General features: G+C 42.1%; 8 protein-coding genes across 13 annotated transcripts; 2 read left to right on the top strand and 6 right to left on the bottom strand.

Annotated features, from left to right (window-relative positions):
* Window positions 1-23,001: 23,001 nt before the first annotated feature.
* fhip2a (FHF complex subunit HOOK interacting protein 2) lies at window positions 23,002-37,101 on the bottom strand. 2 transcript variants are annotated; one of them, XM_080849496.1, is made up of 17 exons: window positions 36,819-37,101; window positions 35,648-35,726; window positions 35,095-35,264; window positions 34,796-34,900; window positions 34,462-34,584; window positions 34,124-34,327; window positions 33,587-33,783; window positions 33,380-33,494; window positions 33,210-33,286; window positions 32,848-33,040; window positions 32,529-32,692; window positions 28,017-28,160; window positions 27,810-27,900; window positions 27,536-27,679; window positions 27,148-27,288; window positions 26,226-26,329; window positions 23,002-26,044 (listed from the first exon to the last, which is right to left on the bottom strand). In XM_080849496.1, exons 1-17 carry the CDS (start codon window positions 36,861-36,863, stop codon window positions 25,930-25,932), a joined length of 2,211 nt encoding a protein of 736 aa, XP_080705622.1. In that variant the 5' UTR covers window positions 36,864-37,101; the 3' UTR covers window positions 23,002-25,929. The 2 variants fall into 2 exon arrangements, with proteins under 2 accessions (XP_080705622.1, XP_080705623.1); XM_080849497.1 differs by lacking the exon at window positions 36,819-37,101 and adding an exon at window positions 36,089-36,206.
* Window positions 37,102-37,909: 808 nt separating this feature from the next.
* Window positions 37,910-44,548, bottom strand: ttl (tubulin tyrosine ligase). The gene is made up of 7 exons (XM_080849455.1): window positions 43,737-44,548; window positions 43,104-43,182; window positions 42,435-42,667; window positions 42,190-42,325; window positions 41,798-42,067; window positions 41,543-41,686; window positions 37,910-40,886 (listed from the first exon to the last, which is right to left on the bottom strand). Exons 1-7 carry the CDS (start codon window positions 43,903-43,905, stop codon window positions 40,700-40,702), a joined length of 1,218 nt encoding a protein of 405 aa, XP_080705581.1. The 5' UTR covers window positions 43,906-44,548; the 3' UTR covers window positions 37,910-40,699.
* Window positions 44,549-46,220: 1,672 nt separating this feature from the next.
* fignl1 (fidgetin-like 1) lies at window positions 46,221-48,239 on the top strand (the record flags this gene model as incomplete). Its single annotated transcript, XM_080848808.1, has 1 exon — window positions 46,221-48,239. One exon carries the CDS (start codon window positions 46,221-46,223, stop codon window positions 48,237-48,239), a length of 2,019 nt encoding a protein of 672 aa, XP_080704934.1.
* Window positions 48,240-56,402: 8,163 nt separating this feature from the next.
* Window positions 56,403-74,919, bottom strand: ikzf1 (IKAROS family zinc finger 1 (Ikaros); the record flags this gene model as incomplete). 3 transcript variants are annotated; one of them, XM_080848724.1, is made up of 8 exons in its annotated part: window positions 56,403-57,125; window positions 57,635-57,769; window positions 58,777-58,902; window positions 59,176-59,343; window positions 61,221-61,508; window positions 66,649-66,768; window positions 68,645-68,698; window positions 74,595-74,919. In XM_080848724.1, the coding sequence occupies 8 exons, from the start codon at window positions 74,887-74,889 to the stop codon at window positions 56,404-56,406; spliced, it is 1,908 nt and encodes a 635-aa protein (XP_080704850.1). In that variant the 3' UTR covers window position 56,403. The 3 variants fall into 3 exon arrangements, with proteins under 3 accessions (XP_080704850.1, XP_080704848.1, XP_080704849.1); XM_080848722.1 differs by having other exon boundaries at window positions 66,649-66,783; window positions 74,595-74,889; XM_080848723.1 differs by having other exon boundaries at window positions 61,173-61,508; window positions 74,595-74,739.
* Window positions 74,920-79,634: 4,715 nt separating this feature from the next.
* Window positions 79,635-89,181, bottom strand: spmip7 (sperm microtubule inner protein 7; the record flags this gene model as incomplete). The annotated part of the gene is made up of 9 exons (XM_080848697.1): window positions 79,635-79,758; window positions 82,758-82,859; window positions 83,081-83,188; window positions 87,605-87,646; window positions 87,796-87,863; window positions 87,960-88,098; window positions 88,225-88,301; window positions 88,482-88,579; window positions 88,701-89,181. The coding sequence occupies 9 exons, from the start codon at window positions 89,179-89,181 to the stop codon at window positions 79,635-79,637; spliced, it is 1,239 nt and encodes a 412-aa protein (XP_080704823.1).
* A 13,222-nt stretch (window positions 89,182-102,403) lies between these two features.
* On the bottom strand, window positions 102,404-116,870 carry vwc2 (von Willebrand factor C domain containing 2). The gene is made up of 4 exons (XM_080849199.1): window positions 116,701-116,870; window positions 114,457-115,200; window positions 112,228-112,357; window positions 102,404-103,295 (listed from the first exon to the last, which is right to left on the bottom strand). The coding sequence occupies exons 2-4, from the start codon at window positions 115,111-115,113 to the stop codon at window positions 103,144-103,146; spliced, it is 939 nt and encodes a 312-aa protein (XP_080705325.1). The 5' UTR covers window positions 115,114-115,200; window positions 116,701-116,870; the 3' UTR covers window positions 102,404-103,143.
* A 2,203-nt stretch (window positions 116,871-119,073) lies between these two features.
* LOC308372957 (poly(rC)-binding protein 3) lies at window positions 119,074-128,936 on the bottom strand. Of its 3 annotated transcripts, none has more exons than XM_080848329.1 (15): window positions 128,895-128,936; window positions 127,802-127,844; window positions 126,882-127,014; window positions 126,118-126,141; window positions 125,969-126,001; window positions 125,677-125,793; window positions 125,166-125,297; window positions 124,366-124,494; window positions 123,957-124,046; window positions 123,127-123,162; window positions 122,843-122,884; window positions 122,240-122,315; window positions 121,370-121,422; window positions 121,092-121,261; window positions 119,074-119,362 (listed from the first exon to the last, which is right to left on the bottom strand). In XM_080848329.1, exons 3-15 carry the CDS (start codon window positions 126,963-126,965, stop codon window positions 119,326-119,328), a joined length of 1,023 nt encoding a protein of 340 aa, XP_080704455.1. In that variant the 5' UTR covers window positions 126,966-127,014; window positions 127,802-127,844; window positions 128,895-128,936; the 3' UTR covers window positions 119,074-119,325. The 3 variants fall into 3 exon arrangements, with proteins under 3 accessions (XP_080704455.1, XP_080704456.1, XP_080704457.1); XM_080848331.1 differs by lacking the exon at window positions 119,074-119,362 and adding an exon at window positions 119,719-120,531; XM_080848330.1 differs by lacking the exon at window positions 128,895-128,936 and having other exon boundaries at window positions 126,882-127,021; window positions 127,802-127,840.
* A 1,706-nt stretch (window positions 128,937-130,642) lies between these two features.
* Window positions 130,643-136,648, top strand: mocos (molybdenum cofactor sulfurase; the record flags this gene model as incomplete). Its single annotated transcript, XM_080848295.1, has 15 exons — window positions 130,643-130,754; window positions 131,294-131,383; window positions 131,626-131,692; window positions 132,044-132,691; window positions 132,921-132,997; window positions 133,335-133,534; window positions 134,011-134,127; window positions 134,236-134,640; window positions 134,915-135,077; window positions 135,340-135,427; window positions 135,538-135,662; window positions 135,853-135,952; window positions 136,074-136,215; window positions 136,325-136,429; window positions 136,518-136,648. 15 exons carry the CDS (start codon window positions 130,643-130,645, stop codon window positions 136,629-136,631), a joined length of 2,553 nt encoding a protein of 850 aa, XP_080704421.1. The 3' UTR covers window positions 136,632-136,648.
* Window positions 136,649-138,101: the final 1,453 nt, after the last annotated feature.

The following is a 138,101-nucleotide window of genomic DNA, read 5'->3' as shown; positions in this document are numbered from 1 at the left end:
AATACCTGTATTATTAATTGCACATCGTTCTCTATAGACTAAGGCTGACAATCACCGAAATAACATTCTAATGAAATCTTGAGATTAACACTTGTGCAACGTTAGCCTTTGCAATTTCACTGAAAAATACCAGCAAACTCGTTTTGGGTCTGAATAGTCTATGTCATAAGCTAAAAATGGGACAAAATAAATTGTAAACAGAAAAGAAACATGCTGCAAATTATTCTTCTGAAAATGAGCCATAGGCTACAGCATATATGGTAAAAGCGTAAATCTATAATTTCAGTGCTCTTTAACAGCAGTCCCCGGCTCTCCACAGGTCCACAGCCCACAGCCTTTTCATTACTGTAATCAAGAGGCCATTCACTGCAGGGAAACAAAATGGTACAGTCTTTCAACATATAATTACAGCTTATTTACCGCACTAGTGTCTCTTTCTTTTGAGTTATTTCTATTGTCTACTTTGACGGCAGCATTTTGGCTTGCTTTAGATGAGAGGGGGAGAGAGAGAGAGTTGACAGAGACAGGTGATATTACCAGTATGAGGTAGACCTGGACATATCTACACAGCACAGAACACACACCCTATTGGTCATAGATGATCAGGTATGAGTGTGGCAAACTCGCAAGGCAGCAGAACTCCCATAAATCAGACAGGCCTCTGAATATTTTAGACCTCTAGCCCATAAAAGAGCCAGCCTGCTCACCACCTGCTTTCAATGTATGATGATGGGATGAGGGGCCTGAGCAGGACGAGAGGGGCCCTGAGGGGTTCATTTTAAGAACACACACACACACACACACACACACACACACACACACACACACACACACACACACACACACACACACACACACACACACACAGAGACACAGACAGACACAGACAGACAGACAGACAGACAGACAGACAGACAGACAGACAGACAGACAGACAGACAGACAGACAGACAGACAGACAAACTCAAAATGCAGTATTTTCTTGTTCATAATTCTGTTTGTGTTTGGAGCCTATTTGGTGGTTGAGTTGTGCAGATGTGAACAGTCTGTTGACGTTTGGGTGTATACTTCAGTGCATTAAGACATTTGCACATATCTTCACACATCTCTGCACATGGTGTACATTGCCTCTGCATACAGCAATATATATAAGATTATGGGTAAATGTGATATGCGGTGTGTACCACTGAAACTGTACACACACACACACACACACACACACACGTCTTATCTTTTCCAGCTCGCTAATGAGGACAAAACAACTGTGAATTCACAACAAATGCATCTACAGGAAGCGGAATTCACATCAAAGCTTAGCAACACCACAGCTTGTGGCTTCTAAACGAAGTGGAAAAAGCACAGTTTACAGGAGGACTGTCAGTCAATGGTGTCTTCACTTTACGTTAGTTAGTGTATTCTTCTCCCTGATCCTGGCTTGTTTTGAAATATTTATCACCTTATCAAAACGAGGGATATGTAAGTAAAATATCATATTTTCCAGTTCCTCCTAATAGTTTAGTTAATAAAAGAACATTCTATGCTTCTTCCAGAAAGCCTTTCTTCTCATCCCTCCTAATTATCACACTTCTTCTGCGGTCTTCTGAGCGTCTTTCCTCACTTTAATAAGGAACAGTGTGGCAGTATTTCAACTCTGAAACTGGGCCAGTTTTAAAAACCTACGCCTCCAACGAAACAGGAGATTAGATGCATGTTTGAGATTAACTACTTTTAATAATAGATACAAATCACAAAGGCAGTAGGTGTCTGTGTGTGTTCTGAATCAGAGGGAGCTAACTATAACTCTAGTCAGTCAGACTGAGTAGAGTGTCAGAATGTTAATGTGTTTTGGATAGTTTTTTGGCTAATTTACAACTTAAGCTCAACTGTATAATAAGAACACGAATTATGAAAACCAGAATTTGTTTTATATTTTCAATTCTTCAAAGTATCCACCTTTTGCTTTCACGCCAGCTTGGCACACTCTTGAAATTCTCTCAACCAGATTCATGAGGTGGTCACCTGGAATGGTTTTCAATTACCAGGTCTGCCTTGTCAAGAGTTTATTTGTGGAATGTCTTGCTTTCCTAATGTGTTTGGGACCATCAGTTGGGTTGGTATACAGTGAATAGCCCTATTACTGCTACTAGGACTACTGTACAAATCCATATTATTGCAAGAACCACTCAAATCCAGTCAATCATTACTTTAAGACATGAAGGTCAGTCAATCTGGAATATTTCAAGAACTTTGAAGGTATCTTCAGGTGCAGTCACGAAAACCATCAAACGCTATGATGAAACTGTTTCTCATGAGGCTCTCAGGAAAGGAAGACCAAAAGTTACCTCTGCTGCAGAGGATAAGTTCACTACAGTTACCAGCCTCAGAAACAGCTAATTAACAGAACCTCAGATCAGAGCCCACACAAAAAATTGCTTGGGCCAAGAAACATAAGGAATGGATATTAGACCAGTGGAAATCTGTACTTTGGTCTGATCGTCCAAATTTGATCCAATCCCATCTGGTTGGTGGTTAGTGGGATCATAATTTGTTTTTCAACAGGACAATGACACCAATGCTATTGGACCAAGAATGAGAGTGATTGAGTGCTGCGTCAAATGACCTGGCCTCCACAATCACCCAACCTAAACCCAACTGAGACGGTTTGTAATGGGTTGGACCGCAGGGTAAAGAAAAAGCAGCCAACAAGTGCTCAGTACCTCTGGGAACTCCTTTAAGACTGTTGGAAACCCATTCCAGGTGACTACCTCATGAAGCTGATTGAGAGAATGCCAAGAGTGTGCAAAGCTGTCATCAAAGCAAAAGGTGGCTACTTTGAAGAATCGAAAATATAAAAGATATTCTGGTTTGTTTACTTCATAATTCAATGTGTTCTTTCATAGTTTTGATGTCTTGGGAATAAATCAACAATGTAGAACTATCCAAAACACATTAACATGTTGACACTGTACTCAAGCTGAGACTAATGTACACCTCTAAAGAATGAGAGAGTTGGTCTTTGTGTTTTAGTGACCAAAAGCCATGTTCATCCTACAGTTGGAATGAGTGTGATGATTGGAGCTGTAGTTAACTCTGACTCAGAACCACCAAAGTGTTTGGATTCAGATAATTTACAGTTCACTAAACGCCACAGAGTAAAGGACAGCAAACTCTGTCACCTAAGCATCATGATCTTCACAAAATAAATGTAAGATACGTTATCTACCGTGTGTAGAACATATCATGCTGCATATGTTTGTATAGAAGTCATATAGTCATAGTTAAACGATGTACAGTATATCTGGTTTATAAAACAACTGCAAAGCATTGTCTAAGAATCAATTTAATGCAATGCATTTCTCTTAAACAACATTCTGCTGAATTCACAATAGCTGCCATGTGTTACATATTCATTCAAATCAAATTCTATGTGGAAAGATTTTTAGCTATCCACATTCTGGGGCTAGAGTGGTATACTGATTTTGTTCTTAAAAGTGCAGTGGGAGGAATTTCACAAGTTCACAAATGAAGTTCTCCAGAGATTATCAGGATCTGATTAAATAATGTAATCAATGCCAGTAATTAACCTGATTTACCTGATAGCCCTTTCGGTAACACATTTTATTTTGAATCACAATAACAGTTCATGGAACTGTAGTTCTAAAGACCATGTGAAGCAGTTTGTAACAATGTCATATATTCTGAAAAAATGTAATCTCAGGATCTTCTCAGAACAGATAAAGCGATTACTTATAACTTATTAAATTAGCCATGTAAATTGAGAATCCAATCTGGAAGGCTTATAAAGCACAGGTATTTGATCAGTTCAACCTCATTCCATTGGAATTCATCGAAATATAAGCTCATAATGGTTATCATAGCATTAGGACCCACAATTTTGAGGTATCAATGAGCTCAACAGCTTAACATTATTTTGTATAAAATGAGGAGAACAAAACACATATGTTGCCGTTAATGTCAACACTTTCAATTGATTTGGAATGATCATTAAACAAAAACAACCCTTCACACATACACACAGAATTTTAAGATACACAAACAAACCTGAGGGGGGCACCAGGTAGACAAGAATAAAAACGTTTAAACACATCAGAATTTAAAGTAATGAACGTTTGTACTTTCTCAGTGTCTAGTTTCAGCCATAATTATTGCATGCATTTCTGCACATGGCACCATAAAAAGCCACAGCAAAGGCCTTCATGGATGCACATTTATTGTTTCACATGAGCACACCACATTTCATTGTAAAAGTTAACTGTGGTGAGTGGGACAAGAAACAGCACAGCAACATGTGCTTCATCCAGACCATCACATTTAGGAAAAGAGACATCAAATTGCATGATTCTTCTTTAGAAATATGTTGAATAAACCAGAAATAATTTTCTCAATGCTCAGGTTGGAATGAAAAAGGTTTAAACCGTATGGAAACATCTTTGGTGCGATATTCCGAGATTGTTACAAGATACAGTTTGTGATTATCTTCCTTACATGTAACATTGCCTGGTTGCCATGAAGCAATTTCCAAAAAAAATGTATACGTATATATAGTTGTAAATAGTTTTCACTGTCCAGGTTTTTCTTTTAGTTGGATATTGCTTATTTCTGTCCGACTAAGAATGCTTATTAATCTGGCAGACTAACAGATTGCCTTTGGGTTAATTTGGGATTCAGTTTACTGTTTGTGTCTGAGCAAGGCAAGATGGAAGGCAATCCACCTCTGCCATCTACTGGTGATCCACTTCCAACTCTTTACAACACCATTAATGCAATCATACATATGTTTTTCATTGGGGCCAAAATCATAATTTTCACTAAAAACGCCAGACTGTGGCTCCGCGATATTTGTCCTTGTATCTTACAACATCAAGAGTTTACCTTGCATTTTGACTACCTTGACTACAAGACCAAACCCAGGCCTCACTTTCATGGCACTTCAATAGATCTCCCTTCAGAGGTATGAAAAATGATGTTACTTTAATGGAATCACTGTCTGAAGGAACATTCTTTTTTTTTTCTTTTACACATCCCTAGAAAATAAACCCTACTTAGGTCAAAGTCTAGGCTGAGCTCTGGTCTGCCATGCTTCCATTAAAGCATCTGATTTATTTATGCCCAGAGCCTCTCCATATCAAACTGGTGTATCCTTATTTATTCAGCACTAACCAAACTACCGATATGTATAAATCAGCTGCCTTGCACTAGCAGAGAGAAAAGAGAAAGCCATGTCAACTTCCATACTGTTCATGACATAAGTGTTCATGCCTGCTTAGACAGGTCTACGCTGCCAGGCCAGACCAGGATACAAAAAGACTTTATAAAGAAGAAAGAACACACCCTTCAATCTGCAGATCTGGAATGATAGAAGCACTTGCACTCTTTTCATACAAATTAAATATAATAGGTGGTGCTATACATAGCCAATATAGCCGCTATATATGGCCTAGAAATATACGAAAAAACACCATTCAAAGGTAAGAGAAAATTGATCAAAGGCCGTTGCAGAATCTCTGTGGACAGTCCTATGTGTGTCTGAGATCAAATTAAATTCCCCTTAACAGGAAGAACACATGCATTTGAAAAATATATCCTCATACCAGATTCTAAACCCTGGGTATAGATGCCCAAGCCTACTGCAGAGGAAACTACACAGACCTAGCAACTGTGAAGAATGAGAGAGAGACCAGAAACATAAATCATCTAGCTCAGTCAGGGGGCTTCCCCTATACATGGATAGGGACCTTGAGGGAATTGGGCATTAATGAGCCAGATAATAACTTTCAGAGCCAGCCCTGAACTGTGGTGCCACTCAGTCAGTCAGGCAGCTGTAGTGATGATTCATTATATTATGATTATAACACATGGTTTCTTTTACAGTACCTGAGAGAGATGAGGAGAGCTGGTTTATATCCTTGTGTGAGGTGTGTGTTGGCGCATCTGTATCTCTGTGTTAAACCAGGTGTGATCATGTCCACAGACGTTGTGGGACTGAGGATGAACGTGAAATCTCTCGGAAATGTAAGGGAATCTGACATCAAAGACTTGGTGTTGCAGGAGGTGAGCTTGTGCTATTACACCTCTACTGATATCACTGCACTTTTTTTAACATGCCATTAAAGAGGCATCATGGAGATTTTGTTTAAAAAGTAGCCCGCTACCTCCCTCAAATCATACAAAAATCTTGCAAACACCACCAGCAAACCATTGTCACTTATAAAAGCTTTCTATGTCAAAAAATTATAACACCAATAACTCACCATGTGTTGGGATACTGCTGACTGAGTGAGCAGTGCTGATGTGCCACCTGCAGGAAACACTATGCCACTACAAGCATCATACCACTGTGGAGTCAGACATCTGTACCAATCAGTAGCGATTTTAGCCTGAAATTTCTGGTGGGGCAATTTTGTATGACGGCATGTCATCGTCATAATAATAGAGGTAGCTGATTATTATAAGCAGTAGGCCTATTTAGACCAGTAAGATAAACTATGGGCTACATTTTGAGTGCCAGTGTCAGGCTTGACTCAGGGTTTGAACCCGAGTTACTGGATGTGGGGAACCAGAGCTTAGCCACGTGAGCTAGTAAGAGAATTCAGTTGCAGGATGTTGAAAATACTTGGTTTATTTGCAAAACAGGGACATTCCCCAAAAGTCGTATTCCAACATAAAAGATAAATCCCAAAAACACAGAAGATCAAATCCAGGGCAAAAGGCCATAAACTAAAGAAGCTACTAAAGTGTAGCTATCACAGGAACTATGCCCTAGCAGCGAGAGGCGATGCTTAAAGACAACGCGACACAAAAGTGGCTTGAGAACCGCAGCGAGAAACAAACCTCCAAACTCACGCTAGACATTGACAGGAAACACTATAACGACCCGATGAGGGCCACAGAGATTAGCCAGGAATTTATACCCTGGCTAACTGCGGCTAAGTGACAATTACAAAACGTGAGACAGGTGAGGGCACACAACAGGGAACAGGTGAGGGCACACAATGGATTACAGGTGAGAACACAAATCAGAACAATGACACATGTGGACAAGAATACATTAATGATGTCCTTTGGCCACCAGATGCCGCCAATGTGCCAAATCGTGGCAATCGCCGGCCAAAGTCCTGAAAGCCAGCAGGGAGCAGAAATCCTATTTCAAATATATTTCACATGCTTTAGCGCTCAGCAAGACATAAAGATGTTGCCTATAATACAGCATTAAAATAAAATGATTGCATCAAATGTAAAAGATTAGACAGACACATAGCTCAAATAACTTGCATAATATATTAAGCTTGTGGCACACGTGTGGCATACAATGAAGCATGCCCCCCTGGATATAACTACATGGAGAAAGCCCGCAGCTCTGGTCATGGTGGTGGACTAGTCATCATACACCGGGCTGAAATAAGACTGTCTCCTCTGCCAATGCCTGAATTTTCGTCTATGGAATGCCTGGCCTTCAAATGCAAACCTCCACACTCCATGACAGTGCTTCTAATATACCGTCCTCCAAAACCTAACCCAGCTTTTCTACCTGAGATAAGTGATCTGCTAACCTCACTCTGCACTACGTCAACTAACATTGTCATTGTTGGTGATTTAAATATTCATGTTGACAACCCCTCCTGTCAGTTTGCAGCAGATTTTCTGAGTTTGCTTGAGTGTCTTGGCCTGCAGCAGCATGTTGAGATTCCTACTCACACCAAGGGGCACACTCTGGACCTGGTTATCACCGACTCTGCTCCCATCAGTAACCTACAGGTGTATGATATTGGTGTGTCCGACCACAAGGTGGTCTCAATGGCCTTGACTTTTAAGCTGCCTACTATTAGACCTAAGCGTCAAATGTCTTTCCGGAACTGGAAAAGCATTGACTCAGCCACCATGACCATGGATCTCCAGCTCATCACCTGCCCACCCTCTGCATCAGTGGATGAATTAGTGGAGCTCTATAATACATCCTTGAGTAGTGTTTTTGATCTCAATGCCCCTGTCAAGACACGTGAGGTCAATTTCTCACGCTCTGCTCCTTGGTTCACACATGAGCTGCGGAAAATAAAAACAGCTGGGCGTGTCCTGGAACGACGCTACAGACACTCTGGGCTGACTGTGCATAAACTGGCCTTCCGTGAACATCAAAGGGCCTACTCCAACTCACTTAAAGATGCTCGCTCACAGTTCTATTCCAACTTAATTAATAAAAACCCTGGCAACTCTAAACAGCTTTTTACCACCATAAATCATCTCCTGAAGCCACAACCATCCTCTTCAACTGAGGCTACAGAGGAGCAATGCAACAGCTTCATTGACTTTTTCAGATCCAAGGTCAACAACATTCGCTCTCAGATGTCAAGCTCCCCAGCTCTGCTTCCCTATGACACCAACGCCTCATCTGCGAGTGTGCTGTCTCCTCTACATCTCGCTGAGGTTGGGGAGAGCCATGTTGAAGAAATCCTCAGAAAAATGAGATCGTGTACCTGTACCCTGGACCCCATTCCCACTGCTCTGCTCAAGTCACACATCCCCACTCTCAGTCCTTTCATCACCAAAATCGTTAACCTTTCCCTTCAGTCTGGCTGTGTCCCACCTGCCCTCAAGGTTGCTGTCATCCGTCCCCTTCTTAAGAAGCCCACCCTGGACCCGGAGGTTCTAGCCAACTACAGGCCTATCTCAAACCTTGCCTTCCTGTCCAAGGTGTTAGTGAAGGTAGTAGCTTCTCAACTTCAGGACCACCTCAAACACAACAACTTGTTTGAAAAATTTCAATCAGGATTTCGTTCAGCCCACAGCACTGAAACAGCTTTGCTCAGGGTGACAAATGACCTGCTGATGACAGCCGATGCAGGATCACCCTCACTCCTCATCCTCCTGGACCTGACTGCTGCATTTGACACAGTGGACCACACTATCCTGCTAGAGCGCCTCCACACCACCATTGGACTATCAGACTCTGCACTCAAGTGGTTTCAGTCCTACCTTTCTGGCAGAACTGAATATGTCTCACTTGGAAGTTGCAAGTCCAGACAGCTCCCTGTCTCCTGTGGTGTTCCGCAAGGGTCGGTCCTCGGCCCCATCCTCTTCATTATGTACATGCTCCCCCTCGGACACGTCATCAGCAGACATGGGATGTCTTTCCACTGTTATGCTGATGACACACAGCTTTACATCAAAACTGCCCCAAGCCCCACTGCAGCCATGTCATCTCTCAACGCCTGTCTTGGGGAGATAAAGGCATGGATGAGCAACAACTTTCTCCAGCTTAATAGTAGCAAAACTGAAGCCCTTCTTGTTGGTACCCCACACCAGGTTCAGTCATCCTCCTTGACTCATCTCACCTTCGACAGCCAGGTCATCCCCCTCTCCTCCACAGTCACTAATCTCGGAGTTAGGTTTGACTCTCACCTGAACTTTAATGATCATATAAAACACCTGTGCAAAACCTCTTTTTATCATCTAAGAAACACCTCCAAACTCCGCCCCACTTTAACCCTATCAGATGCAGAGAAGCTTGTCCACGCCTTTATCTCCTCAAGACTGGACTATTGTAATTCACTCTTCTATGGGATCACTGGCAAGAACATCCAGAAGCTGCAATACATCCAAAACAGCGCTGCCAGGATTCTGATGAAGGTCCGGAAATATGAGCACATAACACCAATATTACACTCACTACACTGGCTCCCTGTCTCTTTCCGGATAGACTACAAAGTCCTTATAATCACCCATACATGCATAAATGGACATGCACCTCCCTACCTGCAAGAATTAATTACTCCCCAAACCTCCACCTGGACCCTCAGGTCTTCAAACAGCTTGCTCCTCCGCGTCCCCAAAACCAAGCGTCGCACCATGGGCGACCGGGCCTTTTGCTCGGCAGCACCACATTTATGGAACAGCCTCCCTGACCACCTAAGGGCAACGCAGACGCTGGATTCCTTTAAAGCTGGACTTAAGACTTTTTTTATTCAGGAAGGCATTTCTGGCCTTGTGTTGAATCTTTTCTGTTATGCTTATGTTAATATTTAAATTTGTTTTTAATTGTATTGTATTATTATAGTTATTTTCTAATATGTAGGCACTCTGAGATTCCTTTGAATGAAAAGTGCTTTAAAAATAAAATGAATTATTATTATTATTATTATATGAAGCAAAAGGCACAACTGAAACAGATAACAGCAACAAAACATGCTGCAAAATGAACAAAACGTTTCCATCAGCTCCAAAAAAAAAGGTTTGATAGAATCGCAGCGTATTTTTAGCCTGAATCCATCCGTTGTCTGAACTGAGTCTGCATTACTACCAATTCCAAAAAGACGGCATGAGAAACAGAACATTGCTCGTTTTGATGTTCTAGCAGTTAGCCATGTGTTTCTGTCATACCATTCCGTCTTGAAAGTTCAAGTCGCTTTCTCACCAGGCTGCAGTCTGACTGGCCCAAAACGTTTAATTTCGAATTTCTCTTCCATGAAAATGTATTAAATTGCACCCTCAACAAATACTGTGGCTATGGTTTTTTATTTTCCAAATTCCAATATCGAGTCAAGGCTGTGAGTCATCAGCAGGTAGTGGATTACGCACTCTCGGTAGTTCAAGGTTAAAAGAATAGTCCATTTATTTTGGCTTCAAAAAAGGTGAACACAAACGAGTAGTATAAATAAATCAACTTTGAATACAGTAGACTAAAAAGGCTGAAAAGTGTACCGAAAAGTGGTCAAAAAAACTCATGTTTAACCCGCCTCAAGCCAACCCTTGCTACAAGTCATCTACTCATTAGCCATTCAGGTGACGCTACTAAAAAGCCGTCCAGGTGGCATCTAATTAGCGGTCCAGGTGACAATTAAACAATTATCCTAAACTTCAATGGTAGTCTAAGACCACATTTACACATAGCCGGGTATTTTCAGAAACGAATATTTCTGCCCCTCCGTTTTCAAAAATAACGCCATACACACAAGGTAGTTTTCAAAAAAGTTTCTGTTTAGATGAACCCGCATATGCCCCCAAGCGCCATCATAACTATGCCAAACCTCTAGGTTTGCATAAGAAGGCTAATCCATTACATTGGCTATGAGTCCTAGATATTTAAGTGTATTTAATCTGGGCTACTACAATAGGTAGACAAAATGGAATGGAAAACTCGTTGTCCACTGGTGGAAGTGCGGGGGATACCATTGTTAAAGCCAATAGTCACAAACTGGGAAACGGTTGAGATTAGGCTATAGGGTTGAAAGAATGCAATCCTGCGTTTGCCTTAACGTAAATGAGCACTACCTTAACAGCATCCATGATCAGTAAGCAAACTAACTGTAAACATAGGACCATCACATGATGTGATGCATTTTTAGTCGCATACTGTGACGTTTCAGAAACTAAAACTCCGTTTGACCCAGTACACACGCAAACACAAAAACGGAGTTTTCAGAAATCTCCACTTTGGCCGGAGTTTTTAGAAATTATCGTTTTCCGTGATAAAACCTCCGTTTTTGTGTAAATGAAAAGCCAAACCACATGAAAATATCTGCGTTTTCTTACCGTGTAAACGGGGTCTAATATGCAGGTGAAGAAAGAATAGGCAAACATAAACAGTATAAATCACATAACACAACCAAAATAACTCAGGGGAAATGCAAACTTTAAATTCAGACAAAAATGTATCCAAAATGGCTACAACAAATAGTCTACATTGGTCATTGTAGTCTGAATTAAAACACTTCCAAAATACTCGAAAACTAGCGATAGCTAACTACCAGTAACGTTACTGGCATTGGTCTGTCTGATATGATCTTTGACTATGTTTTTTTTTTCTGAGTCTCGGGGTACAGTTCTCGCGGGTTTCGCATTATTCCAGTCTAGTTGCTAGGCAGATTACGTTTGGGGCACATTTGAAAGTGCCCCACCGCTCAATGTTAACTTTGGCCTGTGTGGTTCACGCTCATTGGTGTTTCCATGGTAACGGTGGGGCAGCGTGGGCCTGTGCCCCACCGGAAACCGGAAACGTTGCACAGAGCAAGCACCATAGACATATAAACGTTCATTCAGGTCTATGGCAAGCACACAGGCAGAAAAACACACAAATCAAATTACTCCAAAACAAGACTATAATGCTTGTGAGTCAAGGCTATTCACACAAATATTTACGCTACTTTGCATATAAATATATATATAGTTTGCCGCGGTTGCAGATTTATCAGATGCCTGAAAGTGCAATACCGAAATCACCTGACGTTTTACACAGGGGGTTCAGGAAGAGTAACGTACTTTCAGGCATCGGTAGGAGTACCGAGACCTAGTTTTTAGCCTTATACTCTAACCCTAAAAAATCCTAAGAAAAAGTTGATTCTGACACTTAAAAACACTGCGTCACTTCCGGTATTGCACTTTCAGGCATAGGATAAATCCGTGGCCGTTTGCAAGGAAATACGAATGTATTGAGCTTTCTACACAACTGTGCCATCTGATGGGGCAGTGCCCCACCTGCCCCTAATGTAGAAACGCCAATGGTACCAATGTATTCCCCACTCATTGCCTTTGAATATGCCACCTTCATGATGCCCTGTGAAAACACTGTCCTTTGTGTTAAGCTAACCTCCTCATCTTTACCAATACAATCAAATGTTTAAAAACATGGTTGGGTTGATTTTAACATACTGATTTTCACTAACCTTTCCTATGTTCTTTGAAAGATGACCCACATTCTGCTGGCATCTTTCTTTGCAAATTCTAATGGTAATTTAATTCATAGACCTGTAACTTTCCATTTACACATGATTAGCAATGTTTCTTTCATTGTCAAATAAAGGGAAAGACACAATCTGAGGACTATTTCTGGCATCACTCAATTCCCTTCTAAGCAAATATTATGATCTCACCTCTGAGCATAGCCTAAACTATGTGTGGATTCATTGGATGGACCGGAATGGAAAAGGGTTCAGATTGAGACTTGTTTTCACACAATGATGTGGCATTACCAGACATCGATCATGAGCGAATCCAAGTAACAATTCAATGAATACAAGTATTTTCTTGAATGTTGAGATTTCAATGTTGTGGACTTCTTTTTGTAACCCCAGATAGGATGACATCAAATCACACCTCAGCATGGGCTCTGGTGTGGACTTGTCTTTAACAGTTTGGGTGAGGAATCAGTGGACCAACCCTCACCATGATGAGTGCAGCACAGATACGTTTACAGACATTCTTTTCTCGATTTGACTAAGCAAATCTTATAAAGGTTACCAAATGATAACAGAGATGGGGGACTACAGAGGTGTAGTCATAACATGGGTTATACTCCTCCTGCTCCTAACTCGCGCTAAAACATTTTACGTAGGAGTAATTTCTTAAAAGTGATTCACAACGCCTCTGAGACCTACTCATACTAAGGATAATACAAACTCCTAAGCTTAACATAAAAGCAGCGTTGCTATGGATGACGTCGATTTTCATGCACGAGTTTAGAAGGGGTGAGGACGGTGATTGGTTGTTGACAGGCTCTTTCATTAAAAACTCATTCGTGACGTCCCTCTAACAATCCCACTATATCAACTGAAAATAAGAGAATAACCTAGGCTTCAAATTAAGTCATATTAAATAGTTATGGACAGTGCAGTTAGCAGAATGCACACGCATGATGACAAGTTTGTGCATCCAACGGGGAATGACACTTTGCACGTTAAGAGATATAGATCAATATAAAATATGGCAATTGCATGTAATCAAGGCAGTAATAATTAAAGCACCCAGCAAACTGTTAGGCTATTATATTTCCAGCCCTTGACCACTTCAAATATCAGCACATACGGCCCTTCGAGCCCTCCAATCTTAATTGATCAAAGCGAAACGAACGTGAAACGTAGCCTTAAGCGAAAGCCTACTGGTCCCAGGACCAATAGCCACTGTCACCCCAGCGGCATCCAGCTGGTAAGTTCTCAAAAACCTGCTGCAGACAGCTCTCCGTTGAAATGCACGAGTCATCGGTACATCCAGGCCACGGTGGACGAAAACGTCCTCATCTTTTGATGGGGCAATTATTGTAATGTGTGTCCCGTCACTGGACATTCCTGCGATCGCCATGGAATTTACTTTGATTAGATTAGATAGATTAGATTCAACTTTATTGTCATTATACAGAGTACAAGTACTGAGATAACGAAATGCAGTTTAGCATCTAACCAGTAAGTGCAAATAGCAATAAAAGTGCAGAGTATGTGCAAATGTAGGGTGGACTAAGTGAATAAATATGATATGTACAGTAAGAGTTAGAATATGACACAGAATTGTAATATAAACAGAAATTGAATAGCAGCAATTGAGCTAAGAGTGAGGTATGATAAGTATATAAAGTGCAGGTGAAAGTAAACTGATGGTAACAAGTGAAGTCAAGAGAATGAGGTAGTAAAGTACATTCAATACAGGTAATACAGTGAAGTGGATACAGTTTTAAAAAGACATTAAGGTGCAAATGTTCAGTGGCTGGAGGAGGGTGTGTGGCAGTCAAGCCAGGTATAGGGGGGGAGGAATGAGGTGTAGTGCAAATGATCAGTGGCTGGAGGAGGGTGTGTGGCAGTCAAGCCAGGGTGGGGGGAGGGGTGAAGTTAAGTATAGTGCAAATGTTCAATGGCTAGAGGAGGGTGAGTGGCAGTCAGCCAGGGTGGGGGGGGGGGGGGAAGTAGGTATAGTGCAAGAGTTCAGTTGTTGAAGGGGGGGGGGACAGTTACAGGGGGAGGTGTGAGAAGGGGTGGTCTTGTGTAATAGGCGATTGTCCAAAGGCAACTGGATAAACTGTTGGATGATGTGGGGTCTACAGTGCGTTGATAGTTTGATGAATTAAACGGCTGACTGATGATTCCTAGTGTCGTCATTTGCGTTTTCCGCGAAGCCAAATAGGCTATCTTTATGTTTCCAAACATTTCACTCCGGGACACATCCTTGTTTAAAGGCGTCATTGCATCCCGCGCTAATTCTACGACAATATTAATACCTTCACGGTTTAAGCAATGTCTTTTATCAATTCCAAGTCGGCTGCAGCCATCTTACGATTTTTTGTGAAGTCTTAGTGACTTAGGAGTCCTCATGAGGAGTTTTAAGCTGTCTTAGACTTAGGTGCTTTTAGGGATAAAATACTTTGTGAGTTGCTCTTAGTAAAAAAAAAATAGGAGTTTAAGACTGACACGCCCATTATTTTTAAATTCGCCACTTATGAGCTACTTTTAGCCCTAAGATTCTTTGTGAATACGGCCCCTGGTGAGGATTGAAAATAAAGCCTAAGTTTTATTTCAATGCCTGGGTTTGTATAAAAGTTTATCGCTGGGCTTAACTAGTTAGGCTTTTAAGAAACTGTTAAAAGGAGAGATGTTATTGGGTTAACTGTGCCACCAAGCCGTGGCTTGTGTAGCCTATTTAATGCTTTTGGACCGGAACCACACCCGTGTAATGCAGTGACACGACTTTACACAGCAGTTCAGTAAACTCCATGCTGTAGTTCATATTACGACTCCGTGTGCTTTAGTGTACTTGCAAACAATAAGGGTTGCTTTTTTTTTTTTTTTTAAAGGGAGATCGTGTTTGGGAGGTATAGGCTGTTTTCCTATACATTTAGATTAGGCTACAAGAAAACAGCTTCGGTTGCTAGTAACGTCAGTAAACTTTTTTTTTGTATCAATTTATTGTGTAATACCCAGGCTTAATGATTTACCTTCTGTTGTCTTCTTGAAATAGCCAAGAAGGTAAGATTGTTTCTTTAAAAGCAGAGACTTTAAGCTAGATGCGCGCCTCCTCCAACCATAGACATAGAACGTATTCTATGCCTCCAACTTCGTGTGCACTGTGCAGCGCTTGAATCCTCCCTCGTCCTTTGGACTTTGCAAATAAGGTTCCACTCTGTTACAGTCTGTTTGTTGTTTGTTTTCAGAGGCGATACTACTAGTACTCGGGGCTAGGTGTAAAATATTCGGGGCCCGATCGACCCAACGACGCCTCTGGTAGTAGTCACACAACTGAAAGTATAACGTTTGTTTCAACATCTGATTCTGTTTAAGCTGGACATCTGCAATTATATGAATTGATTGTGTGTGCCGCTGGGAAGGTTCATGCTGATTCAATTATTAGTCTTCCAGGAATCAGTGGTTTTACAGTTTATCTTGAGGCATATTTTGGTTGGAAACAAATTTGAGCCATAGTTATGTATGGCAAAGTGTTTAATTGTGACAACAAAACACAATTATATTTTGTGAGCACCGATCATTATGCTTTAAACTCAACTTGTTTGTCTGGTGTAATGCACCATTCCTTAAGACGGCAGATGAACTTTGCATGCTCTCTTAGTTGCCCATCAGTACTGTGGTTTCTATAAATCTGTTAATTTTTTTCTGCTTTTCCCACAGGCTTCAAACCATGTCTGCCCATTAACAGTGACAACTTCAAAGAACATGGCGGACTCAGCCATACTATCTGTGAAAAATCCTCACAAACCTGGGCTTGTGGATTTTGTCCATGACAGCACAGCATCAAAGCCAGTCAACATAAAAACTGAGTTTGATGAGGTTCCCGTCGACTCGTCTCCAGCAGCATGTCAGAACATTCAAGAGCTGAAAGTAACATGTAAGGAGGTCAAAGCTGAAGAGGACTGGCTTGAAACCATGATGTGCTCTACACCATCTGTGGACATAGACAACACTTTGATTGACCTGAAGTGTGAGGCTTTAAAATCAGAGGCCGGCGTGTTTGAAAATGACCCATCATCACCTCGTGGTATTGATACCATGGAAGTCATCCTCCTAGAGAATGGTAAAAAAGTTGATTGTGTGCCAGACACTAACCCCAAAAAGAGAAGAAAAACATGCAAAAAAAGAAAAGAACAAGGCAGGAAAATATTTGAATGTGACCAGTGTGGACTTAGCTTTCGGAGAAAAGATAATTTCATTGTTCACACTTACATTCACACAGGTGAAAAGCCATACAGCTGTTCAGTTTGTAAGAAAGGTTTCTCACGGGCTGATTGTCTGACTGAACATATGAGGATCCACACAGGAGAGAGGCCATATAAATGTGATCAGTGTGACAAGACCTTTATAACAAGTGGACACCGTACAGAACACCAGTTAATTCATGCAGGGATCAAACCATATGCTTGTAGCTATTGTGATAGGAAGTTTGGTCATTCCACTGATCTTACCAAACACCAGAGGATACATACAGGGGAGAGGCCATATCCCTGTTCAAAATGTGCGATGGCATTCCGGCGTGTAGATACCTTAAACAAACATGTTCTCAGAAAACATAAAGGTGAAGGACCATTTACTTGTTTACATTGTGCTAAGATCTTCAAAAGTAAAGGGCATTTTGAAAGACATGTTAGGTTTCACTGTTAGAAGAAACAATGCTGAAGAAATCAGCCTGTTGCATTAATGTACTATTTTGAATGTAGTTTCTGTTCATTTGAAAATTCTCTATGATTAACTTCAATATGTTTCTAATAACTGCATTTACATGTCAGATCTTTGTTTGTAAATGCAAATGCATATTGGAGTATTCTGTTTTTCCATATTTTTTTTCTGAAACCTTGTCCATGTGTAAGGCAGCCAAAATGGAAAACACCAGGCTGGAAGGTTTACACGTGTCAGAACATTAGGCGACAGTACAATGTATACAAGTGGTATTACCACTGTAATAAATATGGCTGAAAAATACAATGAATCTATCTTCATTCTATTATTAAATAACCTACAATATTACCAAGCATCATAAAGCCAGCTGTTACATTTAATGGCATTGCACACAAAGTGATATGAATGCTAACTGATTGAACAGCATACAATAAACGATAAGCTTTAATGTTACAAGAATGTAAGGTAAAAAGGATACACTCTAAAGAGTTTGAATGTACGGTAAAACTCCAAAAGGATAACCTCTAAATGGTTTGGTTGATGCCCTAAGATAACATTCTCTACCTGACCACAAGAACTAAGGGGAGACTCGTCAAATTATAAAGCACTGGCAGGTTCTTCAGATTGCAATATAACCATGATCAGATTGCAGTCCACTTCACAAGGATCAATAAAAGAGCAAACATGAATATACTATGTTCATATACATTTGCACATCATTTGGACATTTCAATTATCCTGAGGTTCTTACCGAGACAACGGTAAGAGGATGTGGTAATTAGTTAAACTGTGAGGCAATAGTGTGTCTGATAGCACCTAATACATGGGGGTTGCTGTGAATACAAAGTTGAGGTATGACCTGACTTTTGACACCCTGGCCTAACGCTGTGGATATGCATTTATGGATTTAATTATTCTCAGAGTGAAGTTTGTGGATTTAATCATTTTCAAAGTAAATGTACCTTACACACTATACCATAAGTAGATTAAGATGATTAGGTCCTAGGATTGTTTCAGTATGTATTTCCTCTGCTACACATTCATTTAATAACACAGAGTAGACAAATCTGTTGCCATTTTTTACTTTTTAAATTTGTGTTTGAGATTCCCCTAATTTGGGAAGGATGTCATAGAGAATGCCAGTACAAGGAAGTTTTCAAGGAAGAACTCAATTTTGCTATCAAGGTTTTTTGATTCCTCTGAGCTTTGCTTACTTTGCACCACATGCAAATGTAGCAACTGCTGTGGGTTTGCCTTCATTTGCCATTTGATACTGATGTGTGTAAATATTCACCTCCTACCACAGACATTCTGCCTGATTGAGCTATCTGAGTGGAATGAAAGGATTGTCTGGCCTGTTGTTCTCATTCACAGCTATTATCATTTGTATACCTACCTACTTCCCACCTTAAGCTTAATCAGCTATTGAACAGGACGCATGTATGTGTGAAATAAATCACTTGTATACATTGTGCTCCCCACACTACAGGTAGTACAGCCAATTATTTGGGGGTGACAGAGATTAACAATGCTGGACATATTATAGATACAGCATATGTTATGGTTTTGCAGACGTCTTGCACTTTTGTCTAGACAGCTTTATCAGGCTATGTTCTGTTGTTATTTTCGTTAAGTGAGAATTAACTTACCACAAAAAAATCACATTCAGAGTACCTGAGAATACATTTCCATGACAGAGTGATGGGTTTCATTTCAGAGGCCGTAAAGATATGAAATATTTATTTTTGGGCAGTTGCATGAGCTGTTTGCTTTCCTCACCTCTGTTGCATAAGGCTAAATGCGGAGGGTTTGGCTTTTGACCAAAAAAAGCACCTTGGACTATTAGTAGAATTAGGTTCACAGTATCAGTATGTGGGTCAGTATGAACAAGCGAAGGCAGCATTAATAGGGATCTTTTTAACGTGATTATTGCGGTATCTCAGTCTAAAAAGGATTAAATACAGCATGTCTTCAAAGTGGTTCATTTGACTATGGCTGCAGTGACATTTATGTGCCACAAAATTCATTTTTATTGCTAGATAAAACGGAACTAAGAATTGAATGCATGTACAAATCACTGATCCAACACTGACCCTTTTAAACATTGAAGACCCATTCGAGAGACGAGTGTTCAAGGGTGTGGCCGACACCAACTGGACTTGACTTTGAGTATAGCCAATCTTAGAGTGGATGGCCAATGCAAATTTAACCAGCAGTAGTTGCTCAATGGGCTATTGGTGAGATGACGAGAGGTTGGATGTTTTAGTATCAAGCAGACCTTATACGTCTTTGAGGCAGAAAGAAAGTGTGAAGGAGCTGTGGACCTTACTGACCAAATAGAGATCTGTAACAAAACTTGTGGTAAGTTGCAATTAAAAAGCGTATAGGACATGGGAAGAAATGCCTGAATTCTTTAGATTCTGTTACACCAGAATGGTATTTTATCTCTTTCCCCTGCCATTTAGGCCTGTTACACATTCTGAATGGTATTGGACTTAGGGTAAGTGTAACATTTCCATTAAACTATATGTATGGCCGTGTAAAAAGAGGTGAAAAATGAATTGTTTTTCTGTAAAAGTCATTATTTGGTATGAACTGGTTCATGTCTTATTTGGACAACTATTTTATATACAGTATATATTCACATATTTAAAATGTGCTCTTTAGTGGATTTAGGTTATACGACTCTTCTGAGTCCTGATGTATTACACATTTAATAATATGGTTACCCTTTTATTATTATTATTAATCTCACTTTGTGTTTTGTTCTATTTGGTGGATTCAAAGACCACAGCATGATGCCTCTTGTTCATGCTCAATTCTATAAATGTGCTGGCTCATGTTTATTTGGACAACTATTTTATATACAGTATATATTCACATTTTACATCTATTTCATTTAAAATTCGATCTTTAGTGGATTTAGGACTTGCAACTCTACTGAGTTCTGATGTATTACACATTTAATATGTCCTTTTTAATATATATCCAATATCTTCCACTTTCTTCATTTATTTAAACAATGCTTTATTTTTTATATCCCTAATGAATATGTACTATGCCCCTTTATGTCTTGGTATGTTATGACTATGGGCATTTATCTTTTATAATAGCTTAGTTTAATCCGTGAAGCTTACAGTCAGGGTGCCCACTTTGATACTACTATTTCTGAAAACAATTCATGTTTGCTTACAGGAGGATCATGGTTATGGTGACCTCTTATTATTAGTCTCACTTTGTGTTTTATTCTATTTTGTGGATTCAAAAACCATAGCATGATGCATCTTGTTCATGCTCACTTCTATAAATGATACAAGTGTTTTTTTTGTTTGTCTTGTTGCTCTGAGGTACTGCATCTCCAGTATGAGCAAGATGCTTTTATTCTTACATTTCTTTCTTCCTAGAATCTTTCCAGACTTCTTAATGCAATGTTTATCACTTGAGTGTTTTATCCAGAAACTGTAATAAATCTATTTTTGATATAAAGCGTTGGACTGGAGATTGTAATCATCTGCATACAATAAAATGTGACTATTTGGCAATTCCTTAATGACTATTAACAACTTATTTTTCTTAAACAGGAGACACTAATACAAAAGAATCTGGACATCCGTATGGCTGACTCGAGTCTCTTAGCTGCTAACCAGCCTCCAGTGCCAGACAGAATTAAAACAGAGTTTGAAGAAGTTCCACTTGACTCATCACCAGCATCATGTGAAAAAAGCACAAAGCTGAGGATCAAGTCTGAACAGGTCAAAGCTGAAGAGGACTGGCTTGAAACCATGATGTGCTCTACACCATTTGTGGACATAGACAACACTTTGATTGACCTGAAGTGTGAGGCTTTAAAATCAGAGACGGAGGGGTTTGACAGTTATCCGTCACCCTCTTCTCTCAACACAGAACCTTTTCTCCAGAAGAAGAGGCAAAACCTAAAATCAGACATGGATCCCCTTGAAAATGTTGATTCTGTGCAGGATATCAAATCAACATTGAGAGAAAGGGATAAACTGAAACCAAGGAGAACATTTGAATGTGATCAATGTGGACTCATATTTGGGCGTAAAGATAATTTCATTGTCCACACGTATATTCACACGGGTAAAAAGCCACACAGTTGTTCAGTTTGTCTGAAAAGCTTCTCACGAGCTGATGGTCTTGCTGTGCATATGAGGTTTCATACAGGAGAGAGGCCTTATAAATGTGATCAGTGTGGTAAGGACTTCATCACGAGTGCACACTTTAGAGAGCACCAGTTCACTCATACAGGGACCAAACCTTATGCTTGTCAACACTGTGATAAAAGCTTTGGACATCCCAATGATCTTACCAAACACACAAGAATACATACAGGTGAGAGGCCATATCCCTGTTCAAAATGTGGTATGTCATTCAGGCGCTCTCAGACCTTACGCAATCATGTTTTCAGAAAACATGAACGCAAAGTATCTTTTCCTTGCTCTAGCTGCACAAAGGTTTTCAAGACTGAAGGGCATTTAGAACGGCATCTCAGGTCTAACTGTAATAAGAAACACTCAAGGAAGGAAGCAAAATGTTCCACAAGATAATCTCATCTTAACCTGGAGGGTCACTTCAATGGAGTTACAATGGATAAGTAAAAAATGTGTTTTAGAATTAAAATTGGCCAATGCTAATGGAGATGTTTGATGTTTATTGGGAGTGACGGACCCACACCCGACCCTCCCACACACACATGCTCAGGTACTGTAGTTTGTGTTCTAGTTTTCTGTCTCTTTGACCTCAAATATTTTCTCGTCCAGAAAAAAAACAGCAGTTCAGCATTTAACTTAAGAGTTGTTAAAAAAACAACTGTTTTTTTTTTTTTTTTTTGCATCAATTCTGTGAGTTTACCCAATACAAGCATTATATCTTGTTTTTTTACACAGTGCCTGTCTATTGTCATAATTCTAAGACATGTATGTAATGTATTAAGTTAGAACTTTAAGTGTCTTAAATTAGTCTTTACCTCTTCAATATGAACTTTTAAACTAGACCGATAATGAACTGAGATAGAGATATGAGTTTGGGGTTCCATACCTGATGGAGAAATGTAAAATAGTTTCTATAATCATATGCCGTTGTGTGCTGAAACATGGCTTTTCTGTCTCTGTATGTGTGCTTTAAAGTTTACATTCTGTGTGTTTAAGTGAGAGCTGAAAAGAAGATCTAGCAGTTCTTCTACCCTACATTGTAGACGCCATTGTATAGACACCAACTTCAATCTATAAACCTTGTGTGGTGTGTTTAACTTTGCTTCTCTCTTGTCTGCCAAAACATGAGTGAGCCCGATATGCATATTGAATAAAAAGATACTTATTCACAACTCCGGAGTCAGATTGTAACCTTAATGTGAAATTTCACATAACAATACCGACTGTACTTTAAGACCTGCAAGACCAACCAATATGAAGAAGTCTTCTTAATAGAAGCTCCCAGATACCAATACACCCCCCACCCCTCTCTCTACATTTAGAATGGCAATGATCAGGTTTTAATAAGAAAACACAATTTTTTCAAACAATAATAATAAAAGACATCAACTACCAAGCCTCAAAGAAAGCAGTCTTTTTAATGGGACGGTTACTGATTTTAAGAAAGCCATTTTCCTTTTATGGGTTCTCAGACGTACATACAAGTGGAGGGTGATCTTAATTTCACAGGTGTGCAAATATCAGCAGAGAAGGTGCAAATTCAGTGTTCCTTATGCAAGGAGAACCTGTGGCATTCATTCTCCTCTTCTGATACGCGGATGCATGCCCAAGATGGACTTAAAACAACAACCTGCTTATTTGGGAGGTAAAAAGAGTTGAACATGCAATCTATTTTGCTATCAACACAAAAGATACATCGTTTAATTATGACAAAAATGGCAGTGATACCCAAAAGAAGACAAACGTCCTCTATCAAGGAGAGCTGGCAAACAGTAATGATCAACATTATCATGTGTACTGCCAACCAGATGTCCAAGGTTTTACAGTGGCTGGTCAAAGCTGATGTATGAAAAGGGGAAAAGGACATTCAAGTCCTTAACAAAATAATTTCAGTATTGAACATCGAAATGAATGCGGGTAAAACACCCTGTGTAGAGTCTCCATTAAAAAGATCTTCTCAGACCTCCTCCACAGCATATGAAGTAAGGCATTGGTCATTTTTCTCATCAGTGGCCATTCAGAAACAAAGTGCAGATGTCAGTATTTGAATGGATGGAGAGGGGTCGCTTTGCTTTCCTAAACTCACCCGAAAATGGATGTGCATGCATTTACACCAGACAGCACAACTTCTACTGTACACATATATACAGAAGTCAAGAATGCTCTGAGAGGTCCATTTGTATAAAATGTGCATGATCAATAAAAAAAGATGTCCCCCCCCCCCACAAAAACAGACAGCCACTCTTTACATGATACATCTTTTTTGGTTCATGATGAAAATAAAATTAAACCTAAAGTATAATACATTTTTTAAGTATATGAACAAAATAACAATGTGCAATTTCTTTAGCCTTTAAAATGCAAGCATGATGTGCTCAGTTACGTTATAAGGCAGGACACACAGGAGCAAGAGGAAAACAAAACATCCAAAACCAAAGCTTACATTGATAAGCCTTAATATTATACCTGACCTTAAGACTGAGCCATCCACTCAGTGGAACTATGCACTTACCACGCTTACACAGTCGCTCACTTACTAGCACACACGCTCTCATACAACTATGTCCACGCATCTTCTCCTCACAACACATATCTAAGCAATTACTCAAGTCCAAGTTACCGTGGAGCACAAAAGTGAACAGAAAGTATCTCTATTTTCCCCATAGGCCTGATGTTTCACCTAAATACCTTGCTCTGGTTTCTTGCTAAAGATCAAATCAATACATTAAAAGGTAGCCAGCAAGTTAAAGTTAAAGGGTTGAGATCTGTTGCTCTTAAAGCTGTGACCCAGGGAAGAGGGCATAGCTGGACACATTCAGATGTGCTCCTCCTGCAGGCTGAAACGTGGAAGTGCACTTGTGTCTTCAGTGCCCCACATCCCTGAGCCTCCAGTCAAGATGCTGGGTGAGAACTGCGCTGGTGGAGGAGACTTACAAGGGCCAATTGCGTGTGCTAAAACTCACATTCAAAATAACGAATGTCCTGGCATCTCTCATACCATGTGTAATGCACAGAACTGTCATTTGTTACTAAACTAAAGGCTTAAGCAAGTCTACCCTTTGGTGCACAGTACTTCAATATGCACATGGTTTTGTGTTACTGGGTTTAAAAACCACTTACATGCTCGGTTGTGTTTTAGCATGTTATGAACAGAGAGGTGGACTCGTAGAGGACCAAGTGTTAGCCTAAATGCAATTATCAGCTGGGTTGTGATAGGTCAAACAGAATATATCTATGATTTTAGTACTCCACTTTAGTACTGCAGAGTTCCTTAAAATAATCCATTCTGGTCCGTCACCTCCTTATAAATAAACTGTCTTTAAACATGGAGTAAAAGTTGTGATGGAGCTATACACTTAGCAAGTTGAAGGCACACACACACCCACACAACATAAATACATATGCAGCAGAGTAAAAGATAAAACATAAAATGGTTTAAAAACACTGTCTTGGACATCCAGGAAAGACAGAGAGTCTTGTCCTATGATCAAAGTAAGCAGTTCGGTTGACTCTGCTGCAGCATGATCTGTGTAACAAGTGCACATGGAGGTAGCCCCTGTGCAGCTCGGGGAGTCTGCTTTCTGAAAACACATGTTCTTTAAACATGGACAATGCTGAGTTGGTGAGATACTGTACGAAAGAAAATGCTCTTGCAGTTTCTAAAGCATCAATAAAAAAGTTTATCATTAATTAAAAAAAAATCCCATTCCCCTCTAGTTGGCCTTGTTTTTTTCTTTTCCTTCCAATCAGCTGAATATCTGTGTTCGATGAATATATTAATAGTTCAATTATTAACTTTACATTAAAAGGTATCCAAACGAAAACATCAAACTCAAAACAACAGACATCCCTACCAAAAGCAGGATCTGACTGGGACTGTGGCAGTTACCACATAACCTTAACAACCATGCCTGTATCTGCCAGTCACACTCATTCATCAACATCACAGAATCAGCTGCAGAGAACAGAACAACTTAAATAGCATACACAGAAACAAATATTGAGGAGGACCAAATGGTTTTGATCGATGAAGGAGTAGAAGAGTGGGGAGAGAGCGAGATATATATTAGAGTACACCGTGTTCTCCACCCCTCTATGGCCCGGTGGGATTTACCTCCTAGTGCAGTGTTCCTCAGGACTGTTCTTGCACTATCCGGCTTCAGTAGCTCTCCGCTCCCTGCTAAGACAGTTGAGATGGAGGAGGGGGGTGGGTGGGTCGGTGAGATGCTGATGGGTGTCTATGGACAGGTGGCCTGTTTGTCCTCTGAGGGGTTTGACTGGAGTCCAGTGTTCGTCCGCCCCCTGCCTGTGTCTGTCCCGGCCTTGTGCCAGTCCACTGCTGCAGCTCCTGGACCGGGTCACGGCGAGGTGGAGGCTGCGGCCGCGTGGAACTTGACAAAGGCGATCGCCGCCAGCTCCTTGCAGAACTCCTCCAGCACGATAACCCCCTCCAGCAGAGTCACATGATCGATGCTGGGGAGAAACAAGGCATCACACCATTTAGGAATGTATTCACCTACACAACACCACTGTGACATACACAGCTCAGCAGTTTTATCACATCAAGTCATCATGAAAATACATACTGTAAGGGTGAGATTGAAAGTATGGGATTGCATGGGGGTTCTCTAAATCTAGACGCATAGAAACTTACGTCAAGCCCTCGGGTTCCATTCCCAGCAGTCTCTTCCTGACCAGCAAAAGTTTGGGCGTGAAATCGGGGATACGGTGAATCCGCAGCATAAGATCCCCTACCACCTGATCAAGACAGTGATGTTAATAATAATAATAATAATAATAATAAAACTTTATTTATATAGCACTTTTCATGCAAAAGAATGCAACTTTACAGCAAATACTTAAAATTAGACATCAAATAAACATAAAAACTAGGATATAGTGCAAAACAAATAAATAAAGTAAATAAATAATAATGATAATAATATTATTAAAATTAGCATAAAAACAGTGATGGAGTGCATAAAGATGAGAAAAAAATTAGGAAATTTTTTATAAATCAAATAGAAAATAAAACTCTGCAGATATATTTCATCTAACCCCTTAATACCATAATAAAGATTAAAAAATATATAATTAAATTAAATTAAAAGTATTTATACGTTTTTAGTTTTCTTTTAAAGAAGAAGCGAGCGGGCTTCTCTGATGTCTATAGGCAGTATGTTCCATAACTTTGGGGCGTAATTGACAAAGGCTGCATCCCCGATTTTCTTTACGACTTTTGCTGGGAACCTCCAGTAAACCAGCATCCGATGATCGCAGTGTTCTTGAAGGCAAGTATTTGACTAGGAAGTCTGCAATGTAACTTGGCCCATAATAATGCTAATGACTGCAGAATGAGTATGCAGAAGTTAGAAAAAGGCAGTTAACGATGTATTGCGTTCTAACCACTCAAAACAAGAATTTTCTCTTCAATTCTCCAAAACATTTGATAGGTCATAGGTAAGTAATAAACAACCCAATTCATAATAATATTCAGTGCTCCCTTTCAACACGTCACAGTAAGTTTGTGGAGAAACGTGGCCTAGTGGAGGTGTGTGCTGTGGGCTGGGACTCACCCTGACGATGACTGCAAAAAGGGACCTGCAGCCAGGGGCCAGGTTGATGTACGGGTCGAGCAGATACTCGTGGAGGTGTGGATGGGGCAGCAGAGCCAGCTTGGATAGCACTGATGTCACCTGCAGGTTCACGTCATACGGCTGGACGGGGCAGACAAACACCAACATTAGCCTCTCACAGCACTTTCCAGGCATTTCAGAGAACTTCAGACAGTCTATAAATGATCAGCAAAACCCATGGAGAAGCATTCGGGAGCTTCCTTGGGCCAAAATAGATTTTTAGGTGTGGCATGTTTCTTATTTCTCATATAAATTGGATAAAAATCACCACTATGCCTAGTTTAAGATATGACTCATGCTACTGAGGGAAATGTAGTCAGCAACATACCTGGTCTAAGATCCGACCCATCCTATCAAAGAGAACCTTGAGGAAGTGGCCCTCAAAGAAGGGGCTGTCCAGGTTGCACTTCTCAAAGGGCTTGGGCTGCCCTCTCCAGTCCCATCGCTGGCAGACTCCACAGTAGTCCCGGAACTGTGGACGACAGGCCAGTGAGACACAAATCCAACTGAATCTAGATCAGCACATACCAACAGGCAGGCAGACAGGGAGATAAAGGGGTAAATAAGAAAATAAAAATGGCACAGAGGACTTTGAGCATCACCTGTCTGTGTGCATCCCTCAGGTAGGTGTCGTAGCCAGTGCCCTCTACCTGATTGGAGGACTTGGCCTCATCCGGGACCAAACAGAGAAAACTATAGCAAGAAAAAACAAAATCAGCCTGAAGCGAGAGCCAACAACTCCAACTTACTAGCAAACCAGTAAAAAAAAACTACTGAAAAACTGAAGCAGACCGCAGAAGCCGTTTTACCTGTTTACTATCTTGTGCACCTCAGTCTTCCCATCAGACTTTGCGTTGTCGGAATGTTGAGGTGGTGAGCAGCTCAGCCAGTCAGGATTAGAGAGTCTGTTATCTGGGGAGAGATCTGAGAACAATGGGTCTTCCTCTAGATCTCTGCAAAGAGAAAACAAAAATGCAGATATTACTGATAGCTACTGCTATGTAGTTTTCCTATAGGGACCCGCCTTCTAGTGTTAGGTGGGTGGGTTATGATAGGCTTACATGGTTGCATCTGGCAATATCCATGTATTGGTACTGTTTTGTCTTGTCTTGTGGGAGGGTGTGTGTGTGTGTGTGGGGGGGGGGGGGGGGGATTGGGGTGGGGGGATTCACTTGCTGCTTTGTTCCGTGTATGTGTGTGCGCGTGTGTGGGTATTATGTGTCTGCGCGCGTGTTTGGCTGCTTTTGTGTGTGTGTGTGTGTGTGTGTGTGTGGGGGGGGGATACAGGTCTTGCTCTGCCTGCTCTTTTTTCTGTTATCTACAGCTCATACCTTATCTTATGTACCACCACCTGAATGACTAAATTAACCGTGATTTCTTTTAACGCACGTTGCATTGAGGAAATGGGCTCAGGAATTTTCAGTAATAGATATATGGCACGTTACCAATCACAATAAACAAGACTTCTCGTTTTTTTCCGCAAGACATCATTCATTTTCCAGAATAGACTTAATTTTTGTATCCAAGGATCTCCTCGAAAAGGTAAGCACGGACATGCTCCCCCTGGCCTTCTCAGATCACAAGGCTGTCATCTGTAGGGCTAACCTTTCCGTATCTCGTGACCGCGCCCCACGCTGGCGCTTCAATACCTCTTTGCTGCGCAATGAGAGCTTTTTGGTGCAACTTGAATCTGGCCTAGCAGAATTCATATCTTTTAACGTGCATTCAGTAGAGGACACTCGTATCTTATGGGATTCTGTAAAAGGCTATATTAGAAGTAACTGCATATCGTTTTCCTCTAATTTAAACAAAACGCGTCAACGCAGGATTCTTGAGCTGGAGGGTGATCTCGGGCAACTTGAAGGTGCTATGCACAACAACGTAACTCCTGACTCCATCATCCAACGTAATAAATTAAAAGAGGAGCTGAATTCCCTATCCCGACAGCACGCTGAATTCCTTATCCATCGTACGCGCCAGCACCATTACTTTGAGGGGGCCCGCCCCAGCCGGTCGCTTGCCTTAAGCCTTCGTGCCAGTGAAAACTTTGCGCACATACCCTCCATTAAAACACCAGCTGGCGCTCTAGTAACGGACCCCAAATTAATTAATGAGACATTCCGCTCATTTTATTCCAACTTGTATAGTTCTGAAGTTCCTCATGACTCTTCTAAATTTGATTTATTTTTCAAGAATTTAAATCTTACTTAATTGTTGCCCCATGAGGCTACGTCTCTGGACAAACCATTTACCCTGCTCGAATTGGCTTTACGCAGTCTTAATAAAGGCAAATCGGCAGGTTTTGACGGAATTCCTCCAGAACTATATTTACAGTGTTGGTCTCAACTTGGTCCTCTATTACTGAACATGATCAATCATGCCATTTCAAGTGGTTCCTTTTCAAGGGATGTTAATACCGCTACAATCACCTTACTCCATAAAAAAGGGAAAGACCCAAATGAATGTGCAAATTATCGTCCTTTATCACTCTTGAATGCTGACGTTAAACTTTTTGCTAAAGTGCTTGCACTAAGGCTTGAGCCCCTTATGAATAAGCTCATTCACCCTGACCAAACTGGCTTCGTAAAATCTCGCTTATCCTCTGATAATGTTCGCAGACTTTTGCACATTGTCGAAGCTTCAGCTGAGGTCCAAACTCCCTGTGCTGTATTATCTCTGGACGCAGAAAAAGCTTTTGATCGCCTTGAATGGCACTATTTATGGGCTGTCCTTCAGCATATGGGATTTGGCATTAATTTCATCAATATGATTAAAACGCTCTACGCCTCCCCTTCAGCCATGGTAATGACTGGCAATATCTGTTCTTCGTTGTTTCCAGTGGGCCGCAGCTCTAGACAAGGCTGCGTTCTTTCTCCACTTTTATTCATTTTATCTTTAGAACCTCTGGCCCAGACGGTGCGTCAGTCAACCCATACTCCTGTTACTGTCCATGGAACAGATCATTTCATCTCCCTTTATTGTGATGATATTTTGCTTTATCTTGGTGATGCAATTAAATCTACCCCACATATTTTGTCTATATTTGATAAATTCGGGAGTATCTCTGGCTACAAAATAAACTGGTCTAAGTCGGCTCTCCTTCCTCTAAACGACACTATGAGGCATGCTTCCTTACCAAACATTATTCCAGTAGTTGACCATTTTAAATAACTAGGTCTATCGATTTTTTCTTCGATACAAACTACAGTATCGGTTAATTATAACTCGACTCTCAGGCAGGTGGAATCCGATTTGGAGCGTTGGTCGTCCATTCCTAACTCATTTCAAGCAAGAGCTTCTATCGTAAAGATGAACATCCTACCGCGAGTCAACTTCTGTAGTTCTATGCTTCCATTATCCCCCCCAGCTGGTCACTGGGATAAACTGCATTCATTTGTTTCCAGGTATGTCTGGAAAGGTAAACGCCCACGGATTAAAATGTCCATTTTGCAGAGGCACAAACTCTCTGGTGGCCTTGGACTTCCAAATTTCCAGTTCTATTTTTGGTCCTCAACCCTTCGTCCTCTTCATACCTGGTTAGATCCAGAGGCTCAAGTAGCCTGGCGTTCATTAGAGGAACATCTAGTGAAACCACACAGGCTTCAGGATGTTATTTACTCAAACATCCCTCTCAAAATGTGTAAATCCAAATTCGGCTCTTTAATCTCACATCTTGTTACCATATGGAGAACTGTGGAATCACACTCCAGCACTCACTTTAAATTCCATCCTCACCTTCCTTTATTTAATAATTTTGCCCTTTGTTTGGGTGGTCACCCGATGTCCTTCCCTCAGTGGAGGGATAGAGGGATTAATACCCTTTCCGACATTATGTCAGATAATGCGCTCAGATCTTTTCAGGACTTGAAATCACATTACAACTTACCCGGCACCTCTTTTTTCTTCTACCTACAACTCCGCAGCGCCTTACGGGCATACGGAGTCCCCTGGGGTGAAAACATGGTGCCTCATCCAATTCACAAAATATGTGGTAGTTCATCTACCAAAGGCTTGGTCTCTGCTCTATACACATTTATGTCTAAACATGCAGAAAAACCTTTGCAAGTGGATAGTCGCTGGAGCCATGATCTCTCAATTGCACCTACTACAATCAATTGGTCCATAGTCTGGTCAAAGCTTGACCTATCTTCGCGTAATCCCAACCATCAGATGATTCACTACAATTTCATACACAGACTCTACTGCACTCCTCATAAATTATTCTTGATGAAATTAAATCCATCTCCTAACTGCCAGCTATGCTCTTTAGGTACTACAGGAACCTTTGTTCACATGGTCTGGGAGTGCCCTGGGGTGAGCGACTTTTGGAGTATGGTATCCAACAGGATGTCTATAGTACTTGGGCGTACCATCCCCTGCTCACCAATTATCTTATTGCTGAGTGATTTTACGGGTCTAGATCTTTCTCTGATGCACCAACGCTGGTTTCTGGTAGGCCTTACTGCTGCTAAAAAGCTTGTAGCACAGAGATGGAAAGCTCCTCATGACCTGTCCTACCAACATTGGGTGAACACAGGCATAGATCTGGCTAAATTAGAGAGATCTGTGGCCAGCATGCATGGCGCCCAAGCCAAAAATATTAACTTATGGTCCACCTTTATTAACAGTATGTTGGGAGAGTAGTCATGGCTCACTGTATCTACGCCTTACTTACTGCTTTTTCATCCTTTTCCATCCTTTTTTCTTTTCTTTTTGTTTCTTTATTTATTTCACATGTTAGTATTAGGCCTATTTAAGAAATTTGCTGAGCTTCTCAAATTATTGATTCTGTCATTGTGGGAGGCAAGACCTGGGGGTGGGTGGGTTTGGGGGGGGGGGGGGGGTATGGTTGAGTATTATATGTGTTATGTTGTCTTACTTGTGTATATGTGTAACTGTTTCTTGTATGAAATATAAAATACAATAAAAAAAAAAACTACTGCTATGTAATTTTTAGGGGTAGAAGAATATTTTGTGTTAAATACCACAACAATGTAGAACAGTTTTAGTTTTACTCTGATTCTTGGTCATTCTCTGCAAGGAACAATGCCATAGAAGATTACAAATCAGAAGGTAACTATCATTACTATATGAGAAACATCAACCAAATCAACAACTGATTGTCAGGTAGAGGACTTACACAGAATCATATTTTGTGTTAAATACCACAACAATGTAGAACAGTTTTAGTTTTACTCTGATTCTTGGTCATTCTCTGCAAGGAGCAATGCCATAGAAGATTACAAATCAGAAGGTAACTATCATTACTATATGAGAAACATCAACCAAATCAACAACTGATTGTCAGGTAGAGGACTTACACAGAATCATGCGGCTGGCCGTTCTCCAGCGGCTCACGCTCGTCCAGGGGCTTGACCTCGGCGTAGTTCCTCTCCTCCAGGCTGCGCAGCACCAGGTTCTGCAGAATGTGCTGGGTGGGCTTCTGCAACAGCTGCTCGAACATGCGCAGGGTCATGATGCTGATCTGTAAATCACACCAGCATTGGCCATCACAGACACAGACACAGACACAGACACAGACACAGACACAGACACACACAGAACAACCATGGGATGAGGTGTATTTGTGGGGAAGGAAACCTGTGATGTCTATAGGGGTGTGGTGGCTGGATCACAAACCTCATCCGACAGGTGGTCGCAGTGCTCGATGAGCCTGTGCCTCAGGGGGACCTGGGCAATTCCTGTGGGCGTCTCTGGTGCAGTGTCTTCGCCCACGATGAAGTAGGCGGTCTCCTGCAGCAGAGTCTCGGAACTCACCTGCCTGATGATCCTGCTGAGCAGGGCGGTGGAGGTCAGGATGCCCACCTCAGAGCTGTGGGGAGGCAAGAAGGGTTAAAAGGAACGGACACAGCTCACATTCCAGAGAGGCTCACTGACTTAAGCTTTGGACGATGGGAGGGTAACATGCCATCAATGCCTGTGAAGAAACAAACAAAAATAAACTGGCGTATTCTCATACTGCTCTCATCATGGGAACTTACGTTTGCATCAGCTGTGGCTCCATGACAGACACGAAGAATCTCTCCCTCACCGATCTGGCTAAAATCGCTGCAGCACACTGTCAGAAATATAACAAAAGGAAGTATGACTGTGCATCTTTTCCAAGACTTTAAAATGATACTGCACTGTAAGGATATGAAAAAGATTCTACCTTCTGGGCCTCTTTGATGAGCTGGTCACAGTAGTCAAGCCAAGAGAGAAAAGAGATGAGAGCACGTTTGCCGGTAAAGACAGCAGCATCCTCCTTCAGGTTATACACATCCAATCTTTCAGGAGAAATGTGGATAAGATTAGCCAAATACAAAAATTAAAACTCAATGATAAAAAGTACAGTGCTCTGTTTGAACTTATGTCTCACCCCCAATTGACAGACTCAACCGTCTCAATGTCCAGTGGGTCCATGGACTGAGGCAGTGCCAGGTAGAAGTTGGCCAGCCGACTGGTCAGCAGCTCACAGAGCTCCGTATTCTCGGTCAGGCATTTGGTGGCACCTGGCTCGGGCAAGCTGACCAGCAGCATGAGGCCCTCACAGGCCTTCACCACCACTCGACCATCCTGTTGGACAATCAAGCAGGACACTTATGTTCATGAATGATACTGATACACACTGAGGGTCAAATGAGATGAATGTCTGGACAAATAAACATAATAAGGGATGTATGTAAGGAGTGTGCATGTACCATATCAGTCAAAACTTAATATAATAATAATGATAGTAATAATGTAGTAATGCATGTTTATGCAACTAGGCAAGCTGGTTGATAAAGTGAGTTTGAGTTTGTTGAGATTGAAACGCAGTCAAACAGTGAAACAATGCAATTAACTTGATTTTTAAATGTATTACAATTTTTATTAAATTGTCTGTAGTATCTAAGAGGTTGAGAGAAGCACTTACCGGACTCTTTGTCAGGTTAAGTAGGGAGCTGACCAGATTGTAATGGTTGTTATTGGGTACAGGGTTGCTTGGCGTTGCTGCCAGCTCCTCTGGACTGCTGGGTGATGCGGCTCCAAGGGGGTTTTGGCCTGTATCTGGGGCTGACGGATAGTCCCTAACGCCCTCTGCCACTGGCTCTTTCGTGTCTACACGTTTGACCTTATTCTGTCAACACAAATGCACTTTGGTAAGGAGGACAATTCAGCATGAGACTAGCGTTCAAAGGGCTAACACACATAACTGAAACACAGACACTGCTAACTAACGGAGCTCAGTATAAGCATTACAAACAACTATACCTCCAGGAAGAAGTTCACAAGGTAAGGGTCCTGTTTGAGTTTTAAACAGACAATACACAGGAACTGGATCTCTTCATTTTCTGTGGGTGCGGCTAATACCTCCCCACACAGCCGAATGAGTTTCTATAAGAACAAAGTAAGCAAAATTAAAACAGGCACTGATGCCAGACAGTCATACTTTATATAATAAGATAAGATAAGATAAACTTTTATTAAGCCTGTGAGAGAAATTCAGTTGTTATAGCAGCTGACATACATAAAGTGACTTACATACTGACTTAACTTCAGAGACCCATTTGTTGGGTAAACCATGCAAGTTTTTCCCCATCCTCACCTGTACGGGTCTGTGCACGTTAATGTGGGGCAGGAGGGGCTGGCGGATCCTGCCCAGCAGTTTAGTGTAGAAGGTCAACACCTGCTGCTTCATTCCGGGAGGACACTGGTGGAAACAACACAGCCCCCACCAATCAATGGTATGCAATACAGACAATGGTGACAATACAGAAAGGTGGTTCCCACAATAGCCCTAGACTGCCATGGTGATATAGGTGAAAATCTAAGACACATTCTAAAGGTTAAAGTCTAAGTCGGCTGATCATCGATAAGGCATTACTACAGCAAACGGGCTCTCACATCAGCCTTGCCCAGGGTGTAGAGGGTCTCAAGTATCTTGTGGTGAAGGAGGTACTCCATGCAAGGCCCCGTCTCTCCAGACTCACGCTCCCCTTCCTCCTGGGTCAGAATGTCCAGCATCTGTTCCAGGTGAGATGGGATGTTCGTGTCGGTAACTGGGGCTTTGTCATCTGAAAACATTAAGAAACCCACTCAGATTTAAGACAGCAGTCATCTATGTAGGCCCATAGTTATTACATGAATACAACTCTACACAGAGCAAAGTGGAGCTGACTGATAAATTGGTAGCTTGTCTTTCCACCACATTCTTTAGTCAAATTCCTGACTTAACTCTTAAATACCCAATGCACCACTCAGGGTTCTGCATGTGGAAATCACAAAAAAAGTAAAATATATACAGCAAAAAGATAAAATGTACAAATTACACTTTTAGTCATGGACTTTTCAGTGACTAACAATAATTTCAAGCAAATATATTAATGAGTTATGAATATTAATGTTTTTAAAACTGTAACTTCTCTATGGTTGGAGCCTATTGTTTGTTTCATGTTACCTGAAGTCTCTATGTAGTAATGAGTTATTGCCTTCCAATGATAGACAAAATCCTCTTGCAAGGGCAGTGATGGTGCAAGCTGTGAGGAAACAAATAAGTTTATTAACCCAAAATATCGTCAGTCTTTCAACATCCCCAATCAACACGCTGTGTACTCAATCAACATTTGAAATAACAACTCTGCTTTACAACGAAAAAAAATCAACGATTCTACAGCAGCATGTCAGGTCCAAACAGTTTGCCAGAGGAAAAACAAAGAAGCAGCTGGATGTGGGTGATAGTTCGGTAGCTACTTATTAAGACACTTCCCCTGCTAAGCCTGCTAGGTAGCTACACACCCTTAGCTAACATTACTCAACTCAGATAGCACTTGGTGTTTCATTAATGCTACACATCCTTCTACCCAACACTAACAAACATAGAATAAATATTGAGCCCCACTTGCTTGCTTCTGGACTAACGGTGGTAATTGGCAATTGAGGTATTTGGATCACACGTCTCTTTGTAAAAATGAAGCTAGCTTGCTGACTAGCAAACATCTACGCAAGGTTTCGTTAAGGATGAATGTCAACAAATACACCAGTCTGCTAGCACTGTTTACAGGCAGAGGACGCTAACGTTTATATGATTCGTTGACGTTGTATCCAAATGATTCCAAATATATAAAGCGAGTAGCTACATAAAGGCCAACACAGGTTACTGTTGTGGGCATTCGTATTCGGTCCTTGTATAATTATCTGTAGCTTTGGCTGCTCAATCAAAACACAACAGGCTAGGTAAACATTAGCTACAGATGTAGCCTGCACGTTGCTAGCTGCAGAACTAACCTAACGTAAGCTAAAGCAACCAAGCTAATGCTAGGTAGCAATAACTATATTGCGCAAGACGGTGAGGACCTATGCTAACCCATATACTCTGGGAAGGCATACATAACGGCATTTGCTTTTTGTAACATGTCATAGTGAAACTCAATTACGATCACCTACTGCTCCAAGGCAGTATAACACGAAACATTGGCGATTTGTTTGGGTTAGCTTGCAGGGTAACTAATTAGCCAGACACATTACTACCAAACGATACAGCTGTTAGCGATGTTACATCCAGGCCTCTCGCTGTCCTATGCGATTATTCCCACAGACAGTATATTCAAAAAAGCAAACCAAAATCTCACCGCCTCGACTGCGTGTTGGAGAATAGATGTAAATTTGGAGAACATTTTGTTCTTTGACTGGACCAATTTTTCTCGAGAAGACCTAGAGAATTCCTCTATCTTCTTTCTGTTGTTGCCGCTGCGATCCAGATTGTTGATTTCATATAGTGACCTTTAGAGAAATATAAGTGACATATATTTCACTTGTTTCTAAAGCTGAATCTTTCCACATTCAACAACGATAAAATGACTATCCTGCTAACGAACGCCGTAAGGCCACCGTGGCACTTCCAGGGCCAACCACCATTCCTTGCGTCCACCAGAGGGAGAGCGTGAGGATGTGTGCACAGCTCCAGAATTCACTCAGTGTGACAGCATACACCCGCCTACCTTTCTTCTAACATTTCGGCAATCTTCTCCTTGACATTTCTTCCCGTCTAATATTCTACCCTTCACAACTTTTAACTTTGGATTAAAGCGTTAACATTTTTAACAAGTTTCATACATATTCTGTATATATTTTATAAACTGTTGTCTTATGTTTCTGGACTTGTAGTACTTACTATGTTTATTGTTATGCACTAAAATGCCAAAGAAAATGTCCTTGTATGTGAAAACTTACTTGGCAATAAAAACAATTCTGATGCTCTATTTAAGCATTTGTCCACAAACAGTGGATCTCCTCGCCATTGTTCTCAAGCTACATTTTGGGCGCACAGGCTACTTAAGATCTCTTTTATTCACAGGATCCAAATAAACACATGAATCAGTATTTATAAAATCTTATAATGTAAAAGCTGCTGTAAATACTCGTAACCAACACTACAGGCATAATGATCTGTGTTCATGACATTATGGATATAGCTCCCAGGAGCTTAGCAATTATGACATGATGTATCCCAGCTTGTGGAGAGGTTGGGTAGTCTATGAATTGACACCTTTAGTCTCATGGACTCGTAGACTCATGTACTAGTCTGTGATTTTATTTTCTCAGTTTTGTTTTACACAAATATTGATGGTTATTTGTCCACATCAACCATAAAACAAGAGGCTAAAAACACTACAATAGTATTTTATTTCTCATAATACTATACTACCAGTACAGATGCAGTCAAGTTTCCATGCACAAATCCATGTAACAAAAAATATAACAACCAAGGGACTGAACTGTCAACACATACAAGCACAGGGAGGCTGGCGGATGTCTTATTTAAATAGTGGTTTCTCATGTAAAAAGTGTTTTGTTTACAAGAAAAGTAAGAGCAGGATCTCATGATAACATCTGATTTGATGATGTCACAGGATGAAAGCACCCTGGGACTATTCCCCATTTCCACCTGCCAGCCAAGCTTTAAGACAGCAGATGCATGCATTCCCACAAACCACAGAAACATTTCAAAAACATAACACACTTGTTCTGTATTACAAAATACAAGCAGTAATTCTCTTTGGTTTGGAAAAGGGAATGCCTCTGAGGGTCGTTGACAAGAGGGTCAGGATTTGTACTACATAAAGATTGTACAGCTGTTCACTCATTGTTATTTTCTGGACTTTACAACCATACTGAAATGATGTCTAGACAAGACAAAAGTCATGGTAATATAAAGGAACAATAATTTAAACAGTGGTACTTCTACGAAGTTATTTTCTGTAAGGCACCCTTTTCCCTTGATGGAAAGTCCTCCCCCCCACAACTTAACACTAGTTTGATGACATAAGGATAAAATCCCAAATGGTGAATTAATCTACATGTAATTGTCTTCACATGCCTCCCTTTTTGATACACACCAAAGATCTAATATCCAATTTATGCCTGAATAATAAAAATTCCTTTTATCCAGATTACTGTCAAATTGTGAAATCTACATTTCCTCTTTAAATATGAATTTAAGTTCCCCTTTTTAGGACTCAATTACACACCACACATCCCTTCATAAATTATGCAGGCAAATGGTGAAAAGCTGATGGAACATAACATTTAACAATATATTTAAATAAAAAACAACAAAGACTAGGTTCATTATTACAAACAAAACATAAAACATTTTAAAACACAAAAGAAATACTTTTGAACAGGGCAGAAGGAGCTACCCTTTACAGTTTCAGTGCAAAGTCCATACACAGCTTGGGAAGCTAGACTGAAGCATGCAAAAGCCTAGCTGACCAGGAGTAGTAATTATAGAAAAAAACAAGCATTCATTACCAACCTTTGACAATGTTAAAGTTACACAAACAAAATATCAGTGTCTTATGTCTGAGACAAGAATTTAATCAGGCCATTTTTGCCATGCACCTCAATAGCAATTGTCTAAAAGGTTTGCTCCATTAAGATGTAGGTCTGTTTGTCTAGTGACAAATGTATCCTTTTGTCTAGTGACAAACAGATGTGTGGAGCCAAGGACAAGATGAAAAGATTAACGTATTGTTAAAACACAATAAAAACATCTGCCCAGTATCTGCTCAGTATAAGGGGGACAATGTTGTTGTAGAGGAGTCCGTATAGGGGAAAATGCAAATCTTAATGTGTATTAATGTGGGTCTACAAAGAGTTAGGCCTATTGGGCTATGCACAACTTTCTTTTTGACACACTTGAACGTGCAGTTTGTACAAACAAAATGAACACGTAAACTGCAACATTTAGACAAATGAAAACAAAATGGAAAGATATTTTCTTGACAAACCATACCATTAGGTGAAGGGTAGCAATAATTGATCCATACCTGGACAAACTGAATTTTGGAGATCTGACGATGCATCCTCTTAATCTTAATAATGAATTAGTTAAACATAATAATTATGTTGTGCTTCGCCTTGAACAGCAACAACTAAGGAAAGTGTGACCATTTGGTGGAATGTAACTTGATATTCTGTGTAGTATTCTAATCCTTCAGGATATCTAAGAACAACTAATTGCCACAACCACAATTATTATTACCCAGCTTACCATTGATATAATTAATATTAACTTGATTTCACAAGCTATTTTTGCCAGCCTGTTGGCACTACCATACAAGCAAATGCATTTCAATGAAGGAAGTCATATGTCTGAAAATGTTCTATCTTGTTGACCAAAAGGGAAAGGGGAAAATGCTAGTAGCAGCTGATATTAGCCAAAACAGACAATTAGCTAGCTAACTTCTATATTCTTTCTGGGAAGTCCTTTCTTTTTTGCCTTTTGGTGGGGTTACAATTAAATGTAGCTTCTTATACAGATACAAGTGTAATACAGTTATAGGTAAGTAGGCCTGCACACCAAGTGACTGGCACGGTCTGACCTTTTTTGCAGCTTTCATGATATGTATGATAAGAACGTTAAGAGAAGCCACACCTGACAAACTAGTCACAGACACTTGCTAAGGGTACACAGCCATGAACATATAAGGCACTGGAGTCAAGAAAACATTAAGAAAGCCTCTCCTCCTTTCTACCAACAAGGCTCTATGCTGTTGAGCCTCATCAGCACTACAGCCTAGGGAGGAGAGGAGTTTCAACCTTCTTTGCCTCTTTTCATCCAATCACACTCTCCCTCTCTGCAAGAGGTTTGCCCATTCCGGTCAGACAGCCCTGTGTGACTGGATTGGACCCTAGAGCCATTATCCTCCTCTTCTGCCTTAACTGATTCTAATGACCTGCAAGCACCTGTCACCATTTCAATACAACACACATTCAATTCCAATCTTGACACATTCATGTTGTCTTCATCAATGGCCAAATGCCTGCTATTTTTTTCACAGGTACTGGGTACCCACCCCACACTACTCCTCTCTGAAGGTATCCTTTTGAGGAAGAGCACATCTCTGGGCAGATCAGCTGGAGGCAGACCCTTGGGCCACGTCAGGAGTAGCATTGGGTGGGGCCACTGGGGAGGTTAACTGTCGAAGGGGCGGAAGCAGCTGTGTGCTTATAACTTGATGAAGGGACCAATTTGATGGGGTGCTCGTAGTTTAGGAGAGGAGCAGCAGTTGGTGGAGGAGAGAGAGGGTGATGTGGAGAACGGAGGAGAGGTGGAGAGGGGATCTACAGTCAGAGAGAAGACGGTGGAGATGGCCACATCCACGATTCCTTGGCAAAGCTCCGGGTACAATTTCCTGGCAAAGACAGAGATGGATGGACCTTTTGTGATAAAAGCCTTGGACAGTAGCATGGCCTGGAGTTGCTTAAAATAGATGCATGGATTTTAATATGGAGAAACCCAATCCAAAGGCACACAATACCATTTTCAATACATTTGGGTTTGTGGACGGTCATGGTCCCACAAATAGAAGATTTAAATTACCTCAAGAGGTTATGAAAGCCTTTCTGCTTTGAAATAGAAGAGAACCATTTCCAATGCAGCACTGAATTCTATTTTCAATAAACAACTCAGCAGGAAGTAAATGGGTGGAACAAACAATGTATCCATGGACACTATCACATCCTACATGCCGGGCATAAAGCTCATTTGAGATCATTGGCAGAACTCTATCAAAGCTTTTTGGGCCTTCTGCTGAGATTTGGTCCTGCCTATGATTAGAGATGAGGCAGCGGGAGGCAGGAGCTCCATGTGAAGTTGCAGAGAGTACATTAGGCAAACTAAATGTATATTAAATATGGACATGCGGATGACGAATGTAGTAAGACAGAAACCGATGTTAGATATGAGAGCACTGTAGGAAAGGCTCCTTAATGGGATCTTACGACTTATGATTGGGTTACAGACCAGTTTACAACAGAATTCTAAACCTTACGTGACAGAGACACTCACTGTGCGCAGGCCGGAGCACCGTTGATCTCAATGAGCCACACTTTGAAGTCCTCGTCCACCATGAAGTCAAAGCCAAAAAGCTGGAAGCTCTGGTAGGAGAGATGCTTTGTGCTGATGGCTGGCTCAATGCATGTTAAACAACCCCTGTGTTTTAATTTACATCAGATAAAGAAGACAGTAAATAAGTGAGCACAATCATAATCTCTCTTTTTTTAAATTGTCCACAACCACACAGGGAAAAAAACTGATTGATACCTGATGATCTGTTTGATTTGAGGTAAAATGGATGCTTCCATCGTGACATTGTGTGTCTTAAGAAGGTAATGCCTAAACTCATCAAAGAACATCTCATTGCCCTCTTCGTAGCGCCCATAGTTCGTAGAATGCTCTTTCTGGATGCAGTGATTGGTCAGGTGGCTGGTCATGTCCTGGAGGTCTGTACAGTTGTAGGGCTCAGAGGAGGTCCTCAACACCCCTTCTCGATACAGGTATATATTGTACTGGTGGTCCACTAGCACCCAGCTCCTGGGAACAGCAAACAAAATATGTCAGGAGGTTCTTAGTTGCGGTTTCACCAACTCATTTTTTTTTTTTAATCTGTGGGAATTCATAAAACAACCCATGCATGTGGCTGAGGATGTCCATACCGGATGTCAAATTTGCGATGGCCTGGTTCCAATAGTAGAGGTCTCTCTAGGTACTTCTGGATTATGTGAACTTGTCCCTGATTATCAATGAACTCCAGCAACTGATTTGCATCATGGGATATCATAATTCCAGCCCCTGCAAGTAAATCAATAAGTGAATGCTGCCATTCACATACTTTAACTCCCAAATTATTTTTATAGAGATGTATGGTTATGTTAACGGCATGTTTACAAGCCAATCTCACCTTTGGCTCCAGCAGATGATTTGGCGATCCAAACGCTTCCTTCTGCACTTTCCTTTCTACAGTGGTATGACGCTAAGAACACCTCGCGTTCGTCTGTCTTGGGATTGCACTTTAAGTGACTGATGCCATTCTTGGCTGGGGCCACAGGTGTGTTGAAGTTGGTGGGGTAAATAATGTATGCTTCTGGGCACCAGCTTGAGGATTCAGTCAGCTCTGGACTTGTCTTAATTAACCTACGCAAATAAATTAGAGCAAAAGACTACTCATAACTAACAGACGAAAATTCAGATATGTACTTACAGTGTACTTCCTAGAGGGCCCTGTACCCATGCTCACCTGAATATGAACATGAAAACAGGCCTACTATTCAAGACAACATATTTGGGTTGACTGATGTCTTCAAAATATAGTCATCAACATAATAATTGAAAATAATAATTAACCATGATATTATAAAGTTTAAGGAATTGACAAGCTATCCAGTTGTGTAAACATTGCCACCATGATGAAGCTGAAACTCTTCTTTATAAGTGAGAGGGCAGAGAAAACCTACCAGCATTAAGCAGGTAATGTTGGTAAACACTATATCTCATGAAAACTAGATTTTGAAAATCTGATTTAAAATGGACATTTAGAAATGATGTGTACGGCTTTGCTAGCAATACATACTTAACTAATGATGCTTTGCGACAAAGCTTGTCAGCTCCTCTGTAATAATTCACCAGCTGGGTCAATCCCGGTTCATGTCCTATTGGAGGTTCATTAGAAAGACGTGCAGCAGGTGAGCAAAACACAGAAATTGAGTAAGAATGCAAAAATAAATAGGCCTTTTTTTACTGTGTCTGATCCAAACCATTTGATATAGAAAGCAATGCTAAAATATGGTCATTACTGTCAGCATAAGCAGCATATAATGTGACAGGGTAGGGTAGGAGTGCTTTTAATGTATGCATCCTCAACATAATGCAGAAAGAGGTGGTGTCTTGTTCTAAATTCAGATTTCTGCAGCCAATTCTTTGAAATGTAAACACAAGTTTATGAATCTTAAGTGACAAGATTGTTTTGGATCACTAGGAGTCACCAAATAAAAAATGCTCGACTCATGTACCCATCGCTTTACATTACTACGCTTCCGGTATCCAACTCAACAACTCTTTGGTTGAATCAGTAACAAATATACAAGTGTAGGTTGCAAGTGATCACTGAGAACAAATGCTCTTTTCAAAAAGCTGCACACAAAGACCACAAATCCATAAGTAACTTGGCTAACCATAACGCCTTTAATTAAAAACATATACTTACCTAATCGACCAAATGGAAGTCTGTTTCGTTCCCCTAGCATTAAATTAAATCGAGGATTATCCTTTTTTAGTCTCTTCCATTTTCCAGTGGCAGTGAGGATTTTAGAAACTTCAGCATAGATACTGCTGGTATCATCACGAAGAACAAATGTGTACATCGGCACGTTCATATTTCAACGCAGTCACAAAGAAACCGTGTGGATAGGAAAGTTTTAGTTTGCTATCCAAATTGGAAACTAGCCTGCAAGATTACTTTTATAGTTAACTGTGACTGATTAAAGGCAAGACTCTAGCCACTTGCTCTCGACAGCTAGCTATTTGGCTGGCTAACGTTATCTACCTCCTGCCAAAATAACCCGTGGCATGAAGCTAGCTGGCTAACGTTACTGTAACTTACAATTACTAAACTAGAGTGTTTCAGACTTATTTATACATATAATTGACAAATTAAGTAACGTCTGATAGACAACAGTCTTTGTCCTTTCGCATTAAGTAACGGTAAGGTTACACGGAAGTCTAAAACAATGTATGGGACCCACAATACTGGGTGTGACTCTCAAACATGCTAGCTAGCTAACTATTAACTGGCGAGCTCATGGTGCAAATTGGTTTGCTGTCTGGCTGGCAAGCTTCACGTAGCTTGCTAGCAAGTAAAGATGGTCAAAGTTATACATGTATAAATTATTAATTTCCTTATCTCAGCTTAAAATAGGCATGCTCATCGTATATCCCTTCTTATTTTTAACCGAGACAGTATCGTTATCAAAGAAATTAAAAAATGTCCCTGTAAACCAGCCCATAAGATGAGTCCTCTTTTCCTTTTATTCCCATCGTGCTGTCAGGCTACCGCGTCACCAGACGGACGAGGCACCAAATATATTTGCCGCATGGAATTATGGCTAATGTAGTTTTAAAACAACCAACACAAATGTCATTATTTATTCTTCAAAACCAACAACGAAAAGATGGGTGTTTCAGAATTCGTGTGCAATATGTGCACCTTGACTCTTTGAATCGGTTGTTTTTATACATGTATTTACTCAGGGTCAGAACAAAAGAATGACCTAAAATGAAAAAAAGAATGATTAACAGAAAAAAACGGAAATAGGAAAAAACGTATCGCATAACAAACTACATTGTACTCATACTTAAGCCTTGACATCTTCTTTGACAATAACACATCAGACATAATAGACATGAGAAAAGTCATTTGATTGTCTATGATGTCTGTGTTTGTACCTTGAAGTGATATGGACTGAACTGACAGTATGCTGTTTAATTTTATTTTTACCACACGAGGGCGGGCTTAGCGAATTTTTTGGCCTATGATTAAATGGCCACTTTTGAGCTAGTCGCATGAGTCTCCTCAACTTTCTTTGGCTTTCAATTGAGGGTGATCATTTATATAGCTGTAGTAGCCGAGAGGAATGAATGAAAAGCGCTACTTGTTATTCATAGTCAGTTAACTGTACAGAAAGCAGAGAGGGCAGAGGACAAGCCCAACACTTGTTACACCGGATGTTTTTACATGTGGCGGGAAGTTTGGAAACCCTCAGTACGTTTAGGCTTCAGAGACAGTGAGCTAGCCAGTGAATAGAAGATGCCGTAAAACTTCAGTCGATCATAACTGTTAAAACACATTTCTTTGGTTTAAGGTAAGGCACGAAAACTTGCGAGTTTGAAAGTTGTTGAAACAGATGCACCTTCAATGAGTATCAAACGATTTCGTCAGGTATACTTGACTATAAATGACGCCAGCTAACTTGTTGGCTAGCTAGTTAACCACCTTACATAGGTATCTTTAGCTAGCTAACGTGAATTTGTTAAATAAGATAAACGTTACCAGTGATAACCAGATTATTGCAAATTACATGATTAACAAGCTAACGCTTGAACAGCTACCTTGTGCATGTTTAACTGCCTGTTTCTCTCGTTAAACATCTTGACAGGTTAGAAAGCACTGCATCATACGGTAACGTTAGGACTGAAGTGAACAACATTCCTGTCAATAGACACTTATCCAAATATAGCGTTTACTAAAGTCAGCTAGTTTCTATACATACATGCACTCAAACAACACATGCAAACTATCTTAGCTTGCTGTTTCATAGTTTCTTGTGCTCATCTGTCTACCACGCCCCTTATTTTTTTTTTACACTAATAAACTTTGAGGATTAAACTTGATTACTAATTTGGGAATGTTTGAAATTATGAACTACAGCAATATTTCATTTCTGTGCCTATAAAGCCATATTTCTCTATGTCTGTGTCATGAACAACGGTTGTTCACCTTCTTAGCCTATTTGAAACTCATCACAACCGCTAAATACACTCATTTGATTAATTTGTGAGTTTCAATATGTGTTCAGTGCAAATGCATTTGTCTCGCCCCCCTGAACATTTAGTACGTGGTGCGCTGTGGCCTTGGCATGCATTTTTAATAGCTCCTGTCCCCTCTCCTTGCGCAGGCTGGAACAGTCCAGGCATGAGCGGCGTGCACCTGGACGAGTGGCAGAAGAGGTCCTTTGACATTTTGTCTGGCACGTGCACACCTGAACAGACGGCAGATGCCTACCGGGCACACATCCTGGCCATTCAGTATGCATGGGCGAGCCAGGAGCTTTCACCGGCCGCTGCTGCCAGCCTGCTTAGGACCTACTCGGAGCGCTATGCTACGGTCCTGGACTCGGACGACCCACGCACCGGTCTCAACAACTACGCGGCGAGCGCGCTGCACGTGGCGCGCAACCAGAAGAACCACAGTGACAAGTGGGAGTCATCCCTGAGCAGGTCGAGCGTGCAGAGCCTGCCGTGTGTGCAGAGGACGATGCAGCCCTCGACAGGAGTGGTGGGGAAGTCCCTCGTGACGCCAGCAGATGTCAACATCGTTGTTGGCGGCGAGTCCAGTGGGAGCAACAGGAGCCATGGTAACACAGCGAATCCTTCTACATCTGGAAGCAGAGCAGAACTCTGTCATCCCAATGGTGTGGGGCTGCAGTCCTCCAGAGGTGAAGGCAGAGGCGCCCCCTCTCATCTCCCAGGGAGTGCTGCAGAGAGGCCCAAAGACTGGGAGGGCATCCCCTCCTGGGCTCAGTCAGGTCAGCCTCCTGTCTCTTTCCCAGCTAAAACTCAGTCTGGAGTTTCCCCTCTCTTTGGACAAAATACTGGTAGCATCATGGGCACTCATCAGCCAACCAGTGCTGGCTTTACTGGGTCTCAGAACCACCAGTCTGGGTTTTTCTCCTCCTCCTCAAACCCCTCCAAGAGAAAGAACTTCTACAGCTCGGCAAGTGAGAATAACAAGTGGGGTTACTCTGGCCATGGGGCTCAAGATCCGCGAACTGCAGGGATAAGAGGGGAAGAGAGCATGAGTAAGAGCTTTAAAACAGCCCGGGAGCAGCTTATTGTTGACCATCAGAAAAAGAATTCCCAGCAGCCACAGCGAGCTCAGCCTTCTGGATGGGGAGCAGCAACAAAGAAGTCTCTGGGTGCCAACCGTTCACGGGGGACCTTTTCTAAGTTTGTGTCTCCTCTGCCCCGGCAGGAGGAGGAGGCTGGGGCTGCCAGTGAGGCGCCTCAGGAGTCAGAGCTGATTGATGAACGGCTTAAAAACTTTGAGCCCAAAATCATTGAGTTGATCATGAGTGAGATCATGGACCACGGGCCGCCTGTGGCCTGGGACGACATTGCAGGCTTGGAATTCGCCAAGACTACGATAAAGGAGATCGTGGTGTGGCCCATGCTGCGGCCAGACATCTTCACTGGCCTCCGCGGGCCCCCCAAGGGCATCCTGCTGTTTGGCCCCCCGGGCACTGGCAAGACGCTGATCGGGAAGTGCATCGCATGCCAGTCGGGCGCCACCTTCTTCAGCATCAGCGCCTCCTCCCTCACCTCCAAGTGGGTGGGTGAGGGCGAGAAGATGGTGCGGGCACTGTTCGCCATCGCCCGCTGCCACCAGCCTGCAGTCATCTTCATCGACGAGATCGACTCGCTCCTGTCGCAGCGCACGGACGGCGAGCATGAATCGTCTCGTCGGATCAAAACCGAGTTCCTGGTGCAGTTGGACGGGGCCACCACCTCGGCGGATGACCGCATCCTCGTGGTAGGCGCCACTAACCGGCCACAGGAGATCGATGAGGCGGCGCGCCGTCGGCTGTCCAAGCGCCTCTACATCCCTCTGCCCGAGGGCGAGGCCCGCCGCAAGATCGTGGTGAACCTCATGAGCCGGGAGAAGAGCCAGCTGGGCGCGGAGGAGCTGGAGTGCATCGTCACGAACTCGGAGGGCTTTTCGGGGGCGGACATGACGCAGCTCTGCCGGGAGGCAGCACTCGGCCCTATTCGCAGCATCCAGTTGAGCGACATGGCCACCATCACGGCGGAGCAGGTGCGGCCCATCGTCCACAGTGATTTTCAGGAGGCGCTCAGAACAGTGAGACCTAGTGTCTCTAGTAAAGACCTGGAGCTGTATGAGAACTGGAACAACACTTTTGGCTGCGGTCGCTGAAGGATGACAGAAATGTTTCTGTTTTGTTATGTTAACTATATTACAACAAAAGTGTATTTTACATTTTTTTCTAAAATATAAGGTGTGTATAAAGTTGTTAAAATACACAATGTAATCTTATAAGTGTATGTAAAGGACATTATTTCTTGCGGTTATCTATCTCAATACTTTAGAAGGTTAATAAAGTACAATTCCTCTTCTATACCAATTCAAGTTCCAGTGAAACTGTAATGATTAGAGTTTTCTCATGACTAGTGACCACAGCAGACTCTGGCAAAGGAGCTACTCAGAACAGGTTGCCTAATCTGCACCCAGCATGGAGTTGCAAGTTTTCCTTGTGACAGCGGAAATGTGCCAAGATTGATTTTTGGGGAAGGGAGGGTTCATTGTTTCATTGCAGGTCTGCCATCTCCACACCATCTCCAAGTTACTGCTCATATTTGAAATATGGACTATGAGGTCCTCCTTGGTCCCGTGAAAACAAATGATATTGAGTGTAGCAATGATTGAACGTCCTACAGCTTTATTTGAACGTGGTCCAGTTTTTTATAGAAGTTAAAAGGGACTCAACAGCACGGGAAGTTGCTCAATCCTGAGGGTATCCTGGTGTTATGGTAAGTCTCAGCCCACAAACCAGGTCTTGCAATCCTCTTCCTGTCCTTGTGCATGTAGTTTGGGAATACCCATGGCAAAATGGAGTGGAAACAGTTTGAGGTGACAGCAGATAATATGAAATGGTTTTACAAGAAGAGTTTGCATAATTTCACCATTGTTTTGCTTTTTCATGTGTAATCCCTAAATCAAGCAGGTTTACTCTACATTTGACCACGTGTATCTTTTTTAAAGCTGCAATTTCACTGTGAAAGTAGAAGTAGTATCCCCAGTGCAACAGTCTCAGTTCCAATGCAGTAAAATAATCCTAGCAGTGTTGCTACAATTTATTTGCGTAGTATTTATTTCTGGGGTAATGTTTTTGCAATCTATTGGTGACTTTATACTAAACCAATATGCTAGTGTACACTTGCAAAAAAGCACTTTATATTATACAGATTATTTAAACCTCATACAACATGACTGTTTGGAAAGCCTTGATCTATGACATTGAATTTATTTCCACATCTATATTATCCGTATTAAGGAAAGTCAGACAACTGAAGATTAAAGCAGTGTTTTGACAGTGCAAGACAAAGGCCCAAAAAAATTCTACTATACTAAAAACGTGGTGCATGCTATATTTTATCAGAAGAAAAGTATTGACTTTTATCTTCCATTCCAAAACTACTGGATAAACAATTATTTAGTGAGACATTTCAATGCACATCTGTACCATATTCTTTCAGTTTGCAAACATGTGTAAGCAAAGAGACAACAAGCCAAGATGGTAGAAGAGAATGATCTCTAAACTGTGTGCCTGTAGGCAGAGTTCTAATTACAGTCATGGACGAAAATGTTGGCACCCTTGCACTTTTGTCAGATAATGCACCACTACTCCCAGAAAAGTGTTGCAATTACAAATGTTTTTGCATTTACATGTTTATTTACTTAGTTTGCATTGGAAAAACACAAAAAATCTGAGAAATAATGCCCAATCTGACTTTATTCCACATAAAACTCAAAAAAGGGCCGGACAAAATTATTGGCACCCTCAACTTTATAATGGGGAGAACACCCTTGAAAATAAAGAAATACAAATATCTGAAATCAATTGCTTCCTGTAACCATTAATGAGGTGTCTTACACCTCTCTACTGGAATTTCGGACCACTCTTCTTTTGCCAACTGTTCCAGGTCTCTCACATTTGAAGGGTGCCTTCTGCCAACTACTGATTTGAGATCATGCCCCAGTTGTGCTATGGGATTAAGATCTGGAGTCATCTCGGACACTTCAGAACTCTCCAGTGCTTTGTCTTAACCATTTCTGGGTACTTTTTGAAGTGTGCTATGGGTCATTGTCCTGCTGGAAGACCCATGTCCTCTGACGGAGACCCAACTTTCTGACACTGGGCCCTACATTGCGCCCAAAAATGATTTGGCAGTCCTCAGATTTCCTGATGCTATGCACATAGTCAAGGCATCAGGTTCCAGAAGCAGCAAAGCAACTCCAAAACATCGGTCCAGCTCCACCATATTAGCCTGTAGGGACCGTGTTCTTTTCTTTGAAGGCCTCATTTCGTTGTCTGTAAACTACTTTACCAAAAAGTTCTACTTTGGTCTCATCTATCTACAGGACGTTCTCCCAGAATGATTTTGGCTTCCCCAAGAAAGTTTTGTCAAACTCAAGTCTGGCTTTTTTAGGTCTCTGTGTCAGCAGTGGGGTCCTCTGGGTCTCCTACCATAGCATCCCATTTCATTCAAATGGCGACGGATAGTGCAAGCTGACACCGTTGTACCCTTTGTCTGCAGGGTAGCTTGAATTTATTTGGAAGTTGCTCTAGGTTATTTATCCACCATTCAAACAATCTTTTGTTGCATTCTGTCACCAATTTTTCTCTTCCTTCCACATCCAGGGAGGTTAGTGACAATGCCATGGGCTGTAAACTTGTTGATGACACTGCGCACAGTGGACACAGGAACATTAAGATCTCTGGAGATGGACCATGCTTTTCTACAATTTTGGTTCTCAAATCCTCAGACAATTTTTTGCTCTTCTTTCTTTTCCCTATGCTCAGCGCGGTATACACAGACACACAACACAAAGGTTGAGTCAACTTTGCTCCATTGGTTGCAAATGTGATTTCTGTATCAACAGCATCTGTGGCTCGCCACAGGTGAGTTTAAATAAAGATTAAAGGAGAATTACATGCCTAAAATACAATTATTTCTTAAGGGTGCCAACAATGTTGTCCGGCCCTTTTTTTAGTTTTATGTGGAATAAAGTCAGATTTGGCATTATTTGTCAGATTTTTTGTGTTTTACCAATGCAAACTAGGTAAATAAACATGTGAATACAAAAGCATCTGTAATTGCAACTCTTTTCTGGGAGTAGTGGTGCATTACCTGACAGAATTGCAAGGGTGCCAACATTTTCGTCCATGACTGTATATCTGTATTATGTGTTTGTTCACAGATAGGTAGTGGCAGTTGTTAGGGCAGTCTGGGTGCCAAAACAATTGCAGGCAAAATTCGAGATCCCAGCTTTGGTCTCCCTCCAAGATCCAGCATAACCTTTGGTATTGATAGGCCTAATATTCCATTACCATGGCCTCAGTCTGCAGATACACCTTTCTTTGAAGTGACTAATAGGCAGTGAGGTCACATCACTGGTATTCGTACTTCCCAACTGACCATAGCATTTTTAGGAAGTGCCTGATTGTAAATATGTGAATAGTTTAGCTATTCATTAGTCGGAGCTGCTTATGTTGCTTTTGTCCATCACAAATAGGAAGTATGCATAAACAATACTGTGCCTAATTATTATTATACACTGATTTCATCATTTCTTTTTTTAGGTTATGCATTTGTCAGCCATTATAGCCTATATGTCTTTTAAAATTATCTCATGTAAAAAAAAATAAACATTTATATACTAAAAACATGCAAGCCTCATTTCCCTTCATATTTTAAAACTTTTTGCCCCCTTAATGCACTCCTGAAAGAGAGGTAGAGGCACTCTAAAGCATCAAGTGTCCACAGAGAGTTTCATTTGGTCTCTTTTAAACTCACCGCCCCTCATCGCTGTGACACTCACTCTCCAGAAGAGGAGGCGCCGATTATAGATTGTGCTCACATGAAATGAAACAGTCATGTAATTTTTATGAAACAATCTTTGAGAAACTGGAAGCCCATGAAAAAAGGGTTTCATATATTTTTCATCTTTTTGTCAAGTTGGTAATGAATATTTCAGGGTTGTGTGTGGTTGGCCGCAGTGTTGAAACTTTGTAAAACTAGCCAGCAGTGCAAATGGCGAGTCCATCCCATAGGGGAGATGGAAGGCTGCGTCTCCAGCAGGACTCCCCACAGCGGGAGCAGGGGCACCGGCGCGCAGAATTCCACTGGAGCCAGCGAGGAGATCACTCTGAGATGCCGCTTTCATCTCTCTCCTCCAGCCTGTCTTAGGGTTTGTTGGGTGATGCTTCGAGAAATGGGGGCTCCACAGTATCATCACACAGGAGGATATGCTTTGCCTTAATATTGGGTAGAATATTTCCTAAATGATAAATTGTTTGATATATCTGATGCTTCAGTCATTTACATAAACATAAACAGATATTGTCATGAGGTGTGTCTTCTGGGATTTTGTCCTCTTTTTCTGTCATCAATGTCTGTATTTCTTAAGAAAAATCCCAACACTATTCTGTAAGGTAAACCCCAGAATTCCTGCCAGTTGAATCATTTGTGATTTTTTTTTTGCGGTGGGGGTATTTCATTGACTGGTTTAAGAGATGCAGCTGAAATGGAAAGGGGAAGTGAGATCTGGGATTTAGACTGGGGGAGAGTGTGTTGGCCAGATTATCCCTCTCATGCAAATGTCGTCCCTCCCCTGTTAGGTCCCAGTGAAGCGTAGGGGGTTCAGCGCTGGCCACAGCTGCTTCCCGTTTCCGCCCAATCACACAGCAGCCATCTGGACGCCTCTGTCTCTGTGCCGCGCTGAGGAGCTGATGGGCAGGGTTCTCTTTCTCTCCCTCTCTCTTTCTCTCTTTCTCTCTCTCCCTCTCTCTCCCCCTCTCTCTCTCCTCCTCTCTCTCTCCCTCTCTCTCTCTCTCCCTCTCTCTCTCCCCCCTCTCTCCCTCTCTCCCCCTCCCTCTCTCTCCTTCCCCCTCTCTCTCCCCCTCCCTCTCTCTCCCCTCTCTCTCTCCCCTCTCTCTCTCTTTGTCTCTCCCTCTCGTTCTCTCTCCCTCCCTCTCCCCCTTTCTCTCCGTCTCTCTCTCTATCTCCCCCTCTCTCTCTATCTCTCCCTCTCGCTCACCCTCTACCCCCCTCTCTCTCTATCTCTCCCTCTCACTCACCCTCTACCCCCCTCTCTCTCTATCTCTCCCTCTATCTCTCCCTCTCTCTCTCTCCCTCCCTCTCTCTCCCCCTCTTCTCTCTCTCTCTCTCTCTCTCTCTCCTTCTCTCTCTCTGTCTCCCTCTCTCTCTCAATTCAATTCAATTCAAATTAGCTTTATTGGCATGACAAAATAAAAACATTGTGTTGCCAAAGCTTACACATCTGGTATAATTGTACAGATTTAAATAATAATAATAATAATAATACTTTTAACAATACAATATATATATAATAATAATGAAATATATACTAATTAGGCAAAGTAATACAATACAATGTAGGACGGAAAAGGACTCACTTTCTCAATCTATGACACTCTGTCAGAAATTCTATTGCTATTGTCGCACAATTGTACCCTGCCAACAAATACTTGTCTTCATTGGGTAGCATGGGGAATTGGGGAGCAATTTTGCCAATGTGGTCATAACATTTTCTCCTAACCAGGGTGTAGTTTTTACACTCTGTGAGGAAGTGCAACTCATCCTCTACCACTCCTTCGTGGCATTGTAGACATAGCCTGTCATGTCTTGGTTTCCATGTCTGTCTGTGCCTACCCCTCTCAACTTCCAGAGAGTGTTCACTAATTCTAAAGGAAGTTAGAAGTTTCCTTTTTTTGTAATCTTTGATATTTGTTAAATATGGTTCCAATTTATAATCTGTTTTCAATATTTGTAATATTCATCTTTGAACTTTTAATTTTTCTATATGTTTTAGCTTTGCCGGAGACATGTCAAGTGTATTAAGATTCAAATTGTGCTTTGATATGAGGTAATCAAAAGGATCTCTCTCTGGGTGGGTTCTCCTCTGTAGAAGGGCACTCTGGTTTTGAGGACAGTACATGGTAATAAAATTTGCATGCTCTTTTTTGTATTTTCACCAATAGTAGATATCTTCCAAGTTCTGCCCTGCATGCAATATTTGTTGCATTTCTGTGTACCCCCAAGTACTCTCTCTGTCTCTGTACACCTCCCCATCAATTTGCCCCTTAGCCTCCTTCACCCACACAGGGCCGGTCTATGTTGCACCTCAGACCCCAAGTACAGATGTGGCCTTCTCAGACCTATCACTACAACCCTGTTACCCTGAGCAGCCCAGAGTCTCCCCCCTCTCCTCACACCTCAGTCCCGATGCACTGCCGTGTGGAGGACGGGTGAATAGCTCCTCTTCGCTCAGTACCTATTCTGCTCTCCTCTCTCAACTGTCCTTAAAGAAGCACGCCTTTAACATGTTTTCGGGCTTCTGAATTTCACAGACGTGCCAAAACTTTTATTGTTTATTGTGCTCTGAAAATATTCTATTTCAAATTTGTATTGAATTTAAAGTAAGTATACTAGGTATACACTGTCAGTCAAATACAATGTCAATCTGACTCGCTTCCTGACTTTTCAACTTCTTCATCAAGACTAGAATGATTTGGCTATTTATGTATTCAGCACATATCTTGTCTCCCACTGCAATTTTCAGTTTATTCACGTCACATGGGAATGTGAATGCCAATCATTTGCCATCCTACAACTATTTGACTTGACAGGTGACGGATATAGTGAGTGTTGACGGACATTTCAAACTAATTGCTGACCAGCACGTAAGTGTAGGAATTCTTAATGACAAAAACATTTGACTATTTTATACAATTATATATATTTTATACTTTGTTTTATACAGTTTTATATTTCCTCTATTTAAGTCAAATATGCATTTATGTTAATCTTCATTACTCTAACGACCTACATTAATATTAATCTATTCTTTCTGAGGGTACATAATATAACAAAATACAGTATATTATATACAAAAAAACTTTTTTTCAGGGTGAATAATTGAACAGATAGATATTTTCTTTTTCTTTAAAGATCTGGCAAAAATATCTCTTCCTGTCTACTGTATGTACACTCCATAAACACCATACACGCCAGTGTGTACAGCAACCCTTTGGAGTGGTCGCTGTCATGGTAACTATATTTGCATGATTTTGTATTGTTTGGCTTTAAATACATTTAAAAGAACTAACACCAAATAAGCTTTTCACTTGAACTTGTGTAAAACATTTTATTGACAGTTTACAAGCACTCACTTTACATTTGTGATACTGTTCAACACTATCTGCATTACTCATGAATCCAGTGAATGGTTTAGAAGTATGTAGTCATCAGTAGGTTGGCTCATTTTGTACAAAAAGAATGCTGGTCACATCCCAATTGAAAATCGTGTTTAATTGATACAATTTGACATTCAATTTACATTTTTTATTCCAGATAAACAATCCTTGACTGAGTAAATAAATTACAAAAAGTGAAAATGGTCTGTATTCTACTTAAATAATATAAAAATAAGTACTGCAAAAGACAAAATAAAAATATATGTACTGTTAGATAAGATAAGATAAATCAAAAACAAGATTTCAGTGGGCATCCGTACATCTTTGATATGATAATACTGATATTACTTGTACTCACTTATCATAAAACTTTACACCTCAGCATAAATATTTTAAAGTATCTTTATCCTTGTGCTGACAGAAGAAATGAAGGTGTATGAACAATTCCATTTTCAAACGGAATCCTCCAAACTGGCACGCAGACTTGGACACTTTCTGAAAACTGTTATACAAAAGAACATATTATGGAAAGATGGCCCTCTTACTTTGTAATCTTATAAAAAGTACAGCAAGTATAGTTGTATTATTTCAGCTTCCATCAAAGTGTTACATATATTACAAATACACATTCCCTACTGTTATTCCATATGTTCAAACATGCAGCCAGTGGATGGACAGAATCAATATATTTGAATATGGTATTTATATTCTAATACATATTTTTGTGGTTTTGTGTGTGTCAGATTGGTGTAGGTGTACATTTTGTATTTGTATATGTAAAAGGATATGCATCATGGTGTGGGTGTGCGTATTGACTTATTGATATGTACGTGAGGGCATTTGTATCCATATATCTTTGTGTGTGTGTGTATGTGTGTGTGTGTGTGTGTGTGTGTGTGTGTGTGTGTGTGTGTGTGTGTGTGTGTGTGTGTGTGTGTGTGTGTGTGTGTGTGTGTGTGTGTGTGTGTGTGTGTCTGTGTGTGTGTGTGTCTGTGTGTGTATGTGTGTGTCTGTGTGTCTGTGTGTGTGTGTGTCTGTGTGTGTCTGTGTGTCTGTGTGTGTGTGTGTGTGTGTGTGTTTTCAGTATCGGTGCTCTCCGCGCGTCATGTGAGAGGAGAACTCGTAGCGGTCCTGGCTGCGGTAGCCGCACAAGTTGCACTCGAAGGGGTCCCTGAAGCCGTGGCAGCCCATGTGGATGGTGTACATGACGTGGTCCAGGAAGAGCACGCGGCAGTGGACACAGCGGTACGTCCGCACCTCCTCGCCCTCTCCGTTCATCACCTTGAAGCTCTCCGAGCTCACCGCCATGCCCAGGTCCACCCCGGCCGCTCGCAGCGCCTCAAACTGCCGTTGATGCTCCTCCTTGACCAGGGACAGGGTTCCGCCGTTGCGCATTCCCGGGGCCATGTGATTGGTCAGGTAGATGAGGCCAGCGCTAGCCGCTCCGGGGCCTCCCCCAGCGGGCCGGTCTTCGTTGTTGCTCTCTGTGTCGGTGGAGTCCTGGCCGCTGGGGCTGGGTGAGCCGTCTTTCTCACTGGCTGACTTGGACTTGGAGAGCAGGAGCAGGTTCTCGGCAGCGCTGTCTTTGGCTGACAGGCTGACGTCTCCCGGGGGCTTGTGGAGCTGGTAGATAGAGCCGACCACCACGTCAGAGGAGGAGCCGGGTGAGGTCTGCACCAGGGGCCGAAGGGACTCGGCCCCCAGGTAGCTGATGGCGCTGTTGATGGCCTGGTCAATCACATGTGGCTGCATCAGCTCCCCACCATTGCCCTCAAATGACAGGTCTGACAAACGCTTCTCACCTGTAAGACACACATACAGAGAGAGAGAGAGAGAGAGAGAGAGACAGAGAGAGAGACAGAGAGAGAGAGAGAGAGAGAGAGAGAGAGAGAGAGAGAGAGAGAGAGAGAGACAGAGAGATTGTGTTACTGCATTTTGACTCAAATCAGTTTATCTGTGTTATACTATTTCTGACTTCCTGGTGGTTTGAAGGACTGTTTCCGTTTTGAAAATACTATGCTCATACTATTCACATGCTAAGGACACACACAGCGCATAAAATTGCAAGAATGTCTTAATCCAATGATTCCAATGTGACCGGCACAAAGACAACACCTGCACCATCTTTATTATGAAAAGACACATTTAAAGGTCATGTATGTCAGATGAGTTTTTTGTCATTTTAAGGTGAATGTTTTATTTCTGCCTTCTGAATACGCCCTACACATCTGAAAACTGGTTTGAGCTTGAGCTTGACACATATAGAATTTTCCTATCAGGGTAGGCACAAAAAGTAGACTTAGACTCTTACCCACAAACTTCTGTGGCATAGAGCTCTTTCGCTTGGCTACATTATTAGCTAGCCTGTCTAGCACCAAGGCCCTCTCAGGTCCCGTCAGGCTTATGTCCTCCCTCTGCTCACCCAGGTTGCTCTCTTCTTTTACTACTGGAAAGCAAGGGAGAGAAATGGGTTTAGGCTTCAAGTCTAATCTGCTCAAAGGCTCAAACTTTTAGTATGTGAAGTATAAGGATTGCAACAAAATTATTGTTTAGTTTTATAGTTTCCTTACCAGTTTTACTAGTAAAGTATTCACATATTTAATACTAACTGAAGCATTTCCAGAAAACCTACAGCTCTTTTAAAATAGACCTCTCATAATTTACATAGTCATTTAATTACCTATTATTATGTATGTAAAATGACTTTTTGAAATTATTACAGTTATAGAATAAATGTAATTACGACTTTATAATTATAGCAATGCCACATGGATCCTGCTTTAAAACCTGAAGTTGAATGTTTTCAATAGACAATAGTTCAAGTGAAGAGTGAACATCAGCTACTATCAATCAGCATAACCTTTTATTCAGGTGGATATTCTAGAGGAGAGTTAAGCCTTCAATGTTTTAAATACCTGCTTAATTCCAGTAAGGTGATCACTTAATATAGAAATGACACAAGTTATCATAATACTTAGTCTAATTCGTTTTTTAATTAGAACTCAAATTCAGACCATCCCTTCCAAAAAAAACAATTCACCATGTCTGTATAATCAACTGTATAAAAAAAAACGTACTACGGTTTTGACTAAAGGTTTGTCCTTTTGTATATAATTATAAGAATGGATAGACTCTTTTTTAATGAGAGATGTAAAACTGACACAAACACCAGATGCAATGAAAAGCCCTCCTGTATTAATATAGGGGAACACGTAGGATATGAAAAAGACACTGACTTACCTATCAATTACATTATCTGTTTGCGCATGAATTACACTAAAAAGTACAGCATAATGCTGTCAACTGCAGGCACATGTTGTACATGAAGAAATCACCAGCCTAGAGTAGAACATGTCATCTGTATGAGATGGGAATGAGGTAATGCATGTAGGCACGTGTGAAAAAGACGCTCGGACAGATGAGCAGACAGATTGTTGCCCGAGTTGAACTTACCTGTATAGATGCTGTTCTGGAGCCCCATGCATTGTAGGTAGTTGTGACATCGTTCCTTGTGTTCCTCTAACGAGCTACGCTGTTTGTAGCTCCGCCCACAGTAAGCACACTTGTGGGGTTTTCCAACTTTGTGAAAAAAAGTGCACAGATGCACACGTTTACACATGCATTTATATGTTACATGTATGTACAGAGGTGTGTTCTAACCCCTAGACTATCAACAAATACAAATCCACCAATGCCAACGATTAGCAAATAAAGAAAAGAGAAGAAATCTACAGAGAAAGGAGCACTGTTCTATACACATGATCTGTACCACAGGGGCCAATGATCAGCTGACCACTGATTGGGTCCACAGTGGACCTAGGAGAGGTGGACGCACAGAGGGTGGAGACTCACCAGAGTGGGTGCGCAGGTGACCTGTCAGGGCGTCTCGACGGCGGCAGGCGTAGTTGCACAGGTGACACTTGAAGGGCTTCTCTCCAGAGTGGAGTTTGATGTGGCGCAGCAGGTTGCCCTTCTGTGTGAAGGAGGCTCCACACTGGTTGCACTGGAAGGGCCGCTCCCCTGCAAAGTTGACACAGCAAAGAGCAGGTCACTCATCAATCCTACATTATCATCTGTCAAATATATATATAAAATATATAATATAGCATAACATAATATAATATTAGTATTAGCAGTTCACAAGATAATGAAAGGATATTCTTTTAAGGGCATTTGTTGAATTTCAAAATCTAGGGGTAAAATATTTACATGCATATGTAATTGCTGGAGGTCACAGCCCCGCTACAGCTAAGGTTGATTGATTGTACTGGTAGGGAAACAAAAAAGGTCAACACTGACAAATGGTGTGCCAAAGACACAGAGCATCTATGTCACAAACAAATTGGGATTTCTACTTGTTTTCATGGGATACTAATACCACTCAAATCTACTTGCACAACCCTAATTCGAGCCATAAATGGCCTGATAGAGGACCAGTGTCTGAAGAATGGATGTATGTTACGAAGCCTCCTGAGCTAAAGAATCCCCGTTGGTAGCACAATTATGCGCTGAATGTGGGGTCAGTGTCCTACACGGCTCCCGCGCGAGGCAACATCCTCAACGACGGAGCGCCTCGCTACGAGACTCAATCAAACACGCCAGCGGGAACTCAGAGCGGAGCGGCAGTCTCCCGGGCTGCGCGCTCTCCCTGCCCCGCCGTGCCGCTTGGCTCAGTGATCGAACAAGAGCCTTTCAAACTGAGCCTGCCAGTTTCGTGATGCACCACTGCCTGAGTCAATTTGATCTGAAAATCTCATTTTTTCCTCTTCTTCGGCTCTAAAATAAGAGCGGACCATCACAATGCAAATGCAGACCTCATTTAAATAAAGCGGAGGATACACTTTGTGTTTGAGAGCCAGTCTTCCTGATCAGCGCCTCTGGAATAAACCAATATCCAGCCTCTCGGCGTGTTGTGGCATTCTGAGAGAGCGTTTTTAATACAGCTCTTTCTTCAAAAGGCCCCCTATAAAATAAGTCACCAGTGAAGCAGCAAAACTACGGAAAAAAAAGAAACTCATTAAAAAGGCATTTCAGGAGCACAGTCTCACCAACGAATATTTATATTTAAATAGGAAGCACTTCATTATATCTTTTATTATACGTTCTTTTTGCATTTACATTAGCTCCGTGTTCCTTTCTTCCACTTTGAGTTTCATTAGCTCCTGAACTGAGACAGCTAAGTGCCTTTTTGAAAAATGTTCTCCACCAATGGTTTGACTTCATTACAATGGAATATCAATTTTTTGAGAGAGAAACTCTTAAATGCTGCGATAATTGCTGTTTTATAGAGGTTTCATTATCCTAATTGTTGCTCATATATTGTTTTGGACTTTATTTTAAAATATAAACTTTTGGTCCCATGTGTTTATATTTTCATGTGCTATTATAGACCTATTTTTATCCAATTTCAACAAAAACTTTACAAAAACTGATGACTTGAAATTAGAGAGAAAATTAGAGAGAAAACAAAGACCACACAAATGTATTCCTGGATGACTGTCGCTCAGACACTAAATTAATGTAAATACCCTCTGCTTATAAAGTTATGAAGACCACAGATGAGCAACTAATGCAACTTAACTATGGTCATAGGGGGGGAAATGTTACATATGAAAGGAAGAAATGATCAGATGTTCCATGCAATCAACTCACTCCCTGACGGCTTCTCACAGTCAGCCTTCCTGCCACATCAGTATCTTAACTACCGCCTCATGATATACTGCTGCTGAGTAGTAGTCAAGGTGAGCAGAGTCACTGCCACTAGCTCTGCTGGGTCTGCAGCCCCGTGAGAGCAGTGCTGACCCCCTTCTGAGGGAGCCTCACAGTGGAGCCTCTGCAGCTGCAGGCACAGGAGCACAGTGAAGGATGAAGACAAGGGAAATGGCAAATGGGCTTACCAGTGTGGCTGCGCTTGTGCACCATCAGCACATTGGGGCCAATGCAAACTATCCCACAGATATCGCACTTGAGCTTCCCGTTGGGGAGGCGGATGCCGCCGGCGGCCGGGTAGGACACCATGCTGTCGGCCCCGGCGTGGGAGCCGTTCACTTTGGCGCCCGAGGCGTCCAGCACACGCAAGTCCTCCGCCCCTTCCTCCTCCTCCTCCTCCTCCTCCTCCTCGCCATTCGCCTCACAGGCCATCCCATTCTCCTCGTCACTCCGAGCCTCAACTTTAATATTGCAGGCTGGAAAAAGAGAGCAGTGGGTCACTGTTTAGTACACCAGCATGCTCTACACAGCGCCTTCTCCTCCTCACTCACACAGCAAGACTGTTGAGCATGTGTCCAGCATGGGAACATGCCCAAATGGGACCTTAACTCACTAACATGTACACAAGCTTGTTCCTGCCACAAAAGGGTACTGAGTCTTTGTTAAAAATAAAAGCATACCTGTTTCTCATGTGTTTCTTAAAGCAAGATAAGGCTAGAACCTACAATTTACACTGAAGAATGTTCAAAGTGGCAACCTTAAAGAATTCTGAGTCTGTGTCAAAGCTTTCTCTGTGCCTCCTGCTCCTCAACCAAAGAAAGGCGCCTGTAAGCCCTCATGTATGTTGGTGTATGGTTACAACGCTCTAGTTCTGTGGGCTACATTCACACTCTTCCTCTGTGCATCACCAGGTTTCCATTTTAGTATAGTGACTAGTGTTATTTTATAAGCAAATGTCTGATAGTGCGACTAGATAGAACCTGTGATTAATGCAGCAATGCCCTCTTTTTGACTGATTTATATATAAGTCGCTTCTGTAATAGAAACATCTTGGACTAAAAGATGACAAAGCTAATGCAAAAGGACAAAGTTATTTTGAAATCATCATTTTTGGCTGAACTTCTTTCTTTTTAGGTAACAACACCTACCGACTTCAGGGCAAAAGGTCAAAATACATTCTGACAGGAAAGTAATGTATTTCAAATTTCATCAAAATAATCATTTTGCCAGGCTGGTTTTGCTACTGTGTTTAAAGGTTCATTCCAAACAGAAGACCAATTTGACATTTTCCTATTTCACTCTGCCTTACTAAGGGATAATGACATTCATCTCTCTTACACATCTCTCTTCTGTGAAACAAACGATAGCAAGATAAACAGGAAACAGAGACACAGGAAGCACTGTGAAACTGAGGACTTCTGCGGTGTACACCAGACCAACAAACCATGGTAAATACTCACACACACACAAACATGCAGAGAGGTAGACAGACAAGACTTCATAAAAAAAACACCAAGACAAAATGATTCACAATCTGTCCCTAGCAGTGAAAGATAAGATGCGCTACCACTAGGACAACACTAAAGCATTGAAGGGTTTAAAGTGGATTCTACATTGGTGCATCTGAACAGTAAGAAATACAAATAACTTTGTAATTATCTATCTATCATCTGATGTGCTGAGTACTTGACAGAAATTGGAAGACGTGATGAAATATCTGTGTGGCCAAGATACCCTGAACTTCTTACGTAAAGCGTTTATAGTCTTTGTAGAGAGGGGCATTTCTCATGGGCACTGCATCCACACAAAACGGTGTGTGGTTTGCATGTCATGGTGGTAGCCCCATTTCCCCATGCCTAAGCCACCTCTGTTTGTTCAAGCTAAGAGGAAGAAGTGGAAATAATGAAATATAGGAATCTGGGGGAAAAGGGGAAGTTTTAGCAACATAGCCGGCCCAACCGAAAAATAAAGCCAAGAATTATGGAGAAGTGACAGAAAGGGAAGCACACACAGGGAATTGTGAGGCTGGGTAACTGAAACAGCCCTCTCGTGAGACTGTGTTGAGCGTATGAGGCCACCTTCAGCCAGAATTTCTTTTTTTAAATAAAATTATAATGAAACTGTTCATAATTGAACCTTTACTTGATCTTCTGTTCAGAACGTGTGGATTTCAAAGTTATGGAAAAACAAAACACCTCTAATACTTTTGTAGATGTGGTCACTGGAAAGTGCAAATGTTCTATCCAGCATGACAGCATGATCATGTGTGTTACAGAGGTTCAGCTCATCCAGCCGTGATGGAGAACCCCAAACCGCAATGCCGTGTGAAAATGTAGCGTGTGAGGCCGTATGTGTGCTCCATCACGGAGAGGGAGTGAGCAGTATGAACTCAGCCATCCATATAGTCATCTGCTATGAGGCCCTAACCACACACTCTATCACCCACTAGTACTAGGACACTGACTTTATTTCACAGGCGCATCTCAGGGTACACTGGCGCATACAGCTAAAGCAATTATTAACATTTACAGAAAGAGTTTTTTCTCATGAATATACAACAAAACAACCCCCCCCCCCCACACACACACACACACACACACACATACATACTGAGAGGGAGAGAGAGAAAGCCCTCTTACACATATGCTAGCCCCTGTCTCTGTGTATGTTGTGATAGTAAGGCCTTTGAGCTGTCCTGACCTGATTGAGACAGGGGGAACTGGATCTGCTGTGCTGCAGTCTCCCAGGGATATGGGGAAGTTATGACTAAAACGGGAATGAGAAGAAGGGCTTTTACTTTACATAACGCTTGTCACACATCCTAATTTACCCGTTTTTGGGAAGCTAGCGTCAAAACCCACAAGGAAGGACAAACAAAGAGCACAAGCCGATAGCACTATCTGAACACCATGTGACTTCCAACGGCACTGTGGATACAATGACCTGCCAATAATTAGTTCTTCGAGGCAAGAGCACTTTGGTTTGGCCAATACAGAGGGTCAAAACACTACGCTGCCAGAGGCCTAGCTGATGTGTGAACTTTGAAGTTAGCAGTGATAGTTTGGTGGGGAAGTTAAAAGGGTGGGAGGGTTCCTGTAAGAGCATTAGTGCTCTCGATGCCTGAAAATAGCCTGGTGAGATGAGCTGTGTGGCCTCATATACACAAAAGAACGCGCCAAATTGTACATGCATGGGCGTAAAAGGGTGTTTGCATGTGTGAGTGTGTGTGTATGAATGTGAAAGTGTGCGTGTGTGCGTGCATGAGCGTGTGCGTGCATGCACTCGTGCATTTGTCAACGTGCTGATAAGGAGCACCTAAAAGGACCCAGCATCCTTTTTTTCATTTTCAGGAACCTCAAGTCAAGTGCTGCTATCTGAAATAGTTTCATAGAAAAGTAGCAGTACTCCTAAATAGTAGTAAGTCTATCACAGGTCACCAAATGAGGGACCCGACGAGACCCGAATCACTTAGTCAGATGAGTAGGGGGTCTGGTCTAATAGGGGAAATGGGCAGATGTGCACCTTGACTGTTGCACTGTGGAGCTGCATGCAGCACATACGTCACACCGCCCCTGAGAAAGATCAAGCGCTCTTTTTTTTAGCTTTGAGGTCTGACACTCCTCAGGCAGCACGCCTCCATGTCCCATTTACAGAGTCCTGTAAGCGCCTTGTGTTCGAGGGCCACGCAGCCTGATCCTGAAAGATAAACTCTCCCTTCATACAGCGGCTGGGTGTTTTTTTTGGGGGGGGTTATCAGAAAAAAGATAGAGTGTTGTAGAGATACAACAGTCACATCCTCAAACAGTGACTGATCAGATCAACAAGGGAAGGCTGTTAGCACACATACAAATCCACACACACACACACACACACATACACACACACACACACACACACACACACACACACACACACACACACACAGACACACACACACACACACACACACACACACACACACACACACACACACACACAGACACACACACACACACACACACACACACACACACACACACACACACACACACACACACACACACAGTGCTTACTACTGGACTGTGTGCAACTTGGAAAACCTGCTTTTACTATGCTGTCTCAGTCATTCCATGAAAAAATGAAAATCATGATTACATTTTTAAATGAATGATAGGTCATGCAATACTCACATTTTCCCCTTTCATTAGTAGAATATCTGTCCTATACCCAAATCATGTTCCCTCTGGAATAACCCTACTTTATAATAATAAATATATAGTTTAACAAGATATGCTGTGGGAAGACTGATGTCATTCTTATAGATTAATAGAGTGGAATAGTGTGAGTCATAATGATACCTATGAAACAAGTAACACTCATTTTGAAAATGACTGTAACATTCATGTAACATTTGGAAGAGTGTGATAGCTGACTTCTTTAGAATGATAGAATGTTTATGTTTATTGTGACGGTTAGAACAGAAGTTGGTGAGACACCGGATGCCAAATATAATGGCAAAGGCCCTTATGTGAGACTCCTGCTGTACAGTTTGTTTGAAGGTGTCTGTAAAAAGCACAGCAGTTGAAGTGAAAGCATGGGCATATGTGCAGGTGCACTGTGTGTGTGTGTGTGTGTGTGTGTGTGTGTGTGTGTGTGTGTGTGTGTGTGTGTGTGTGTGTGTGTGTGTGTGTGTGTGTGTGTGTGTGTGTGTGTGTGTGTGTGTGTGTGTGTGTGTGTGTGTGTGTGTGTGTGTGTGTGTGTAGTGATGCCTGACTGTGTTCCTGAGCACATTATCTCCCTGGGTGTTGAAACTATCTGAGCTCTGGCAAGTTCTTCTTAGGAAACTCTTGCACATCCTATTTCAGTTTCCTCTGACATTTTGTTTAATTTTTTTAAGCTTTTTATCTTTTCAATCAAGTAAACCTCCGGGACTAACGTGGTATATGCTGAGTGTGTAGCTACTCAGTCATACTAATAAAGGCTTAGAGCATCTGTTAGACAGATCTGTTATCTTACATCCAGTCAGTAGCCATAGTCTGCTCAGTTACCACCACAGGATGGATTCAGAAGGACATTTAGAGTTGTTGTTGTTGTTATTGTTCTTTACATAGGACACGGTTAGTTAGGTAATCATTTGAGGGTGGGTTGGCCTTTTTACTGGTAAGACAAAAACGTATTTGGTAGCCGATGGTAAGCCAATCCCAATTCTGTTGGCTAATATGTTTAAAGGAATGCAAGTGACATCTAAAGTAATGCTTTTACAACACAACATGACAACAATTAGCCATCCATTGTGCAGATTAAATGATTTCTGCGTGAAATATGAATGGATTGGAGAGACATCTGCACTACACTTCTAAACACATCCTATTCGGGTGAAATTCAGAGACTCAGTTGCAGAAGACAAGAGAGGAGAATATTCAGTGATGTATATAGCACTCCAGTGTATTTTAACTTCCACAGACTAGAAATGTTCTTTGTTAAGAGAACTTGTATATTGGCACATACATGGTCTGCATTAGTTTATCTGCAAGATACACACATGTCATCCCGATGGGATAATAAAGGCATTACAGAATAGTCAGAAACCATAGTGTTGCTAAGGAGCTGTACATCAACTAACATGACCAAACGTACCCAGGCTTTTGTCAGTCCTGTTGTTCTGCTGGAGGCCAGAGGAGGCGGACAGGTCCTCAGGAACAGGCATGGCCTCATCCATCTCCTCCGAGGCTTCATTGGCAGGGGGACTGTCCCTGCCTGAGAACGGACAGACTGACATCACTCACTTGGTCAGAATACAATTTCTCATAGTTTCACAGGAATAAAAGACCCCCCCCCCCCCACCACCACCACCACCACCACACACACACACACACATACACCCACAAATACGAAAACTTCTTTTAAATGGACAAACAAAGAAATTGCTTGCAAAGAACTACCAGCCTTTTCCATGTAGCGCATATTCTCTATTCCAAGAAAAACAAACAGAAGTGCTTATTGCACAACACCATGTGGACCTTCCAGTCCATGACTGCACAGTTCAAGTGTACACTTCTTGTGGTCTAGATCAGGGGTCTTCAACAGGGGGGTCGCAAAATCTTTGGTTGATAAGACAATTTTTTTTTATATTTCTAAAAAAAAAATAAAAAATTCAACCAATTTTTTTTCCCACAAAGTTAAATGTCTTCCGAATCAGAATTGTATTTATTCCCTTTAAATTTACATTAACATAAATCCAACATATTGTAGCGAACGTATACATTGATCGAGAAGACGTTATCTTTCAGTCCAATCGACACATTCAGCTACCCACAGGAGCTCTCTCAAGTTCACTCACAGCACCTTTCATGCAAATATGACAGCACAGGCACTAGCAATCAGATCGCGTTTCTGCTCAAGTCTAAAGAGCGCGAAGATCAAAAATAAAAGATGGCGGACCAAACTCCATAGCTGGTCTTGTTTGTACCTATAAATGGTTAGTTTGATATTTTTTGCTTAGATTTAAAAAAAAAAATAAAGAGAAATAGACACTGTAAAACGTTAATTGTAACTGAAAAATAAGTCTGAGAGGATTTGCGAGGTGTATGAGCCCCCTAGCTAAAGTTAGCATGCTACTACCTACAATCTTAACAACTTGCTAGCGGTGTGATTGGTTTGTTGACCTGTCAATCTCACTATAACATCTATGTTGTCAACACAACTCCATGCGCCAGACTCCTCCTCCGTCATCCGTTGGATCGTGTCAGTCAGGAGTTATTGAAAAGAAGATACATCTCACTAATGTGGGAGGATGTGTGCCATCGACAGATGCTCAAGGATTCACTGTCCCTTTTTTATGTATGATGAAATAAAAACATATATCTGTGAATTATTTTAATAATATTTTAATTGAGTTGTTTGCAAAATTCATGTTTATAAATGGCATTGGCACGGCCACCCTGTACCTTTCATGTTGTTAAATGTTAAATTCAATTCAATGTTAAAAAATGTTAAGTTAAATTCGTTGTTCAAAAATGTTAGGTTAAATTCAATGTTAAAAAATAAAAATGTTAATGAATATATTAACCTTTGTATTATTTGAATAGCTTAGTATTGAATACACGATAACAGGGTAGCTATGTTTATTTGGCACTAGGCCCAGTATATTATAAACAAACTTTTATGCAATTTATATAGTAGGGGGTCCCTGCTCATCTCGCCATCAGTTTGGGGGTCCCTGGCCTGAAAAACGTTGAAGACCCCTGGTCTAGATACTATAGGATTCAGCTGTGAGTCACCCCTTTATTGCTTCTGTGTTTTAAAACAGTAGACATTGATCATCCTAGTTTAGTTATTGCAATATTTGAAATACAAAACCAAATGTAAAAGGAAAACTCTTCTTGTTTAAACTCTAAATGTTGTCAGGGATTTCCCTGGGAAACCTCTGGGCCAGATAAAATGCCATTTAAAGTGAAAGATTTATTCCACCAATATCTATCCACATGTTGTTACACATATTACTGCCTTTGTCCCCTCAGTGTACTAGTGTATCTATCCAACCTTTCTGTGTCTGAAAACCACAATCCAGTGTTCTGACCTACTAGACCCTCTGGGGGTTTACTGTGTCATATGGCCATGTGACAAACCTTACCTGGTATCTGGGACATTTCCTGGGCCTCTTCAGTCTCCATTCTCTGCAAGTACTCTAAAGTTAGAGAAAGCAAGGGACAGCAAGGGGACCAAGTGACAGACAGAGCCAAAACAGTGAGAGTGGGAGCGAGAGAGAGAAAGAGAAAGAGATAAATGTATCAGTTCAATCAACACCTGGCTGAAAGTGGAACCATCTAAAGCAGGTATAAACAGATTAAAGGTGCTGGCCTTTCCATGTACAAACCCCATCACTGACAGTGAGCCTCCCAGTACCCTGGCAGACGTGATGGTTCTGCACATTACATTACAATGAATTACAGACATTTTCATTACCGCCCCGACAGCCAGAGTGGGGTTGCCGGAGAGAGTGGAGTAGGGGCAGAGCGGTGTGCTCTTGGGTGACGGGGGGGGGGGGGGGGGGGGGGGTGGATTCGCTGGGGCTTGGCAGGAGCTATAGCTATCCGACCACATTTGTTATTTATTGTTAATTTCCCACCACATAATCATCCAAAAATGCAAACTGACTGTCGCAAAATTAAGCAGAAAATGAGATGGCCTCAGGTCACTGAGGATGCGAGGCTTTGGAGCAGCCAGTTGATCGGCGCTCGTGTTCACTCTAATTTACTGAGCATGCATGGGTGAGCCGGGCCCAGCCGGCCCTCCGCACACCCGCACAAGCCTGTGACAGGAACAAAGAGCGAGCGAGACGGAGAGAGATGGACAGAGAACGAGTGAAGAGAGAGAAGGGGGAGAATGTGTGTGTGTGTGTGTGTGTGTGTGTGTGTGTGTGTGTGTGTGTGTGTGTGTGTGTGTGTGTGTGTGTGTGTGTGTGTGTGAGAGAGAGTGAAATGGAGGAGGCCAAGTGATAGAGAGATAGGAAAGAGGAAGAAGCAGAAAACAGCTAGAAGCAGAGAGGGATAGATTGGGGAAGTGACAGAGACGGAGCGAGAAAAAAAATGGAGACACGAAAAGGGACAACAAGGCAAAAAGAGAGGGAGAGATTGAGGAAAGCAAAACAGAAAGATGTACTGAGGGAAAAAGAGAAGGAAACAGAGGCGACGGGGAAGAGGTCAGCGCGAGAGAAAGAAAAAGAGACACAAAAAAAGTGGTCGGCCGAAGAGGGCAGATAGTTTGCATGTTCTTTTTTTTTTCTTCTTATTCACACAAGAGGCAATATTCTGAGGAGCCCTGCATTGGGCCAGGCCTGTGCGTGGCCCCATCAATAATGCAGGGGCCCCTGAAGCCCGCGGCAGATGGGCACAACAGCCTTGGCCCCCTTGCAACAGCCACTCCAAGACGTCCCCACCAGTGGCACACACCCAGTGGCCAGGCAGCCCACGCAGAGGAGAGCAGGGCTCCCTAAAATAGTGAGGCGGTTGGGCCCTGGGGAGGCGGCCGGCCTTTCCTGCTCGCTATGACAGATGGCTCCACACACTTGGAACAAATAGTGGGAAGCGGGCGGCCCCTCCGTCTGTCACCACGCACAGTGTCCGGGGTGACCACGAGGAGCCGATACACGCCAGAGCCACGCAGGAGGAGAAGAAGGAGGAAAGATATGGGGAGTGTGTGTTTGTGTGTGTGTGTGTGTGTGTGTGTGTGTGTGTGTGTGTGTGTGTGTGTGTGTGTGTGTGTGTGTGTGTGTGTGTGTGTGTTTGTGTGTGTGTGTGTGTGTGTGTGTGTGTGTGTGTGTGTGAGTGTGTGTGTGTGTGTGTGTGTGTGTGTGTGTGTGTGTGTGTGTGTGTGTGTGTGTGTGTGTGTGTGTGTGTGTGTCTGTGTGTGTGTTTGTGTGTGTGTGTGTGTGTGTGTGTGTGCGATGGGCAGGGGTGTGATAGGGTGGGGGAGCATGAGGATAGCGGGCTAAGCACCAGGGCTCCTCAGCATCTGGAGCTGTGGAAGGTGGCTGGCGGTGTAAGGGTGTGTGGGGAGAGGAGCACCAGAGTCTTCACTGCAGCTCTGTTTCTGGGCAGCTGGTGTGATGGGAAATTGTGATGGCGGGGACTGAAAGCGAGCTAGCAGTATCCCACATAAAACCACCGGCATATGTGTTTAATACCCGGGTGGGTAGATGACAGTATGGGTATGACTGTCTGTATCAAAGAGATTCAGTTTTTCATCTGAATGCTACATTCTAGAATCAGAGAGACAGAATCGATTCACTTACGAGTAAGGATTCTTGACTCAATCGTCACACTTACTAAAAATGAATTCACTATTTTTTTTTTTTTTTAAAAAGCTTACTAATGGTATGACAATCTAGTGATGTGTAGATGCTTTTCAGCCTCATTGCTTTTTATGTCTAGTCTGTGAAAAGGTTTGTGAGATGACGTCTTTCTAGTATAGGATGGGTAAGTTGTTGGCCTAAATGCATGGTTGCATATTCTACATGCAAATTCACAGTACTTCAAAATACTGCAACACATTGTGATTTAGCTTCAAACTATTATTGCAATATCAAATCGTGAGTTTCTGTCAGTTTAACCCCAATTAACCCAAAAAGGTTTTATGATTGATAAGCCTTAATAGTTAATCTCACACTACCTTCAGCTACAGAGGGGGTAAGCCAGTGTCAGCAAGTCAGCAAGTTAGTGTTGAATTTAGTCAAACTGTGAATTCTTCCTCTGATCCTGCACATTTTAATGGTGAGCTGGCTTTTAGCACAAATTGAATTATTCAAAATGCTGCAAACAACCATCATAGTTAAACTTCATATGCAAAATAGTACAAAAGTATTTGCACACAATAACTCTATCCCACCAATTGTCAGACAAACTATGTGCAGTCTTTCATGAATCTAAAGGTTTGAGTTTGACATATGAACGGTGAAATTATAGCTTTTATTTGACTAGTAATTCAGTGAAAATATTCAGAAAAAATGTATTTAGTCCATTTCCATGTTTCTGCACATTTCTTCTGATTCCATCAGGAGATACAGCAGCCTGTTCTCTTGCTATCTGCTTCACAGGAGCCCATGAAGAAGCAGGAAGTACAAAGTTGTGAAGTTGTGCATGTTCAGTAAGAGGCAGGAAAAGGCTTGTGGGTAGAACACTCAAGCGCGCTCAGTCCCACCTACGGGGAGTGTGTGCTCGGGTGTGTGTGTGTGTGTGTGTGTGTGTGTGTGGTGTGTGTGTGTGTGTGTGTGTGTGTGTGTGTGTGTGTGTGTGTGTGTGGGGGGGGGTCAGGAGGGTTGCAAAGCTTGGTGTGAAAACAGAAAACATGAAACGGAGAAAAGGGTGGAGACTAGACACCATGAAACCGTTAAACAGACTCCATGCCACAGTCTGGGGTCATAAAAGACTAAAGAAACTACACTCGCTTTTCTGCTTCTCTTCAAGAATTAGAATAGTGGAGGTGTTCCAGTGATGGAGAGGGCAGCAGAATACAAACTGAAAGTTTTTTTTTTTTTTTGTATTTTATCATAAACTCTTCTGTCTCAGGGTCAACTGAAATTCAGGCATAGCAAGTTAAGTTCATCCCCAAATAGGCCCTTGCTGCAAGGGTGGAATTTTCTGTTCCTGATTTTAGCTGTGTATTCACTCTAGGACAATAGCTTTCGTTTGTATAATGAATATATGTGTGAAAAACACCACAAGAAAATCCACTGGAATACAAACGTTCGTACTGTGTCCAAAGTGTGCAGGCAAGTTATTAGAACAGCTTTGAAGCTTTGACACAGAACTGTAGCAAACAAAAAACGTCCTGCCTGACAAAATCTACACTGCATTTATCCACTCTGCAAATCATAACATTATGTATTTCCTAAGAACCATCTATAAAAATAAAACGTTTTGGAAAGTATCAGAGATGTATGTTTGTTTGTATGTATGTTTGTTTTATATTTAAAAAATGCAATTAATTTGATTTAATAATACAGTTACAGTCATTGGATTAGCAAAAGCAAAATTATTTGCATTTAGATCAAAGTGAATTTGTGTATATTCATTGTATATGCATTCATTCATTATTTTGTTATTTGCAAAATTAAGGTCTGTTTAAAAGACAGTGCTTCAGTAGTCTTCACCATACAATCTAAACATTAAAGAAGTCAGGTGTGTACCTTTTATACCAAATGTATAAACTATGAGTTTCTTACAACCATTCGGCAATTATTACACTACGACTAGTCTTTGCTTCATATAAAATATTTGCAATTACACATGAATCGTATGGCTCTTTAGAGTGGGTGAATCTTGCCGTGATGATTATGGGCTAGTGTTGGTGGATGAATTGATTGTCATCAGTAAGACTTGATCGGCAAGAACTGACTGAAAAAGAAGAATCACTTCAGAGAAGCCCACTTAGCCTAATTTATATCTGACACACTTCACTACACTGGCATTCAGTAGAGTAATTTTAATAACTTTATCTCTCTCACTCACTCACTCATCCTCCACTTTTCCTTCTTTCTTCGAGCTCACTCATCCACTTTTCTTTCTCCAATTTGAAATGAGTAGACTTTATCTTTTATTTATGGTGACTATTAAAATACTTATATTTCTTAAAATATATCTATTTATTTTGGAATTCAATTGAATATTGATTTAAAGTATATTGAATGCAATTAATGAGATTCATGTTTTTTGGGGGTTGAATGGAAATATCAATGACAAACCTATAGCGTGTTACAGGAAGGGCACTTTCAGAGTGTAACTTCAGTTTTGTAAAAATAAACTCTGAGGGTAAACTGTTTCAATGGCTGTTTTTTTACCGCCTTAATGTGTGGTGGGAAAACATTCAGAAGGAAGCTCACCGTTTTTACATAAAAAATATTCTTTAAAATAAACTATTTTAAATGTTAGACCTCTTAAAACCTTTTATGTCCTTGGCAGTCTAACGATGCCGGTGAACACACACAGACCACGCGGACACTTCTAATCTTGGTGTTTCTGTCTGAAGTCAGCAGAAGGCGGCTATATGTACATATAATTGCTATCACGATTTCGTGAGTGATTAGCTTTAGTGTGTATGCTTCATGTCCTGCCCACAATCAATCAACACAACCACACACATGCATAATCGGTTCAACAGTAGGCTACCTGATCGAGGTATAGAGGAGCTTATAATGTAAGTTCAGAGAAGACACCTCTGAGGAAAACAGACGAAAGTGAAATAATTTGCACGAGACCATAGTAAGCACTATCCTGTTACTCTTTACAGGGTAAAAAGAGCTATTTCTAAATGTTCTCTTGTGTGAGACCTCTTGTCTGTTGTCATTTCACCGAGTTCATGAAAAATTACAACGTTAAAACTTTTTTGAATTTAAAAATAAAATCACAAAAGTAATTTGTACTCGTAACTTTTGACAGTAAAATGACCATTTCAAGATTTATTTGTTCGTCTGGCAAACTTTGACCATCGATAATTACAGAACTTTCTACCGTAAAACTTCACAATAATCCGTGTGAAGGCAGGATGCGCACCCTGTGTAGCAACAGGTGTCATTTAGGAGAAGCGGTAAATTATCATTTTTCTAACTTACTATATTCAACAATTTTAAAGTATCGAAACTTCTCCTCGATTTGTTTAATCACTGATAAACATATCTATGCCGATGATTTGGCGTCTTGAAGTTTATCTAAACTATCCGATATTCCAACCCTATCCATTTGGATACCGGGAGAATCCTGACACTTTTAAATGTATAAAAAACGTTTTGGAAACAAGGCAGTACATCATGAATTAGTTCTTAACAAAAGTTAAACTGTGTTTGAATAGTTGTTCAGATGCTCTCTGTTAACATCTTTTCCATTCCGCGCCTCTTAAGCTGTCTAATGCCGCTCGCCCCAGTGGATTTAAGTGGCGCTCTCGCACCTGCTGTAGACTGTAGGACAATATTTTCCTCGCCTCCTTTTTTGTTCACTTCACAAAAACTTGTAAGCTCTTCACTTGAAATGATTGATCACAACAGTAACTTTGACATTTTGTAGTTGAAAACATCGTGAAAATTACTCTACCTGCTATTCCTTGACTTTGCAATATGAAGCTCTTCCAACTCTCCCCCGCTCCATGTGCAGAAGTTCGTAGCGCCGCAGCAGCACTATGGAACTCTGCCCTCGGTCCCTCCCCTCTCCACTGCACTTCCTCGTTCCAGCCTAACATTGCTATGTCTCTGTGCTCAAACGGAACATTTTGCAAGCTTTTATTCCAGAGGCCGATTCTGCTCAGGGAGTCGAGGCAGCAGCCCTTGGCACATTGCTTTGTATCGTGCCAATAAAAGCTGACACCCAGTAGACCATCACTGGCAGCCATGCATGAGATAGGATGAGGCGAGCGAGGAGAGTGGACCGTTCATGTCTTATTTATTTATTTATTTCTCAGGGAGGGACAGGGAGAGGCACATGCACAGAGGCAGGTCCCCCCTGGTCACCTGTTTTGACAGTTAGTAACTGATAGCATCAACATATCAGGAGGAGAAACCCAAACTTTCCCCTGAAACCATACACAATCCCGGATTGATCCACAAACCATGGCCAGTACATTATTGATCTAAAATGTCTTTTTTACCCAAGTAATAAGGACCAGAGCAAACTAGGATACCTGTCATAATGATCTTTTTCCTGTAATGGGAATTTTGAAAACTAGAGTGTCAGGTGTAAAGGGAGATTATGGTACTATAGTGAAGGTTTGGGTACAATTTCTGAGCATCAATTCATCTTTATGTGTACCTAATGACTAGTAATATAGCCCTGAACAGCATATTGTCATGCCTTTTTATGTAATCTCTGCCCATACACATACATCAAAAGAAAAGTAAGCATTGCTGTTGACTGGGGAACGGAATACACGAGACACTTAAAATGTTTAAAGCCATTGATCAAGCCATTTGTCCTGTGAATAATATTAAGTGTGTAGAGGTCCACAAGTGGGATCATTATTCAGCATCAACTATAAGGCATAGTAATGATGTCTAATCTTTGGGTATTTCCAAAGCATATAGTATCCTGTATATCCTGTGTATAGTATCCTGTGGATAATATGAAGAATGCATAGTAATGATGCCTAATCTATTCTCAAAGCTGTTTTATTTCAACTGTCGGCTGTCAAAATATTCTGTCAGTCAACAAAAAGGCATTAACTGAAGATTCTGCAAAAGAAATGGATATAATATACTGTTCATTAACTATGGATGTTCTGGATTATAGTAAAATGTCATAAACAACATGTCTCTCTCCAATACACTATATTCTAGGCAGAGATGAATATCTAAATCATCTGTTCTCTTAAAAGGTTAAGTAAGAAACTCTACTCTTCATTTCAATATGATAATTTTGAAAATAGTTGAATAGGAAGGTATGCTCCCCTATGATATTGCCAGCAATCATTCAAAATATGGCTATCATATCATTTTATCATTAATATTTATAGAGATCAATAAATAATGTGCAGCAAGTATGGTTTTGAATAAATAGGCTCATTTCACTCCCATGTTTTGTCATTACACTCTAAATAATGATTCTGTAACGCTTCGTCCGGTTGACTGTATTACAGCATCCAGGCCTATGAACCCAGAGACTCCCCTCCCAAAATGTTCCTTGTTTTTAACCCTTCAAGGTAGCTTTATCTGTGGAGAGGTGGCTGCAGGCCCCAAGGTGGCTCCGCTGCTGAGTCACGAGTCAGGGAGGCAGCCCTTATCTGAGATGAACCAGGACTTTCTCAGGCGGTTGGTCTGAGTAACAAAAGAGGAACTCAAAGGACCCTGGAGAAACTCTGGTAGAGGCTGGGCATGTTGATTCATCATGACACTGTATTATGTTGCACAGGGCAGACCACACAACAAACAAATATATACCTTGTGGGTATTTGAGTGGCAGTGGGTCAGGTGCTGGTGAATAATAAGAAGTGGTAAAGAAGGCAGCCATGTTATGGTCCTTATCCAGAGGCCAGGCCGAGGGAATGCCACCCATGGAGGCTCAGGGGGCAGAAAGGGGGCAGTGACTCAGCACTACGGTGTCTCCTGCAAATCATAACTAGCAGGGTGAAGACGGGCTTCCCGGTCTCAGAGATACAGTATCAGAGAATCCAAATGACACAGAGCAACATCTCCAGGCTATTAGGCCTGGGCTTGTGATAGAGCATATTTAGTAGACCCATTGCTTTGCCGAATATCTTCCACAATTTTCCATCCAATATATATATTATTTATACACTGTATATTTATTTTTCATGTTCATGAACATGGTGTGTATTTACCTGTACATATCATTTTGTTCCCTTATATGGTGGTGCTACAGTATATACTTTGGGACCTATTTCAATTGATAAGGAAAAATGTAATTCAATTTTTCAAAGACAAGACAAATGGTATTTTCTTAAAGCGTCTGCCATATACTCCCAAAATCAACAGATGAACTGAATTAATTGGACCCAAGCATTTAATCTAGAGCACCGCAATGGATAATGGTGTAATTTAAAAGCACTGGTGGATTTGCCACATGTCAGTGTTCAGCACACTAAGGTTCCTGAACAATAGCTTCTGCCTCTGTCTTATTTCATGGATCTTTAAGCAGCATTCACAGCTCCCAATTTAGGAGGTTCAAGAACATGAAGGCCATAATTGGTTTAAATACCTTAATAAGTTTGAGGTGTTCAGGGTTGGTAATCATGTTAATAGTGAAATTTGCAGTTGGTGGGCTGAGAAATCTAACTTTCTTTGGGAATGAATTATTCGGCAGGATGTCAGAGTAAATTAAATTCCCCTTTGCACACTAAAGCATCAATTTCCTTATGCTAATTATCTACAGGAATGGATGTGTCACTAGAGGGAGTCAGGCATGCTTGACATTTACCCTCTTTATGGAGAAATGACGAGTAAAAATTAAGACGCTGAGGGGAAATTAATCTCTTGGCCAGGCAAGAGCGACACCGAGAGCCAGAAGCATTGTCAGCGAGGAAGCCATTATGTTTGTGACCCTAGTGTGAAAGCAAAGCCTGATGATGAGATGTAAACTACTGATGTGGAGAGAGGGATTCTGCAGGAAAGAGGAAAGGGCACGAGAGAGATATAATAGCATGTGAATATAGATTTGGCTCTGTTTGGGAATGCACATCAACCTGTGGCGAAGGGCATTTAAGCACAAGACAGTCCGTTTTAAAGGTATGAACCTATATCCAGTTACAAATTGCTATGGAACTAGTTTCTCTGCCATTTTTGACAATTTCTATAATTCAATTTATTTATTTATATATTTACTGAAGAAACAGCAGTTTCCATAATTGGAAGCTAATACACTACCATGGTACTGTATGTGTCACACCACTAACATGGTGCCAACGCCATTATTAAGTATTTTAAGATTAATTATTTACCCATAAAATTAGACGATATTAGATATTTTACAGTGTTTAGATGATGCCAAATTGTGTCACAGCATAAAATACTACAGCCATGTTTTAAGGCTAATCACCAAATGAACCCTTTCCACTGACCATAGTATACCTTTCAACCGGCACTAGGAAAGGCACCTTGGAACGGAAAACCAACAGACAGCAGATAGAAGCTTCTGGTAGGAGCGAGTGGGGCCCCTCCCAAAGCAGAGCCAGGGCAGGAAAACAGCCGTAGCCTCCAAAAGGACGTTGGTTATCTGCTAACCACATCTCCATCACTGGGAGCTGAACAGACAGTGTTATTCCCACCAAGGCCAAGGTGTTAAGGTTACAGAGACCGCAGCTGAAAATGGTTTGAGCAAAACCCAGTAAAAAAAAACGCAACAGGATGGATGGTAGGAAGACAACGGCACATACTCCAGCAGTTGCAATAGCATCAGAGCACCATATGAAATATCTGAAAAACAATGATCAGTACCAATAAAACATGGAAAAAGTGTCTTTTAAAGCTCTCTAAGTCTTGTTTATTCTGACTATCCATTCAGACTAGTGTGTTTCTTTTTCTACTCATGCTAATGTAACACTAGTTCAATTCGTTTGAATTTGGATTTGTTGTCAAAATGTATCAGTGCTGAGGTCAGAATACAGGAATAGATGTAAAATATGCTAATCTACTTTGAAAGGATGGTGGTCATCTAACCAAATGGCATCAGAACTTTGCAAACATTTCTAGAATATTCCAGTGTACTGAGGAGAAGGCTTGGGTTAGGGCATGGAGAGGAGTAGGCCAGCACAAAGCACGGCTGAGAGACGATGGGTGTTGGACTTAATGGACTAAATGAACTTTATTCAAAGACAGAGGACAGAGGAAAAAAGGGAAACTCATGTTCCTATCCTCCTCCTTGAAAGATAGCAGCATCTTTTATCAAACTATAGTTCCAGGTTGCAAACCAACCAGAGCTCCATGTTCTGGGATTGGGCTGAAGATGTGATTTTGGATGTGTGTACATAAAAATGTTGCAACAGGCATCGAGGCCTACTTAAATGCTGTTTCATGAATATACTGTATATTTCTTATTATATATTTTCACAATAGACACACAAAAACTGCCCAATCTTCCCACAGCTTCATCTTATTTCTCAAAGGTTTTCCAATACTAGAAAAAAGCAATGTTTTTGAGAACAACCACTGGTGGTATTCATATAAAAACGCACTCAACAGAGAAATGTGTGGTGTAGCTTAAACTATATTGTGCTCTACCATTAAAAATTGGCAAGACAAAAAAATGAGTTTTTAATTCACTCTAACTGTTCTCCAAACTCCAAACAAATGAAAACTTTTACACACGTGCACACATTCTCACACACACACAGAAGTTTGAGAAGACAATGATAGACTATGCTCACTCTCTCCATATTCACAGAACCACTCATCTAAATCAAGGGAAATTATGATAATGAAGCATCTCATTATTCCGAATTCTCAGAGAATCAGTGACTGACATCACATCATTACAGATCTATTCACAAACACAGATTGGATTTCATGAAGAGAACCTTACATTTCCCACATTTTTTCACATCTTTATTACTCTGTGTAGTGTGTCTTTTCTGTTTGTGTGTGTGTGTGTGTGTGTGTGTGTGCGTGCGCGCGCTTTCTTTCTTTCTTTCTAAGTGGAGATGGGGAACACTGGAAGGCGTGGCTGGAGGAAAGGGTTCTGGGGGGGAGTGATGGCCACCATCCTGGACAGCGGGCCGCGGTGGCCGAAGGCTGGGGGGCTCCAACGGCTGCTCCTGAAAACGACACAGACCTGCATTCAACCTACGGCTGCATCACGTATTACAATTACCATGTCTCTCTTGAAGAGCTCACTGCTGTTACATTGCTTTGCATAAGATTGATTTCTGATCATGAGATATTTAGATGGTATCACAAACTGGGAAAACATCTGAACAAACCAATCCATAATTTTGAGGTGATGGTTCAGCCATCCAAGAAGACAAAATACACCAAAAATAATATCCTATTTGTACAGGTGAATTAAATATAAAAATAAAACATAATTTTACTTTAACAGGAATATAATACAAATTAATAAAACTGACTATCCATCATGCATAGATAAATCTAAGGGTCTTGCCATTTTCCGTTATAAGTTTGAATATATGAGAGGCTAGTTTTGTCGTCGGAGGAAACAGATTTTCGAGGGCCATCTATTCCAGGGAAATGGAGGTGGTTGCTGTAAAACCACCATTACCACGACTAGGAACATTTCAGCTCTGGATGGGGCCACCTGGAGAAAACGGCTCCAAAAGCGGGTAACCCTGCTCTTTAGGGGCCCTGCTAGGAAACAGGTTTTACATCAAACCGTGGGCCAGCAGTCGGAGAGCCAGAGCCTCCTTGCCACAGGGTTGCTCTTCCTCTCCTTTTCAAAGTTAAACACACTATGCACTAACAAAGTGGGGAGATAGGAGATAGTTGGGGCATTTATTTCATCCTTGCGGAAGCTGTTCTGTTAAATGTATTTACTTATAAGGAGATGCCTGACCATAGCTGTGAACAGGGAACTAAATTAGTTACAACGGTTTTCATTAATCTATGCTTCTGTTCAAATCTATGAATATTGCGTTCATATGCATTACCCCTTTTTATACCCATTCCCTACACGTCACATTACCCTCCATAATTCTGCATGCTGACCTTCTCTCACCCACAAACCACCAAACCCAAAATAAACACACATGTGGATCACTGAGGTGCGGTACATCTAGGCCAGGCCCTGGCTCCTAACAGACGGGATACGTGTGAAAGAGAGGAAAAGAGACTGTCCAGCTTTTCAAACCAGATGCACCACTTTCTTCCCTGATCGTGTGCGCACTTGAAGGTAAGGCATATTAACTTACACATGTGTGTTTAAGAATGTGCTGTGCATATGATCCTGACCCTGCTATTTTGGCTGGAAAGGGTCATCTTGGTGAAGCATTTGCACTTGTCTACACAATAAAGTGAGGAACTAGAATTGCCAGCTGTGACGATGTGCTACATTACTGCCACCTGCTGGCATAAAGTTGCCTACACAACAGCCTCACAGATGTGTAAAACATTTGAGCATTCAGCTATAATACAGGGTGTCTCAAAAAACAAAAAAACATTCATCCTACACAAAATCATCTGACAAAACAGAATCAATTCATTCCAAAGCCACTGTGTCCCTCTTTTATCCTGATCTCATCCTCAAGTCCAGGGATGGAATGGACCAGCCTCTTATGAATGGAGGGCTTAGTGTTGGCCCACTACATCATACTGTGGACAGTTCTGAGTGGTCTGAGACTGAGAGGAGGCCAACATGTGGACACATACACTGCACGTGTAGAGCCACGGTGTGGGCACAAACACTGAACGTGTGGAGCCACGGTGTGGACACAAACACTGAACGTGTAGAGCCACGGTGTGGACACAAACACTGAACGTGTAGAGCCACGGTGTGGACACAAACACTGAACGTGTAGAGCCACGGTGTGGACACAAACACTGAACGTGTAGAGCCACGGTGTGGACACATACACTGCACGTGTAGAGCCACGGTGTGGGCACAAACACTGAACGTGTAGAGCAACGGTGTGGACACAAACACTGAACGTGTAGAGCCACGGTGTGGACACAAACACTGAACGTGTGGAGCCACGGTGTGGACACAAACACTGAACGTGTAGAGCCACGGTGTGGACACAAACACTGCACGTCTGGAGATGCTCTCCCACTTCTCTTGGCTCAGAGTGACATGCTTTTTTTTTGTTGCAAAGTCCAATCTCTTGTCTCTTCCTAAAATAAAGGTTATCAAAGCTTTCTTTCTATAAGCTTAGAAGCTCAGTTTCTTGGTTAGATAATAATGGACAGTGCCCTCAGAAACGTTTATCTCAAATATGTTTGAAACTTGATTTAGTCAGCAGCAGGACTGGTGCCCTCTTGGATGGCCTTGCAGATCTGGGACTCTGAAAGGGTAGCTATTCCAGATTTGATCTTGGCCCTGCTGATACTGCTGACCTATACTCTGGTCAAGGTGTACATTTATAGCCTGGGGCCAGACAGATGATATACTGTAAATAAACAACTAAACAACAGCAGGCTGATCAGGTGTGACCTATTTGTGAGACGATCACACAGACACGTTGACCACCAGGGAGAATGCATCCTGAAAGAACACTATTCATCAATGTTCATGAAAAGTCCACTACAAATATAGTCAGAAATTGATCGGTATTACATTACCAGTGCACTTAGATATCCATACTTCTGTTATAATAAATACTCCTGTTACATAATTGACAAACTGAACTGTATTATTATCACTGCAGATAAACATTTACAGTATGGTGGCACTGGTGGCAAAAACAAACTCAACACTGCAGATTGGTCCCAAAATCCTAAGTGGCTGATAACCTGCCAGTGAACTCTCCACATGACTAAATGTATCAGTGAGAGCAGAACACCCTAATGGTATTCTTCAGCCAGAGCAGCATCGCGTATTTGCCGATTTCATAGTCTAACACATTTTAATTACTGAGACAAACAATTGTCATGGTGCAGAATATCTTCAACGTGTCACATTTCTGGAGCTGTGCCATGAGATGCCGTGACCAAACCTGGAACAACTGCTCTGAACAGGCTCTCTTACAGTTGGCCCCCTGCATTTAGGCATCCTTTTAGACCAGATCAATGGCAGCCCTCAGGCAAACCATCAGCCATGCAGTGGCTTAGTGGTAATGGCAGTGGGTGAGTGTGGAGAACTTACCCCAGGGCAGGAGCAGTGTGGGGGACAGCAGGCAGGCAGCAGCTTGAAGGGCGGGCCGTGTCATAATGGCCTTTGCCAGTGTAGCCTCGGCTGGTAGGACGACTTACAAAACACAAAACAGGGCTTTGGTAAATGTACCACATAAAATAAAGACATATGTACATATGTTTAAAGACATTCAAAATGTCATGAAGTGCATAGTGTCACTATTAAAGTTAATGGGTGTATTTGGGTATCGTCTCTTTATCAATCTTCCCATTCATCAGTCAATACATCTGTCCTTTCATTTGCATTCTATTTCATACTCAACAGTGCGTACTTACTGTGCAGTGGGGGTGTATGGAGGCATCGTTTTACGCAGCATGGTAAGAGGGGTAAAGTCCTTCCCAACAATGTCTATGTTGTCCATGTTCTCTGATCCAATTGTGCCACTATATAAGGTGATATTATTCATCCACACACACACACACACACACACACACACACACACACACACACACACAGATATCTTGTAATCAGATGCCTTGTCACACTGCACGACTGTCATGTGGAGGGATATACCATCCAACTACAATTGCCAATATGTCAGAAATTCATTGCAATATCAGACACACTTGCTTTGACATCATACATACCAAATGTGTTGGTAGCAAAAGCATTTCAAAATTGACACTTTACCATGAGCCTTCCAAGGATTTTGATTACAACAATATTACAGATTTGTTCCCAGGCTCTGTGGGGCTGCAGGGGTGAATAGTAATGTACAAACAGAAACAGCAGACAGGTGTGTGCATCATTGTTGCAGTACCACTAGAGGGCTCTATTAACACATTTGTGAAAACTTGAACTATTTTTCTATGGCATCTTTGCAAAGTCTGCGTGTAAACTACAACTATATACCACATACTTCAACAATACAGCTTTTGCTTACTAGTGAGAAGGAGATAGCCATAAAGGATGTGGTACATACATTAAGAGTCAGACAGTGACAGAGCAAGTGTTCCACAGAAACTAATATCGACTTAACAGGAAACATTTATTGGATTCTGATCAACCAGAATGTTTAGATTCTAACAAGAGAGCACTTCAGGAAATCACAGAAAGATTTCTAGCCTTTTGCTTTGAGACCGGCCTTGGGCACAGTCCAAGCTAATGCTTGGCCTCGGCTGCTACAGGGGTCCCAGTGTGATTATTGCCTTAGTGCGGCACAAACAATGTTGGTTGGTTGCCAGGACTTCCAATATGGTTTCTCAAAACACAACTCACAACTCCTCTAAAGACACACACCTATGTCCTTCAACAGCAGTGTGTGCCCTTCTTTAAACTCCCCAAACACTCCCCAGCCCAGCACAGAGTTAGAATTCAGGAAGAATCAATATGTTGTCAAATTTCTCCTTAATGACAGAATATAGCATTTTCCTTGGTTTGGCACAAGGCCACAGATGAAGACCTCCAATTTCACTGTGCCAATTATATAGACCTGACCGCAATTTTACAGCATTGGTCATTAAATAAAGCCATAGGTTTGCCATAACATTTAAATACCACATGTGCAAATGTGGAATTAATAAGGTCAACCCCACCAAGGCAAGCCGACAAAATCCTATAGTGAGCCCTAACCACCAAATGTGCATGTGGGACACTGGTGGCTCATTATAGAGACCATGAGCTTGTCCACAGTAATCCCACAGAGGCCCACTGTGTTTACCCAGGCAGGGCCCTCAGCATTGGGGCTCCCACTGCCACTGGGTGTGGGCCCACTGTGTTTACCCAGGCAGGGCCCTCAGCATTGGGGCTCCCACTGCCACTGGGTGTGGGCCCACTGTGTTTACCCAGGCAGGGCCCTCAGCATTGGGGCTCCCACTGCCACTGGGTGTGGGCCCACTGTGTTAACCCAGAAAGGGCCCTCAGCATTGGGGCTCCCACTGCCACTGGGTGTGGGCCCACTGTGTTTACCCAGGCAAGGCCCTCAGCATTGGGGCTCCCTAGGCCACTGGGTGTGGGCCCACTGTGGCCTCCATGGGACTTTATTGTATCTACTCGTCACTTTTACTGACCTTTGCTTTGTCAAGCTAATCCAAGTTCATCTTCTTCTCTAGTTAGTGTGCTTGCCCGAAGGGAAGCACAGTATTGTTATCGTCAAGTTTTCTTTATTTCTTTATTTATTTATTTATTCCGTACGTTTTTCTTGCAGCTAACTACTCCTCGCCCGATTGAGCTAGAGACGCCATTCAAACACCAAAACGTCCGGCCCGATCCGGTGCAAGCTGCTATGACTTTTCGTGGCGGTACTCCTTGTCACTCCTTTTTTATTCCATTTTTTCATCCCCCTTTTCTCTCATTGACTAACATGGGGAAGGTTGAGCCATTGTGACGTCACCCGCTCTATCAGTCGTTCTCCATTCAACTGTAGGAATATTAAGAGACACCTTCCAGGGCTCTACAGTGCGAGTATTTCACTCGCATAAATAGGTACGTGCAAACTTGAAAAATAATTTACAAGCACAGTGTGCGAGTGACAGACAGTTGTCAATACGGCGCCAAAAAGTGAAGCATTCCATTGATTTCACATGGAAACAACTGACAGGGTCGCGACTCCAGGGTTTTCGACGGGACCTGCGACGGGACCAACAGCAGCAGCAGCATAATCATCATCTGGATTTACTGACATTTTCGGTATATATAAACACATAATATCAATTGGTAACTGGTGTGTTGTATCCTGTTTATGTCTGATACTTTATAAACATTTATGTTTTACGTTAACTTATTACACTAGGCAGCAGTATTGTGAAGTAGAGCTAGAAATGGCTTTGCTAGCTCCCATATTGTAGCTCACACCAGCAACTGCTCAATTTAGGACAGAAAGGAGTTTGGTAAATTAGCTTGTAACTGTCAATGATAACTAGTTATTAGAATATATTAGCCAACGTTAAGTTGACTTCAAAGGGGCAGTCGAGTGTTTAGGTTGTGTCAGCTAGCTTGGAAAGCTAGCTAATAATTTTTGATTGAAGCTTCACGTTAGCCTCTGTAAACGTTTAGCTAGCTAACGTTAGCTAACTATGAGGTAGCATATCCCAAGTAACTTGTTGTGACCGATAGCGTGAGTTAACATTAACCCGTGTCCTGGGAGTAATGATTCATGAGAGACCTTGAATCATTAGGTTAACTGAAAAACGTTTGAGGATGTACACACAGCGTAGCTGTTGTAGTGTGCTCAGTTTTCGAAAACTACACTGAAACTAAGAAGGATAACTATGACTAAATGTGACTAAAACTAATATGCACTGAATCTAAAATAGCTGCTGAATCTAAAATAGCTGCCAAAATGAACACTGAGATGTATTAATTTTGGCAGCTATTTTAGATTCAGTCTTAAGACAAAAATGCATATTAGTTTTAGTCACATTTAGTCATAGTTATCCTTCTTAGTTTCAGAAGAGGTTTTTCATGGTTGCTAGCTCTAATCAGATGTACTATAGGCTTATAAGAGAAGACTAACTTTTTATGCCAACGAACACCAATAACTAGAACTAATTTGACAGACTATAAACCAATGTGATACACGTGCTCTCTAGCTATACAGTAAAAGTGTTGCTTACGTTTGATACTAGACCTACAGTCTAACTCTAACTGCATTAAGTCTAACATATAGGCCTATCTTACAATAAACTTTAAGTAAAGCTGGCTATGTAACCGCATTCATTCCAATATTGTTGCAGAGATGTTTCCTTTTACCAAGATAACAATTTCAACAATTCACTTAGCTCAGTAAGTCAGTATAACGAGACTCTGGAACTATTAGGCTATGACCAAATGTAACACACTAGACCCTTTCACAATAAACAAGCAAACAAACAAACAAAAACAGAACAACAAAGATACCCTCATATGTCTAAACGTCAGTGGAGCCAAAATATAATGGTTGAGCTTGGTTGCTTGCTAAAATATATTGGAAGAAGGCCCCACTACACTGATTGAGTAGATGTAAATACATGTTAATTCATTGGCACTTGTTCTCTCTGTCACAGAGCAAGCACACTCTCGCAGTTCGTTCACGAAACGCATTCTAGTTGTACAATACTATTTAATTTTCTCACTTTCAAGTGGATGAAAGAATCACCATTTGATCCACCAAAAATACATCAACTACTTGTGCGCAGAGAACTCAAACATAGTAGCACTACCCCATAAAGATGACGATTTTAATCCTGCATTGACTGGATATGCAAACATGGCAAACATTTAAATGCTTTAATGGTACATTTTTGTCACTGGGGTGATGTACACCCTTATGTTTTTTTTTTTTCAAAAAGATTTAATTTCATAGTTTGTCAATGAAGTTTACAGCTAAAATGTTTGGTGTAGTTACACTCTATGTAGATTGATGATTTGAAAAGTTGTCTACTTTGTCTCTTTCTTCCCCTCCTAGTCTAGACTTTCTTCACTGTGGGATGCTGCTGTAGTCTCTCCACTTGACCTACTTGCAAATAACCCTGGACCTACACCTACCCACCCCCACCACACTGTCATGCACTTATTCTATCCCATACTCTGAGCTAGCTTTACCTCCAATGTAAATTATTGCCACCATCCACATAGTGTCCTGTTCCATTACTCTACTTACCCTTGTAATAGTACCCTTCGAGCACACCGTATGCCCACTAAGCTGTTCCATGATACGTGAATGCTCTCTCCCCACCTAATCCACTATTTGTTTGTATGCATCATATAACCATGTTATGTTTGAATGCTAAAAAAAATACAGAATTCTTGAAAAGGTGAAAAGAGAAAGTGAAAGTGTTCCACTATATGAATAATCTGATAGATTGGTCCAATTTACTCACCAGTACAAAGGGATCTGGCCTGACTTTGGACACGGGCTGGTACTGTTGAAAAAAAAACAATACTACAAATATGAGTTGGCAAAGTCATTTTAAAAGTCATTTTTTTGTGCAAAACCGTGTCATTATCATCATTATTATCAGTATGGCATAATTGTACTTTTCTAGATACAATAGCAGAAAAGAAAACGTACAATGTGATTGGCTTCCTCACTTCATTTCTTGATCGGAGTTGATATCTGTTCCAATGAGGGCCAACAGCCTCGACAGAAATGTACAGAAAAATAAATCTTTATCAAATATAATCACGGACTTGTATCTACAGCATGATAATGAAACTCCATATGGAAGGGCTCACCTGCCATAGTTCAGGCCTGGTGTTGTATCTTCTCAGAGTCGAACGCTGGTCCACAGGGTCTGCTGTTTTCTCCAGGGTGGTAGCTGGGGGTTTCAGGCGCCGGGGTAACTTTGTATCCCAAGCAACATCCTCATAGCCCCTGCCACAAATCATAACACCACAATCAGGTCAGTCAGCCAAGACAATAGTGACTTTTGTACAGTTCCCAGTGGAGAGCTGTTCCACTGAAAGGCCTCAACTAGTTGTCATGAACACTGCACCTGACCTTTGGGCCACTGATGTGTAAATGCGGTGCCGAGCCGCCTCATCCCCAGACTGTGGTGAGACGATGGAGTACATCTTCTATAGTGTATAAGGATCAAACATTACATCTGTCAGACATATCCTCAACCCCTATGTATGATGGCACACTGATCTAATGCACTTGAAAATGATGTGACAAGATCTGTATATCAAACGCATATAGCCTAATACAACTTTGACATGCACACAGGGGAGAGAAGTTATGTGCTATATGCCTACCGAATTCGATTCATCTTTTCCCAGAAAGAAACTGAAGGAATTCAATGAGCATGGAATATTTGGAGCAGCAGGTTTCACTCTTTCTGCGCTCGTCCAACCTTTGTGATGACAATAGATAAATAGTCACAACATGGCTGATCTCAAAGGCCTCAGAACTGCTTACAACGTACCCACACTTCAGAATACTCGATAACATAAACTAGCACACCCACGAATTACCTCCCAAGCCAGCTCGAACTGCTGCGTCAGAAAGGGTTCTGGAGTTCCATGAGCGATGTTCAGCAGAGTCACACTGCACAGAGGATGGCCTTAGTGGTGGCGTCTGCGGTCTGTCTCTTGAGACAGTTGGAACCCACAAGTCAGACGGAGTGTAGGTTCTGTCTATAAACTTGCGCCTCCTTTTGTTTCCAAGATCCACCTCAGCGCCTGCACTCAGCTGTCCTGAGCATGGGTCGATCAGCAACACCTCGTCTCGTGACGGTGCCAAGGCTGCGTTCGCCGCTGGTGGCTGGGCTAGCGGATTGAATTTCGAGAAATCGTGGACAGCTTTTTCTTTTAGGCTTTCAAATTCGTACCTTCCTTCGGGACCCCTCTCGCACGGCAGATTGATTTGTTTGTGTAACCACCTGTCCAAGCCAATTTGTCTCTGATTGGGTCTCATAATGACTCCAATTCTATGGGGTTCCATGGAGGCCGGCATTTTTTAAGACAAAAGGGCACACTAGTCAGTGCCAAAAATAACCTTTACAAAGTTAGCTAATTGCCGTCTTACATGCCTCAGCCTTGTCTGATCCTCTACTACAGTGTGACTAGATTGCAACTGACATGATGTATGCTGAGAGCGCTGTTCAGCGTTTCCTGTTGCCTAGAGACAGTGACAGTGGCTTGACTCCTATGTCATTGATGACAGAGTCACAGTGGGGGGCTCAAATTACTCTGCTGTCATGTTAATGGGCCTACTTTAACTTGATCGGTCCAACCAGTAAATAATACTCAGAACGCAAGTACTTTAGAGAAAACACTAACAGAGAACCTACAATTAATAACATTTATTTTACAAGCTGACAACCTTCCTTGTTAAATGCATTGTCTTTTGAAATATTATGGTTACAAGCTGAACAACAGCGAGTTCAAAGCACTAGATGGCAATATTTCACATAAAACCTTTTAGTACTAATGGGAGGGGGAAATTATCCAATACCTGTGTGGGCATGACATTTATTTTGTTAATTAAATACCCCCCTCTCCCCTGGCACAGCTTGAGAATATATTGACAGGAATGTTCATTTTTAGACACATTTACTAGATTTCTGAAAATTATAAGAACTTGAATTTTCTGAATTGCTTAGGCAAGAATTCAGAGGATGTTGGAGGATGATATATATTTTAATATTTTGTTTAATATTGGTTGACAGGAGTTTTAAAGTATTTACTTTAAAAGCTGAATTGTCAACATTACAATATTGATATGGAAGATGACTTGATCTTATTAATCAATTCAACATAATGCTGTATGATTACTCACTGAAGTAAAAAATACATCACGTGCATTCTGCTTCAGTAGCCATATCAGTTAATGCTCGGTTTGTTAAGGCTGTAATTTTAATGTAAATGTTATTATAAACAAACTAATAAATAAATAAATTGGCCTACTCGCTTGTCTTCGTGCTGCTGAGTTTATGCCTTACAGAGAGATGACATGATGATGATGATAAGTGTTGATGGCTGGTTTTATAGCCAGGCTGTCATTAACATAAACATCTAATAAACAAGCACAGAGCTGTCAGGAGAGAAAAATATTGGGTTAAAAATAACCCAATTAGGGTCATTTTGACAAGATTTCGCTGTAAGTATTTCAGCTCTTCGAATTAATTCTGCCACAAAACATGGCTAATACTATTAAGAGGAAAATATCTTGAACTAAAGGAAATGAAAACAAACAAGAATGCACATTAAAAGAGCAAAAAGGATAAGAGTTGAGGATTAAATTATTTACACACAAAGAAAGCCCTTTGCTCTGATGTACTTGTTCAATCACTTTTGAATGGATCAACATATTCTAGTGCAGTTTTGCACAAAACCATCCATAGGCTTTGGTTGATTCAATGTTTTGTGTGCACATAAAGACCTGGAAAACCTCAGTCATTATGTGTTGATTAAAACACTTTTCTGTATTTTCTCTACAAATGATTGACTGAATGTCGCACTGATGTACATTGCTGAGTGCTTGTATTTTGTAATCATGACAATATGATAAATGACAAAACTGTGTTTTGGTGAGAGAGTCCTTTTCTTTGTAAACATTCAGATGTTAAACCGTCCTGCCTGAGGCCATGAGCATTTAGTAAAATGACTAATAGACTCAATAAGAAGTATTCCAAGGACTTTTGTCTGAGCTGATAAAAGCAGCATTAAAAAAAGCATAAAAACAGATTGTCAGTGAAGAGTGATACATTTACTGTATACTGATCCCTTTTGTGTTCGGCCATTATCTGTGCAGTGACTGAGCTATCACATGTAGGGGTAGACTATCTATGGATTAGCATTTAATGATCATGTCTGAATGTATTGATATGACATGGGTATTCTGGCATTAAAATTATGCATGTAAATGTACAGCTATTTCCTGCCCAGGCCGATAGGAACATATTTAATGTATCTGTTCATTTCATTTTTCAGGATTTTTTTAAAACATTCTAGCCAATTAATTCCCAATCCATAATTAATCTGTTTTCCCCTCTTTTGTGCTTCTGCTTCAGTCAGTCGGAGTGTGCTTCTAACGAATTACAACATTCTCCCTGCCCCAAGAAGAGTATTTTTGGCGTGGAGATGGGTATTTTTAGTGTGAGAAATCATTTCAGCATGGAGCGAGCCACATTGCTGAAATTTTCAGTTATTAGTCAGCTTGTCTGCCATTTCCCTTCCCCTCCACAGTGGCTGAAATTATTTAAATCTCACATCTATCCCATGGTGCTTGTCCATACACTACCACAGCAGAACAGCTCATTTGAGCAGGCATCATTCAGCTGGAAAAAAAACATGCATCCGTATTTCAGAGGGCAATTGGAGCTGTTGGAGTGCAAAGCTGGCAAAGGCTAAGGCATGGTTTTGCTCCTGCTGTCTGAGGACCTGTGCACTGCCTTTCCTCTCAGCTGCAAATTATTTCAGTTATATCCTGTTAATTAGACAACTGACTGAGGATTGATGATGCCCCTACATGACTCTTAAAATGGGGGCAAAATGAAGAATGCATGAGATAAAATAAAGGAAAAGGGCAGGATGAGAGATCTGGCTCAACCAAACACCTTTCTTCGCAGATCAAATTGAGGAGGTGTAGCCTATATCTGTATGTGTTTGTGTCTGTGCATCCATATTAGGTTGCAATTCTTTTATCTCCAGATGGCAGATGCCTGTCCATGCTTGTGAATGCTGGATGAGCTCTGAAACAGACTCAGACTAAGAATGTCTGGCAGTTCCATCATCACCATCTCATATGCATATTGAAAAGCATCCTGAATGTGGGCCACACAGAACAGAGGCAGGTATGAGTCCTGGAGAGTACACTTGTTAGAGATGCATACCCATTGCGCTTCTCTGATGTGTGTTTAAACTGAAAACACTGTCACTGGGTCTTCCCTTTAGAATGGCGTGCATCAGTGCCTTCCTCATAAATCTGTGCCAAGATGTCAATAGTGTTTGCTCTAATGGGCCAAATGAGAATTCATGTGTTAAGCAAATGTATGAGGATATGTGGCCTTATTTATAGAACTCAAAGCTCTGGGTTATAGCTGCTGGGTCGTGGCCTTTTCGGGTGCTGTGAGTTCCAGCTGATGACTGTTCAAGCATTAAGGAGTGGGGCGGCGAGAGCATAGATGCCTCCTGCTGCCGCATGCCTTCGGTTTGCTGCTCGGTAATGTCCAAACAGAAGTATTGAAGTATCTGAAATTCCCATAAGCACGACGGGAAAATCTTGTCCTGTGTGTCTGGCCAAAGGCAAGCCTTTAGTGCAGCTACTGCCTTGCTCTCGGTTGCTTCTGCTCTGTGCTTGTCACAGTCAATTAGCTCGATGGAGTAATGAATGTGCTGCTTTACATTTTTCATTAGGGGCCACAGATAGGGGAAATATCTGTGAGCTGTCAGCTCCCTTAATGTGAATCATCATTTTAGTGCTGTGTTCCTGCAAAATCCAGAGAGATGGCTGCGTAGCTACTGAAGATCCCCAGGTAGATATGGTGGATACATACTGGCAAAATGGAGTCCAAAGGTCACTCCAGGCCAGTGCCAAATGCAGAGTTCACACACACACACACACACACACACACACACACACACACACACACACACCCAACGCATGCATGTACACACACACAAACACACACACACATCCGCACACACACACATCCGCACACACACACACACACACACACACACACACACACACACACACACAATGCATCAAAACATCAAATGAAACAGGCTGGAAGTCTATCCGTCAATTAGTCCCGCTTGCTTAAACTGCACTGTGTGTTTTGCTTTAAAAATGCTCAAGTTTCCTTGTGGGATAAAGCCACCACCAGCAGTTATATCTATCTATAAATCCAGAAATCTCTGTGTGTCTGTCAGTCAGTCTGTCTAGGGCGTATCTTCCTGACGGTAGTTACGTTAGTTATGAGATTTCGCATGTAGCTTATGCATGTCATGATCCTGTGCATCCTTGATTTTGAAGATTTCTGAATTCATAGTTCGCGAGATATTTGTATTTTACCGTTTCCCGTAGGCACTATGGGTTATCGTTTCCCGTAGCAAGTCCCTGACCGAATGTGCACCGAAATGACGTCACAATCGAACATATACGCGTAGCGGTATTAAAACTATCCTGCCTTCACTCAAAGTTCAGAATAGCGTTGGATACGATAAGGAGGTCCGCATTCAAATTCTTCTTGGTGAACAGACGTAAACGATCCTGCCTTTACTCAAAGTTCAGATGAGCGTTGGATACGATAAGGAGGTCCGCATTCAAATTCTTCTTGGTGAACAGATACAGACATGGGTAATTAAGACAGTGATTGATTTTATTCGTTATTATATTGATCTATTCGTTTCTTTTTAAGCTTCTTTTCTGCACTTATTCGACTTACAACTTGGCAAACTCATTTCATAAGCATGGTTGAAATGTAACTGTGATTACAGCACTTATTCATGGCATATGCAAAACGCATGAATTTTACTCTATACAACTCTCTCTCTGAATTCATAGTTCGCGAGATATTTCTATTTTATCGTTTGCGTTAGGCACTATGGGTTATCGTCTGAGTATACACCGCTACAAATGGTAGCTTATTGAAGCCTCGGAGGCTTTCAGATTGTCCATTGCTTTCCCATCTGTTGCTATGGAGTCCACGAAATACGCGCAAATCTCGCTGTAAAGTTGGGCCCACGTCGTCATGTTATCCTCCCAGTCCTGCACTGAATTCGGGTGGGGGATAGTAACGCCATCTCCAGTCAGAGTATTTAAACTGTGTTCCCATTGTAAGGACATAATTAGATTACGATCTGTCTGAGAATGGGCTGTCAAAGCTAGCATCATCGAAGTCATACAGTAGCCTACAGTACAGTAGGCTACATACATTCAATAAAATGAACCTACATTTGAGTCCAACTGCATGACCATTCTTACCCTACACTTACCCTTACAATAAAGAAGTGATCCTATTTCAACCATAACTTAATTTTAAATAATTTCTTTCTTTATGACATTTAGTTTATAGTTTAGACAGCAACTTTGACATCTATATTCAACTGCATCCACTACATAATCTCAAACTTTATTTTTTTGGTATATCTCCAAAAAGGCTATACAACATTAAAACATTTCTTAATGAAAAGGAAACATGCATCACAATAATACTTCAGTGTAAAGGCCGAATTATGCTCTGTTTTAGACGTAACGCGTAAGCACGTAAGATACACAACCCCCCCTTGCGCGGTAAAATACCCCCCCTTACGTGCTTAAGTGCGTCGCCCAAAATTCCTGACTATGCGACTAAAACACTACGGCCCTACACAGCTCGCAAAGGCTGTGATTGGCCGGCTACCACAGCCTTTCACACAGAGTCTCACGTTTCCGGGTTAATAGCATACAGTCTTTTTTAGACCCAGACATTTTTTTAAATCATGAATACCCTGCAGACCGTCTCACAAGCCTTTTCTTATGGATTAGGAACAAACATAACAGAAGAGGTCCGAAGACATGAACTCCTTTACAAATCCTCTTTAAACACTTATAAGGACGCTCAAATTACCACGAATATCCCATTCTCACCCGCGATTGTTTGGAGAGAATGTGGTCATTCACGAACAAATAGGTACTTTCATATTCATTTTCACCACTTGTGAGTCATGGTGATATCTTTCATTGAGTTCATATTGACGTGAATCCATTAATTGCACCAGCGAGTTTGATAGAATGAGCCCGGTCTGCTCATACAAAAGTGAACAGTAACCTGCCGTTACCTTGTGGCCAGCACCATTGTAGTTACAAGCATTGACAACATGATGAGATTCTCTCGCCGTTTAGCACCTCATCTTTGAATAATGTAACTCATAAACACATCCTTTTAAAGCCTGTCGCAGTCATTAAAAGATGTCAATAAACGAACTTTTGCGTCATGTGCTGTCTTTTTCGCCACTGGTACTGAATTGCCAACATTTGTATTTTGTGTAACACATGTATTCATAACATCAAGCCTTTCGCCCACTACACTTTCATGCTCCGGTAAGTTTTTTTCCTTTGTCCTGCTGCAATAAATAGGCTTACTTAACTCAAAAAAAATCTACAGTTCTGGCGTCAATTTGCTTTGCAACACGCAACACGGCTCACAAGCCTTGCAACACGGCTCTGCGTCTAAAACGAACCTTAAATCAAAACTTGTCTAAAACAAGTTCCTTGTGTAAATTACGTGCTTACGCGTTACGTCTAAAACAGAGCATAATTCGGCCTTAACCTGTACCTATGTGGAGTGCAAATATGTCTTGCTATTACACTACCCAACAGCTACACCTACGTCTGCTAACACTACAGAATGCATAATTCCTACGGGCACTGCACTAGTTTCTGTAATTTCAACCAAATTATCCCCCTACAAACCGGCAAGGCTTTTATAACGTAAACAATGATAATCTTATCTGGACACCATATGGGACCTGCATTCAATGAGTTTTAATGCTTGTTCCCGTCATACGTAATACATCATTTGGCCATAAGCAGGCCCGCCATGTGTCTTGCCGGGCCCGGGGATCAGATCCAAAGCTCTGCTCATGAGGTTAAATTAGAACAAAGCCTATTGGCACAAATTATTTTCTGTTAGCTATATCCCAGTTGAATTTCAAAAGGTTCCGTATTTGAAAGCTGAAGATTATTGAGGTTAAACTGTGAGACATGAGCGATTTTGTGTGCCTCATGAATAGCCCCACAACTGCGTGAATAAAATTTTAATTTTTAAACAATTTCCAAGCATATGTAAATGACCCTTTGGGTATCAATTTTTCCTCAGCCGCACTTCTGTGGAAGGATGAGTGTTTGTGTGCTGTCCTCACACGACAGATCTTCTGTGGAAGGATGAGTGTTTGTGTGCCGTCCTCACACGACAGATCTTCTGTAGAAGGATGAGTGTTTGTGTGCCGTCCTCACACGACAGATCTTCTGTGGAAGGATGAGTGTTTGTGTGCCGTCCTCACAGGACAGATCAAGCTCGTAGAAGGACGAGTGTTTGTGTGTTTCCTCACAGGACAGATCAAGCTTGTAGGAATATGCTCTCATTGCTGTGGTATTTTTAGAGTTGTCTTTGCCAGAGGTGGCGACGAAAAGAGAGCCTTTATTTGCTGTCTGCTCTCTCTCTCTCTCCCTCTGTCTCCTTTACAAACACTCTTTCCCTCTGTGTCTTTCCTTACTCTATCCTTTTTATCTCTCTGTTGCATTTTCTTCTCTCCTTGTCTGTCATCCTCTCTCTTCACCCCTCCGCCTGTCTTACACGTACACCCTCTTTCTCTTTCCCATCTCATGTCTCTGCCTGAGCCAAAATACAGCAACAGTTTCAATTAAGGACTAAGAAGCCACATTAGGCAAGAACCACTGAGGGTAATGGACTTTTGCTGTTGCCTGGAGAAATGAGCCTGTCCCAAGGGACCTGCATGTTTCCATTATTAAACCACTACACAATTGTTGAGCCAAGCTGTTTCAGCCCGGCGTGCTTGTATTGGAATTACCTGTGCAAGGGGTGAGTCAGTCAAAGGAGGGAACGCTGAGTGAGCACCACACCCCTTAGCTCTGTGTTTCAGTCTGCTCGCTGTACGAAAGGCCTTGTTTCGAATCAATCAGGACTCATTTATCTCTGTGACACAACGCCACAGTGCCTGTGCCTCGTGAGCACCAAAGTGAAGGAGGTCCAGCATTTGTCCAGTCCGCGATGGTTACTTAGCAGACGAGTGAAGTCCTACAAACAAAGCTCTGGAAGTCCCAGTGAGAGATGTTTAGAGTGACTTTCATTTTCAGCTAGTTGCATCACATGCGGCTCCTTTGCTGTGAGCCCAGAGGAGAGGTGTGCTGTGAGAGAGGGAGAGACTTGCAATTGATCTGATTTTAAATATGCCGTCGAGCCAAAGCTGAGCCCGCGGGTTGCTTTGTGTTAACATGACCCTGTGTTCAGACAGCTTGACATCTAGTTATGCAGACATTTGTACCAAACAATGCTCTCCTCGGCTGAACTTTCACAACATTGTTTTGTATTCAGGTCACACTGGAGTGTTGTAGCTGCCTCTCCTCTGTGTGCAGTGAAACTCCGGCGAGTCGGATGTGCCGGATTAGACTATGTCTCAATCATTCTTCAACTAGGCATGGAACCAATCGATCATAGATGCAGAGGAAATCACAATAGGTCACACTAGCTTCGAAAAACGAATTGCCAATACCCATCGGTAAAACTCTCTCCCGGCAGAAAGCATGCTTTCTCTCCCCCAATCACCCTGTTCATTAGCCTCTGAGAAGCAGACGGGAAGGCAGGCAGGAAGGAAGGAAGAGAGACTGGAGAGGGGAAGGTGTGTGTGTGTGTGTGTGTGTGTGTGTGTGTGTGTGTGTGTGTGTGTGTGTGTGTGTGTGTGTGTGTGTGTGTGTGTGTGTGTGTGCGTGTGTGTGTGTGTGTGTGTGTGTACGTGTGTGTGTGTGTGTGTGTGTGTGTATGTGTGTGCGTGTGCGTGTGTGTGTGCGCGTGTGTGTGTGTGTGTGTGTGTGTTTGTGTGTGTGTGAGAGGGGGGGAGGCACGCCTGTCTGAGAACAACACAACATTACACCTTCTAAATGCAGCTGTACCATCTGCTTTGTCTGCAGCAGGGGTTCTGTCAACACACAGCATGAGCACAGGGGCATACATCTGGCTTCAAGTGGACTGGAGCAAAGTGATAGTGAGAGAACTGAGTTATGTGTGCTCTCCATTATTAACACATTCTATTAGGGAGAAAGCTATTCTTAATCATGCCAGGGGCATCTCACACCAGCCTTCCGCCGTCATGTCTTCTTTTTCAGATGTGTTAATGGTTCGGATGGGGCAGCGGTTTCATTCGTGTGAGGGAAGAAAGACAATAGTGAATTCCAATTAATGAATAAGGAGTCATTTTCAAATTGGGTGCAAGGGAGGTTTAATTAAGACCCAATGCTATCAATGGGTCGAGCAATATGCAATTTGTCAGTGTGAGCTGAAGAAAAGAGTGCCATTAAAAAACCCTCCCTAAAGCAGGCTGAAATGGATGAGGCAAAGAGCCCCTCTCAATCAAAATGCCAAAGTAAGCCCATCCTTTTTCCATTCCTGCCCAATTAAATCACTAGCCTGGCTTTATCATGCATTTATTTTGCAGGTCGAAAACACACTTTAGGTTGATTATTTTCTGAGCTAATCTGTAAAATATTTGTTTAGATAAGCATGGCATACTCAATAATGATTTATTATATTCCTCTAAAAATAATCCTTCCTACTTAATACCACCCACCTGCCTTCCCCAAGATCCTCACAGCAGTGATTCATCACAGAATCTCATTGATAAACGTGGAAATGGTGAGGTTGGCCATCATTTATAGTGGGTCTAATTCTCTCTGAGAGCCAGTAATAAATGTAGTCTGTTGACTGAGGCGCAAGTTAGTATTTAAATGACCAGAACATGGCCCACATTTTTAGGGGCACTGTTTCAAGTTGAAAAGGGTAATCGTTTTTGGTCGTCAGCAACAGATTTTCCTAATTAAAAGCTCCCTTTGAAGGAGGGAGAGGCAGGCTGCCATGAGAACACTTTGGGGATTCTCTTTCAAAGTAGAAGACTAATTTAGGCTCTCCACAAGTATGTTATCATTTCTGTAACTTTATTCATTTTGTCCTTGCAGGGAGACCTGACATTCAAAACAGTCTAGTTAAGGCTCAACCATTTTATCCAAAAATCAACAAATGATTTGATTTAAAAATGCAAAAATAATAAAGAGGAAGTTAAATGACTCCCCACTTTTGCGTCTTTTAAGGTAGGCTTTTTGCTTCATTTTTGCTTTATTTTTTCATAGCTTCTTCATTTTTCCTGCTTTGAAAAGAAGCATGAATTCAGTCTTGGCCCATGCCAGAGAATCTACTACACCTGGAAGAAGCGACACAGAGATGCTGAGAGGGAGCAAGAGCGGGGCATTAGCGATGAGTCTCCTCTCCTCTCCTGGCCAGGGCCGCCCGCACACCATACAAGAGGAAGCATTAACCGCTTACATGTCCAAAATCCATATTCGCTGATTGAACTTGGAGGGGTGTGGAGAGAAAGCAGGAGGGTTCTAAATGGAGTGCGAGGGCCGCCCGCATGTACCATCCCGCCACCTACACACACACATGCACACACACACACACACACACACACACACACACACACACACACACACAAACCCCATCGCCTCACTCCAAGTCTGTCATGTATGTGCATACAGCTGGGCTCATCTCCCACAAATTCCCGCTCTGAGCCTGAGAGCACGTCTCCCTTCTGGAAGCTCACCGCCGTCGCCTGTCATCCCCGGGATCAAAGACCACCCCTGCGTGTGTCTCACACATTAATAGACCACACAGTGATAACACCAGCCAACGGTGCCGAGTCAAAGAATATGAGAAGAATAAAGCGAACATCTCCCTCCGATCATGTTGGGCCTGAGCAGTGATCTGCATACGGATTTAAGCTATCAGTGATTCCTTATCTCTGTATGTGTCACTGTGCCAGCATCAAGGTAGCAGGTTTGCTTTCTTAAAGCGAATTAACAGTTTCTTGTTATGGAGAAGTTGTTGCTGTGCTGTGGTTGCAGTGGTTATATGCCCTGAATGAGTAATATTATACTGTTTTGATTTGCGATTTCGAAGCTTCACTACTCTTGAGACACATAGGACATTGTATGGAATCAGATCAATGCCATAAATATTTTGTAATCTGTAATATAGATTTTGTATCTGTGAAACCATCTACACTTTCAAAACCTATCTACAGATACGGATTTCAAATGCGAAATGTATCTACACTTTCAAAAACTATCTTCACTTCCAAAATCTATTTACAGATACGGATTTCAAATACGAAATGTATCTACACTTTCAAAAACTATCTACACTTTCAAAAACTATCTTCACTTTCAAAATCTATCTGCAGATACGGATTTCAGTTACGCATTACGGATACGGATACGGATTTCAGATACGCATTACGGATTCCAGTTACGAATTACGAATGTACTTTTGGCACTGTTTTTACGTCCTTTCTAAAGAGCCAATCAGCACTTTTGGCAGATTTTCTAAAGCGCCAATCAACAAAAAAAGCACTTACTGCTGAGAACAAAACAAAGACCTACAATAAATACAAACAAGCTGTTTATTTGTCTTCAGTCGTGGAGTGGAGGTACAGGTTACTCTGGTACAGGCGTTCTACTGTAGTCTTACGCTTGCTTGTCATTATACCACAGAGGGATTCATCTTCATTATACATACTGTAACGGCTGGCACGATACATTCGTCGATATTGGGTGGAAACCTGACCCTGTAGATTACATCTCAGTATATCAAAACACAGGAACTATAAAAAAATATCTGCTTTAAGCCCTAAATCTTTTTGTTCCATAAAATCTAATCTAATGAAAGTGTGGCGAGAACTCCAGCTTGCTGCCTCATATTTATCTTCCACTGAGACGCTATAAAACTCGCAAACACAAAATACACAATTAAGCGTTCTCAAGGACTTCAGAAAATGGTTACAATTAGGCTACCCCAAAGTTCCATGAAAAGAAACGAAAATGACATTGCAAGGTGGTTTTGAAATCAGGCTGGTCATTATCCAGTTGTTGAGGATGCATATGCACTTAACGGACGCCAACCACCACTTTGCATGTGTCTGGAGAACAAAACAATAGCAACCTGTCTGCTAAATGTTCTCATCGTGATAATGGGTCATATGAATACTGTTCATGGTTAACTTAATTAAATTTGAATAGGAGATCTGTCACGAAAATGCTAACGTTAGCTTTCGTTAGCTACCAAAGCAGATCCTAATATCTTCCATACAACGACAAGGATCTTTGAAACAGGTGGAACGAAGTGTGGGGTGAAAACCACTGACTGTGATTGTGCGTTTCACAATGACCTTATTAACAACTCCAAATATAGGACTTCTTACTTGTGCCATTTCTCGGTCTCTGATCCATGACTGCTGCATACCGTTTTACTCCCAGGCCAGCAGTTCCCAGCAAGCTAGCGCTGATTGGCTAGTCAGTACAGGATACAATTTGTTGATTGGCGCTTTAGAAAATCTGCCAAAAGCGCTGATTGGCTCTTTAGAAAGGACGTAAAAACAGTGCCAAAAGTACATTTGTAATTCGTAACTGGAATCCGTAATGCGTATTTGAAATCCGTATCCGTATCCGTAATGCGTAACTGAAATCCGTAACTGAAATCCGTATAGCAGATAGATTTTGAAAGTGAAGATAGTTTTTGAAAGTGTAGATAGTTTTTGAATGTGTAGATACATTTCGTATTTGAAATCCGTATCTGTAGATAGGTTTTGAAAGTGTAGATGGTTTCACAGATACAAAATCTATATTACAGATACAAAATCTTTTTTACAGATTACAAAATATTTATGGCATTGATGTGATTCCATCCATTGGTGTGATTAAATCATGGCATTTCTAAAAGGAAGCTTATTCTTTGATATCTGACAACTTTTGAGGTACCCATTGCTGCAAAAGCGCTTATTGACATGCTGAGATGAATCACATTAGCCAGTGCCGAGAAGTTGATTTTTATTCTCCAAGCTAGAGGCTAGCATTTCATTCATTAGCTCCACTCAGACAGAAAAGTGAATTGAAATTTGAAATTCTTACCTGCATTTTGATTTATTCAGTGATCCATTGCCATGTATTTGCTTTGACATTGTGAAGCTAAGCTAACCTTGTGTTAATGATTTTTGCTTAAATCATTAAGACTTCCTTTAGTTTCAGCTCTACTCTGGCGCAGTCTCAGAGAGCATCAATGAGTTTGGACTGCTGGGTATTTTGTTATTCAGCAGGCAAGGCCAGACTGTTTTGGCTGAGATTTTTGTACTTCACACTCCAAAAACTGCATATTAACAAAAAAAGCCATCAACGGCAATACATGGCCAGCATTTGCAATCCACAACCACATCCTAAAATGCACAGCGTGACTTGATTTATTTGTAACAATTATACACAATACAGATATATATGTATTTTTTTTTTTTTTTTTTTTTTACAAAAAAAGCACTTACTGCTGAGAACAAAACAAAGACCTACAATAAATACAAACAAGCTGTTTATTTGTCTTCAGTCGTGGAGTGGAGGTACAGGTTACTCTGGTACAGGCGTTCTACTGTAGTCTTACGCTTGCTTGTCATTACACCACAGAGGGATTCATCTTCATTATACATACTGTAACGGCTGGCACGATACATTCGTCGATATTGGGTGGAAACCTGACCCTGTAGATTACATCTCAGTATATCAAAATACAGCAACTATAAAAAATATCTGCTTTAAGCCCTAAATCTTTTTGTTCCATAAAATGAATCAATTCATATTATGTATAAATAAATAAATATCATTTTATGGGATTACAAATCATCATAGAAAGTTTATATAATAGTATACTACAGGAGACACTTGGTTTCATGCTGTCTGACACAAAGCCCAGGGTTTGACTGGTGTGGTCTTCTGTCCATAAGGCGATGAGACATCGGTAGCATCACCGCACTTAACAGCATGTCAGCGTTGAACAAGACTTCCTCTGTACATCAAGCATGCAAGGCCAAGCACTCACCAACCTAATTCTCAGCCTCTCTCCCCTGCCCTCATCACTTGTCACACCCCATGAAGAGCCAGCTGGGGTTGTGTCAACGATGGCTCCGTACTGGAAGGTGTCAGGACTTGTGCAGTTGTGATGGAGGTGGTTAGAGACGCACAAGTTGCCTGTTGCCACTGCACTGACCCCCAACCTCTGTGTGCCGATAGCTGAGTGTATGTGTGTGTGTGAGAGAGTGTGTCTGTGTGTGTTATGTCTGTATGCGTGAGGGGCAGCTTGTCACCCGTGCCATGCCCTGGGCTTTATCTCCGCCTGCACTCGTTCTTACTGCAGGTGGCTTGGCGCTCGATGCGCCATGTGCCCTCCTCGTACGTGCAGTAGCAGATGGTGCAGTCGTCAATCTTTACCTCACGGCCGGCTGGAATCACTGCAGTGTCCGCATAGCAGTTGGGTCCTAAGGAGAACAAACAGAGGGGACAAAATGTAGAGAAACAAATATGGCGCACTACAGCAAGCAGTAGCATTCGAGTTTCTTGCCAGTACCACATCCATTCTGCTTAAGGCAGGATATGTAACAGGATATGTTGTAAAACAGTCTTAGCATGCAAGAGAGTGTCAGTCTTAACGGATATTTTAAAATAAGTCTGGACTGGAGTGTCAAAGTTTCTTGACACACATGCTTGAGGACAGCCTCTGCTTCTGTGTGTCCTCTAGCATTGAACCGCCACATTCAACGTCGATCACATTTCATTCTAATCTCAGGGCCTCTCAACTGCAAGGCAGGGGAAAATGGGCGCCAGGCTCTGGACAGTTTCCAGCCTCAGAGCGAGGGAAGCTTCCAGCCGGGGGTTCAAATCCCTCTCACACGTCTCACCAGAACTAATGGCTGCTCCCCGAGGACGGCGTGAAGTAGACAGGTGGAGGCTGTGCCTGAGAGAGGCGCGAGGTGTAACACAAAAAGAGACCGAGGGCTTTTCACAAGCCGTCTCTCCCCCTCCAGGCTGGACTAATGACAGGTTGTGAGGCAGTGAAAGTGTGCATGTGAAATGTTCATTTCTTCGGTGTTAGAGCTGAATTGGATTCATGCCATTAGGCTACTTACGGCCTGCAAATGTGTCCTAAGCTTTCAGAGAGCCCCAGTGGCCTCTCTTCAGGAGCACTCTCCACTCCCCATGAGGACTCACCACAAATTTACTTCGGGGGGGGGGGGGGGGGGTTTGTTCATATGCATTCATACAGAGTACTAACCTTGCATCTATTTTTAATTCTCTTTGTGTGTTCTCCTCTCTAGAGGTCTGAGATCATACATAAATGAACCCCGCGTCAAAGCCAACATTTCCCCAAGAATAGCATAACCAACAGCACACTTGGGAGGAGCTCGACTCAAACGGTTCTCAATCAAACGTACAACACATCTGGGAAATGCCAGCGATTACAATGATAGCTCTAATGACACGTTATTTAATATGATCACAGGAGGATCCCTGACATTTGAGCAAATGTCCTGGACTCATATGGGGGAACTATGAGAGAGAAAGCAAACTAAGGCAGGTCACTTTATTCTCAGGGGAGGGGGAAAAATTGCTGAATGATGAAGAGAACATTTTCATTGTGTATGGCCTTCTATTACCTGCGGTCTATTCCAGTCACATATTTTTCACACGGTGTTGCTGAAAGTGGCCCAGACAATGAATGCCCTTGGAGAGGCAACTTGCTGGTTTCTCATTTATAATCTTGGGGCCAAACCGCTGCAGACATTTCCCATAAAGACTGGCCATCTACCATAATGTAAAAGTTTTACGATGTTGTGAAATTCTGTGAAATCTCACAGCGATATGGGCAACTAAGAGACACAAAGGAAACCTCCCTGCTTTCGCGGCCACTGACAGAAGATAGGTGGAATCAAGGTTATCTCCTCAAAATACACAACACACTTCAGAAAAAACCTTCCCAGCTCCACTGCTCTGTAATCATTCAACATCACTATCTGCACACAGAACTGGCCCACAAAAGGGCACACAAGATAGCCTCTGTTTACGGCGCTTACGTTTAAATAATGACAGCGTCTGAGATGCTGCTTTAAAGCGCAGATGAATCACAATCCAAGAGCTCGGAGCAAAAGGACAACATCACGGATGGGAAGGGCTCTCCTCCTGCATTCTGCCACATCAATCAACATGAATATTTGGCTGATGCTGTCAACCCGTCAGAAGCCTTGCATTTATAATGGTTTCAGTGAGCACTTCAAGCCCCACATGAATATCAACTCACTGCCAATAAACGCCTCTGTCACAGCCGATTCATCAAGCACATCTTTTCTCCAGATTAGTTTGAAGTGTGTCTGTTACTGTGGTTGGCATGTGTGTCTGTGACTGGCATGTGTGTCTGTGTCTGTGACTGGCATGTGTGACTGTGATTGGCATGTGTGTCTGTGACTGGCATGTGTGTCTGTGTCTGTGACTGGCATGTGTGACTGTGACTGTGACTGGCATGTGTGACTGTGACTGGCATGTGTGACTGTGTCTGTGACTGGCATGTGTGACTGTGATTGGCATGTGTGACTGTGACTGGCATGTGTGACTGTGTCTGTGACTGGCATGTGTGACTGTGTCTGTGACTGGCATGTGTGACTGTGACTGTGACTGACTGGCATGTGTGTCTGTGACTGGCATGTGTGTCTGTGACTGTGACTGGCATGAGTTTCTGTGACTGTGATTGGCATGAGTGTCTGTGGCTGGCATGTGTGTCTGTGACTGGCATGTGTGACTGTGACTGGCATGTGTGACTGTGACTGGCATGTGTGTCTGTGTCTGTGACTGGCATGTGTGTCTGTGACTGTGACTGGCATGTGTGTCTGTGACTGGCATGTGTGACTGTGACTGGCATGTGTGACTGTGACTGTGACTGGCATGTGTGACTGTGGCTGGCATATGTATCTGTGACTGGCATGTGTGACTGTGGCTGGCATGTGTGTCTGTGACTGTGACTGGCATGGGTGTCTGTGACTGGCATGTGTGACTGTGATTGGCATGAGTGTCTGTGACTGGCATGTGTGTCTGTGACTGTGACTGGCATGGGTGTCTGTGACTGGCATGTGTGACTGTGATTGGCATGAGTGTCTGTGACTGTGACTGGCATGGGTGTCTGTGACTGGCATGTGTGACTGTGATTGGCATGAGTGTCTGTGACTGGCATGTGTGTTTTGGTTTGGTGATACAGATATGAAGGGGCTTTGCATGAACATGTAGCGTGTCCCAGCAACGCTATATCCCTCAATGCTAATGTGCACACATCAGCCTTCTGCTGAAATAAAGGAAGAGAGAGAGAGAGAGCGAGAGTCTGCGGTCTATTCTTAAGCCTTTTGTCAAGCTCCTTTATCCCCCTAAAAAAATCAAAGCAGAGTTATAAAGGTTACACGGATGGGAATGGGATTGGGGGAAAAATCCTCGTCTGTCCATTCAAAGATGACGTGGGCTCCCAAAGGTTCGTGTCTAATTGTGATGGGCCGAGGAAAGAGGGCATACATCCAGGAAATGGAGCAATCCCTAACCTCTCATTAGAGTAGTTACACTTTTAAAGGGTGGAAAACAGCCGCTAATGGGTACAGGTCTATGAATGCAGCAAATATTTCCCGCTCGCCTATGACTCTGTAGCACACATGCTGTTATGAAAATACTATGCAAGATCATTAGGGGAATGGAGACATTTGGAGCAGTGATTTCAGCCAGGCATGAAATATTAATTCCCTACCACGTCAGTTTGCTTTGAGGGTGTGAGGCTTGTACTGTTTCAATGTTTCTCCTGTGTAGCTGTCTGATCAGTTTGTTTCCTTCTGCAATGTTAAAGACGGCATCCTATATCTGATGCTGATACGTGGCACTGAAATGCTTGTTATGTAACCTTATAATTATTCATCGCATCCTGTTCTTAAAAGTTACCAGACATCTTATCGATGATGAACGCTCTGACCTTATGTGCACAGAGGACTGAAAGAAACACAAGACAGATGACAGCGGCAGGCAGCGGTTTGGGCTCTGCTGTGGCCGGTCGGCACATAATTCATCTGCATTCACGGCTCTTATCCGCTTCTATTATCAGAGAATCAAGAGCGCCAACAAAAGGGATGAATAAGTCTATGCTAATACGCATCCATCCTGTGCTGCTTTCACGCTCCTGGAGGAGGGCATTTTAAGGTACTCAAATTCTATTCTTCCAGTGATTTCGGCAGCCTCTCTCCCGAGCTGCCATGAATATTCTCCCTCTTACCCTCCTGCCATCCCCCAATCCCCCCAGACTGAAAATGAATATTACCCTTCTCATTCCCAGCGTGGCCGGGCTCCTCAGCTGACCTGCCATGATTTGAAGTGCTTTTGGCTCAGGCTCAGGCTGTTTATCACAACCTCCCCAGATTAGCCACGACCCTCATGTCTGAGGATTCAGAGGAAGGCTTGTTTTCCTGCACGTTGCCAAGGAGATGGCCAGCCTGAGCCGGGGTCGAGGAGGAGAGCGAGGGAGAAAGGAAAAGAGAGAGAGTGACAGAGAGAAAGAGGGAGAGAGAGAGAGAGTGGCAGAGAGAAAGAGAAAGAGAGAGGCAAGATAATAAGAAGCACAGCTTTAATGCTGAGGTCCTTAGCCTGAACCTGCATGCTGTGATCTGAGCAAGGTGGTCTATGAATAAGCAGGAGGAGGAAATGTGTATGGGCTGGAGAGGAGAGTGTGGTACTGACAAGGGTTGCTAGTTCAATGGAAAACGATTCCAGGGACCATTATCAGGCCTTGACTTGCCTTTCACTGTAAGGAGCACAGACTGGAGTCGGCTCAACAGACCTGGGGCTTCTTGCCTTCAGAGCACAACCAGTTTGGGGGATTTTTAAGTGGAGCATTAAATAACCCATCAATTTCATGAAGAACTTATACTCATTGACAGCTCCAAGGCAGACCCTGAGGTGTGTGTGTGTGTGTGTGTGTGCGGGAGCTGTATGCTTAAACTCCCCCCCCCCCCCGTCCGCCCCACCACCATTCCCGAAAACCCCTCGCACAGATGTTCTTTGATATTCATGAACAACTGCCTGTGGTGGATGTTAGCAATAGCACTCACTTTCATCTTCTCCCAATGGCACTTCCTCAAGTGTCTCTCCGCATACAGCGCCAGCAACACGTCCCAGCTACGGCGCCGCGCCCCAAAATAATGCTCCATTCACAGGCTATGAATGGGCTCGAGCCGTGTCTCTCTCTCTCTCTCTCTCTCTCTCTCTCTCTCTCTCTCTCTCTCTCTCTCTCTCTCTCTCTCTCTCTCTCTCTCTCTCTCTCTCTCTCTCTCTCTCTCTCTCTCTCTCTCTCTCTCTCTCTCTCTGTCTGACTCCCTCTCTCTTTCCAATTCCTATCTTTCTCTCTTTAATGAGCCCAGAATGGAGATGTCAAACCTCACCGCTGTTTTTCTGAGATCTTGGAGCTTGACACTCACTTCAGATGACAAAGGCGAGGGTGAGGCGGAGTAAGTGCATAGCACTGACAGGGGAGGCGGATCTTCTGCTCTGTGATTTATGCTACCTTAATATTGCATCTGCTTCCCCATATCTACAGCACACATCTCAGCGCTGGGATGGGTTAGAATATTCAAAAATGAGAGGGGTCTGGACAAATTGGGCAGCTTGATCACACTTAAACTGAGATAACACGGAAAGGCTTTCTTCACCATGAAGCATTTAATGATGAGCACGAACTGGGCCAGATGAAAGGAGATTACAGAGACAGTAGCTATTTATAAACCCATGCAAGAGATCTCACTATTTCATGACTTTTTTTCCCCTACACATTTCTGTTAAAAAGGTTCCATAATAGAAACAAGAGGACTTTATTATTACAGTTTTTTCCAATCGTTTTAGTCAATTTACCTAAACCATGTTCACATTCCCAAAACACTTAACACATTGAGCATACCAGTAGACCATGTGAACCAAACTGTGGATACTTGCCCCTATGCTTAGATACAAATGCTGTCAATGACACCTTCTTCCAAAATGTATGGATACCTGTCCCAGTCAATGTTCACTCCCGGCAAAACGCTGTGCAACTACAGCATATTTTACCAATGTTTAGATACTCTGTTCAGTTAACTTTCAGTTCAAAACCTAACTTATCAGTTATTAAGATCACTGTAGATGGAAAGATACTGCATTTGGACTGACAAATGAAGTTACTGTATATGTTTGAATAAGAAAAATTATTCTTATTTTAGCAGATAGTTTATTTATTTTAATTATTATTTTTGTTTTCCTGTGCACCATAGTTCTTGGTGAATTGGCATGGAATTCCTTTCTGAAATACAGCTAGACAGGCAGAATTTAGCAACTTTAGTGATTGTATGGGATATTCTGGCCTTTCACAACTCCCGCCAAGTCACAGGGTGGTTTGCAGCGCATCCTAGGATGGTGTCCCTATTCCTGCCGCAGTACTCTCCTTTCCTCAACCCCATTGAGATTTTTTCTCCGCATGGAGATGGAAGGTCTATGACCAACGCCCACAGGACAAGATGTCACTTTTAGAGGCAACTGCTGATGGGTGTATGGACATAGCCCCCAAAGACATTCAGGCCTGGATAAGGCATGCACAAAGATTTTATCCAAGATGAATGGCAAGAGAAACCATATGTTACGATGTTGACGAAAATCTGTTGTGTTTGTGATTTGTTTCTTGATCAAATACAGTATTATGTAATTTCCCCCCCAAAAAAATCTTATTTTAGGTTTCTGATAAAACACTCATTTACTGTATTTGCAATTACATTAAAGTACATTTAAAACACTTGTCAATTGTGACATCTATTGTGAGAGGGAAACCGCCATATGAACACTGTCAGCAGATTCTTGGCTTGGATTGACATATTTCAGCATTTTAGAATTATTTTTTTACTGTCATATTACAAACTTTATTACTGTAGTCCAAAGAAGTGTTTGTCTGTGTTTTTTCTCTTTTTTCAATGCAACACTACAGGAAATCTTTGCCAAACTGGAGGACACAGCAACATTTTATGCAATTGGCAATGCTTCAAGATGTTAGTGTTTTTTAGGTAATTGTGTTCTGAGAGGAAACATGTGTTAAGTTATGGCAGCATTGGTTGTGGTGTGGTTGTTGTAGTGCATTTTGTACCAAAGGTTAACAGATATGCAGAAGTGTGTGTCTCTAAAGCCCACTGTGTTAAGTGATAGGGAAAAGTGACCATGGTATGGGTACATGACCTAAAACGATAGGAAAAAACTGTAGTCAATGATCTGCTTATTATTTTTATTTATTTATTTTTCTAATGCTGCTCCAGCTGCTTCAGGGGCTCTGAGGTCTTCCTCACACACAACTCAACATCTCCAATATTTTTGGCAACTTTGTTTTGAACGGGAGCAGAACAGGTGGCAATTATTCACCGTGCATAATAACTTCAGGCTCGTCTCTCACACTTCTTCCGCTCCAGGGGAACAGTGTCACCGAGTCGAGAGGCTTTGAAGTCTTCACTTCAGAGCCATCAGATCTACAGCTGTCTCAGGAGGTCGTAGCATCTGTCGCTGGTTGGCATATGGGCTTTTGTAACTCGGCAGACACCTGCAGCCCGGTGACTCGAAGGTGCCTCTGAACTCCCTCCACCCCCGGTGTCATCCAGCACTGTGGCACGTACGCAGAGTGCTTACCAAAATGTCAGGGCCGAAAAACCCACCGCACAGCTCTCATGGAAAACTAAAAAAGAAGATTATGGAGGCTTCGGCTCAAAATTAGAGTGCAAAAACAACTGTGAGGGAAAAAGGGGTCGCTTCTTGGAACTGGTGCATCTGATTCATTTCAGGCCTCAGAAATGGAACAGTCACACATACAGAGAGAAGAGGCCACCTGGTGGGTGCAGAGCCCTGATTTCCCTGGTGCTCAGCTGTGTGCTACAAACTAGTCAAACTATGCTATGGAAATGTGGCTGAGGGAGCATGTCCTGAATGCCTCCAATCCATCTTAAAACCATAAACCCATCCTGCATGGCTGACCTTGTACTTCTGTTGCTGAATATTCTAAAATTGTGCTCCATTGACTCCCAAAATCGCGCTGACTTATCTCATGGACTCTGTAAAAAAAAAGAAAGAACGAGAAAAAAAAGTATGTATCCCTGGGTGATTTTTAGCAAGGTGCTAGGTAAAGTATTTTAGTCATTCTATCTTCCATAGTGGCTGTGATCGTTTTGTTTGTTTATCAATAGTGAGGGGGCACAGTCTAAATTGCCTCAGCTGAGATAGATGTCCCCAGTCAACATCTCTTTTCGCTGAAGGAGGCAACGTCGCTGGCAGTGCCAAGTTGCATTAGAGTCATGCTAAGCAAACAAGGGGCCACAATGTAGGACGTGCTGTCGGAAGTCATTGGAGGAAGCTCCAGATAATCAAGCCTGATCCAGAGAATTCCTCCTAAGACAGCAGAATGTGTTCCAATGGAGGAGCCCTCACACACTAACCCAAGATCCTCCGGTCCACACAACACGCCTACGGCACATGGCACACACACGGCACACAACTGGAGAGCTCTCACGTGCCTTTGTTTTTCCCAACACTAAGCAGTACATCCGAAAGTAAAATAAAGATCTCATTCTTTCATCTTTGTCATTTTCAAAGGCTGCTGTGTGATTAAGAATAATTTTTGTGATTAAGAATCCAGGGTGTTGAGAGAAACCGCTTTCTCTCTTTCTGCTTGTCACCACAGAGAATTGAAGAGAGAAACGTTCTAATTGCTAACACTGTTTCTTGAAAGAAAGCATCTGCAAGACAGATGAACATTATTGGCTTAATGGCTTAGACATAAACTCTAAACTACTGAACAATAGACCATCCTACATTTATAATGGAAACAGGAGGAGGGAAAATTACATTATCGTGGTGCCAAGCTACAGTATTCCCAAGCTCTCAAGCGTGAGGTCTCAACATCTGAAAAAGGATCATAAAACACATCCAATAACTTAGACTCCTAATAAAGAAGACTAGGACAGACCATTCAATCACACATCTTTCAGAGAAAGGCTCTCCGGTGCTTGTGGAGGCTACTGCAATGTCAGCCCTTTTCCCAGACTGCAACAGGAACTCTGCAAGGTGCTTATGTTTCACCTGACTGGTTGTTTGTGTACAGGGAACAGCGGACCTTATTCTAGAGAGAGAGTGAGAGAGAGAGAGAGAGAGAGAGAGAGAGAGAGAGAGAGAGGGACAGGCAGAGAGACAGAGAGACAGAGAGAAAGAGATAGAGTGAGAGAGAGAGGGACTGATAGAGAGACAGAGAGTGAGCGAGAGAGAGAGAGAGAGAGAGAGGGACAGACAGAGAGACAGAGAGAGAAAGAGAGTGAGAGTGAGAGGGGGGGGGGGGACATTACTCACCTCTCTTGCAGACGGGGCAGCACTGCTCTGGCTCATACTCAGGGTCCACACAGTCTGTCTGGGGGCAGGCGGCTACAGAGCACAGCACCTCACCACTGGGCTCACAGCGACATTTCTCACAGGGGGACACCTGGACACACACACACACACACACACACACACATATAGGCACCCGAAGACATGGAAATAATTACCACACAGACAGACGCACACACACATAGACACACACATACCACAGAACCATAGAGGGATTCACACAACCCATCAGTAAACAAAAACAACCCGATGAGCAGATGAACTGGCAGACAGGCACGCAGACAGGTAAACATGAACACAATCCCGAGTAAACACAGGGAACAGAACATGTACAGCCTGTCTATAAGCTGCAATAAAATAATTGCTCACGCATTTTTGCCCTGCTGTCTGCAAGAAGACAATTGGGATGTTATGATACAGTGTCAGAGGAACAGGAGGTCCTGTTGACATAATGACATAATTGGCTAAATAGGGTTTCAAATTCAGAGGGCATTTCAGGAGTAATTTTAAGGTTCAGTGCATCAGTAAATGAAAGGGACTATGTGAAAGAGACTTTGTACAGCTTCTGCTGTTGTAAGGAATCTGCTTGCTTTCTTTCTCTTTCTCTCTCTCTCTCTCTCTCTCTCTCTCTAATATTTCTCTCTCTCTCTCTCCCTCTCTCTCTCATAATTCTCTCTCGCTCTTTGTCGTTCTCTTTCTCTCTCTGCCTCTCCTCTCTAGCATGCAGGACCGATGCATTCATGTGGCACAGTGCTGCGACTTAACGCCCCAAAAAGCATACTGTACCGCACATAAGGTTACGCTCACTGCTTTGTTTGTAGTCTCCAGGCGAGAAGGCATGCAGCTCACGAGCGATTTCCACTGAAGGAAATCGGGCTCTCTGCACAACAGCCACACACAGTTCCCTTCGCCTCCCTTGAGAGCTGAGCAGTCATCGAGAAGGCAGGCCAAAACGTCTTCCAATGTTTTACAGCCATAAAACCCAAATCCTATCCATAATGACTGCTGAGGATCCTTGTATTGTACTATTGCTCGACAACAGGTTTGTGCATTCGCAGAAAAAGCCTGCTCATAAATATATGATTGTGAGGCTCTGCATGGTGTAAATTCTCACTTTAATTAATCATGTCTTTCCCTACAGTTCTCCCCTAAGAGGCAAGCTCCAAGGATCAGAGCAGATATTATGCAAAAGTTACCTAATTTTGCTGAGGCTTTAACTGTTTAAAGATTATATTATGCATGTGCAGTCGGTCCAGTTAGGAAGCAGCACTCCACAGAGCCTCTGGTCTTTACCAGTCTTCTGGAACCAACATTCATGCTGACGGCTGCAGTAGCACATGTGCTTGCAGGCAACAGAGCTCATGTGTAATGGAATAACAATGCATTGAACAAGAAATAAAATTGAGGTGAAATGTAATTGCTTAAATAAACAAACAAGGAAGGGCCAAAACAACAACAACAAATCCACAGATCCCAAAAGATGGTTTTGAAAGCATAATCGAGACACTTGTTGGGTCTTGACAAGTAAAAGAATGCTGGTAATCAATAAACCACTGCCCGGAAAAAATACTCTTGGCCTTTTCAGATAATTGGTATTGCTTTACTTGTACGCACTGATCCCTGTGAGATAATTTGAAATTGGTGGATTCTCCAAACAACCGTAACAAAGAGTTAAAATGGGAAGCTCAGTGGAATCCTTGAAGTGTATTTAGAAATTAATAGATCAAATAATACCAGTTCTTGCCTGCAAGCCTGGATAAATGCCACATCGAAACGAAGAAAGTGAAAACGCCTAACATAAAATATTAATATCCTATTTTCAATATAGACTTAATTCCCATTTGAGGGGTAATGATTGAAACACTGAACCATACTATTAATAGAGGTACCATGAAAAAAGGGCTCAAAATCTCTGAGCTCATTTTCGGCCCAACACAATCAATACTGAATCAAGGTATGTATGGCCTGGCTATTAAAGCATTTCTACAAGACAGAACCCTCCACTGAACCAAAAAATTCCATTTGAGCTGAGAGACGAGCGCGGACAGGTGTGAGGGAATGATAGCTTCACCTCCAGTGACTTGCTGCAAATCTGCCTGGCTTTATCACATTCAAAAATGAATTCATGCAGCGATTGGGGCGGTGATTAATTGAAGTCTAGAAGAAGCTAATGTGGGTAAAGACTTATCTAACCTTGAACTCTTCCAGTGATGAGTACATTTTTCCCCGGAATTCGCAGTAGTTCTTCTTCTCTTTGCACTGTGGGCAGCACTGACTGGTGTCCACGCGCAGGCAGCGGGGATGGAGTTTAGGGCACTCAGGCTTGGCACACATGGGCCCCTCGTCCGTACAGACGCACGGGCAAGTGGAGGGTCCAGGGGCGAACGTGTCCCCAATGGCGAACACAAAGCCCGTCTCATCCATGCAGCCCTTGCCCCGATAGTCTGGGAAGGCGTACTCATCGATGGGGTCCATGGAGACGTCATTGGGCTCGCTGGTGGGGCCGTCGTCGGTCTGCTTAAGGGAGTCGTGCTCTCCCCAAGGCTGCTCCTGGCTGCCGATCTGGGGCTTAGGCCCGCGTCTCTGCGGGCTCCAGCTGGGCCTGGCCCTCCCGCCAGTGGTCTTGTTGGAGCCCCGGCTGGCCTCCAGCCCACCCGTGTGGCTGATCTCTTCCAGCCTCTGCTGGGCACTGGGGCTCAGCGCACCCTCCTTTGCCTGGGTTAGCGCACGCTCCAGACGTTCACGCTCTCCACCCTCGTGCAGGGGCACCACTGGGTTACCGTGGGTGCCCGTCTTCAGAAACCACGTAACCAGGACCAGTCCCATCACCATGGCAACGGAGCACAGCATCTCTCCTACCCTCCCGACCACCTGTGCGGTGGGCTGAAACCTCACGTCACATAACACGCGTCACATCCAAGGTACAGCCCAGTCCACCTGAAAAACAGGACAAAGGCAATCAAGCAGACCTGACAAAAGCCTCAAGAGCTGAGGAGAATCAGGCCAGCACCAGGGATCACACATTCAAAATATGTTTAGTATGACAAAGGGGTTAAACTTTAAAAACAAAACCAACGCTTTTCATTTCCCCTGCTCCAACCAATGCTTTGCAAATTAATTTGGTTGTAAAACAATGGATTGTTTTTTTTCCCCAAGTGGTTTGTGTAAGGATGTTTCAGCTTCAACAAACACAACAAAGAAACATATTTTTGCCTTGCCCTGTCTCTCTCCATCTGGGGACAGACAAGTTTCACAAGTTTTAAAGGTGTAAGAAGGTGCAATCACAAGCCTGGAGAGCTGAAGCCACACCAATCTCCAACCAACACCTCCATACATCAATTTCCACTGGAGTGATGGGCATGAAAGTAAATTGCTTCACAGATTCAAGGACTTGAACCATCTGTTGCTCAGCGACCCCTCTCACTTAGTCTATCCCTCACACCCCCCTCCTCTCAGGTGGTCTTTGAGGGCCAAATCAATTCATTCAATCAAATCGGCTGAACAGAGTTGCAAGAGGTTAATCAGGAGATGGAGCCAAGCCTTTTCCAATGGAGATGGAAGGGGAGAAACATCAACGTGAGGCTTAAGCAATTCCCGAATGTTTAAAGGCATTGTAATAACAGAAATATATATTTTACAGTAGGTATTATATCAGCTGAAATGCTGGATCTTGAGGTGGCTTGTGACTTTCGTTCAGCTGATATCACTGAGGTAGCCTATTTCGATGATCATGCACACTGGCCGCAATGGTGTCTGATAGCTGAATCAGATCAAACCTGAGCCCAGTTTGGCACGCTGAAGGCATTTCCATTGTACAGAGCAGTTATTGGTGGGTAACTGTTGCTTCTCGAATCAAATGTCTTAAATAGGCTGCGCAAAACAATCATAATACGCAACAAACATGATTAAGATTAGAACTGCACCTGAAAATATTATGTCAACAATGGAAGCTGAAGTAGTAGTTATAAAGGCGCCCTAAGAGGTGATTGGCTACTTGTTTTCTGCATAGCAATGAAGATCTAATTAGCAAAAGCGTCGCTATGACAAACGTCTGAAGTGGATGCATTTGTTATGCTCGGAGGTCTCCAGGATATATTTTCAAGTAAAGCAACCATACATTTCAGATGGTATTATTATGATTTCCCCAATCTTACAGGAATCGCGCTGATAGCAGATATGTAAAGTGGGTGTGAGGGTGAACGGTCGGCTGATATGAGTACAGAATTTGTCTACCGCTTTGGCTTCATATAAAGCGTGCTTAATGTAACGACATCGGAGTTTTTAAATGCAATTTCTTTACCCATTATTTATCTTTCTAAATTAAATATTGTTATTGTTATAAATGTTGTTGCATGCACAACTTTAAGAACAGCCATGAAATGCTGCAGGAAGTTGTCTTTCAATCGATAAAACTAATCGTGCGTTATTGAACCTTACCGGTGAGCTTGCTTTTGTGTCCAAATAGTCCTCGGTGCAGTTCGCCAACTGCTTGCAGCTGATGAGAAAAGTCGATATGGTCTGTTAAGCTCCTGGAATTAGTTGTTAGACAACTGTGCTTCAAAAATAATTTTGCTGAAAATAATTGAGTTTATAGTTTGGCTCATTTTTCGCGTCCCCCTTGCTGATAAATCCGAAGGGTTCACTGGCGCCTATAACAACCGTGCTGATGTCTTTGATCCCGGTGACAGAACACCGTTGTCAGATGCCAGAAACAGCGAGGAGTGGCTGGTCGCACTCCCTTTCCTGGAGTGTTCACTTTGGTTATGGTGGCACGAAAACATCAGCCTTACGTCACATTGTAGTTTCATGTGAATAAAACGATATTAATTTCGGCCACAAGGTGGCACTTTTTAACACTTGGTGTCTGAAGAAACTTTGTAATCAGCCTTTTCATTTCACAACTCAAGCATTGGCAAATGAGTATACTTCTGTGCTTCTTTGGCATTTAGCATTACACAACTTGCTCTATCCATCAGTATCACTGGTTTACCCTTCCCTTATTCTCCACTTTATGTTGTTAATAAAACTGTGATATGCCTCTGTTTAAAATATATATGTTACAGTCAGTGTATTGATTTTCTGAGTGGGCTACCATACACATTAGTAAATGTCTAGCCAACCAAAAAGCAAAAAAGTCAATGTGTGTGTGTGTGTGGCTATGCGCGCGCGCGTGTGTGCACACACACTCCCAAATCAAAGAGTGCCTTGCCTGGGGCGAGGTGATTACATGCTTTCAAAGACATGCTCTTTATTTCCAGTGCCCAGCTGCATTAATACAATTGATTATTCAAGTAGTTGCATCTCTTTGATGGGGTGAGAGGAGAAATCATTAATTCAACATTATTTGAAAAAAGTCACGGGGACGATGGCAGTGTCAGAGCACCGATGAGACCATAATTTACCCTCCCGTGTCTGTGATGTGGCTCCTCCCTACTGTTTTTAACACCGCCACGCCTATTAATTGTTGATTAATCCCAACTATATTCTGCCTGTGCACTGGGCAAACAGAGGTAATTTCAGTAGCCATGTACCCACAGTAGGTCCAGGGTCATGTTCTTGTTGTTCATTATTGTGCGCTAGCTAGGATGCGTACAAATTAATAAAACACGGATACACACTCTCTGCGTTTTAAGCCAAGCTGGACGTAGGGGCAGAGCTTTGGGGAGACAGCTATGCTAATGGGTTTTCCTGGAAGCATGCTCCGGTGAACATCTAGATAAAACTGTTCATGCAGCACCTGTGGGGGGATAGTTTGGAGAGGAAGGTGAAGGAAAGTTCATTGCCATTTCCAGCGGATTTTTTTGCGAGACATTTCTGAAAGGAGCCTAGAAGCCCTGCATCACCTGTGTCTGTAAATAGTTGCTGGGTCGAGGAACAGATAAATGTTTTAAAGGCGATTCCGTAACCTGTTCTAGGAACTCTCATACTCAGGACTCTCAGCATGGGTGTGCACTGTGAGGAAATGTTTTCCAATCCAAAATTGTGCAAAGTCTTCAAATCAAAGTGAAAACATTATTATTAAAATAATTAAGTTAATATCAACAGGTGGATCATAATAGAAAATAATACCTTATCAATTTTCAGTTCTTTTTATTTCAGAGCTCTGTGTTTAAAATGCAGATTTCAGGAAGGTGAGTGCATAGTAATGTTGTAATCTAATAATCACATAATCTTCAATTACCCACTGGTTGCAAGGATCTGTCATGTCAAAGTTCTATGGATTACTTTCGTTTCATTGATTTGGATCACTTTATAAAGACTATCATTACAGAGATATCATCTAAGACCATACTTTGAACCACAGTATCTCTTATGCACTGGAATTAAAAAGTTGACAGGCAGTCAATCCCAGCGTAATGGAATTATCATCCTCTCCCTCCCCAGCACACACTGGTCCAGATATAAGACCATAGTTCCTAGATAATAGTGCCTGCTTTCCCTAAAATAACCCAGACTTTTGCACCTGATGAATTATTCATCAGGAATGCAGCAATGCAGAAGTGCATGTGCACCCTCAGCACAAATTCTATTGAGACAAATACCTAGTACCCCCCCGCGACACACACACACACACACACACACACACTCAGATGTTCTGAACTAATACACTGCTGACTGAGACACCATTAGTTAAAGGTTTGATACCCCTGCCCCCAACAAGATGACAAGACTGTTTTTGTTTTGTTCTCATAAAAAGCTGCCACAGTTTAATTCAGTAACCTGTGTCCAATACTATAACAACAAGCAAAAAGCACACTGATACAGTACAATATAAACATGACAATATTAACAAGAATGGCTTGAAATCAAATTTAATAAACCAAGCCTGCCTCCATGTTGTACCTTCTACGGATCACAAACACTGAGTAGTGAAGGAACAAAACAAAAAAAACATTAACAGAAGTATTTTTTTCTTTTTTTTTTTCTTCTCTCAAATCAGTTCAGGAATGCACATGTTTGTTTGCTAGACATTCGTGAGAAGTCTCAAAGTCCATAAGAGTCCCAATTGGCTGTGGGCTAATCCAGTCGGGAGATTAATGTGTAATTGTGTGTGCTGTGCTACTAAAGCACACCCAGGCCCGCTACCACAGAGGACAGCCTACGGGGAGAGGAGGAGATCAGAGAGGGACAGAAGAGCAGAATGCTGTTCAATCCAGATGGTCTGCTGAAGTGGACCATGATTGGAGCAGAACATCACAGGGCCACAGGTCAGAGGTCAGAGTTTCAGTAGTTTGAGACACTTTTTTCGGATGACGACATACTCCCATATATACACTCACACCGATTCCACACACACACACACACACACACACACACACACACACACACACACACACACACACACACCCACCCACCCACTCACACATACACACACACACACACGAACCATGTAACTTAATTACAAAAACACATTGCCATGACATGCATATTAAATGTGCCTGAAAATTAGAGCAACTGAGATTAGAAACTGGCAGCGTTCCTGCTGCTGACACACTGTCATACTAAAAATATTAAAGATTTGGAACATTCAAGGTAACAGAGCTCAGGTGCATGCAAACACACACACACACACACACACACACACACACACACACACACACACACACCAGCATGCACACTTCCATACATACACACTTGTGTGCACTGGAACACAGTGTAGTAGAACAAAATATTGAGACCCGACACTTTAAAATATGCCACAAGGAGAGCGCAGAGGATGACTAAAAAAACATGCTGTTCCCCTGATTCATCTTCATCCTCTCTCATTGCATTATACTGCATAGATTGGTGAGAACTTCAAGTTAGGATTGGTGCAAAGTCAAACACAGTACCACAGGGAGCTAGCAACTGAGGATGTGTGTGATTTTTTTTAATTCATTTTCTTTTTTTGCTTATTAATAGGGTGCAAACTTCTGTCGGTCAGATTTTTTGAGGCCGGCGGTGGGGATCTTTGCGGCGTAAGGGGAGAGGCCTGGAGGTAGGCCAGAGGAGGCTGCGGCGTGCATGGCCAGCAGGGGCATGGATTTCATGCCAAGCAGGCTGGAGACAGGGACGGCGTAGTGGCCACTGGGGATGGTGGAGAGGGTGGAGGGGGAGTGCACGTTAAGGGCAGCGTGGGAAGCCGCCCCGGCTGAGGCAGCCAGGACAGCCATGGTGGTGGGGGTGGACATGGGGGAGACGGACTGGGAGAAGCCCATGTTCAGGTCAACGGGAGTGGAGGTGGTGGAGGAGGAAGCGGCCTGGATGCTGAGTTTAGCCATCTCTAAGCTGCAAACAGACACAGATGGGGAAGGAGGGGGGGGGGGGGGGGCAGGAGAGAGGGAGGGAGGGGTAGGGAGAGGGGACAAGGGAGAGAAGAGGAGGGTTAACGGAACAGGTTATGGAGAAAGAGCAATTCCAAAGGGAGACAGGAGGAAACAGAGGGGAAGAAATTGGGATAAAGGGGTGAGAGAAATGAAAAAAGAAGAATCAACACGGGAATGTTATGTGTTACAAGGAGAAATCATAAAAAAGGGTTTCACATGCCATGATGAGTATTAAGGCGCTGAGGAGCACAGAAATGGGGGAGAGTCTTTGCCTGAGCAGACCTCTAGTCTACATCTACGATGCAGGACACAGGGTCTCACCCCAAAATCATTTACACAAAACGGCATTACAGTTACCAGTCTTATGTGGACTAACCAAGGCCCTAATGGATTGCAATCAGTAACAACCAGTTTTCAGCCACCTTCCACAAACTGCTTGCTCTAAGTAGCTGAAGCAAGTCCTGCCTAGCACGACTGTCTTCACCACTCTACATGCCCATCTACACTGAGAGAGGCCCCTACCTGGCGTTGATGAGGTACTGTGCCACACTGATGTTGGCGGGCGAGCCCGTGATGGTGACATGGCGCACGGCTGAGCCATCTGTGGCCCCCGCGATCTTGATCTGAGCGCCCGACATCTGGCGAATTTCGTTGATTTTGCTTCCTTGTCTGCCGATTATGCAGCCAATGAACTGACAGAAAAGATGACGGAGAGCAGATAACACTGTCATGGAGCAGCTGCCAAAGGCATGAAACATCATTGATGAGGACAACATGAACATATGCAGATAGTAGCTTACATCATTTGGAATGGTCAGCTCGTGAGAACTCGTATGCATTTGTGCTTCCAGACCTATGTGAGGAGAGATAGGCAAACAGCAATACATGGCAGAGCACATGGTCACTTAACACATCAGAATCATGGATGGGATTCTTCAGGATAATACCAGTAACTGCATGAAGTAGATGTAATACATGTAAATACATATCTGTATGCTAACTGAAGCACAGTTGCACAGTGTCTTTGAGTTACATTGTGCCTGGCGCTTACATAGTAGGTCACATAAAGCAGAGGTTACACAGAATAACAGGTTCCGTTTTTACATATTATATTTTTAAATAATACTTCAATATTAAACTATTTCCAAAAAAAAAAAATCAGGACATTTTGCATTTCTGTGAGAGGTAGAGGATATGGGGTGGGATAAGTTAGGGTTGCTGTGGAGGACATGACATAAAAGGGAACTTTAAAAACTGTTTTTTTTCATGCTGATGCCTTTGTTGCCTGCTGTGCTTAATTCTTGAATATGTTAATATAGGACATGCATAGTAATGACTAAGTGGTCAAATGGTTGCAGTAATGTTTTCTCTTTAGACTTATTTTATTAATAATGCAACAGAATATGGCTTTTACTATGAAATGCAAATATCAACCACTTCAAATATCAACTAAATGGACCGTATGAATTCTGTGTCCATGATGTTGTATCATTTTTGACAATCCCGATTGCCATTCTACATGCTGTTTTCTGGCTAAACAAGTTGGAGTTCACACTAAGTTATTGATTTGTCTGATGTGGAAAGACAGAGTGTAGACAGGGAGACAGAGGAGACAGAGGGAAAGACAGAGAAGGAGATATGGACTTCCCCAGGGAGCTTTGGGTACGTACCAGGGAAGGTAGGGTTGTGCTGCCCAAGGGAGGTAAGGGGAATATGCTGCATAGCCAACTGGTGAAGCTTGGTCAACTGCAGGGGCAGGAAGGGATGTTAGAAACTAACCAATCAAACTGAATTATCCCAGTGGACACTGAAAGCTACAGAACAGAATCTTTTGGTTGTACAGTGTTAGTTCCCATTTCTGCCTCCTCCTCCCCCACAGAGTCTCTCATAGAAACAGTATCCACACCTGATTCTGTTAGAACAAGGAATGAAGGGCTCTAGAATGAAACTGAAGAGGGTGGGTGTTAGTACAGTGTGTTGAGGGCTGGGACTTTATGGTGTTAGTTTCGGTGGGCATGTTTGACTGAAGGGAGATCTTCTCGTGGCCAGATCTGGCTGAACAGAAGAAGCTATAGAGTTACATGTGGTCAGTAAGGTCAAGGCTGGGGGCATTGGCGGTAGCATTGTGGGTGATAATCCATGCAGGATGCCATGGGGAAGTGGTGGTAGTGGTGGTGGCTGTTTGGGAGAGGAATTGGCTGGGGCTTGGGGTTGGTGACACTTTGGAGTGGGATGTGAAAGAGCACTAAGAGTGCCATGAGGACTGCACTCACATCTTGGTGTGGAATGGCATACTGCCCTGGCATTGCGAAGGCCTGTGGAGAAACAAAAATAAATCACATAACTGGACTCCATTTAATTATCGGTGACTAAAATGTTGGGACACAGAAAGCTTGACGTCTCCAGATTTAAGACACAGACGTCAAAATGACCATAAGGTGGTTTGTACTGACCACTTTGAACATTACCACCAGGTGTCACTCACAACAAAGGCGCTAATCACCTATCCTTACATATGCCTAGAGAGGGCCTTAAATCCTTCGATAGTTATACTTACTTGGTGCATGGCAGTATACGGAGATAAATCATTTACCTGTGATAAATGATACACAGGTAGATGAATACACATCCCCAATAAGGTAAAGACAAAAACACTAGGAGCCCTTTTCCTACCTTCTCCCCTCTGTACAACATGAAACTCTGAGTCCCAGCAGTTAGTCTAAAGGTTAGAATGGCCTTCTATTCCCCAGGAAGTACACAAAAAAAGTCCCTTGGACATAAACATGGACGTGAGTTATGCTCCTAACAGAGAAATAGCTTTATTATGTCATGACAAAGAAGAGAGGTTGCATAAGATTCCATTTGCCTTGTTCCGCCGGGACAAAGATAACCCTAATAAGCTGCACTCCACATCTATGCCTTATCAGACCACTAACCTTTCGAAAACCAAATCAGATATATATCATTCCTATCATAGGAAAACAAAAAAATTATAATTAGCCTATTTGACATGGATTTTTCCAAAACTTGGCTTAACAATTTGTCTACTGAGTTCTTACATGCCATTGAAAATACCACAACCAAACTGACCTCACGACTAAAATGATCACAGGACAGCACTGACTAATGAAAACTGGCGGCCCTAAGACTGATAGTTTGAGGATGACCTGATCAATCCAAATCTCTAATCCTAACTACCTGATCCTTAACTTAAATATAATCCTATTTGCAGAAGAGGAGAGGAGAGAATCATCTGTTTTGTGGACCAAAATGTCTATTGAAATAAAATGGGACCTGATCTGCTAGTTTAAAAAACATCATTAAAATGAGGTGCACAATGCTAAATAAATATTGAAATATATCTGAATAAAGTATGAGGATACTCACTGCAGATGGATGTTGCTGTTGCATCACATTGTGAGCCCCTGCAGGGGATGGCTTGGGACGGTATGGAATCGTTGCTCCTTTGGGTGGGGACTGGACAACAACAAGAATCACAGCAACAACAAACATAAACAATTCATGCATTCCCTCAGGCAGATATTTTGAATGAACTGCAGACATATTCATGAACGAGCAGTCGCAATGGGGCTTATCCTCCACCCTGTGCTAGGCCCTGGGTGAGGCTAACCCGAGCTCTTATTAGGCTATTCAGTGGTTCCACTCTATTCAGTGTGGAGAATGGCTAATGCAGGCCTGTCGGTGCCATTTATCCTCTATAGACACATCAAAGGCAGCAGAAGAGAGCACCAAAGCATGTTGGCTTTTCATTTGAGAAGTGCAACGCCTCCCTTACCTCCAGCATGACAGTGCAGATGTGTCTCACACACTGAGTGATGGCATTGGGAGTCCCAGACACGGTCACAGCCCTCTCCGTGGAGTCTGGCAACAAGTCGCCGGCCACCTGGACCTGGGCACCAGTGGTCTGCAAACAAAACACAGACAGGAACGTGAAACCAGGACTCAGAGGAGCCAGTTAAGGCCCACTGTCGAGTGATCCTAGCCACCGCTCAGAATTTTTATAGCACTATCTATTTATAGCCCACAAACAATGCCCATATGGCGGGGCCTTCCACAACTGTTCATTTAAGCATGCTGTGGCTTTAAACCACAATAAGACATGCAACTATTCAGGACATTCTACTTGGCAGTTCATACCGTGGTCCATTCAGCTATTTATACATTCATCTATTTCTGCCCTCCTGGGTCACGCTGTCCTAGGCAGGCATGCCAGTCTGGCATTAAGTCAACTATTTCGCTCATATCCTGAAATAAATAGGACCAATTTTAACCAAACAAAAAAATAAAGTTGCTGAAAGGTCTTTGCATTGGCCGTCACTGCACACAAGTCCAATGATATTAAGTCAGACAAAGTGGGGTGTCTGTATCAAGTTCTAGCCACTAAACATCCATTAAGACTGTGAACAGATTATTTATTAGGAATAGCCCAGCTCAAGGACAATGCAGGCCTTAAATAGGAGAACAAGTGGCCCGGGGTGTTTTTATCCTCTGTGGGACAGCAGGGTAAAAAAAGCGCTCTGTTTTGGCTTCAATTAATGAATCAATGTAAAACAAACTGATCCATACTGTACTTACCTCTCTGATCTCTTTAATCTTGGAGCCCCCTTTGCCAATGAGCGACCCACACTGGCTGGCTGGGAAGACCAGGCGCAGCGTCACCGGGGGTTTGCTGGTCACTGTGCTGTTTATCATGCAGGCGTTTATGTCCTAAAATAACAGTAATGAGACAATGAAACATGAGCGTCCAAAAAACACTCCAAAGAACAAGTGGGGAGCTCTTCCCATCTGAGCCATTTAGTTCAAGTTTATACTAAATATTACTGATATACCTGGACTTAAGCCATTTAGTTCAAAGAAGTATATACTAAATATTACTAATATACCTGGACAAGCAGAATAAGTATATACTAAATATTACTAATATACCTGGACAAGGAGAGGAAGTATATACTAAATATTACTAATAAACCTGGACAAGGAGAAGAATATAAACTAAATATTACTAATATACGTGGACATTATATGTTAATGATATGCTGCGAAAGGGTGAAAAGAGTAGAAAGAGATGATAAAGAATATGACCTACCTCCTCAAACTTCTCTGCAATCATGGCAAAAGCTTTGAAGATGACCTCTGAAGCTCCAGTGATGGTGACAATCCTCTCAGGGCTGGAGCCGTCAGATATATTAATCCGAGCTCCACTCTGGCAACACAGGGACACATTTATACAACTGTGGAGCATTCACAGACACCCAGCCTAATTGCTGAGGCTCTACCTTTCTTCTTTATTATTTCATGAGCTTAGCCTAAAGCTATCGCACCTACAAAGACCTTCCTTTTTCTGTTACAACACATAATTAAAAGAATTTCAAATGTACCTCTTCTCTCATCTTTTTCACTGTTTCTCCTTTCTGAAATAGTAAACCACGAGAAAATAATGTGAGATGCAAGAGTCCAAAAAAGTTAAACTACTTAAAAATGTGTGAATAAAACAAAATGACTGGATAAAACAGGGTATTGTGCATACCTTTCCAATGATGCTACCAACCTCCTGAAAATGAACAGAAGAGAATGATGAATATTTAAAGCGCACACAACTTAGACTCTAGATCTTGTGACCAAACCTCTGGCCCACCCTTGAGTGAGCCTCTTACATTAGTTAATTTCCTCTAAAAGGTTGGAACTGCTCTCAGAACAGTGGGTCTCCAAGGCACATAGCAGGTTTCCCTCCACAGTGATTTATGTGAATATTTTAAGGATGATTAAATGAAATTAATTCAGCTCCAGTGACACATAACAAACATCCTTAAGAGCTGCTAATAGGGTGCCGTGATCACACTAAGGAGAGGTGTTTCACAAGCTGGACTTCTCTGAATATTAACTAGTCCAGTAAATGACAGACAGTGTCACAAGCCTAAGACTAACAATGACCACCACACACTTGTTCTAGTGGTATGTGGTATGCTGCATGGTATGTAAGCTGATAGCGTTGCACCACTTTAACAATATACCCGGCACTATGCAGGTCAAAAGCTGATATCTTGTAAACGTGGCAGAGCGGGCTCCATTAGCACTTGATACCGTTGATCCAGATAGCAAGTCATGGCATGAATTTGATGTGTCACAACACGTCTGAATCTATGTAATCATGATCAGAATGAACTGTTCTATGACTAATTTCACATGGTTGTCACAGCTCCTTGCCTCGTCGCCTTAAAGGGAACCAGAGCCACTCCACTTATCATCTTAGGATGGAGTTTAAGAGATTGAAAGCAAGTTTTGGGCTCTCACCTTCCCGTGCATCAGCAGACGGATCGTTAGGGTCACGTTAAGCCCCCCATCCAAGGCTCCACCCTCAGGATCGTTAATATTCATGTTTAGCGATAGCAAAGCAGCTCCTCTCACAGCCTCACAAAGATACACACTACTCACTCACACACACAAACATAACGCACACACACACACACACACACAGACGGAGAGACAGACAAAGAGAGGGAGAAAGAGAGAGATAGAGAGAAGAATAAAATACATGTAACAACAACTCAGAAACATAGCATCATTCACAAACACAAAGCCAGTACATTGTTACCACATCATCCTGTCTCACATGATGTCATTTTCTAAGCCTGTCTCACACAGAGGGGAAGAATAATCCACATACATGCAGTTGCCATCAAGTTGCTGGTCATGATACTGACTTCTTGGTTGAAGAAGGGAGTGAGCAACGGTCTGCCCCTGATTCAATCCACAAATGAGATCCTTCCATTGGTTCCGGATAAATAGAACTAGTGTGACAACATGTGCTTACACATGGCACAAAGGGGGCTGTTTGTGTCCTGCTGGGCCTTGGGATCAAGTGATGCCAGTGTGACCATATCTAATAAGATGCTGCTAATATGGCACCAAAAGAGCACAATGTCTCACTGTTCTTGTTTCACAAGCGTTCTCTTTGCTGTCTGCACTGATGATAATTCACATGTCTGAACTGCACCAACGCTGAGTCCAAGTTGAACACTAAAGTGTGCTGTGTCTGTGTTCCGTAGGCACCATGGGTAGCCTACTGTTGTGGGTGAGAATGTGCATTAATAGATTTTTTTTTAACCTTTTTAAACCATTTTTGACAACCATATGCTCAATTTAAAACATTTCTCTCAAAAAACAGAAAGATTTTTCTATTATTTGAGTTTATGTTGCTCATATCTACTCACATAGATCACAAGATGTGCTGTGTGCTCTATCTCCATGGCATATCTAGAATGAAAAGATTCATCTCCATTATAATCCATATTCAACATAGGATGAATTCTTAAGTAAAAAAAAAAAAATTAAAAAAAAAAGATATACCACAAAGCCTACAACAGGCTTAAGGCTTATAGCCAAAGAAGAGCACTAACATCATCCCTTAGTAATACATCATACCTACATTTCCTTCTATTGCTACCCTAAATGTATACCAAATGCATTAATTATTGGTCAGGATAAATACAAGCCAGGCATATTAGGAGGAAGCTGTGTCATTGTGTGGCCCTCATCCCCCTATGTAGTTCTATCAGGTAAATGCATCCAACCCAACGCAACCCGAGGGCCTAATCCTATAGGCCAGGATTTGTTTGGCTAATGCTAAAACCCTTTTGACCCACTTCTGTCTCCTCCAGCATGTCAGCACCCACTCACGACTTTGAATACACAGCACCCCTTTAATATAACACTAATTAATACAGATAGAATGCTGATAACAAAATAGAAAATACATTTTTTCCCCCTTTTCATCTTTGCATATTTGCCTCAGGATTATAATAGTGATAGACATGTAACAAGGTATAAAATCGTTCAAAGGAATCAGCGAAATTCCAAAGACCGCACAAATCCTAAATCCATGACTTGAAGCTATTCTCGTTCTACCTTGTTTCTTTACTGAAAGCAGAGTTGTTGAGCACTAACAATGATTTCTACATAAAATAAAACTACCACTTATATGGAACCAAAAAAATGACACTTCACAAGTGTCTTTGTTTATAAAACATCATGTGTCATACCCCATTCCAACACACATGGCAAAAATCAGACACAGTAGTAACTCCAGTCATGCTTTAAACAATACAGTCAAAGATAGCACACCTTTCCTTGCGTTCTATTTATAGACATATGAATGATATCTGCCTTTATAAGCATTTTTGTCAGGCCAAGAACTCTCTAGCGTAATACAGTGTGGGCCGAAAGCCTCATTAAGGCTGTTGGAGGCCTGTAAAGTATATCTGTCAAAAGGATTTAGTTTATCATGGAGAGTTCAGCGTAACTGACCTGCTGGGCTGTTTCAGAAGACTTCGGTAGGTTGCTTTTTCCCTCTTGTCCTTCTCCAGAGAGAGAGTATGTCCAGTGTCTGTCTGAGAGCTCCAGAGAGAGAGAGAGAAAGAGAGAGAGAGAGAGAGAGAGAGAGAGAGGAGTTGTCGTCCCCCCCCCTTTTGTTGTCAGTTGTATTCAGAGAATGGACAGATGGCCTAATGCCCGCAGTCGTGCTAGAGGGAGACTGGCTTTGCTGTTTTTTTCATCCCCTGGCTTAGCCTCTGATAAGCCCTGCACTAGGGGAAGTGAACTTACAGTCCTTCGTTGTGTTTAACACTTACAGTTGACTCCACTGTACAGAAAGTTGGCTAGCTTCCGTCTTAGGTCTTGGACCATGGACACAGGGTCTCAAACTGGGCAAAGTCTTATCATGCTGTGACACATTTTAGTCACAATTTGTGTAATTTACTGTAATCATCTGACTTACACATGAATGATTGCCATGTAGAGGTGTTTACCTGTAACACTCCAGCTATTCACAATGTGTTTAGTGGCATAATATAAGACATGTGGTCTTCAAATCATCAACACCTTTTTCGTTGACTGATATGAAAAACTGGAGTGAAAGTAATTCCACAAAATTTCATAGCTTCTGAATCTTGGTCATGAAGATGAAGAGACACAACATTTCTGTGGACGGCTTCCCCCTCCCCCATGCCGACCAAATGCCCCTCCTAATGAGGCCACAGCCCTGCGAATACAATGTGGTCCTTTTTAACAGAGCGAGATGTATTCAGCACAGCAGCGGAATTATGAACTAAATGAGTCAGTCAGGCAGAAGTGGCATATTTAATTACTGCCTGCTGCTTGCGATGGGAACACACAAAGGGCTCTCTGGACCTCATATCACTAAATCCCGACCATGAGTGCCTGGTCATCTCTATGAAACCATGTGTTTCATATGCGTGTGTTGGTGTGTGAGTGCGTATCTGAGTGTTTGCGTGGGCACTTAACAGCAAAGTATCTGGGACACAAATGTAGCAGCTTCTTTTCTCTGTTCTGTAGAGGAACAAAACCTTGTTAGTGCATTGTTGATTTTTTTTTTTTAATCGCAGGCCTATACATCCCATTGCTTTTCCCACCGGATGACAGACATTTCAAGCCAAAGAAGGCATAGCAAAGATTTCATATTTTTTTCTTTATACTTTTTAGAAATGTGTTTGTTGCAGTCTTAATGGAACCCTCTGTTGACATTACCGTGAGTTGTGACCCATCATCAGCCGGGTCAATCTTTGGCCATCTGCTAAGCCAGTAGTAAAGATCTGCCAATATACTGCCGTTTAAAGTTGAATGAAGTTGACAGGTTGCCTATTAGCAGTACAATAAAAACAACCACTGACTGCCTGCACGTATTTGTTCCCAAAACATCTATTCACTCACACTGCGTGTCCACCACAAAATATATAGATCTTGTAATATCGAATGTAACGGAGTGCATAAAACGGTAACTTTACTTATTGGGCAAACATTGCAACATCCTTCATATTTAGCGATAACACTGTTTACGAATAGGATCTAACGCGGATCACATAGTCACTGTGCAGATTGATTTTAAACACATTTTTGTCATGGGTCTCAGCACTGTCACGTCTTTGTGTCACGGACTTTGGACTTTCTAACTTTGTGACCAGGCTTCACACGTGACAGTTGTAAGGCTAAAGTTACATTAAGGTCTATGTAATCAGTCTTTAAGATTTGGAAGTAGTATGGAGCTTCAGGAGATTTTCACATTTCAAAGTTTCCACGAAATTTGGGGTCCCTATGGATATGGATATGACCTGCCAGAGATGATCAAAAAGGAGTTCAGCAGAATGAAAGGTCAGTCATTGATAATTAGTTTTACTGCAAGAGTTTTACTCGAATCATTTGTTAATTTCTATTGTGAAAACTCACAAATAAGTGGATCATCTCATCTGACGATTTTATTACATGACTTTTTCAGGATTGTTCTCTTTGTTCTGACCCATTATTTACATAATAACAATTTGTTCGTGGAAACAACAATGAAAATGTCTTCTCACACACTCAGCAGCGACTGTGGATCCAAAAACTTCCGTAAACTTAAATTCTGTTATGACGTGCAGCTTTCATTCGCTCAGTTGCACCCCTTGGACACATGTGTGGGCGCCCTCTTTTGTCTTTTAATTACATTACAATGAAGAAGATGTGTCACTGATGCGGAATATTTAGTGGTGCGGAATGTCTCATCACTGCCACTTCAGAATTCAATAAATAGCCTGCCTCCTTACGGTAGCCTATTTGATATAAGTTATGGCTTTGTCGTGCCGGGACTACATGTATTCAACATGACACCTAGTGTCAGGTGATTTTATTTCTATGCCGTTTCTCTCAAACAGATATCACTTACCTCGATCATGCAGGAACAACGCTTTTCCCTGAATCACAGATAAAAGCCTTCTACCAAGATCTTACCAGAAATGTCTATGGTAAATAGGTTATCCTTTAAACTAATAACTCACCTGTAAGAACTGAATTATTAATTTAGTAATAATTAAAAAATATCAACCACAGGATGCTTCTGTGATATTCATCTCCATACATAGTTTTTAGTTTGATGTTATATAATTATTGATGTTGCAATATTAACTGTATAATTTCAAGATTCGTTGTTAATCTGAAAATTCATAAACTGTAGAAACACATGCAGCAGCTTATTGTTCTATTTTAGGCAATCCCCATAGCCACAATCTGAGCAGTCGACTGACACATGATACTGTGGAACATGTCAGATACAGGTAAAAGGCTTCACTAATCCTCTGCCCCAGCCCGCCTTCTCTAAAGTAAATCAGAGCACAATCAAAGAGGAACTAATTCAATTTCCATCCCATTTGTCATACTCTATTTTCATATATTTGGACTACAGCCATTAGAACTCCTGCTGTATGCATCTGCACAGCCTGAAACATTTAGGATCCTTTCTTTGTTTGCTGTAGTTGTTGTGTCCTAATGTACTGAACGCATGCATTTTCATTGGTCTGCTGTAAAGCACACAACAGGAATTATACAATAATTAAGACAATGCTGATAGCAAATCCTTGTAAATAAGCCCCTGCTGTGTCTGAAGGTGTTGTTCATTCTGCCTGCAGGATACTGGAGCACTTTAACACTAGTCTGGAGGAGCACACCGTCATCTTTACCTCAGGCTGCACTGCAGCACTCAAGCTAGTGGCTGAAAGCTTTCCCTGGAGCTCCGCCTGCACTGGAGAGCCAGGGAGTCTCTTCTGCTACTTGACCGACAACCACACTTCAGTGGTGGGCATCCGAGGGGTGAGCGGCCAGCTTGGCGTGACCTCCCTTCCCGTCTCGCCCCACGAGGTGGAGGCCCGAGCCAGACACTCGCCACGGGCAACGAGTGCAATTGACTCCCAGACCCCCCACCTCTTCTGTTACCCGGCCCAGAGCAACTTCTCAGGCAGAAAGTACCCTCTGAGCTATGCGAGGGGCATCCAGACAGGGTGCCTTTACCCAGCGTGCGAGAGGCCAGGTCGATGGCTGGTCCTCCTGGACGCCGCCGCCCTGGTGGGCTGCACAGGCCTGGATCTGCGGGAAAACACTGCCGATTTTATCCCCATCTCCTTTTACAAGATGTTCGGCTTCCCCACAGGATTAGGCGCGCTGCTGGTGCGGAACGAGGCAGCGGCGCTCTTGCGGAAGGGCTACTTCGGTGGGGGCACAGCAGGAGCTTACCTTGCCGGAGAGGATTATTTTGTGCCCAAGTCAAGTGTGTCCAGCAGGTATAGGCCGTCTACAGCTGTCTAATTAAAATGTTCTTCCGCCTTCTTTGCACTCAGTTAGCACTTAAAGATTCTTCCCACACAGTGCTGTGCTGAAAATATCCAACTCATTTTGATGTCATCTCTGTTTGTTGTATCTCTCATATGTTCTGTATGTGTAGGTGACCTTAATGATGCCTGATGCAAATGTCATACTTTTTTTGCTAAAGTGTTGTGTCATGATTATTAGGTTTGAAGATGGCACCATCTCTTTTCTGGATGTCATTGCTGTCCATCATGGGTTTGAGGCTCTTCAGAAGCTAACAGGTATCAAATAGACTAAACTGATCTCTCGCAGAACCCTCTGTGCAAGGGCTTACTTTTACCTCTTCACACCACACCAAATGCTATTAATATTTCCCCCATTATTTGATGAGTAATACGGCGCTCTGCCACCTGTGGAGGTGGTAGTGAATGTGTCATAACAGCACACGCTCTCCTTCAGCCGAGCTCATTAAAAACATGGAGCTTCTAAAAGCCTTGGAGAGCTGTGTGATAATGCAAGTGTGAGCTCAGCGTGTGTGTGTGTGTGTGTGTGTGTGTGTGCGCTTGTGCTGTCAGATTGCGAGCTTCCCTGGGAATGACAGCTTTATTTTGTCTGCAGGAGGTATGGTCAGGATCCAGCAGCATACATTTGGTCTGGCGCGCTACACCTACGTAATGCTCTCAAGCCTGCTGCATAGCAACGGACAGCCGCTGGCCCATGTGTACTGTGACAATGAGTTCCAGGACCCGTCTTCACAAGGAGCCATCCTTAACTTCAATGTGCTGGACAGCCATGGCGGAGTGGTGGGCTACTCCCAGGTGGGCTCTCGACAGCATGATATCAAAAAGATTGCACAAGGGTCTTTAAAGCAATATTCTGTAGGTTTATTACCCTTTTAAGGTATGGTCTTTGTAGGCAACTTTTTTTTTGTAATATCTTCAGATTCATTTTGATTGCATATAGTCGTGTGAAGGGAGAGATACACGTACCTGTTAAATCCCTCAAGCCACCCAGAAGATTAACTGTGTAGCTTTTAGTTTGCTCCAGGTTGGAAATCTTGTGAAAATGGAAGAGCAGCCTTCACAGCACATTGTTGCCATGGTTATCGACAAAATAGATAGTAAACAAGCTAGCTGGTGTTGGTGAAATAGGTCTGTTAGCTGTAAACAAGTTAGCTGGCTAGTTTTAGTTCCAGACACAAACTTCATAATGCCTCATTGACAATCAGCAGACAAATCACCCTGAAACCCAGAGCTGTTGTCATGATGGAGCTGTCTTTCTTTTCTGTGCCTAGGTGGACAAATTGGCCAGTCTCTTTAATATTCACGTACGCACTGGCTGTTTCTGTAACACAGGGGCCTGTCAGGTCTTTCTGGGCATCAGTAATCAGGAGGTGAAGGATAACTTGGAGGTATGTCAGTGTGAAAGTTTGCTGTCCTTTGCACTGTTCAAGGTTCGCAATAATGATGAGATTGGCTGAAGAAATGACACTTTTTTTATTTCTTTTTAATGTGCCAAGGCTGGCCACGTCTGTGGAGACAGTATTGACCTTGTGGACGGCCGCGCGACTGGATCAGTGCGTGTCTCATTTGGATACATGTCCACATTTGAAGACTGCCAGAAATTCCTGAGTTTCATAGTGAACTGCTTTACAGATAAGCCATTCAGAATGGACGAGGAAAGGCTGGCTCGGCTAAAATTAGCCGTCCCTTTTGTGGGCTCTGTAGAGCAATTCAGTCCCTCAGCGTCTAATGGACAGCTTGAGCACAAGACAGACCACAGGGACAAGGCTCCCTCTTTAATCTCAAGCACAAATGGAGGAGAGATTATGATCCACACACCCAAGAGACCTGAAGAGAGAAATAACACAGCGATATTGACCAACATATTTATCTACCCCATCAAGTCCTGCGCAGCATTTGAGGTATACTGTTTTGTGCACCCATGCTAAATTGCAGTTTTTGAAATCACTTGTCACATCACAAATCAAATGTGTAATTGAATAGAAATTGCTCCCAATTCAGTTGATTATTTATTATCTTGCTTATTGTAGTTTTTGATAATCAGCCACCAGGCCTATTTTTCTTGTGTAATGCCATGCAAAGACACGTAGACAAAATGCGATACAGGGGATAAGACATAATTACAGAAGAGGTGTGATTTGTCAGTGGTGTTGCTGTTGCTGTTGTGGAGTCTAGGTGAGGGAGTGGAGCGTGGGGCCTCTGGGCCTGCTCCATGACCGGACGTGGATGGTGGTGAACGAGAACGGCGTGTGCCTGAGCCAGAAAAGGGAGCCCACGCTGGGTCAGATCCAGCCACGCATCTGTCTGGCCTCTAATGCACTTCACATCACAGCCCCAGGTGCAGCATCAAGCCCCACACTGTGTGATCTGAGCGGAGTGAAATAGCCATTCATTTTCACTATTGAGGCACAATACAAGTCAATTCTATCTTAATAGATTTGTCTAAGCACTTTGAGCTGCATTGTGTTTGCATGAAAGGTGCTATAAAGTTTATCATTATTATTTATATTAATATTATTATTATTATTATTATTATTATTATTAATAATAATAGTTTTGTTTACACAGTCGCTGTCAATGAGATGACATTTCTCTCATAGGGATGAACGTCATCACTGTCCAACTTGGGGACTTGAAGGGGCAGAACCTTAGTCAGAGGACATGTCAGAGCAAAGTGTGTGGTGACCGGTATGATGACTCAACCTGCACTTGTGTTTTTCTCAGTGAGACTGAATCAGTTTGTACAGTAAAAGGCTGGATCAGTTTGTACAGTAAAAGGCAAACCACTTCCTTTCCAGGGTGCAGACAGTAGATTGTGGAGATGAAGTTGCATCCTGGTTCTCCGAGTTCCTTGGAAAGCCCTGTCGTCTGATGAAGCAAAAGCCTGACTTTATCCGCAATATGAAAAAGGCTCCAGAAAATGGTAGATGTATTTGACTCTTTAGCATTGTCAGAGACTTGTAGTGAGAGAGTTGAAACGTTAAATATACAGTATGTTACATTTTGAAAATAAATAAAGGATCCTCGCATCATATGATAATTAGGTACAATGACCTATTTTTTCACCCTCCTCTAGTAATGTGGTACAGTGACTCATGCTCATTCTCCTGCAGCAGGGGACGGTCCTACTGCGGTCTCCCTGGTGAATGAGGCCCAGTTCCTCCTCATCAGCAGAACCAGTGTGGAAATGCTGCAGGAGCGAATCAGCGGCAGGTAGTAGTTATTTCAACGTGTCATTCATGCACACACACACAATTGTGCATGTAGAGCATTGTGATTACAAGTGATTATCTCTGTCTCGCCCCCTGGTGGTTGGTCAATTATCGGTGAACAGACTGGAGGATCCCAGCAGCGCCCAGGCCATCAGCATGCAGCAGCTCATTGCCCGATTCCGTGCCAATTTGGTTGTGACGGGAACTAATCCGTTGGAGGAGGATGACTGGTCTGGTTTAACGATTGGAAACTCTGGATTCCGGGTAAACATGTTTAACCTTTAAATCACAACCTACTTCTGTTGGCGCTGCAGGAAGTGACATAATATAAGGAAAGTGTGTTTCCTTACTCTAACGAGAGGCGTTGTCCTAGGTGGCAGGCAGATGTGGTCGGTGCCAGATGATTGGCATCGATCAGGAATCGGGCGCCAGGACCCAGGAACCTCTCAAGTCCCTCTCTGACTTTCGCCAAGGGAAGGTAGGTGCACTTTTTTATCACTGTTTTCAGCAGAGCACAGTTTTCTTTGGGCCCTTACTAATATTCTTACTGATACATTTGTCCCCAGGTCACCTTTGGTATTTATTTACTCCAGCAGCCAATGGCAAACTCCAGTGCAATCACCACACTCTCAGTTGGATCCCCTATAGATCCAGAGCTATCCAGATCAGATGACTATTGACTCACTGTTTTATTTCCATCTTTTAATAGATACTAAAAAAAACTTTTTTTAAAACTATATCAAATCTTGTATGTACCTGTATGTGTATGATTGTATTTTATGTGAGAATAATAACTTAAATTTTGCTTTGCTTGTGTATCTGAATTTATTTACTGCGGAAAAACCTGACTGAAGTAAGACACTGTATAGACTGTATAAGATATTTGACTTTGATAACTGAAATACATACTTTTACACGTCTTTCTGTCCACGTGCTCTTTAAGCTTGAGTCTGAAGGATTATGTTTAAGTGTATATGTATAGTGTAAGTGCAGGGTTTATGATGGGGTTATGAGGAAGCTGAGACATCTGTACTTAAAGACATATACGATCCATAGGTGAAATTCTGGCTTTTAAGCCTAGGGTGTCACAAGAACCATCATAGTCCCTTGATAGATCGCATAGATGACACATCATAAGGTACACTGATCAACAAACTTGTGTGGAGAAATGCTATTGGTTTATAATCAAGCCAGACCAGGTGCAACGTCTTAGGCCAAGGCCCAACTCATGCTGTTTAATCTCTTAACATGACATGATCTCTGCTCACGTCTATGCCATGGAAAGATCATCTCTGTGTGTGATAGTACTGAAAGATCATCTCTGTGTGTGATAGTACTGAAAGATCATCTCTGTGTGTGATAGTACTGAAAGATCATCTCTGTGTGTGATAGTACTGAAAGATCATCTCTGTGTGTGATAGTACTGAAAGATCATCTCTGTGTGTGATAGTACTGAAAGATCATCTGTGTGTGAGAGTACTGAAAGATCATCTGTGTGTGTGAGAGTACTGAAAGATCATCTCTGTGTGTGAGAGTACTGAAAGGAATATTTGTTTATTGTCAGGTTTTACTGAAATCACTGAAGCATATGATGGCAACAGCTGTAAAATGATGGCAACCGCTGTAAAATGCACAGCAAAACTGCAGTGGTCTGTTCATTCTGGAACTTCTCATCTTTTTTTTGGGACATTTAAAAAAAAAAAAAAAAATCAAACGGAGTATGAAGATGAATTCAGTCAGTCAGTCAGCATAATTCCTCAAACCTTATGTTTTTTCTCATCCATGCTTATATCTGCTTCAATACATTTGTGTTGAATAGAAAGTTCACTGAGATACGTGAATGTTTCATTCCCATAACTAACACTGGATTACTTAGAGCACTGATAAAATGACTTCCAAGCTAGCAAAATAAAGAACCATCTATTTTTCCAATTTGGTGTTATGTTTAAGTGAATGCTGCCCTCTGGTGGATGTTTAATAATCTAGCATTAGTCATTCCGTTCATATTTGGCAAGCTATGTCCTCTGCTAAAGCAAGCAATGGAACCTTACTGGAGTAAAAGTAAAGTTATTCATGCACATGCCTGAACATAGTCCCACATATGAATGTCACTCATGACACCTACAAAAGACTGACTGGCTTCAGAACAC

The sequence above is a fragment of the Sprattus sprattus genome (assembly GCF_963457725.1).
Source record: "Sprattus sprattus genome assembly, chromosome: 12".
In the NCBI taxonomy this organism is placed as follows: domain Eukaryota; kingdom Metazoa; phylum Chordata; class Actinopteri; order Clupeiformes; family Clupeidae; genus Sprattus; species Sprattus sprattus.
Note: the sequence above shows the minus strand (reverse complement) of the source record. Positions and strands in the feature narration are given on the sequence as shown.

Excerpts from the sequence above, each read along its gene's own strand:
- LOC308372957 (XM_080848331.1), bottom strand. The coding sequence starts at position 126,965 with ATGAATATTAACGATCCTGAGGGTGGAGCCTTGGATGGGGGGCTTAAC. Across the intron at positions 126,142-126,881 it reads GTCTGCTGATGCACGGGAAG|GAGGTTGGTAGCATCATTGG; the intron begins GTGAGAGCCCAA and ends GTTCATTTTCAG. Across the intron at positions 125,298-125,676 it reads TTGCAGAGAAGTTTGAGGAG|GACATAAACGCCTGCATGAT; the intron begins GTAGGTCATATT and ends CTGTTATTTTAG.
- vwc2 (XM_080849199.1), bottom strand. The coding sequence starts at position 115,113 with ATGCTGTGCTCCGTTGCCATGGTGATGGGACTGGTCCTGGTTACGTGG. Across the intron at positions 112,358-114,456 it reads CATCACTGGAAGAGTTCAAG|GTGTCCCCCTGTGAGAAATG; the intron begins GTTAGATAAGTC and ends GTGTGTGTCCAG. Across the intron at positions 103,296-112,227 it reads CTGCCCCGTCTGCAAGAGAG|GACCCAACTGCTATGCGGAC; the intron begins GTGAGTAATGTC and ends TGTTCTCCTTAG.
- fhip2a (XM_080849496.1), bottom strand. The coding sequence starts at position 36,863 with ATGTTCTCCAAATTTACATCTATTCTCCAACACGCAGTCGAGGCG. Across the intron at positions 35,265-35,647 it reads TTACTACATAGAGACTTCAG|ATGACAAAGCCCCAGTTACC; the intron begins GTAACATGAAAC and ends TAATGTTTTCAG. Across the intron at positions 34,328-34,461 it reads TTGTGAACTTCTTCCTGGAG|AATAAGGTCAAACGTGTAGA; the intron begins GTATAGTTGTTT and ends TTGTGTTGACAG.
- ttl (XM_080849455.1), bottom strand. The coding sequence starts at position 43,905 with ATGAACGTGCCGATGTACACATTTGTTCTTCGTGATGATACCAGCAGT. Across the intron at positions 43,183-43,736 it reads ACTTCCATTTGGTCGATTAG|GACATGAACCGGGATTGACC; the intron begins GTAAGTATATGT and ends AACCTCCAATAG. Across the intron at positions 41,687-41,797 it reads CAAATCAAACAGATCATCAG|GGGTTGTTTAACATGCATTG; the intron begins GTATCAATCAGT and ends ATTAAAACACAG.